Source organism: Vombatus ursinus, unplaced genomic scaffold, assembly GCF_900497805.2.
Source record: "Vombatus ursinus unplaced genomic scaffold, bare-nosed wombat genome assembly UNPS02014802.1, whole genome shotgun sequence".
Lineage (NCBI taxonomy): Eukaryota > Metazoa > Chordata > Mammalia > Diprotodontia > Vombatidae > Vombatus > Vombatus ursinus.
Genome location: NW_020954580.1, coordinates 24,407,891 through 24,552,069, shown reverse-complemented (window position 1 = coordinate 24,552,069; position 144,179 = coordinate 24,407,891). Strand labels below are relative to the sequence as shown.

The 144,179-nt window shown below is 38.1% G+C and overlaps 3 protein-coding genes across 9 annotated transcripts in view; 1 reads left to right on the top strand and 2 right to left on the bottom strand.

The window, feature by feature from the left end:
• The window catches only part of MPP4 (membrane palmitoylated protein 4), a 52,389-nt gene extending 32,811 nt beyond the window's left edge, over nt 1-19,578 (bottom strand). Inside the window, exons 1-7 of the mRNA XM_027873433.1 lie at nt 19,570-19,578; nt 15,303-15,396; nt 10,678-10,799; nt 10,080-10,157; nt 8,774-8,854; nt 3,865-3,996; nt 1,675-1,756 (exon numbers count right to left, since the gene is read on the bottom strand). Of these exons, the coding sequence (XP_027729234.1) occupies nt 1,675-1,756; nt 3,865-3,996; nt 8,774-8,854; nt 10,080-10,157; nt 10,678-10,799; nt 15,303-15,396; nt 19,570-19,578 (598 nt within the window). The remainder of the gene's footprint in view (nt 1-1,674; nt 1,757-3,864; nt 3,997-8,773; nt 8,855-10,079; nt 10,158-10,677; nt 10,800-15,302; nt 15,397-19,569) is intronic.
• Nucleotides 19,579-29,731: 10,153 nt separating this feature from the next.
• ALS2 (alsin Rho guanine nucleotide exchange factor ALS2) lies at nt 29,732-110,927 on the bottom strand. 7 transcript variants are annotated; one of them, XM_027873517.1, is made up of 34 exons: nt 110,872-110,927; nt 88,301-88,391; nt 86,816-86,970; nt 84,268-85,235; nt 80,007-80,364; nt 77,638-77,806; nt 75,126-75,222; nt 73,706-73,783; nt 70,260-70,436; nt 64,619-64,790; nt 64,084-64,264; nt 62,030-62,095; nt 60,299-60,461; nt 58,633-58,764; nt 58,091-58,219; nt 52,887-52,957; nt 51,979-52,045; nt 51,427-51,629; nt 51,271-51,336; nt 47,876-47,974; nt 47,125-47,289; nt 45,486-45,597; nt 45,156-45,233; nt 44,779-44,912; nt 43,782-43,949; nt 43,339-43,459; nt 42,302-42,459; nt 40,740-40,862; nt 39,674-39,850; nt 39,142-39,187; nt 38,075-38,136; nt 36,745-36,894; nt 35,396-35,492; nt 29,732-31,120 (listed from the first exon to the last, which is right to left on the bottom strand). In XM_027873517.1, the coding sequence occupies exons 2-34, from the start codon at nt 88,318-88,320 to the stop codon at nt 31,082-31,084; spliced, it is 5,001 nt and encodes a 1,666-aa protein (XP_027729318.1). In that variant the 5' UTR covers nt 88,321-88,391; nt 110,872-110,927; the 3' UTR covers nt 29,732-31,081. The 7 variants fall into 7 exon arrangements, with proteins under 7 accessions (XP_027729318.1, XP_027729321.1, XP_027729322.1 ...); XM_027873520.1 differs by having other exon boundaries at nt 43,782-43,946; XM_027873521.1 differs by having other exon boundaries at nt 84,286-85,235.
• Nucleotides 110,928-141,076: 30,149 nt separating this feature from the next.
• CDK15 (cyclin dependent kinase 15) overlaps nt 141,077-144,179 on the top strand; it is a 93,576-nt gene continuing 90,473 nt past the window's right edge. Inside the window, exons 1-3 of the mRNA XM_027873516.1 lie at nt 141,077-141,226; nt 141,402-141,496; nt 142,629-142,708. Coding sequence (XP_027729317.1) covers nt 141,107-141,226; nt 141,402-141,496; nt 142,629-142,708 — 295 coding nt within the window. The 5' untranslated portion in view covers nt 141,077-141,106. The remainder of the gene's footprint in view (nt 141,227-141,401; nt 141,497-142,628; nt 142,709-144,179) is intronic.

Genomic DNA, 144,179 nt, shown 5'->3' with positions numbered 1-144,179 from the left:
CTTCCTTCCTTCCTTTCTTTCTTTCTTTCTTTCTTTGTTTCTTTCTTTCTTTCTTCCTTCCTTCCTTCCTTCCTTCCTTTCCTTCCTTCTTTCTTCCTTCCTTTCCTTCTTTCCTTCCTTCCATTCTTCTTTCTTTCTTTCACTAATTTCCTACCAGTGATGCTATATAGTTACAAATTATGGAGCAGCACAATCTTAAAAGAACACAAATTGAGGTTCACACAAAGGTGGGTATAGGTAGGTTTTGGCATATTACCAACAATGACTTGGTGTAGCCTAGTTCTGACTCAGACTGGTCCTATTGTTCAGGTTTGGGATTGGAATGAAATGAGACCCTCCTAGACCATCTAACAGTAAATGAAGGGACGGTGCTTAACCACAGCATAGACCACCATTTTGTTAAGTTGTGACCACGTGCCAGGCATCATGCTTAGTGCTGGGGGGCACCAAGAATAACGAAATGTGTAGCTTTTCAACCTTCACCATGGTTGGTCTGTGGGTGTCAAATCTGAGGAAGGAGCTTTTGACTCCAAATACAGGGAACCTTTGTAATGAAGCTATACCCTTGATTCAAGCCTTAAGACCTTGGGACTAATTGAGTCTTGGTGACAGCTTGGAAAAACTAACCAAGTCTTCAGAGGGAAGAGACTTGGGAAAAACTAGCCCAGAATATATACGGCAGGGCCTCTTGTAGACATTGCTGCTACTACAATTTATCAGTAGAAGTGCTATCAGTACCATTATATCAAGGATGCTTAGGACCCAAAGGAGGGGAATATGTATCAAGAGTGAGGAATAACAGATGGACGGCCAAAGTGTTGTATAGGTATGTGTGAAATTGTAAAAACAAAAAAATAAACAAAAGAACGAACAAACTAAGGCAGATCTCTAACAATTTGGGTAGATCCCTTTCCCAAGATTTATAGAAAGACATGGATAAGAATGACAATTTCACATTAGCTCACAATCACAGATTCAGAGCTGCAACAGACCTTAGAGGTCATTAAGTCATCATTTTGCAGATGAGGAAACTGAAGCTCAAAGGGATTCAATGACTTGACTTGCCCAGGGTCACATAGCAGATAATACATGCTTGAGGTGGGATTTGTACCCGTATCTTTCTGACTCCAGGTCCAGCACTCTATCCACTGTACCACAATGCCTCATAATTGAAGAACATATTGCCTGACAGTTTTCAGTCTGTTCCAGTGAATGGAGCGCCCACAGGAGTGGGATCACCAATCCACTGAAGTATTGAAATATTAAATTGAAGGCATCTAAATGTATAAACTCTCCAAAGAAAGGAAGGAAGGAAGGTTGAGAAAGAACATGGGGTCTAGGACAGAGCTTTGGTAAATGCCCCGTTTGGAGGGTGAGAATTGACTGTGAAAGGAAGAAACAAAATAAGATGGTATCTAGATGGCAGCAGGGTAGAGCAAAGACATTTTTAAGATGGAGAAGTGAATATGTTCAAAGGCTAAGGAAGCAGAGCCCGTGGTGAAAGATGTTGGAGGGGAGGTCCCTTGGGGGGACCTTGTTCCATGGCTACTTATGCCACTCCAGGGCAGCTCTTCAATTTCCGAGGGGTCACCATCTGATCCCAAGGCACATTGGAGAAAAAAATGAAGTTATTTAGTTTTCATACAATCACAGACCATCAAAATTCCAACTTACCACTCCTGTCAGCCAGTCCTCCATGGATTATCCTGGCCACCATGATATCCCCTGTTATCTCATGGCGCTTGATGGTGGCACCCTGACAAAAGAGAAGCACAAGATACACTTTTAATTCAGTGTGCTTGGACTCCTTGGAGTCAACACATGTCTTACTTTCTAGACAAGGCCATCTCTAGTATCAGGGATAAGAAAAACCACACAAAAATGAAGAAAATAAAAATTAATTTAAAAATTTTTTTTCAAGGGCAGCTCGGTGGATAGATTACTGGCCCTGGAGTCAGGAGGACCTGAATTCAAATCCAACCTCAGACCAAACACTTGACACTTACTAGCTGCGTGACCCTGGGCAAGTCACTTAACCCCAATTGCCTACAAAAACCCCCCCACCTTTTTCAAGCAACAGAAATAAAAAAAAATTGGAGGAGGAGGGCATTTGGGAAGAAATATGATGAGTTCTTTTTGGACATGTTGAGCCTGAGATGTCTTTCTCAAGAGAGAGATTAGGGCTGACTATATAGATTTGGTAACAACACGCACAGAGATGATAACTGAATCTTTGGGGGCTGATGAGATAATCAAGAGAGAGAGTCTAAAGAGTATAGTGAATTGAATTCACAGAATTTTAAATGTAGAAGGAAACTTCCACGGCCATCCGGTCTGATCATCCCTAGAAGGAATCCTGATTATAACATACTGAACGAGTGGTCAACAAGGTTCTGCTTGAAGATCTCTAATGAGGAGCAGTTTACTCCATCCTCAGGCAGCCCATTTCACTTTTGGTCAGCTCTCATTTTTAGGAAGCTTTTCTTGATATCTGACCTCAATTTGCCTCTTTGCTTCATCGCCCCAATACTCCTCTTCTGTCCTTTGAGGCCAAAGAGAAGCTCCACCTTTTAGGGCTAATCTTTGTTCCACATGATGGTCCTTTAAATTCTTGAATGTTCTATAGGATTACGTTCCCCTTGAGCCTTCATTTCTTCAGACTAATTATCCCTAGCTCCTTCAATTGGTCCTAATGTGCCATGGACCATCTTGGTGGTTTCCCCATAGAGCAATATTTGTCTGGCTCATCCATGTCCTTTATAAATTGTGGCACCCAGAACAAAACACAGTACTATATGTGTACTCTGACCAGGGTAAAGCACAGAGGGGCTCTCACCTCCTTATCCCTAGAATCTATATCTCTCTTAATACAGCCTCAAAAATGGCTTTTTGAAAAACTTGCCACATCTTACTACTAATTCATATTGAATACATCAAAAGCCCTGCATCTCTTGCAGATGAACCGCTGTCTAGCCATGCCTTCCCCATTCCATGCTTGTGAAGCTGATTTTCTTAGACAAAGTAAAAGCCTTCGCAGTTACTACTATAAAACTTCATTTTTTTTAATCTAACCCAATGCTTTAGTCAGTCAAGGTCCTTATGGGTCCTAACTCCATTACCCTGTCTGCTTTGTGCTGTCTGATAATTGCTAAGCATGCCCGCTAAGCTTTTGTCCAAGCCACTGAGAACAACAAAAGGCCATATGCACATCCCTGGGGCACTCCACTGGAGGAAGGCCTCCTACCAAGTGGATACAGAACCATTAACTACTTGAGTTTGGCCAATCAAGTGGTTCGAAATCTATTTAATCGTGTTATTGTCCAGTCCACATCTCTCCATCTCTTCCGTAAGAATATTGTTCAATTGGTTCAGTCATGTCTGACTCTTCATGACCCCAGTACAGTCCATGGGGTTTTCTTGGCAAAGGTATTGGAGTGGTTTGCCATTTCCTTCTCCAGTGTAAGAATATTAGCAGATATCTCATTGCATGCTTTGCTAAGAGCTTTGCTCATTTCATTTAAATGACATGTAGCAGAGTGACTAAAAAAAAGCACAGGTTCATTACCAAAACAAAGAAATATAAGACACAATCTCTTACATCTTACATTTTGCAGCTTAGAGAACAGTAAGTGGAAATTTCTAGTCAGGGCAAACATTAATAAATTCAGCGTATTCAAAAGCATAAGCAAGTGGTGTCTAAGGGGAGAAAACCCTTTTCTGACTAACAATTTCTCTCCAAATTTTCTGAACGCCTGTAGTTTAATTTCCACCAACCACAGACACACATAATATCCATGTTGCCCCTCTAGAGAGTCTAATCTCTGTAGTACATTTCAAAATTCAAACATCAAAAGACTTTCTTACCAGGGGCTGTTTATTTTTCACCAAGCAGACAATCCTCAAAGCTTCCTCATTCTCAGGGATGTTATCGGGCAGCGGCGGAAGAACCGGTTCAAAATCTTTCTGAGCCACAGTATCATGGGCGTTTAGTAAGGCCTGGGACAAAACAAAAAAGCAAGCCATGATCATCCTGGGAAACATGTCCATTCCCAAAGTCAGTTAGCTCCAAACAACATGGCATGTGGCACACAGCACACAAGCTGATTAATTCCTACTAAAAATTCATGATTCTATGATTGTGGGCAGCAATCTCATTTCTTGGAAGCCCAGGTAACGTAAACTATAGACCAGACCTAGTCCACATTGCATGGAGTTTGAATTACAAAGTATTTTATGCAATAGCTTTCCTAACATAAACAGATGGACAGTTTTTGGTTGCCGGGTTAGATATCAGCTATAAGCAAAGGACCGATAGATTTTCCTATGTCAGTCTTTTCATCACTACAAAATTTTTCTGGGACAACCATATGAAACATTGTCCAAAGGACTAATTGTATGAAAAATGTTGATTAAACAACTCGAGTTTTAGCAGTTTTTTTTTCCCAAATGGAAACAGTCAATATTTGAAGGGACAGGTCTACAAATACAGTTAGAGGACACATGAATGGGCCCAGCCATTCTGGAAAATAATTTAGAATTATGTCAGAAAAGTCACTAAGGTGTTCATAGACTATGCTGATATTAGTTTTACAAGCCTAAAGAGGTTGATTACAGGAATAAATGCTCCATATATACAATAATATTACTATTAATACTTCTTGTCATAGCAAAAATACTGGAAGGGGTGCCCATCAATTGGGGAATGACTGAACAAATTGTGATATATGAATGTAATAGAATGTTATTGTGTAGTAAGAAATAATAAGTTTTAGGGATTCAGAGAAACATGAGGAGACACATGAAGAAACACAGCAGAGTCATAACAACAACATATAGTCAGTTCTGCAATGATACTTGTTTTGAAAATGTGAATTTGTTCCAATGTAATTAATATATTAGGGAACAATGTGAGCCTAATAGAGGTTTCTTATTTGCTTATGTGTGATTTAATCTTCGAGAAATACTAGATGAACACAGAAAACTATAACCAGTGAACTAAGCCATAAAGGAATACATAAAATGCACACACACACACACACACACACACACACACACACACACACACACCCCTCAAACATCTACCAGCTACCTCCGTGTTATCCTCCAAGGCTGTGCTTTGCTATTCTTTTGCATTTGTGGACTTCTCTACACAAAAAACCCACCCATTCAACAATCCAAACATTCTTAGGACATCTAAGCTTCCTGGTTCAAAAATGCCAAGCAGTCCACACAAAAAGAAACGTTTATGTGTAGAAGAAGCTTGAATGTTAAATGAGAGAACACGGGCTGTCTCGCAAATAATAATCATAAAGGAATCCACATCGTGGATGAGCAGAGACAACCACATAGAAGAAATGCCCCTGACTGGAAGTGGGGTGGGGTGTTCCTAACCCCATTTCACCCATAAGCCTTATGGATTTTATCACATAGTTTTGCAATTTTGGCAATTTTTAGGAACACAAATGTCATGTTCTAGCAAAACTAACTATACTGTGACTCCAGTAACTACTCTAAAAAGTAGTTGGGAGGTTTGGCCTCAAGAATGAAATGAATGATACGATATACTTCCCTCATTTATTTGCAGAGGTGGGGGCTAGGAGATTTGGAATATTGCATAGACTGTTAGACTGATGTCTTGGTTATTTTTGCTGAATTGCTTTTTTTCCCCTCTTCCTTCCTCTGCTCCCCCCCTTGTTACAAGGGATGGCTTATAGGTTATGTTGTGTGATTTGTCCTCAAAGAGGACCATGACATCATGGAGATGATGCCATGACTTGCATTGATTGAATTTGAGTGAGGGAAGGCTGTGCAAAGTCACCAGCCTCACTTTCTCCTCCAGAGCCATCTGGGTCCAGTAGCCAGATATAGATCAGGACAACTGCAGATGGCCCAGGATGCAATGGGAGACCTGGGCTTTTTTAAGCTTAGGTCTTTCTGAGGTTTCACTTTGAATGAGGCAAAGCTGGGGGAAATGGGAAGGATATGTTTTAAAATAAAGGTGGTATTGGGGAAGCTAGGTGGTGCAGTGGATACAGCAAATGGCCCTGGACTCAGGAGAACCTGAGTTCAAATGTGACCTCAGACACATACTAACTATGTGACTCTGGGCAAGTCACTTAACCCCAGATGCCTCCAAAAGAAAATAAATAAAGGTGATACTAAAACAAAAGACGTAAGTAAAAGTTACAAATTAGGAGATAAAAAACACTAAGGGAAACAGTGTGGCAGAGAGGATAGTGAGCTGTCCTCAAAGTGTGGAAAATTAAGATTCAAGTCTGCCTGATAACAAATTGACTCTGTGACTCTAGATCTGTTAAAAAGAAGTAGGTACTGCTGGGAGATTTGAGTTCAAATCCAGCTTCAAGCACTTACTAGCTGTATGACCCTGGCCAAAAACATCTGTTTACCTCAGTTTTCTCATCTGTAAAATTTGACCTTCCAAGGTTCATTGTGAGGATCTCAAATGAGGTGACATTTGTAAAGCACTTAGCACAGTGTCTAGCTTTAGGATATGCTTGTTTCTTTCCTTAAGACTCACAGGCATATCTCTAAGTGAAGAAGAAGAAGAAGAAGAAGAAGAAGAAGAAGAAGAAGAAGAAGAAGAGGAGGAGGAGGAGGAGGAGGAGGAGGAGGAGGAGGAGGAGGAGGAGGAGGAGAAGAAGAAGAGAGGAGGAGTCGTCTCCCATCACACATACCACAAAGGAGGGTCTGGGGTGATCAGTTTCTTTTGATGACAAAACACCCAACATTTCTATAATCATTGGTTATGTGATCATTCTTCCTAAGAGATTGCTTAACAGGTAGAATTAAATTGGAACTTTAGAAAACACCTTAGCTTTGTTCATGCTGTTCAGATTGTTGATAATAAATGGTTACCTTTTGCACTAGATGTTTGACTTATAGGTTGCATTCCAAATACCAAGAAGTCAATAAATTGATACTCTCAGTATGCACAACACTAAAAAGTACTCTCCAAGAACCAATTGATTACCATGACACTGTCAGTATATTAGTACACAATTCTTTACACAAAGTAAGCATTTAATAAATGCTTTATTCATTCATTCATTCATGATATTAATCTTTTCAAACCTAGTTCCAAACTTGAAATTTTCCATGTTGTCTCATTTACTATAGCAAGTTTTCTTGCAAACTTCATTTCCCCCAATTCTTAGAGATTTTGCCAGTGAAATGAAGAGAGGGAGGGCTAGTTTCACTACATTTCTTTTCTTCAGGACCCTGTCATCATCTGCCTGGATGCTCCCATCGTCATCAATAATGCTTTTATGTAGTGCATTTATATAGTACTTTAAAATTTGCAAAGAACTTAACAAATATTATCTCATTTTATCCTTACAACAACCCTGGGAGATAAGTGTTATTATTACCCTCATTTTATAGATAAGAAAACTGAGGCAGACAAAGATTTATCTAACTTCCCCAGAGTTACATAGCTGGTTAAGTGTTTGAGACTAGGTAAGGTCCAATGTTGAATTCACCGCACCACCCAGTGGCCACATTTTGTCACAGTTTTCTTGATTACTTGCTACGTAACATTCAGATAGGAAAACATCGATGTTTCAGTATCAAGATCAGCATGGTACAGTGGATGGAGCCTTGGGCTTGGAGCCAGAGAAAAACCTGAGTTCAAAACCTGCCTCGGACACTGACTAGCTGTATCTAATAAAAATTATTGTTTTTCACAGTAAAATTTCTGGCTATTCAGGAACAAGATTCTTTTGGGAGGGGTGATGTGGGAGGAGGAGTGGGGAAGAGGGAGACGTGGAAGATTTATCTTAAAATAGGAGTTACAAATATGTGCTCAATTTGAATGATCTGAAAATGGATAAAGCTTGTCCCTTTCATCCTTTTCCCTTTTTAATTGTATGTAGAGACGGAATAGGTCAAAAAACCTGAAGAAAATTTCTTTCAAACGTGATTTGGATGGTATGCACATTCAAATCTAATTTGAATGGTAATGTACATTCAAAGCATCCCATTTAGTTCAATAAGTTTCATTTGATAACATTGAATTTTTAAAAAATTGTTTAAAAATTTATTTATTTATTGTTAAAAGGATGTTGTGCAGAACAAACTGCACCATCTGGACCATTCTCTTACTCACTGTGCCCTGGGTAAGTCCCTTAGCCTCTCTAAGCCTCAGTTTCTTTATCTGTAAAATGAGGTGGGGGGGTTAAATTGATCTCACCAGGTCTAAATATGATCCCATGCCAGGCTGACCTGACCATGTCACATCTGAAAAATGAGACGGCAATAAACTTGGAATAATCCCCCTTGTTATAAGGTATCCTAGAAAAAAGTATAAGTCAGGAGCTGCGGATTCCGCGGCTGTTTCTGTAGTTACTGTCTGGGTGACCTTTGAGGGATCAGTTTCTCATCTGCAATGAGGTGGTTAGACAAGACAATCTCCAAGGTCCCTTCCAGTTCTAATGGTCTAGAATCCATATGCCTTCAAATATGTTTGTGTCTCTTAAAAAAAAACAAAAACAAAAATAAAAACAAAAAAGACCACTAATTACATTGTAAAGTTTCATCCCCTAAGATTTCCTTTGCCTCTAAAATTTTATGACATTTAAATGCATTCCTTGCTTGCCCATTATAATGAAACTCCTTATTTGAGGGTACTTTTACTGTGGCCTTGATCTGTGCTTCCCATTTTTCAGTGGGTACCCTCCCAGCCAGGCTCCTCTTTTGTCCCCTCCTCCCTCCCTCCCTCTCCCCTTCCCGAACCACCCCAGGAGCCAGCACTTGCCTGGAAATGTTTGGCTTTTAGAACTTGTCTCAGTTCTCGGACCTCAGGGGACTGAGGAACCTCCCGCAACAACTCCACTACCTGGTTAATGGAATGACATGGATTATGAAATTGATTATCTTTGTTTTATAGGGAGTCCCACTCCCAGCCATGTAAATAAAGCAGAGGGGTCAAAGTGTGACCAGCGGGCCACAAGTGGCCCACAACACTCCTGAGTGTGGCCTGAACCAGGTTAAAATGTAATTGGGAAATATTTAACAAAATAAATACAAATATAATAAAACCTAAGTAGTATTCCATTTCAAAACTAAGTCAATATGTGGCCTGTAGGCATCCTTTGGTAAGCATTAGTGACCCCTCTATTTGAAGCCCTCGGTGTTCATCTTTTATTTCAAGGTCTGGGCAGATTCCTTCATTCGTTACGCTCCAGGATGACTCCAGAAGCAGGTCGTGGCTTTGGGTAGGACTGACTGAACCTTGAGGCTCAAGCCTGGCTGAGACTGTCTCTTTTCCTTCTCTAAATCCATGAGGATGTGTATATTTTCCCCCCATTAGTGTCTTTAAAGCCCCTAGGTATTATGAGCCCCTTGTCCCCAGGTACAACTACCTTAGTTTCCCCAGCTATAGATAGAGTCGAAGACTTATAATTTCCATACACATCTATTTAGTACTAGAAGAAATGGTAATTTTCCTATTGGTGACTCCATTCCATGAAAACAGCATTTTCTATTTCAGGACTGGCTACTCTATTAGCTAAGCATCACTATTTGAGCACTACAAAGCATCAGGAAAAAGAAAAAAATCTCATCCACATGAGGGTTATTTAAGATGATTTAGAAATGCTGGAATGGAGACTAGAGAATAGATTAGCTTCCTTCTACTCTCATGAGTTTGTAATAATAGAAGGTCATTGTTGTTTAAATCACATTTTGCTTTTTTTTAAATTAAATTTTTAAATAAAAAAATTTTAAATCAAATTTTAAAAAATCATATGCAGACTGGGTCATGATCAAGGTACTTTTATGGGGGAGCCATGGGAGAATGAGAAAAGTGGGAGGAGAAATGAATTAATTTGCCCTAAAATATTAGTTAAAATATATGATCATTTTGAATAATTTGGAATAGATTAAACAGGTCTGTTTTCTCCCTTTCCTTCTCTATATGCAAACTAGAAATATCTTAAAACTCAATAAATATTATATGCAGTTAAATCATCCATTTCAGTTAATCACTTTTTATCTGATAAAACCAGAATTTTTGTTAGAAGGGGGTTGAGTAGGCATTGCATTATTTTTCCCACTCTTACCTCACAGGATAACGCTTGTGCCTGGGACAGGACAGGGATTGGTTTCTTCATGATATATTCCTGGAGACATTCATAAACCTACAGAGGGGGAAAAGGTACAGCACATAACATGCTTTGACCATGTAGATATGGAAAGCCAGAGGACAAGGATCCTGGCTGCCAAACTTATAGACGTTTGGCAGCAGAGATACATTAAGGAATTCTCCACGTGGGATAGATACCACAGTAAGTAGAATGAAACATACCCTCAGTTGAGAAGATGGGAGGGGAAAGGGCTAGGACACCTTCAAAGAATTTCCTAGTGGGGAGGCCTGGGGTGGTGGGGTAAAAGAGAGGAGTTAACACAAGCACACCAGTTGGTAGCTTCTTCTTTTAACTAATTAGTTTTATTAACTAAGTATGAAGTTCTATTGTTTCTGAAGAACTGTAAAATTTGGCACCCTGGGACAAAGAACAAATTGCCACACCCTAGTTGTGTCTCTTTCTAATGGAATACCCTGAGCATTTAGGTATTTAACAAAGAACATCGGATACTGCTGCTGTCATCTAAATACACTCTTGGGCAGACAGTTAATCTCTGAGAAATCTTAGTGTTCACCTTTAGAAGGGCTTGCAGCCAAGGGGAATGGAGGAGATCATATAAAAGACTGACTCCATTGACATCTCTGCTATAGAACAGACTTAATTCTTTCAGCACCAGCCTCAGAATCTGAGAGAGACCTGAGGAAAAAAGAGAGAGTCAAGTATTAAATATAAACAGAAGAATACAGAGTTATAACTAAGGCTAGGTGATGGGGGCTTTGACTTAGGCAGTTAACATTCTCTGGTGCCATGAAGAATCTCTGTCCTGGGACCCACTTTTAGCTGCATTGGGCCCTCTTCTCTCCTGCCCCACTGTTGTGCCTCCTTCTTGTTGCTCTCCCTTCCACTGGGACTTATTTGACTAAGAAGACTGTCCTTGTGGCTTTTCTATTTCCCTCAATTTGCCCCTAGAGCCAAACTTCCTAGTCACAATTCTATGGGCAACTATGTAATAATGTGATTCAGCTTGTGCTATAGGAAAAATAGAATGAGCCCTTACTTCATTTTACCATACTTTGGGTTATTGTGATGGTACCTAGCTCCTTCTTAATCTCCCTCCATCTGAAGCAGAAATCTATGCATCTTTTAGCACTTCTGGAAACCCATATTGCAAATGGTCATTGGAAGATTCCAACTTCTAAGAAAGTCTTGAGCCATATTTCCAAGCAATCCCAGTACTCTGTAGATGAAGGGAATTTCTCATTTGGTTCTAAGACTCTAAGTTATTTTGCTGGGAACTTGACATGATATATTTTTAATGCATGAAGTTCATGAACTATCCAGAGCTTTACATAATATTAGTAGACACACTTTTATAGTGTTTTTAAATTACTGAAGTGCTTTATATACATTTTTCCAATTCGTATGTCACAACAACACTGTGAAGTAAGTACCATAGATATTATTAGTTACATTTTATAGATGATGGAATTGAGGTTCAAGTTGAATGATTTTTCTTGAGTCATATAGTTAATAGGTATTGGAAGAACAGGGTGTAATGACACTAGCCTCTTAATGGAGAGGCTGAAGCTGGCGGATACCTGGAGTTTGGGAATTCTGAGTTGCAGTAGGCTAAAACTAATCAGGAGTCCAGACTAATCAGTATGGTGAACCTCTCGAGCAAAGAGCCACCAGGCTGCCTAAGGAGGGGGAAACAGGTCCATGTTAGAAAAATGGAGCAGGTTAAATCTACCATGTTGAGCAGTATTGGGAAGAGGTTCATGAGAACCAGCCTGGGCGAGATAGGAAGACCCAATCTCAACAAAAAAAGTATCACAGGTAGGATTTTTGAACACAGTTATTTCTCATTCTAACTCCAATACTCTATACCCTCTACTGAATAGTCATAAAAGAAGTGTGGCACAAAAATAGCAAATACATTAGTGGAATATATAAAGTAAGTTTCTTGTGCCATTTGCCTTAAAAGTGGTTTATAAATTTCCTTACTTTCATATGGAAAGTTAACTGATCTACTGGACACTGAATCATTTTGATTCTCTCTGTTTCTCTGTCTCTCTCTCTCCCTCTCCTTCCCTTCCTCCCTCTTTCGCCCCCCATTTCTCTCTCTCTTTCTCTCTCTCTCTCTCTCTCTCTCTCTCTCTCCCCACACACACACACACACACACACACACACACACACACACACACACTCTTGAATATAAGTATTTTAAGATTCTTTCAGGTGTGGACCAGCAATCTAGAGATACATACCATTCTCCTGACTGGTAACTGGTGGCAGCTCCATCATGCTCTTTTTGTCTGGTGATTTCTCTCCTTTTTCCAAATGGAGAAAATTTCCTTTTCCAAAGGGAAATTGGACCTGGGAAAAAGATCAACAGATGAACTCCATTTAAGTAAAAATGACTCTCCTTCCTTCTTCCCCTCCATCACAATGCAAGTCCATAACATAATCTGGCTATTCAATGTTACACCTTGACAGTCTCAATAAAAAGAGAAAACTCACAATGTTTCATGTTTTAGAATTTTTCCTCAAATAGATCTGTACAAATATTAAGAAGGTTAAAAGAGCAGAGCCCATAGATCAACATATTCTGCTAATATTCTCGTTTTTAATCCACAGGACCATCTGGTACATTTTATTGGGAACTTTTATAGTGGTTGATGGTGGTCAAATGTGTGGCCTTCATTATTTCTGCTTTGTTGACTATTTAAGAAGATATTAAGTGCTATAAAGAATGAAGCTGAGACAGGATGGTATAGAGGATAGAGAACCAGTCTTGGAATCAGAAGTTCTTCTGAAAAAGAGTTCAACTGCTTCTTGCCACGTATTTCCCCTTTGACCATAGGCAGGTTACTTAACTTCTCAGCACCCTCAAGCAAGATGACAAGATGAATTGCTAGTCTATATCAACAAATGGGAGATTACACATTGGGAATTCTCCATATCAATGAAATAACAACAAAACAGAATAAGGAGGAAGCCATAGCTTTTTCCCTATAAGCTCAAAATCTACGTTTAAAAAGAAGAGACACAAACCCTAACATTCAATCTGCAGTTAGCTGTAATGAAGGCTTTGTGGGTCACAGGTTGTATTTATGATCACACTGCAACTCAACATGGTCTGTAAGTCAGGGTCGGTCTAATGACTCTCTTGGGCATTGAGGATTTAGGTTTCTGGAAAATCGTTGATATGGGGCATTCAGTAGAATGAACCCTGGACTAAGAAAATGAATAATTATATTTTTCACAACTATAGTTAGAAGAATTCTTCACCAAAGGATGGAGGAAATTGCAAAAGATAAAATAGATAATAATAATTACGTGAAACTGAAAAGCTTTTACATAATTAAAATCAATGCAATTAAAATAAGAAAGTAAGATGTTGATTAGTAAGAATCTTTCATCAAATATCGCTGATAAGGTTCTGCTATCCAAAATAGATAGGAAACCGAGAGGCATATGTGAGACCAAGAGCCATTCCACAATAAATAAGTGGTCAAAGGATATGAAAGGGCAGTTTTCAAAAGAATTTTAAACTATTAACATCCACATGAAAATTCCTCCAAATAACTGATAATAATAGAAAGTCAAATCAAAATATCCCTCAGGATTTACCTTGCACCTAGCAAAGATGAAAAAGATGGAAACTGTCAATACTCCAGAAAGATAAGAGGAAGTTCCTTTCAGGCACAGAGGACGCCATTGCAAAGACATGAAGATGTAAGATTGAGTGTCATACGTGGGGACAACACGAAGACCAATTTAACTAGTTTTGGCTTCTTAAACTTTTTCCACTCAAGTCCCCTTTATGCCTGAGAAATTTTTAGGTGGCCCTGGGTAAATAGGTTGTAAACCCCAAGAATCCATGAACCTCACGAACCCCAATTTGAAGACAGAGTCTGCTCTAAGAAAGAGACAAATGAAATCTGGGGGTGTAGGTCCACAGTTTAATTTCTTTCAAGCTGGCTTGACATGCATTGCATGGGAGTTCAGTACAAGATTGGGCCCCCCTAAGGGGGCCAGTTAAGAACTGATTCAAATTTGGGGGTTTTGGGCTTCAGCCTTATATGCCCTTCGAAGAGTATGGTGTCAAGGGGTGCCAATCCACTGTCAACATTCTCCCAGACCTGTCTGGGCAACATAATGAGCCGGAATAGACCCATTTAGATTACATCTTAATGTCCTTCTGAAGAAGGACTGAACTTTGAAAGAAAGGGGCATGGAGAAGCTCTGAGTTTCCAAGATAATGATTACTAAGAAAAATCATTTTTTACAAGGTATATAAAATAAGTATACAAATCAAACATTTAATGATAATAAATCACAAAGAAATTTATCTTAAAATAATTATTTGGTATACATGTAATTTTACCATTTATTAAAGATGAAAGCAAATTTGCATACCAATGACATGATGTGCTTGTTTATTTTTACATAAAGAATTAAATCTTGGCAGAATATTTGATACTCCAGGGCACAGAGCATCTTCAATTTTTTTTTAGAGTTGATTGATATTTTGATTTAATAATCATCAATGCTGAGGATGCTGCTTCACATAAATATGTAGTTCAAAATGGCAGAAATATGTTTAGGGCCATTTCAGAAATTATTAGAAATTCTGACCTAATCCCAAGCCAAAATTCACTTAGCGATTTTGTATGTACAATAAAAAACACTGCAGTTCATAATACACAATATTCCCAAATCTGAGCTGAGGTGTTTCTGGCAGTGTTTGTTGGCATTGTATGGTGTGATAGCATGTGCCGTGTAAAGTGTGTATGTTGTGTGTTCAGAAGCAAGGCTGCAATGAAGTTACGTGATGCTGAACGGGCAAGTGTTGCCAGAAACATCTTGGATTCATTATGCATTTGATTTTGAATCAAGTTTTGGTCATTGTGTGTTCAGAAACCTTTTACTGTTGCCAGTTTTTTTGGGACTCCTTCATTCAGTTACAAAACCTAATCTGGGGTCACCACCCACACAGTTTAAGAAGTGTTGGACTAGACCATGGAGTATTTGAAGGGGAGTAATGGACACTAAGGCCAGAAAAATAGGTTGGGAACAGGTTGTAAAGAGCCTTAAGGGCCAAAGAGGAATTTACATTTCATTCTAGAAGTCATAGGGATTCATTGGAATATTGGGTTGAAGAGTGACACAGTCAGACCTGTGCTTTGAAAAACCACTTCGGGGGGCGACCGCGCTGGGACTGGCCGCCACCTGGAGTATGAGGGACCGGCGGCGGCAGCGGCGACGATGACAGCCTCCTTGTGACTTCTGGTGTCTCAGAGCACCAAGAGAAGAAATGAGCCCTTCTTAGTGCTGCTAGAACTTCTGAGGGTCACTCAAGTGATGTGGTAAGACAGGCTTTTGATAATTCTTTTTTAAGTAGGAGTATTGGGGAGGGAGGATGAGGGTAGGTAATGTACAAGGAAAAGCCATCTCTTAGGGCTTTGCGTTGAGGAGAGGACGATGAGATAGAGAAATCTCTTCTTCCTCACTCTACCCTCACATCACCACTACCCATAGGGAGACAGGAAAAGGAAAGGGAAAAGGTAGCAAGGTGAAAAGGAGGACAGAAAATACTTTGGAGGATGTATTTTGTTGTTATTCAATCATGTCTAACTCTTCCTGACTTCATTTGGGGTTTTCTTGGCTTTGCCATTTCCTTCTCCAGCTCATTTTACAGATGAAGAAACTGAGGTAAACGGGGTTAAGTAGTTTGCCCAGGGTCACGTAGCTAGTAAGTGTCTGAATTCAGATTTGAACTCAGGAAGATGAGTCTTCCTGACTCCAGGCCCGGTCCTCTATCCACTACACCACCTAGTTTAAATCCCTATTTGGGAAAAGTTGAATAACAATTAAGTCACCCCCAAAAAGACACTGAAATTCTTCCTTAGCTCCTTTAGAAAGCCAATGTGACACAATAGAGTAGTGGACTTGTACTCAGGAAAGCCCGAGTTCATATCCTGTATCTGACGTTTACATAGCTGTATGACCATGGGTAAGTCAATAAACCTTTCTGAGCCTCAGTTTCCTCCTTGTAAAATGGGGATAATAATGTCTAGAGTACCTACCTCATGAGATTGTTGTGAGGCTCAAATGGAATAATATGTAAAGCACTTTGGAAACCTCAAAGTGCCATGTAACTGTTTTATTATTATTATTATCTCATTCCATGATTTGGGGCTTTTAAAAAGGTACAAATTGGCTGTCCCTACATGGGCCTGGCACAATTGGCTTCTTAGATAGAGTTGGTTAGGATTTAAATGATATATGCTTGTCCTGATGTATTCTGCCATTTCTGGACTAGATGACAACAGCATGACAATCAGATAAAAGTCACCAGATATCAAATTGTCCTAAAATTCAGGACAAATTATCAAGTGTGTTCAGATGGATAATTTCAAAGCTTTAATTACTTTCAAGTTGTATCACTTCTGGGTCAGTGCCCAGAGAAATGAGATTTTTGTGTCCTTGATAAATGGTGAACCTTTTGGGAATGGCAGGTGAGCTCAGGATGTCTAAGGGCCTACAAGACCGTCCATGTGTGATTTTGGTCATTCTGTCCTTCGAGAATTGACAAAAGAGAGGAGTGACAGCTCAGGATTTTACTTTAGAATGCTACCTGCTGTGAACATGTTGAATTTCTATCTAACCTGCTAAAGTCGATCTAAATCGATGTCATAAATACATAGATAAGTCTGTAACCAAATTCCACAGGCTCTTTCTTAAGCCCACCAGTTGTGTAGCTGTGGGAGGTCTTGTCACCAGATCTGCCATGTTACAAATTTAATATTGAAAGTTTCTGGAGTCTGTAAGACAGAAATAGAAACGTGGTAATGTGATTTTTAAAGTGAGCGACTACTGAAGAAACTTTTAAATGAAGCAAGAAGAGACCTTGTTACTTTGTTTGTAAACAGAGACATATCTAATTTTTCTACTGATTGAATTACAATTCTTAGAACCGGATTAAAATTTTAAAATATTTTAAAACCACAAATAAATGGAAATGACTTTCATTGTTAAAACTTCCACCTCCTCCCCTCCTTCCTTCAGCTTCCTGGCAAGAAGGCTAACCTTGTCAACTGTTTAAATAACAATTTGATTCAATTCATCAATCGTTTATTAAATAGCTGCTCTGTGCAGGACACTATGCTAGGCCAGGGCCTGATAATAAAAAGACAACAATAGAACAATCCCTGCCCTCAGTGGCATTACATTCTGGGCTCAGATGAGATCATATATGTAAAGCACTTTGTAAACCTTAAAGTGCTATTACATAAAGGAAAAATGTCAAATATCATCATCGCTATTAGACTCTGCCATATAATTAAGTCTGCTATCTCATAGGAAGTGGGCAAAAAAAGTTTTACGTTTTTTAAAGTAGGCACTGCCTACTTTAGCTGTTGTCATTTTACTGTGACTACAATAAAAAAATGTGACCAATAAGAAATGGACTTTTCAACTCTGAAGTGGATCTGTAGGAGAGTCTGGGAGAAGTACAAAGGTCCCCTGTGCTATATGTGTTGCTATTGGATTTCTATACATTGGTAGTGAAGTGGAAAATTAAGACAATTATCCAGAAAATTTTGTTCCAGACCTTTACTTTTGCCTGAAATGTCTAAATAATTAAAACAAATGTTTTGTTCATCTGGAAAAAAAAAGAAAAAAAAAAGAAAAACCACTTTGGCAACTGTATGGAGGAAAGATTACAGAGGGAAGAGATATGAGGGAAGGAGATGAGGAGGCTGCCATTGCAATAAAATAGAAGAGAGGTGATGAGGTCCCAAAGTAGGGGTGTGGTTGTGGAGAGGGAGAAAGAGAGATGGGGAGAGGGAGATGGAAAGGGGGAGGGAGAAGTCTTGTAAAGGTAGAAAAGACAAGACTTAGCAACTGATTGGATATGTGAGGTGAGGTAAAGTGAAGAGTTGAGAATGACAGAGGTAGCAAGCCTGATTGATTGATTGAAGGATATGAAATAATGGTCAGGAAATGAAGGCCTAGATAGGTGGCTTTCTGATAAAGGGTGCAACAATCTAGGATAGTTTGTGCAAAGGGAATAGAAAAGGAAATGGAATGCTATGTGCAAGAAAAAATGAATAGACCAATTGACTGGAACATTATGAAAGAGATTAAGGTGAAATGTCAGAAACCATAGGCTTGAGTCAGATGTGAATACTACAAGGCTGAGGGCTGTACATTTTGTCCTAGAGGCAATAGGGAGCCACCGTAGTTTCTTGAGTAGAGCAGTGGCATGTTGGATCTTTGTTTTTGGAAGATTTTTTGTTTTTGTTTTTGTTGTTTGTTTGTTTGGTTTTTTTTTGGTGAAGCAATTGGGGTTAAGTGACTTGCCCAGGGTCACACAGCTAGTAAGCGTCAAATGTCTGAGGTCACATTTAAACTCAGGTCCTCCTCAATCCAAGGCTGGAGCTCTATCCTCTGCACCACCTAGCTGCCGCAGAAGATTATTTTGGTAGCTATGAGGAGAGGATGAATCAGAGAAGAGAGATATTAGAATTTGAGAAATCAATTAAGAAGCCATTCCAGTAGTCTAGGGGACAGGTGGCAAGTGACTGAACTATAGTGGTATCCATGTAAGTGAAGAGATGGGAATAGCTGCAAGAAATGTTGTTGAGGTAACATACAAGACTTGGCAACAGATTGGATATAGGGAGTGTGTATGTGTGCAGGTGAGGGACTAATTAAGTTTGTAATTAGTAATTAGTAATTAAGATTGTAAACCAAGTGAATGGAATGATGGTGGTGCCCTTGACAGAAAAGAGGAGGAAAGTTATATGTCGGACATGTTGAGTTTGAGATGTTCAGGAGGTGACTGATAATATGGACTACAAGTCTGGAGAGATGAGGACAGGATGGAAGTCATCTGAACAGAGACGACCCTTGGGGTAGTACACACTACCCCAAAATGGGAAGTTAGGGACAGCCTAGAACACAGAAGAAGAAAGAAGGGGGCCCAGGACAAAATCATGGAGAACCCACAGGCTGAAGCGTCAGGAGTTGGAGGATAATTCCACAAAAGAGAATGAGGATTGGTCAGACACCAAAAATCTTGGACAGAGTAATGTCATAAAAGCCAAGGGAGAAGAGAGTTTTCAGGAGGAGGGGGTGTGAAAAACTGCAGAGGCAAAGAAGGGAGGTGACTGAGAAAAGGCCCTTGGATATAGCTATTAAAAGATTTTTGGTAACCTTGGAGACAGTGGTTTCAGTCTAGCGATAGTGTCGGCAGCTGCATTGATTGGAGAAGGAAGTGAATGTGAGGAGGCATCGGAAACGGGTGCAGATGCTATGAAAGGTGGCCCAGATATAGTTGATCAATTGCCAATTAGTATCTCAAGCTTCCTTCAAGACACTATTTCCTACAGGTGGACCTTCCTGATCTTTCCAACTCCTAGAATTTTCTCCTTTAATCTACACTATGTATCTCACCTGTACCATATCTGAATATAATTTAACCCCATTAGAATGTAACTTCCTGCAGGACAGAGACTTTTTTTTTCTGCTTTTCTTAGCTTAGCACAGTGCTTGGTACATAGCGAAGACTTCATAAATCCTTGCTGACTGACTGGCTGAAAAGAGGGCAATACCTTAAGGGGCTGGCAAGATTGAGGTAAGATTTATACACATCTTTCTTAGCTAGAGCCTGTTAATTAGTAATTAGACAATATTAATTTATGTACTTGTCTAGCTTCCCAAAAGTAACACACCTTTTCCCATTGGTCTAGGTATTATAGAAAGACTCAGGCTTAAATATGGAATCAATACAGGGAAATAAAATTCAGGATCCTTGGAGTCTGACCCAGTCACCACTGCAACAAGCGATCTGAGCTAGCTGATGGAGACATTGCTCCAACTATTGAGTCTAAACCAGGTGTGAGAAGTAAAGGGGGGCTTGTTGAATTCTACCTCACTTTCCTGTCTTTTGTCCCAGAATGAGGAAGGTGGGTCCTTCCCATTAGGATTAGTTATTAATCCTAGGATTAATTATGTCTATGGCTGATATGCTTGCAAGTACCAGGGTCTTCAATGACTTCATTCCATAGAAAGGGTAAAGTTGATTTCAGCGTCTTCTTGTGTATCTTCGCCTTGTCTTGTTACTATTATTCCCTCACATAGTCATTTCCTGCACACAATAATTGAAGTCAAAGAATGAATTAATTAGTCCTGTAGGTTGATGCATTTTACAACACTACAAATGATCTCTAGACAAGGATCTTTTTCTACAGCACCTAGAAAGCTGACAAGATGAAATTCAAGCAGTCATTGTTTAATGGGTAAGTTCATATGGGAAGAAAGAAGAGGTGTTTTTTTAAATAAAAATTTATTTCATTTTCAAACAAAGATCAGCCTTTGATGGACTCAGAAAAAAAGAGGTTTTAAAATCAACAAGAACTGCTCCATGGCCCACCTATGTTTGCCTTAAAAAGTAGGTGAAGACTTTAAATCAAAATTTTTGAAATAATTTTATGAATTGGGTATTATTCAACTGTAAGAAATCGTTGCCTCTTGGATTTTCAAGAGGGAGAGTTTTTTTTTTTTTTTAAAACAAGACTTGATTTCGTTGATATAGGGAATACCTTGATGAGAAAGCTTTCTATCAAATCAGAGTAGCACCTTCTCTGTGGCTCAGAAGAATCTTAGAGAGTTGTCTGAGGCACTAAGAGGTTAAGTGATTTACCCAGGGTCACACAGCCAGGATGTGTCTGAGGTGGAATTTGAAACCAGGTCTGCCTGGCTTGTATTATGGAGAATCATCAAATAGCCTGCCATATTTCCAATGTCTAAAAGGGCCCTGTGCAAGACAAAACAAAACAAACCAAACAAACAAAAAAAAAACCATGGGACTTTTCTGTTCTCTCCAAGGTTACCAATGTTTCTTTTAGATGTTAAATCTAAGAGTCTTTTCTTAATCCTTCTCCTTCTTGGCCTCTCTGAAGCCTTTGACACTGCCAGTTACCCTTTTCTCTGGAATACTCTCCTCCTTCAATATTGCTTCCTCCTGCTTCTCCTCCTATCTGTCTGATCCATCTGAGACTCCCAGCCTCCTTTGTTGGATCTTCGTCTAGATCATGCCTTCCAACAGTGGTGGTCCCCCAAGGTTCTGTCCTGGGTCTTTTTCTCTTCTCCCTCTGTATTGGTATGCTCGGTGATCTCATCAGCACCTATGGATTCAATGATCACTTCTAGGCAGATGATTCTCAGATCTATTTCTCTAACTCTAACCTACCTGAGCTCTAGTCTTCCTTTTTTAGTTGCCATTTGGATATCTTGAACTAGGTATCCTATAGACATTTAAAATTCAACCTGTCCAAAACCAGCCTCACTATCTTTACTCCTCAAATCATTCCCTCTTCCTAACTTTCCTATTACTGTCAAGGACACCGCCATCTTCCCAGTTATCTATGCTTACAGACTAGGTGTCATCCTTAATTTCTAACTTTTTCTCACCTCCCCTATTGAATCTATTGCCAATTCCTATAATTTCGATTGTCACAATATTTCTTAAATGCTCCTTCTTTCTTCTGACACTGCCATACCCTTTTGTAGGCCCTGATCACCTCATGCACAGACTACTCTAACAGCCTGTTGGCTGGTCTCCTTGACTTAAGTCTCTCACCACTCTGGTCCATCCTTGACTTAGTTATCAAAGTGATCTTCCTAAAATGTAGTTCTGACCACATAACACACCTCCCTCCCCCTCCAGTATACTCAAGGGACTTCCTATTACCTCTAGGATCAAATAAAAAATCTTCAGATTTTTCAGCCCTTTGTATCCTGCCCCTAGGATTAAATAAAAAATCTTCAGATTTTAAAGCCCTTTGTATCCTGCCCCTTCCCCCTTCTCCAGTCTTTTTAGATCTTATTCTTCTCCCTGTATTCTTCAATCCAGTAACACCAGCTTTCATGTGCCCTGTCTCACAAGACATTCCATCTTCCAACTGTGCATTTTTTACTGGCTGTCCCTCATACCTGGAATGCTCTCCCTCCTCACATCTTCCTCCTGGCTTCCTTGATTTACCTTAAGTCTCGGTTAAAATCTCACCTGCAAGAAGCCTTTCCCAGTCCCCCTTAATGCTAGGGATTTCTCTTTGAGAAGATCCTCAATTTATTCTACATACATCATGGTTGTACATAGTTGTTTTCCAGTTGATGCCCCCTTTAGACTGTGAGCTCTTGGAGGGCAGGGCCTGTTTTCACTTTTTTTTGTATCCCCATTGTAGCACTGTACCTGGCATATAATAGGTGTTTAATAAAATGTTTATGAACTTGACTGTGATAATTTAACTTTTTAAACTCTTAAATTTAAAGTATGGTGATTGCATAGGAATAAACATTTTCCACTAAGGTATGGTGATTGTATAGGAATAAATGTTTTTCACTAGATGTTTGTTCCCTGGTAAGATTTGACTAAATAATTGGTAAAAACTGAAAATAAACAATGAAAATAAATAATCATGGTTGGTTTTAATTAATTCCTTAGCAAAACTATCTTACATTGTGGGCATCCCATTTATATTAAACTTTTAAAATATGGTAGGATTTAGGCCAACTGTTAGTGTTCATTGCAACCTAAAATTGAATCAAGTATTCATTTTCAAGTCTGAATTTCTCCTTTAAGTTGTGATTAGCTTCTACAAGGAGACTATCCCACTCCACTCTAGGTGCCCCTACACTGCACTTGGGAAGGGAAATAGAATCTTTGCTCAAGCCCTCATTCAGAGCAAACTATATCCAAATTGCCAAAAATGAAATAATACTTTTAAAAGACCCCAAAGAGCTCAAGAATTTCCTTGAACTATACTAGCAAAATATAGCTAAGAGGAACAATTATACACTAAAAGTATTCTTAACCCTTCATAAGCCAGTGGAAAACGATATGCTTCATAGACTCCAATCTTATCAGGGTGTGAAACACACTCTGAAGACATGGGAAGATGGGCTGCTTTTTGTTGCTTCTGGATCATCTCATTGGCCAGCTCCTTGCCTCTGCAGCAGTGATGGGATGAGGCTCCATGGACTTGACTGTGATCATGTGTCAGTGACGTCAATCACAGCTAGTTCTTCCTGCTAGCCATCAGCTGCTCCAGTGCCATGGCTGTTGCTGCCTGCCCCAGCTAGCTAGCCACCCCAAGGCTGAAACCATTGCCACCTCAAGTTTCGTTATAATTCCACAATAATTTCCCTTTTAGTTATAGACGGCTTAGGTTGTACATCAGATAGCTATTAAAAAAAACCCAAACAACTAAAACATTATATTCCAATTGCCCACACCTTGGATGTTCGATATTAAGTTTTTAATAAATCATTTAATAAAACCATTAAAAAATGCATACACCAGGAGATATAAGTCTTCCAAATTGATGAATGGGAGGTTAGGAGACTGCCTAACAGAGAAGTCAAAGCAAAGAGATGGTTAGCTTCTGTGTGTGAATTACCTAGTCTGCATTTAATACTTACAGCTATGTCACCTAGTAAAAAATAATTGTTCAGTCATGACTGACTCTTTGTAACCCCATTTGGGGTTTTTTTGTCAAAAATCTTGTCAAAAAAATGATCTCCGGATCATTTTACAGATGAGGAAACCAAGACAAACAGGGTTAAGTGACTTGCCCAGGGTCACACAGCTAGTAAGCGAGCTCAGGTCTTCCTGACTCCAGGCAGTAAAACAATAGTAAAAAATAAGTATTGACTAAACCTATCAACTGCTGTCTGGCCATTAGAAGGTGAATTTAATTATCTGCCTATTGAATGCTATAGGCTGATACAGTGGGCTGATAGGCCATTAAACATGGCCAGCAATTAGAAGCACAAGATGTCAATGATTCCCAATATCAACTAATTATGTAGAATTCTTGTGGGGATTTAGAGTGAATAGTAATTACTTCTTTTTCTAAATTATCTTTTGTTTTTATATCACTTTCATTTTCAACTTTATCCCTCTTCCCTTTCCCAAACCAGAAACCATCCTTTTTTACAAAAAGGAAGAAGAAAAAAACAAAAGGGAAAGGAAAAAGTCGTTTAGAGAAACCAATATCAACTGAGAATGACAATGTGTGCAGAATTCTACATGCATACTCTCCCACCTCTGCAAAGAAGGCAGGGAGGGAGGTACATTTTCTCAATTCTTCTCCAAAGTCATGCTTCTTGGTAATTATAGTTACACAGCATTGAGTTTTGGGTTTTGTTCTTTCCATTTATGTTACTGCATGAAATTAATCCCATTCAATGAAAGTTTTTTTTCATAATCATGGTTGTGGTTCTTGCTGTCCTCCAACTTTCATGAGTTAAAACCCAGAGCTTCCACAGACAACACCCCTGAAATGGGGAGAAGGTGAAAGTCAACTCACTCCCACCCAGATAGGAAACAGTGCTGGAGACCATCTGATAACCAAGACTTTCTATGCCTTATGAGAGAGACAAAGATCAGCCTACTATCAAGCCCTGCAAACTATGGACATAACCTCTCGGTGACTTCAGCACTATGGACATAACCTCTCGGTGACTTCAGCAAACTTTCTAAGACTATGTTACAGACCAGTTGCCAATATATATTGGTAAAGACAACTTCTCCACCAAGAAATCCTTGTGCCAATGAAATCACAAGTCCAGACAAAAAGAGAGGGACAGAGGGAGAGAATTCCAAGGCAGCACCTACCTCTATATTTATTTTCAGCCCCTTAAACACATTTCTTAAAACCAAACTCCTCTCTTATTCTCAAATATCGTTACTGACCACCTCCTGTGTGCAATGTATACTATGAGTAAAGTGTGCGTTGGGGGAGGTAGGAGGGAAGAAAGGGAAGGAGATACCAAAGTAATAGATGTAGAACAATTTCTGTCTTGAGGATTCTGAGGAGAGGTGTGGCCTGACAAAAACTGATCGATTGATTAGTCACGATGCTGTGCTTGATCTGTGGGCTGACAGAGGACTGTGACATTGGCTGTACGGATGGAGTGTGCTCCACCAGAAGTCTGGCTGTAGGGGTGGAGTGTGCTCCACCAGGAGAAGTCCATCCTGTAACCTCTGTCCAAACTTCAATGTTGGTGCCCTGCACCAACACTAGTGTGAATCCAAAGCAGCTCTGTGGGCCTTCCAGTGTTAAAGTCACTGCAGCTACACCAGCATAATTGCCTGGTTATACTAATGATTTTGCTTCCTTTCTGCAACAAATCTTTTAAATTATAACTTACAACGTGACAAAAGTGAAGGCTTTGTTTTAGCTTTGTGGGTACAACCTAACAAAATGCCATGTTTACAATCTATTTTTGTGGATTAGTAAATTAATAGTTCTAGTCAATACCTAATGAAGTAAAGTTTCCAAGTAATACTAATCTAGGAGAAACAGCCAGTTCTTATTTATTATGGTTACAGCCATCTTTCCCTTTCTAGTCCCCTCCCCATTTGCCTACTACAATGTGTTTTTCTTTAATTTGTATTCTAGCTATTTGTGTTTGATGAGCATTCTCCTATTGGATTGTAAACTCCTTAAGGGTATGAACTTTTGGGTTTGTTGAATTATCTTTTTTTGCCAGATGCTGCTGATTCCTAAGAAAAGTACTTCCCACAACAAACATTAAACATTTTTAATCATTAAGTATTTTAGTTTTCAAAATTTGTTGAAATATCTAGCCTCTTTTAAACTGCATTTCTTGTCGACCATCATGTACATTTTCTTAGAACGCTTTCTACTAGGACCAATTAGATATATTTGGAAAAGGACCCACACACTTTCAGGAGGGAAATTACTACATATCAATGGACTGATATCCCTTTAGTTGGGACTAGGATTATATATGTCACTTTTCCTCCTCTATGATAATTTGTTATCCTTATCTTAAGAAACAGTTTCTCATAGCAAAGTCTGTCCTTCCCAAGTCACCAGGCAAAGACAGGATTTAGTTCTCAGGAGGCTTCATTTAAATAGGTTTACCTAGAATTCTACCGGCAGCAGCTACCAATAGGGGTGAACGTCACCTTTATGAAAGACCTGAAGAATCACCTTACACATCAGCAGAACATTTGGTACGCTTTCTTACCTGTGTGAATTACATACCTCAGACACAACGCTAGTACTCTCCTGGAGAAAAGCTTTAGTGAAAAATCCCAGCGAGCTATTAGGAGTCAGTCACCTTACTGCCCCAGCTAATCTCAGGACATCCTCTTCACACTAATCCACAGAAAGCTGGCCTCAAAACTACTAGCAAAAGGAAGACCGGATGCATTTCTTGCTTTAACAAGTCTTTTGAACCTCTGTCTTTAGATTAATGTGTTTCCCTTTTCCATTTATTATTTTCTCTCCTTAATTGCTTAGCACCACTAAGTGTAAACAAACCTCTTGTCATTCCCCATTCTAGTATTACAGGAACATCATATTTAGAAAATGTGGGTTTTTAATGTAAGGAGAAAATTTGTGGCAGCCAGAGAACTTTGTTCTCTTGCTTATTTCATCTTACTCATTTCTTATGAAGCCACAAAGGGAGGACATGAAATAAAGCTTTATCACCTTGGCAATGAGGCTAACCTCGAGAGGCAAAATCTTGTTCGTGAGGCATATCTAATCCTAGGATTCTCAGCGGCTAATGACTATGCTGTCCATCAGAAATAATCCCTTCTGTACCCATTAGCTATTGCTCAGAATTCAAACGCACACTCAGCCCATGTCTCTTTAGTCAGAAAGTGTCTCATATTTTTTTGCTTGCACAGTCAGTGGGAATTGTAAGTTAGAAGCAGACACTGAAGAATTCTCTCTAGCTGCACAGAAAAAATGGACAAGCGAGATGACAAAAGTGACATTCTATCAATCTCATGCTTTTGCATTCAGCCAAGTCATCCCCAAGGTCCAAAATGCACTCCCTTTAACCATTACAAGGACTTCTTTGATTCTTAATTGCACTCCCAACTCCTTAGTCTGTCAAATTTCCTTGAATATACTTAACCTTATAAATGTTGCATCCCCTAGAACTGTGCCACCCTCATCCCAAACCCCAACCTAGTTAATCTGTACAGTTTGGGGATTCACCCTGTGGCGGTTACCCTGAATTGGAGGGTAAATCAAGATTAGCTCTGTCTTCTGTATCTAACCAGTGTCAGATGGTGTTCTATTTCATCTATCCAGCTACCAGGACTTAGCCTGGTGGCCCTTCAGAGACAGATACTTGGTGGGGCAGTGGATAGAGTGCTAGGCCTGTTCAGGAAGACCAGAGTTAAAATCCAACCTCAGATGCTTCCCAGCTGTGTGACCCTAGGCTCACTTAAGCTCTCAGCCTTAGTTTCTTTTTTTTTCCTTTTTTAAAAATTAATTTATTTTGATTTATCAACAATCACTTCCATATGCTTTTGAGTTTAAAATTTTTCTCCCCCTTCCTCCCCAAGACAACACACAATTTGATACAGGTCAGCCTCAGTTTCAACTGTAAAATAGGATAATAACAGCACTTACCTCCCAGAATTGTGAGGAGTGAATGATAATCACTGTTAAGTGTCTGGAACACAGTAGGTGTTTAATAAATGCTTGCTCCTTTCCTCCATTTCTTGACATCTAGCCAGCATGGGCATCTTGATACCTGTTGTCATACATCTTGTTTTCTGGCCCCACCTTCACTTTCTGCACGTCTTTCAAGGAAAAAACCATCAAATATCATATAGGCCAATTGCCTTACATCTGAGAGACTTCATTCACAGTCCCTGTACTTAGACAAAATTTCCCTTCCCTGACCACCACTCCTCAAAAGGGATTCAGTCTTCTTTGGATAGGTATTCTCAAGACCTAGCAGAGTGCATGGTACATTTTTCTCTTTTTGGGGGGATGGTTGGTTTGGGGATGATTTCATTGCTATGGGGACTCTTGATGAGAAAATTCTCACTACCAATGAAGATCAGCACTAGCTCTGCAAGTCAATCTTAGGGTAAGAGTTGCCTGGCGGTAACAGCCCAAGGTCATACAGACAATCCGTGTCAGAGGCAGAACTTGAAACCGGGCCTTCCTGACTTGGGAGCTGGCTTCTGCTATTCCGTGTTGTACTTAATCAATGCTTGTTAAATAACCTAATAGAACGTGGGTTCCTGAGGATTGAATGGAATCATGTTCACAGAGTCCTTCTCAAAAGCTTGCTATATATGTCAGCTATGATTATCAAAGGGCTAGTATTTCATTCGGTCTTCCTTTTGCTTTGTTTTCCTTGTTTGTATGTAAAATGAGATTGGATCGTGACTTCTCAGGCCCTTTACATCTCTAAATCCATGAGCTGGCACAAAGCTGATGATCCTCTTTTGGGGAATGGCCAACTGAGTTGTAGTTATGAACAGAATGGAATATTCTGCCCAAAGAAATGAACGTGGGCAATTCTGAGAAACAGGAGATGAAAAATTGGTGTGCTGCAAATAGAGTAGAAGCTGTAGAAGAAACATCACAGCTACGATAATCTACACGGAACAACAACTCAGCTACACTAAGATTAAGTGCAATGACTATTAAACATGGTCCCTACAGAACAGACAAGGCATACATCCCTCCTCTCAGGAGAGAAGTGGGGGAATTATGGATGCAGAATGCTGTATAAATTGTCAGACATAGTCATTTCTCAGCTGGTTTTGCATAAAATTTTCCTTGTTACAACGTGGAGCTCCATTTGGGAGTGCATATATCAAAAAGCATCAATAGAACTTTTTTTTAATGGCTTTTTTAATGTTGAGATTGCTGCTGTTCTACCTGCACCCTCTAATTTCCTGCTTACCTTTGTATTACCCTGTATGAGACAAGGTACCACAGGTACTTTTTAATGTGAGGACCTGGGGAAACAGGGTCAATCGCACTGTATTTTGTTGCATACCTACAGAAGACAGAGCATGACGAATCTTAAAAAAAACTCAAGTTCAGAAATCTTGTGTTTTCGCTTTGAGTGTGTCACTGACATAGCAGAGGAGTGTTCTACTCACTGACATTTATCAAGTGGCTATGTTTTTCAGAGAGCTCTAATACACTAGAAATTTGTACATGGAACGTGGTACTTAGATATTCAAAATAATTCTTGGGGCTATATCACTTGTTACTAGAAAATTCCTAGTCAATTCAGGAATGAGGAAGCAATGAGGAAGATGAAGAGGTGAAGTACTAAGTGGTTCTTGCTTGAATTATGACAATCCATCACTATTTGGGCTTATACATTTTTCAGATTTCTCTTTCTGTTCCATAGCCCATTTCTCTATTCTGCAAGGCTGATTTTAGTGTTGATAAACTAACATATACTAGATACTTGTCTTACGATCTGACTCTGACTATAACAGTATTCCAGGAAACAATATTTGGCTTTTTGGTGAGGCATACAACCTATATTTAAGAGAGCTGGGATTAGAGTAAGTTTATATAAACTGATTTAGATATGTGATTCTAAGTTTTTCAGAAGTTTATCTCAGAAAAATCCTAGGGAATTTTGTACTGATGGGCTACCAGAAAGTTAGTTACAGAAAAAGCTAAGTTTCTTGCTGGCAAGGGAGAGAGAAGGGGGAAAGGACTGATTTTTAGCTGGTGGTCCAGTGTTCACAAATGCTAGTTTGATTCAGGTGCTAGGTCTCTACCAATCACAAAACCACTTCAGAAAGATGAACATGTTTTATTATGAAAACTGCTGCTACATTACAGCTGGCATTCCCAAACAGCATTTTAACAAACAGTTGCTTTGATTGATAAAGTAAGAGAGCACAAACCATGATTCCGTTTTCCAAAACTGCTTAGCTTCCTCTGTGCTACGTGACATAACAAGTCAGAGGGATGTTTTCTATCCCTGCCCTTTGTGTGTAAGTGATTATGATGAAGAAAAGCACCGATTGGATTCAAAATAGCCACTAGTGTTCATTGTACACCAGAAGCCAATAACTTCAAACCACAAGCGGGCAGGTTTAAAAAACAAAAACACTGAGAGTCTTGTGTCACAATACTTTTGAAATCGGAAAAGTCAAAACAGTTTGATTTTTCTTCCCTGTGAGTCCATGTGAGGGAGGCGGGCGGTGGGGGGGGAATGTAGTCTCACCCCCCAGCTTGGTGACAGCTCCCTTTACTGTTTGCATATTTTAGTCCCATGATACACGTCGTTCTAGCAGCCTACATCCAAAGCTCTGCAGCTCTTGTTCTCAGGCCCTGGAATGCGGCCGTCACCTGTAGGATCAATGAGGTTTCACAGCATCTCAGTTAGTGTTAGAGTTTCAGTCAATGCCATTATTACTGGTAGGATGGTAAGGAAACGAAGACAAAAATTTCCATTCTTTCTACCCAAAAGACAGGAAATTTACTTTCGTGCTTCTCATAATTAATGGATAGGAGTACAGTAGCTATCACATAGAACTTTTCCATCATGCATGTGTGTTCCAGTGACAAACCTTAGAAATGTTAAAAGTGCAGGCTAAAATTCTCTTTTCTCTCTCAGTAAAAACATAAGATAAATACATGATTGAAAAGAATTTAAGAAGGCAAAGTCTGTTTTCAAGGTACAATTGATTCTTGAGAAGGGAGTCAGAATGCCTGCAAAGGGAGTCAAGAAAACCAGAAACTCATAGTATTCATAAACTTCTCAAGCATCCAAAGAAGCTACATCCTGAGACTGAGTCTTCCATCACAATCACGTAGCAGGAATTATACGCTAAGAAAGGGAACACTGGAATCCTGTCATTGTTTTAACCCCAGAAATCCCTCTGATCTTTTGGAACGTGCATCAGGTGAGATTTCATCGAATTTCTACCAATTCTCAGTCACTGCTTCTATCACCTCTTGTACTCCCATGGGTCTCAGGTTCTGACCACTCTACAGAGCTCAGAGGTGATAACCGGGATAAAGGACATTGGTCCTTCCTAACTTCTGTGATTTTCTCAGCTACGCTGGGTGAAGACTTTAGATGGTGGTGCAGTACTCTGCTCCTCAGATAATCCAGTTTTCAGGCTGATGGTGCTTTAGTTAAGCTTTTCACGCTGGATCTGATAGTAACATGCCTGAAAAAAAAAATCAGGTTTGAATTCTGGAAACATGATTCATATCTCAAAGACATCTGTTTAACTAGAATCTTGTATAATTTTTTTTAGGCAAATGAAGAATAATAGCTGACATTTCTATAGCATTTGATTGTAATACACCACACAAATACGACCTCATTTAAGCTTCTTAATGACCCTGTGAAATTGCTGTAGTTTCACATCCTTGTTAATTAATTGCATCCGTGTTTTGCAGATGAGGAAACCAAAATTCTAAAAGGTTGATCTTTTCAAGGTCACACAGCTGGTTAATGGCAGAATCAGGACTTAGATGAGAATTACAGGATTTTAGCATCAGAATGGATCTAAGAGGCCACCTTGTCCAAGCCGTCCATTTTAGGAGCCAGCGGCATGGCAGAGCAGAAAACGCACTGGACTTGGAATCAGGAGCTCTGGGCTCTGATCCAGAGCCAGGACTTACTAGTTTTGCATGGACTCCAGGGGCAGAGCCACAGCCAAGCTCCACTACAGTTACCGTTATTCACTTTAGGATTTGCAAAGTCTCTAGGGAGGAGTCTAATTCAACTCAATAAACATGATCAAACACCGAGGCACAAAAAACCACAGATATAATACAGATCCCAACCTTGCTTCTCAGGAAGGAGGGAAAGGGATGTACACAAACACCTGTGGGAGAAGGGAAAAGGAGAAAAGGGAAAAGGGAAAAGGGCAGGTACAGGCAAAATGCTGGGAGGAAAATGAGAAGGAAGAAATTGCTTTCAGTGGGGCAGGAAGGATCAAGGACAACTTCACTGAAGAAATCACATTTAAGCAGGACCTCAAAAGAAGACAGGGCTTTCAACAGGCCAAGGCGAGGGAGGGAGAGAAGACGATTACAAGCATGGAAGACGGCAAGACCAAACTCATGGTGGTGGGGAGGTCAGGATAAGACTGGAGGACACAACACTTTATCTAGACCCTAAGAATACACAAAGCGGGGTAACATGAAACAAGGCCAGAAGGGGAGACCTCAAGGAAGACTGGAGGGCGCTGAAATGTCAGGAGCGGGAGTTCAAACTCTATTCCTTAAGCGATAGGGAGCCATGGAAGTTTTTTAAATGATATGACTGGAATTAGGAAAATCACCTGGCCAGCAATGTGAAGGATGGTTTGGAGAAAGAATAGAGTGGATGGGGAAGGTTATTACTCCAAACTAGGCAAAAAGAAATGAGCCTAAATAAATTACCTTCCACTCCCTTAACAGATCCTTTCTCTCTACTTTTCTCCCAGAATAACCCCTAAAACAAAACATTAAATCTCACAGTCAGGCAGCATAAAGAGCTCTGTTTGGAGGATGGAGGCCCCCTTGGAGCCTGTTTTACTTGGTGCTCACTAGGGGATCTTGGGCAAGTGGTTTAGCTTTTCCAGGTCTCAGTTTCTTCATCTGCAAATAAGGGGGTGGCCTAGATGATCTGTAAGGTCTTTTTCAGTTCTAAATCCTATGCCATCTGTCACATGCTGGAATTTATGTACAAATGTTAAATAAAGAGTGTTTACACTCATGAATGGCATGCCAACAAGGCATCCCCCAGGCAGCTACTTGGTACTGCAAGAAGCACAGCAGAGCTCTCTGGGTGCACCCATTATCTAAAAGTTGCCATTAAGGTATCACAGCACCAAACATCAGGTGGTTCAGATCAAGTCATAGCTGGCACTGTCTCAGTCATCAAGTTGAAAGGCTGCCAAAATTTGCAGGTAGGGAATTTCAGATCAAGTTGCCTACTCGCTCATCTCCTATGTCACTATAAGGGTCTCTTCTCTTCTCCCCTCCTAACTCAGCTGCTCTATCCTAGCCTAGAGCTGTAAGTACTTAAATCATCTTTACAGGAATGGCACCTCAGCAGAGGAAAACACAAGCATCTTATTTCTCCCCTAAAACCTGCTCCTTTTTCTAATTAAATTATTTCTGACAAGAGGATCACCATTCACCCAACTCTTCTATGTGAAACCTTGGTGCTCTCTGGACTCTCACCCGCATCTAGTCAATCAGTTACAAGTCTTGCCGTGTCTACGGCCACAGGAACTCTTGCGAGTGCCCTCCCGCCTATGGCCATGGGCTCTGGTTACCATCTACAATACCTTGTACCACTGCAATAGCTTAGTTGCTCTCCTCTCTTCACTCCAATACAGCCTTCACACCACTTCCAGGTTAATCATGTTCGTAGACAGATGTGGTTATATCAATTCTTTGCTCACAACCCTTCAGTGGCTCCCTGTCGTCCCCTAAATCAAGTTAAGATGCCTTAGTCTGCCATTCAAAACCCCACACAACCTGGCACTATCCTGACTTTCCTGTCTTATTTTCACCATCTTCCCTCTACTCTAATTGAGCAGGACGACTCTTGGTGCCCTGCACAGGCTCTGCACTTTTTTTGGCTGGGGGGTGGGGAGGGCGGGTCTATTTACACCTTACTCTGTGTGTGGAAAACTTTTGCACCTCAGGCTTCTGCTGCCCACTTACACCTTTGCAGAGTTGAGCTCAATGCCACTTCTCCCCAAAAGACTACAATGAGCATCTCCTCTGCCACCTCACAGAGCTCTCTTTATGTCCCTTATGCACTTCTATCACACCACATTCTAGATGACATAATTACACCTCCTAATGGATTATATAAGCTCCATGAACTTATCTCTGTGAGAAATACACAAATCCCTGGAGGACAGGGCCCAGTTCAATTTTGAATTTGTAAATCTGTCCCCCAGCACAATGCTGGCATAGATTAGATTGTTTAGTAAATGACCATTGATTGTTTGAAGATGAGGAAGGGACATAGCTGTCTATGGCACCCTTGGCAGGATTAAAAAAAAAGGATTGAATATGAAATGAGAAGACATGGGTTTGAATCATGCATCTGCCACTTATTAGCTATGTGACTTTCAGCAAGTCACAGCTTCTCTGAGGCATAATTTTCTTATCTATAAAATGGGGATAATAGTTGTACCACTTACCTTATATGATTATGATTATCAAATGAAATGAATATACAAAATACTTTTGGAAGCTGACAGAACTATTACAATGATTATAGCTGCTTAATATTAAATCACATGATGAGGATAGATGTAGATTGTCAAAACAGTTACAGAAGGCTGCGGTAGGTCTAATCTTTCCCTCCCAGCCTCCTTTTTAGGCCTGGCTTTTCCTGCAGCAGGCTACCTCTGCTCTAGAAACACCCTGCTTCCTGCCATTTTCTGTAAATGATCGATTCCACGCTAGGACTTCACTTGACCAATCCTTGGCATCTCTCTGCTTATAACATCAGGGATGGGAAATTAGATCAAATGGACTGAGGGAGACCCCACCCCCATTTCCTTTGAGACACATGGCCCTCACCTCCTGGTCATTCTGATATCTGGGTCTTCAGACATCTATCTTATGGGTCAGGCTGAATTTATGCGGGTGCACACAAGCAGTAGGCACCTCAATGATTAAAAGCTTGAAGTCCAAATAAATTCACCTAATTTGCAACTGCTCCAAAATTTTGGTCTGTTTATGGTAAGAGAGGGGAATGGAATAGAGGCTATGTTCTCAGAAAGTGGACATATTTGTACTTTTGCCTTATCATCAGTGGAAAAAAATCTCTCACCCAGCTCAGGTGTAGATCTGGCCACCTCTGGGACCAAGTTTAGGTGACTTTTTTCTAGTCTAGATACCCTACAAGTAGGAGAATTCTCAGGTGGTTCTGAGGTGCCCTCAGCCTCTGAGGGCACTAGAGGGTCACAAGAAAAGAGGCAGTAGATGGCAATAGGAGAAAACAGAGGATGAACTACAAACTTATAACTTTAATGGATCAATTCCTGAGCTTTGGTAAAATTCTACTATGCCACACTGAAATTTTTGAGCATTTTCTGGAGCTATAAGAAGATCCCTCTATACTTTTACTGTAGAGTTACATAATTAATTTATAAGGTTCAACATATATAAACAAAGAAGAAAATTTAGTTATTAGCAAAAGTGCTCTGAGCTCCTTGGGGAAGGTGTAACAAATGAGACACAACACCTGGTACCCAGAGCTACTTAGCTCTTTGATATAGCCATTGTAAAGTTGTAAGTATAGGAAAAATTGACATGTTTTACTCTTCCATCGTTTACTTTAATGACATCCATCTTTTACTTAATTCTCACTGCTATCAAGCCTTTATTTTAAAAAAAAGGCCACAGTCAAAGATCCTATTTTAATGCAGAAAGTGAGTGACAGAGTTAATACATGTTACAAAAAGGTGAAATCCACTCACCTTCAAGGTAGTGAACATGATTCCCTGCTCTCCATGCTGGAGATAGGGATCCATTAGATCCTCAATGAGATGTACTTCGGATCCTAAATTCCTGATCCTGTCAAGAGAAAAATGTGCCATGTTATTCACTGTCATTCACTGTTCCTTGTCATTCTCTCCTCTGGATCTATATTAAAAATGGAAAAGGAGTACAGAAAGAAGAGATTACTTTGATCCAAATGAGATCATAAAAGAATAGCCTAAAGGAAAATGAGACACTAGAGTGGTACATAAAAAATTATGAACTTATTTACACAGCCAGAGTTCTGCACTGTACTAAACAGTATCAGAAAATTAAGAGCTAGACACGACCACAGAGGTCAACGAGTTCAACCCTTCCATTTTCAGAGGAGAAAATTGAAGCTGTCCCCCCCAAAAAAGGTGAAGTGATTTTCCCAAGGTCACTCAGGTAGAAAATGGCAGACAGTACTTTAATTCAGGTGTACCCCTTGACCCTCAACTCAGAACAGAAAGAAAAAGGGCTTTCTTTTTTTCTGACTTTCACCATTCACACAATTCTTTATAACAAAACACTAATTCTGATAATACGTACTTTTCCTAACACAGTAACTATGACATAACCCATAAAACGTAGGGGAGAGGAGTAGGACTTGGAGGGGCAGGAACAGCAATGTCAGAAGAACCCTGAGGTAAAAAAGGGAAACGGGCAACCTGTCATCTCTAATCTCCCTTTCTGCTCGGTGGCTGAACCATTCCGAGATGAAAAGCACATGCCTCTGGGTGAATCCCTGCCCTGTCAGAGCAAGGAACTGCTCTGACATCTCAGGCTGCTCTGCCTGGGATGCTCAGACTCCGGTGAGAGGGCAGGGTGATCACTATCTCATTTACCTGCAAATTTAGCTGCTTTTCCATTTTTTTCAATCCCCTCCTCACACACTTGAAAGGTTACTCTAACACTTTCTGGGAACAGGTTCATGAACACTTTCCTCTTTTCATGGTTATAAACTCGCATCCACTGCACCTCTCATTTTTTCTCTACATTTCTGCATAGCTGCAAATATGCACTGTTGCAAAAATGAAAGTGAAAATGAGGTAACTAATAAAATCATGTGAATTCTCGAAGTTGAAAATGTTAAACTCCAGAGTGCTGAGGATTAACGGTAACGTAAACAACATTTTCCTTAAGATGATGGGCATAAAAGTAAGTGGGGAAGGAAACCAAAGATACTTTCTCTATTTCAACATTTTGCCAAATCTCAGTCATGCTCACCCTACCTACTTTAAAAGTCTTATTACCTTAAACTTTTAAAATTTTCCTTAAAATAACAAATGGTAAATTAGTTAGTCACCTGGCTCGTAACACCACATATAAGAAAACAGGAAACAGGTCGTCCATGGACCACAAGAAATCTTCCTGAAGTGTGGCAAGGACATTTTGAGATATCTCTTCAAAAGTCTGCTGGATAACTTTAAGTTTGTCTGATGGGGTAAATGTTGTGCTGTTGTAAGAAAGTAAAAGAAACATGTCACTACTTTGTAATTTTAAAAGATAAAAATCAGGATTCTATCAAACACATATGAGGTTCAAAGGCCTCAAAATAAATGTCTTTTTACCAGACAAAAGGGACTACAAGTCTCTCCACCCAGTAAAACACAGCTCCTCCCATCTGCCAATATTAATTTTCTGGCATATAATTTCTAAATATGACCTAATTTATACAATCTTAAATTATGTTTGCATGGATAAATAAAATGTTCATAGAAAAGTTTTTCAATTGCTCAAAAAGTGTCAAGTACTGCCTTTCCATTCATTTGCTGTATGTTTACTATGTGCAAGGCCAAATGCAATGGGGAATAACAAAAAGAAGAAAAAACTATCTCTATCCTCAGACAGATAGTCCAGCAGAAGAAATAAGGCACATATATGAGTAATTACAGTATAATGCAGAATGTGAATGCAATAAAAAAAATTCAGAAGTCAAATTACTTCTGTTTTAGAGAGAAGGCAAATCAAGGATAGCTTTATGAAGGAAGTATTTTTTTAATTTGTTGTTGTGGGTCTGAAAGGAAGGGAAATAAGTAGAGGTCAAGAAATGGTAGATAGGTTAGAATTTTTTGGTGAGGAGGAACAGTACGGATCAGAGGTAGGAAAAGAGATTATAACAAGCAGAGCTATATGGCTGGAGCACAGGGGATGCAAAAGAGAGGAGTGGAAGATAAGGCTAGAAAGGCTGGTTGGTGCCAAATCACAAAGGGTCTTCAAGGCTTAGCAAAAGATTTTATATTTTAATTTGTAGATAATAAGGAACCACTGAAGTGGAAACTGCCATGAATGGAGCTATGTTTAGGGAAGACTAATGTGACAGCAGTGTGCAGTGTGGAAGGATAAGAAACTGGAGGAAGTGAAACCAGTTTTGGAGACTTTTGTAATAAAAACAAGAACTAGGGTGATGATAATGGGAATGGAATGAGAAAACACAGGTCTTCACTAACTTAGGATAGAGGAACATCTACATTTCTCAGGAAGCTTCACTGATCACAGTTTCGGCTTGTCACCAAATGTAGAAATCTGGGGATTCAGGTAAAATCATGATCTTCCAAAATTCAGAATCAGCTTATCAATTTAAGAAATCCCACTACTGCTTTGAATCATGTAATGTATTACAATTCAGAAATTACCTGATCTGTTGTAGACATTCTACTGCTGAGGCAAAACAGGCATCTTTTGTAGTAGGCAAAACCTGCACAAGAGAACATTTGTATTTGAGGAACAAAAGGCAAACTGTTCTTTGCAATTATAACAGAATGTCTGATTTTGGGGCAAGTACCTTGTCTGTGGTGATTAGTAATGCACATATGCTCTAGGTAGGGTACTCCTATCTAAAGGGAAAGCAAGATTTCTCCCCAAGTCACTCAGAAAATAGTCAATCAACATCTATTAAGTGCCTACTATGTGCAAGAGACAGTGCTTGCCCTCAAGGAGTCACAATCTAACAGGAGAAGACAACAAGCAAACAAATATGTACAAACAAGCTGTATACAGGAGAAATAGGGAATAATTAAAAGAGAGATGATGGTAGGAATTAAGAGGGGGTTGGGAAAGGCTTCCTGTAGAAGGTGGGATTTTAGTTGGGATTTAAAAGAAGCCCAGGCAGCCACAGGGAGAGAGAGAGAAGAGAGCATTGCAGGCCCGGGGGTCAGTCAGAGAAAATCTGAGATGATGAGAGATAAGAGTGAACCCAGAGCTGCTGGATCCAAGTGGGGAGTAAGGTGTGAGAAGCCTGGAAAGGCAGGAGCAGGAGAGGGTGTGAAGGGCGTTGAAGGCCAAATGTTGTATTTAATCCTGGAGGCATCAGGGAGCCACTGGAGTTTGAGGGGTGGGGTGGAGTGACACTGGCTGGATTTAAGCTTTAGGAAAGTCATTCTGGGGGCTGACTGGAGGATGGAACAGAGTAGGGCTGGACTTCAGGCAGGCAGTAAGCTAATGGAAGGCTCCTGGTGTGAGGGGACGAGGGTCTGCCCCAGAGGGATGGCAGCGTCCGAGGAGAGAAGGAGGTGTATTCAAGAGATGTTGCAAAGGTGAAATCGACAGTTCTTGGCAACAGATTGGATATAGGGCGTGAGAAATAGTGAGGAGTCAAGGATGATACCTAGGTTTTCACATATCATTTTTCAGGCATTATTCAGGTTTTAAGGTAAAAGCACATCTGGTATGTGCTCCATAAACCAAGCCCAATTCAACTTACCTTTTTATTGTCTCCAAAGACTGACAAAGTCACTGGCCAAAATTTCCTACAAAAAGAACCCATGAGTTCTGTTATTGTAAGTCATTACTTACAGCAGACACTATTTAAAGATACTATCATAGATACATTGATTTCTTCCCATTCTGCCTAAGATAACTTTCTCAGATCTAGGTGTAATTCAAGTGCAAAAAATGTCTTAGGGCAGTTGTAATAGAATGCATGAATAACATCATAATTGCATGTTCAGCAAACATTACAGAAGGGGATTTGGCTATAATTTATTGATATAATATGAAACAATCTTGGTCAGGGTAGCTTAAACCTAGTCTAACTAATACTTTTAAAGTCTAAAGGTTACAAATTAGCATTTTGTTCATCAGTATGATAATCATCAACATGATGAAAAAGAAAGGAAAGGCAGGAAAATACAGTAGGTCATATAACTCAATACCAAAAGTATGAAATGATCAGTTATGTCTTTTAGTGAAACTACTTAATTTAGTCTTATATATATATATTTTTTAACACTCACCTTTGCACACCAAGAAAGCTCAGGAGAGCAGTATCTGGCTGTTTGTTTAGTCGAAGAACACACTCCCAATAAATATCCTCTTCTCGATCATTCTCCAAGGCATACAGCATAAAGAGCGGTGGGTAGAGTCGTGGTAATAACACAGGCAACAGTAATCCAGAACTTGTGACCACATAGCTAAAAACATTGGGGTGATAGGAGGGAAATCAAAAAGTCACAGCCGGGGAGACAATAACAGTTACACTTTCGGGCTCTAAAAGCCTATTATGAAGAAAGGAAACTCTTACTAAAGACAAAACAATGTAGAATTAAATAAGAAAAGTGATTATCTCTCAATGGGTAAGTGGTCAAAGGGACAGGAACAGTTTTTAAAAGAACAGCAAACTATAAATGACCATATGAAAGCATGTTCCAAATACTAGCAGTAAGACAAATGCCAGCAAAAATAATTTAGGCTTCACTGTTGTTGTTGTGGTTACTTATCACGAGTACTACAATGTGACATAACCAATGTCTCATGAAATGATATATCTTGTTGACCTTGAATGCATGATGAAACCATGCATGAAACTCCTTTCTTTGTCTTGCCAAGAAGTTTGTGAGCCACTCTTCCATTAGGCTTCACCTCTGTCTTTCTGGTTTCATGTTGTAGCAAGGATGCCAGGACTGACACAATTCAATTCCTTCAGCAGAATGCTCACTCACTGGTTATTGCCCCTGGCTATCATTACTGCTTTATGACTTTACATGCCCAAAGAATTATCTAGTGGGCAGACTCTCCACACTTAGCTAGGCTGGTCCTTAGAAATCAGACACTGCCTACTACCAGGTATGCATCGGAATTCTTTCCGGCACTGTAGGACTTGACAGAACGTGCTGACACACAGCTTTGCACCATGATGAGGGATCAGGGATGATGAGCCTAGCTAAATTTAGAAAGTTTCATCAGCAGACACTCAACTATCAAAGAATAAATTTTTTCTAACACAGTAACCCAATGAATTCTGTTAGAAGCACCTCATTATAGTGTATTCCTTTCCCCACAATTCATCTTTACTCCACTCACCCTGGTTCTGGAGATTCTGACCTCGAATCAGACTTCCCTGTGCAAAAGGATTTCCTTTCCTGGGGTAGAGGAACAGAGAGTGGAATTGTGCTGCCCTCTTCAGGAAGATCAGGAAATAGGAATCTGAGGAAGGAGAAATCGATTACATTTCAAGTTCAAAGATTAAAGTACTGTTTCGTGTTCTCTACTTGTCCCATTTAAGGTCAAGTGAAAGAAGAATTTATTTCAAGTTATTCTTAGTTCACTGAGATCTCCTGTCATGGAATGGTTTTTCCCAGGTGAAACTACCATAGCTAGTTATAATGAAAACTGCTGCTTATACACGATAGATGCATTTTATCCAGATTTGCTCTATTTTTACCTAAGTAGATAAACAAGAACATTGTGATTTAACTTTCAATGACCAGTTTATGTTGTAAACCTTTTAGGCAGAGAATATATCTGCATTAAAAAAAATAGCACTGGGGCAGCTAGGTGGCACAGTGGATAGAGCACTGGCCCTGGAGTCAGGAGGACCCGAGTTCAAATCCGGCCTCAGACCAAACACTTGACACTTACTAGCTGTGTGACCCTGGGCAAGTCACTTAACCCCAACTGCCTTAAAAAGAAAATAGCACGTAAGTGCTCAGCAAATAAACAAACAATACATTATTATGTAATAGATGGCTACAATTACTCATAATAATTAAATCCAATCTAATAAAAACTTCTTGAAATTCAGTTTAAGTTAGACATGTTAATTATAGAACCATAAGCTTTAAGAGCTATAAGACTTAGCAGCCATCTAGCTCAAATACCTCATTTTATGGATGAAGAACTAAGGTCCCAGAGGTTAAATAGCTATAATAACTTAAAACCATGGTGAAGTTTTACATGTCAGAAGCAGAATTTGAACTCAGGTCTTCTTAAATGGGACACTCACATTCTGCTTAAGGATAGTAAAAGTCTATCATACTGTCAGTGGAGAGGATTTCAATGTTATGGGCTAATATCTTTCCACTGGACTCTTAGATGAAGTAATGTTTCAAGGACACAGCCATTTCTTTATGCAAGGTATGATTCATTTATGTACGCTGCAGGCATTAGAAACACTATACAGAAGGAAGCCTGAATGGTACAGTGGAAACTTCACTGGATTGGGAATTAGAACACCTGAGCTGTGATTCCAACTCACCCACATGTGACCTTAGGCACATTATTCAACTTTTCTGAAACTCAGTTTCCTCATCTATAGAATAAGGAGACTGGCTTGGATTACCTTTACAACCTCTTACAGCTATGATAAAGTCAATACCATTTTCAGAGTAAAGACTTCTTTCTGATGGTGTAAAAATAAATCCAACTACTAAGAAATATTTAGATGTAAAAATCAGTTTCTTTATTTTTTATCTCAAATCTACTATGCAAAATTTCTGGGGTCTTAGAAAAAACTGGTGATTCTTAATAAAGCATTTTTTAAAAATTCTAGGAACAAAATGAGGACAGCCACACAAAGTTCAGTTTCAAGTGAAAAACGATTTTCTAATGTGCTTAAAGAACTTCAATTAGCCATATGCTCTGACCTGACCAGTTGGAAAATACGCTTAAGGTAGGACTGAATCTCTTTCACAGCTTCTTGCAATAATCGCCGATTGGCCCCTACTCCCACATAAGTCATTCTATACACTGCAACCAGGGTTTCTATGAGCCGACCCAAAGGGTGCAGTGGAGTGTCACAAGCCTGAAAGGAAAAAGAATTACTTTAAGTGAGTCAGCAAACTATGCAGAAAAAAAAAAAAAAAAGACCAATCATTTTTTCCAAAAGCCCTGAGATGTTTAAAAGATCAGAAGTCTTAAACTGTAGTCCAGAGAAATCAAACAAAATCTTATTTTGAGACATTTTAAGCTTCCTATTCAAGAATACCACCATTTAAGATTTACTAATATTTATGCACTTTTACAAAAGTGTTAAGCCTTGCCTTAGAAAAATGTCATTCATGCCCTATAGCATGAATATAGTGTCTAAGACTTTTTCATCCCCTGGCTTTCCCTCCATATTCTTTCTTATCTACCTCTCTCTCTCTCTCATCACCCACTTCTTTTCTTCTTGGAATAATGGCATCTTTAAATGCTGAGAGAATAAGTACAGAGGAAAGGTCCAGAAGCAGAAGTGAGCTGACCCTCTAACATACAAGTGTTTGCTACTGCCAACAAAAAATAAAAAGCTAGTTGAGCTCTGAGTTGCCCACCCTGCCAACATCATAACTTCTTAATTTCAGAAATGTGTTATAGAGCAGTGGTGTCAAATTCAAATAGAAATGGATCCGTGTAGGCTATATATTGACGCAGAAAACCACAAACTAACCAAATCTATCCTATTGTATTTTTATTTATTTTGTCAAACATTTCCCAATTATATTTTAATTTCGTTCTGGTGGCCTATGAGTTTGTCACCTCTATTCTAGAGTGATACAGGGATTAACAGAGGACATAGTATACACTCTACTCAGAAGGCAAACACAGAACTAGACTAATATTTAACCAAATCTGGTTACTGTTGTGCTAGTGGTATGGTAGTGTCATTAGTTGTAAGAGCCAACAGAACTGACTTCTGGTTTACCTTTATTAAGTATTTCTTTATCTCATCGTATTTCTCCACAGTGAAGGCACCACCAACATGCTGTGGAATGAATTCCAAACTTTCCAGTGTCTGGGTATGTGAACGACTTAATATCTCTGGACTGGAACAAAGGAAGTATAAATTTACATAAAGAAGCAAACATGATTTTTAAAATGTATACATAACTCCATTCTCTAAAACTTGTTATTATATCCCAGATGTATGCAGGGGACATACATGGAACAAGTCTCAGTACCAAATGCATTCATTTAGTAGAGTTTCTGTTCCCACAAAGGGGAAGTCAGAAGGAAACAGAAAGCAAGCCTATGAAGGTAATAAAGTTCAAGCTAATTTCTAGAATTTCTCAGAGTAAAGGGTTACACTTTGGGCCTCAGTTCCCTGTGTAGGTTCAGCGTTTCCAGGGGAGCTACGCAGGCTCTCACCTATCTCGGTGCTGGCGACGGTGGGTGGTCAGGGCCACAGCAATGTTGTCCCATGCCTTCCAGACTTCTCCCTGGCCTGGGCTCTCACAGCCTAACTGGTGCCAGCATTCTTCAAATACTGCCTTCCATTTCTCATCAGCGGGCACTGCTAGGTTTCCTAGCTTCCTACTAATAAAACATCAAACTTTTACTGATTTATACCATTACATAAAAAAGGACTTTGAAGCAGAAGAAAGCTGAGAACCTTCTCCATATGTGACTGGCAAGATTCTGTGGAGAAATGGTAATGACAATATTTGATGTTATTAGAACAGAATGAAAAATGTGAAGTTACATGTACTTCAAGGCACGTGACATCACACCTGAAGTACTGAGTCTGAACTGCCCAACCCTCTACTTTTCTTTGCTGATTTCTAGGTTGGATTCTTCCAAAAATAAAGATTCCATAATTTTCACCACTGAGGTTAAGCAGAACCTTGAATATACATATTATACCTCCAAATCAGGTAACATTAATAGATGCATCTATGTAATAAGTGTAAATTGAAAAAACTGTTAGGTACCACTTAAGCACCAAATAGGTTAAAAAAAAAAGACAAAAATGCATGTTGATGAGGGATTTTAGAGAACTAAGTATATTCAGACGATGCTGTCAAATGTAAATTGGTAGAATATTTTTGGAGAACAATCTAGATGCAAGAGTCATAAAAGTAATCAAATCCTTTGACTCAGTAACACCACTTAATGGGTATATATATTTTTAAAATAGCTACTTGTAACAGCATTATTTATAATTACAAAAAAAGAGAAACTTCCTAAATATCTGCCAAGTGGAGAATAGCTAAATAAACTTGTAGTCTACAAGTATATTAAACAACCTTGGTACATAAAAAATGGCTAATGTAACGGAATACAATTGAGAACGACAAACATGACATTGGCAAAAGCATGATAAATCTATAGAACTTAGAGATCAAAATCACTACTAGATACTCACAGAACTTTAGGTCGGTCCTTCTCACTCTCATACAAACTGGGTTTGAAGTAAGTTCCAGTAATTTTTATCCCAGATCCCCATTCCCCATTGAAAAGACCTTCGATGTAATCGCCATTTGGCATAGTCAGCGTTCCCTGAGTAAATTTAGGGAAAGGAACTCGCAATTAGTGGAAATATTTTCAACAAGGATCAATAAACAGACAGTAAATTATGAACATGGCTTGGCCTTCATCTTTACTTCCTCTACCGTTTCCTATCGCAGACTCATAAATGAGTGTTATTTTTTTCTTAGAGTTTCTAAGAGCATAAGAGAAAAGAATTTGCTTGCATTAGTGGAAAATATATTATACATGTAAAAATAATATGAATTTTGCAACCTTTCCATTAAGTGTCCAGTCATCTGAAAATTCTCCCTCGTAGACAGTATCATCTTCAGAAAGTAAAATGCCAGTTCCCTATTTAAAGAAATAAGAATATGGTGATAATATCATACTAAAAAAGAGAATATTTGGGAAACCCTGTCTAAAGCCTTAATGATGAATTTAATACAAAAGGAAAAAATATAAATCTAAGACGGCAGTTCAGATCAATAATAGGATCAAATAAGAAAATGATTAAAAATAAGCATTAATTAAAAATCAACAGTAACTACATACTTATAAATATGTATATATTTATACATGCACACACACATATATTACACTCACCATCATTTTATTAAAGTTAAATGTTCCTTCATAGTACAATCCAAACTGAGTAACTACTACACCATTCCCCTGACACATATCATCATGCCACATTCCCATATATTTTTCCCCCCTGAAAAAGAAAATAAAAAAGAGAAAAACAATGGAGATTAAAGATAAATTTATCAAAATGGTGGACTAAACAAGGGCATGTGAGGTATGTAAAACTTTACACGGTGCCTGTCCTCATTCTTTTTTTCTCAGTGGATCTTTTCCCTATCTGACGTCAGAGAGGTTTCACTCCGTTAGAACATTTTGGCAGCAAAATTTGCTTGGTCAATCCTCCCTCCCCCCCACCTCATACATCCCTGAAATTATAGCACCTCTTGGTGGGAAATGTAATATACTTTACAAAATTTAAATTTACAACCAACTTCAAGTACACATCTCTAAGAAATAATCACTCAGTTCCTTAAGAATATACTTTGAAATAAATAAATAAACAGACAAACAAACAAACAAACAAACAAATAAATAAATGGGGCAGCTAGGTAGTGCAGTGGATAGAGCACTGGCCCTGAAGTCAGGAGGACCTGAGTTCAAATCCGGCCTCAGACCAAGCACTTGACACTTACTAGCTGTGTGACCTTGGGCAAGTCACTTAACCCCAATTGCCAAGAAAGAAAGAAAGGAAAGAAGGAAGGAAGGAAGAAAGAAAGAGAGAAAGAAAGAATACTCTCTTTTGCCCCGTCAAAGGGCACACAATGAAAAAAAGAGGGATATTCCAAAAACAGATCAATTTCTCACTTGACAAAATGGAAACAGTTCTATCAATCCTTAACAAAAGGGAAATGGTGTCACTTTCACAGCACTCTTTTTCAAATAACTAAGGATGTGGCAACAACAAATAAGATTTTAAAGAAATAAAATAGTTAAATCTACAGGTGATTAAATTTCTCTCTAAATTTTTGCTATTAAATATAACTAAGGTTTCTCTTATAAGTTTTTCTCCTGGCAAATGTGACAAGCTTATATAAAAAACATTATTTTCTGACAGTTTTTAAGACACTTCGTAAACCATACGCCCTGTATATGAGTTGTTATATTCTACATGGGTAAGAAATTACTCATCCTAAAATTTAATTATGAGATTGATGATGGTGCCCAGTACTATCTCTCCCAAAGCAAATTAGAGGAAGTATTTAGTTTTCATAATAACTTCTCTTCTTTGCTTATTTTTCTTTAGAATGTCTTATAAAGCTCTACTTCATTGTGATATAAACAATAAGTTGGTGGCAGTGTCCTCATTTCACAAGCCTTTATCTATGAGAAAATATAAAGTTTCTTTTTGGAGAGGAGAGTAGGTTTTGTGTAGAGTTTGTCTATGTAGAGTTTAAAAGAACACAGTACCAATATTAATTCTGAATATGTCTGGCCTTCTAAAAGTCTACAATGCAACTTACATGAATGGTCATTAAAAAAGTGATGCAAAGAGCAGTTCATTCTTTGACATTTTTTCTGCTATTTAAACTTCCTCTTCTTTATTCCCTAAAATTGAGCCATTCAGCTCTTCCTGAAGTAGCTTTGCTTTTTAAGACGTGAATAAATTTTATTTTCTCAGTCTAAAAGATGAAGATTAACAAGAGAAGGAACACTATACCTTGTGATATCATCAAATACACCATATCCAGACTTTTTATCCATTACCCATTGGCCAATGAACATACTGGGAGAGGAGGAAGTCAGTTTACCACTGCGTAGAAGACCATGACCATGACGCATGTTATCGTGAAAGCAGCCTTCATATACCTCTCCATTGGCATAGCTGTAGTTTGAAGAAAAACCAAAGAGCAGCACAAATATTAAGCTGAAGCTTTCAAATATTGATCCTGAATGTCCTTTATTCTTTCAGAAACTAAGAAATTTTAATCCATATTCAAGTTTCACTGGTAGTTCTAATTGTTTTTCATACAATATTATAAAAATGACTATGTTCACTCACATTTTAAATAACCAAAATCAATGTATTGAGGCCCAGTATTTGAGAGGTCTCAGTGGTTTGAAATAACTCAGGGTTCTTTCCTTAGCTCCTGTGGTTTATAGGTAATAGCAGAACTACAACAAAGGGGACAACTGAGATAAATACAAAAATTTTATAGGTAAAAATAATATTCATTAAAGTAGGAAAGTAATTTTTATGAGATTTAATAAAAATAGATAAACAATTTTCCAAATCCTAAAGACAGGTTGACCTTTATATATAAAAAGTTAATGACACTAGAATGAAAAGTAAAATTTACAGTGGGAAAATTTCACTACAGGAATAGATATCAGTTTATTTTTAGCATACTACTATTACTATAAAAAGTTTTCTAACACTGATCTAATCAAAATTTGAGGGACATGTTTACCTGTAGATTCCTTGACCACACATTTTTCCTTCTTTCCAATATCCCACATAATGGTCATCCTTGTTCAGTACTTTATTTGGGACTTTGTATTCCCCGTACCTGCCAATGCAGATAAAAAGTACACAATGACTTTATTTTTTTAAATGAAGAACTTCAGACAAAAATAGCCAATAGGAAGAGGAAGGGTGCTGAGGCTCTCCTCATCTCCTTTACTGGTTTATTGTCCAGATCATGTCCCCTAACTAGGTATTCCCCAAAGCTCTCTCTCCTAAGCCCCTACTTTTCTTTTTCTCCGCTCTCTTCTGGGTGACTTCATCATCACCCATGGGTTTAATCATTAGCTCCATGAATATGACTAACAGATCTATATATCTGATTGCCTACTGGATATTTCAAACTGTATCATCCCAAACTCAACATGTCCAAAACATTGCTGCCAAGGTGATTCCTCTATCAGGCGGCTCTTCTGTATAGCTTTTAGCCTTTCACAATCTGGCCCCCACTTATCTCTCTAGCCTTATTACTGCCTCTCACATTCTACAGTCCAGCCAAACTGGGCTTTTCTCTGTTCTTCACACACAGCATTCTAACTCCCATTTGGATGCCTTAGTACTGGCTATCCTCCCATGTCTGGAATGCATTGCCTTCTTTTTCCCACCTTGTAAGAGTCTCTCTGTTCCTTCAACATAGGAAGCCTTTCCTGATCCTCTCAAAACACTCCATCCACTAGGGCACCTTGAGGTGCTTATTTTGTATGAGTTATGTAAACAGATATCTGACAGATGTGAAATGACTCTTCATCTGAAGTTACATATTTTAAACATGTAATATTTATCCAGCTTCTACCACTTTATATCAAGTTATTATTTAAATATATAAGCATAAGAATGCATGAATAGATAGACTGTAGTCTGTAGCAATGGAGAGAACACTGAAATTAAAGATTCACTGGCATGTTGTAAGAAAATATAGGCAAATTGCTAAAATAAACCTTTTCTGATAAGCTAATGTCTCCATAAAGAAACTGGTTTTTCCCAAATATTTATACCACATATACAATTAACAGCCTCAAAATACTATGACAATAACTTAAATTTATGATAAAAATTCAGAGTTTGAGTACAAAAAGCAAAAATTCTTTACTTTGAAATAATGACAGACATTTAGTGATGATTATCTTGTGATGACTTATTCTCATTTAATAAAAGTTATTTTTGCTACCAGGGGGTGGATCTTGCTTTCTTGTTACTCTCACAATTCAAAACTCAGATCCTGCACAAGCTACACATAATATAGTTGGCAAGGATGTGGGGACCCCTGGCTGAGGCCATGCTGTTGTTCAGAGCACAAAGGTAGGATAGGGGAAAGAAGGGGGTTTCTCTACAAACTAAAAGGAAGTGATAGCAAACAACTTTATAGTGATAGAGTCTGTCTGCTTGGTTGTACCCAACCCCTGAAACTCTAGGGTCTTGAATGGGCATTTCCCCCAGGCAAAAGCTGAGTGCAGACAGTTTCTGTGCCCACTACGGGGCCTGAACCAGAGGAGTTGGAGGTGGGTGCTAAATAGGAGAGCATGAAGGGGACGAGGAAGTGGCTGTTTAAGCATCCTTAGATCACAAGGGCTATTTGAGCTTACACTCAGGCTGAAAGGTGCTGGTGTGCGACAGAGATTAAGATGTGGAGTTCCTATCTCCTCAGGAAATGTTGCATCTATGGGAGAATTAGGGAGGGATCTTTGAAGAAGTACTCTTGAAGTACCTTGATCCCTGAGAAGCTGGTTTTCTGCCTCTGCTGAATTTTGTTCTGTCACTTAACTCCAGAAGACTCAGAGCTGAGTCAGGGAAAAGCTAACTTAGAGAAGACCCTCCAATTAACTTCCCTCTCATTAGGTTATTCTTCTAGACCCCAGAATAACCTGGCAAGCTGCTGGCAAGACAGAGGAATGGTGGACATACCTTAAGAGATAGCCTGATGTTTTACATGACCACACGTTGCTTTCACATGTCTGCAAACTGCTTGCCTTCTCAATGAGGGGTGTGGGGAGGGAGGGAATTTGGAACTCACTTTTAAAAACGAATGTTGAAAATTGTTTTTACATGTAATTGGGGAAAAGCAAAATACTCAATTAAAAAAAAAAAAAACACCAAAAAGGAGATACTCTGCATGGGCACAACTGCAGGCTGGTCTACAAAATCACTAGGTGGGCCTAAAGCCCAACTGCAAACCAAGAAACGGGTTTACTGGGCTCTGTAAGATCAGGCCAATGGAAAATTTTCCAACTTACAAAAAATCCTCTCTCTTATTTGTGCTTCTTTGTATATGTCAATGTTCACCTCACATGCCACTTTTGCGGAACCAGAAACCTATTAGAGCCATTTCTGTCACGGGGCACAGGTGGTGCAGTGCATAGAGCACCAGGTCTAGAGTCAGGAAGACCTGAGTTTAAATCTGGCCTCAGATACTAATTAGCTGTGTGACTCTGAGTAAGTCACTTAACCCTATTTACCTCAGTTTCCTCATATGTAAAATGATCCGGAGAAGGAAATGGCAAACCACTCCAGTATCTTTGCCTAGAAGACTCAGACACGACTGAAAACAACTGAACAATAAGAAAGGGGGCTGGAGGTCAGAAGGCTTTATACAGAAAAATAACGTGACTGAAGGGTACTCTGACTTCAGTTACAATGATGACAATGGCTATCTTGAGTTCTGACTGTACCTGATCAGCTAGGCAGCTGCTTGAACCCACCCAGGTGAATTTCCTTATTTCTAAACTGTCTTCAGACCTGTGCAATTCCTTAGGTTGTATAAATAGCTGTCCTATCTTGGTCTCTATCTTGGGGCTCCCCTTGCTGCTGGAAACTAGGACTCATTCTTATTCAATACAAGTATACAAAGCTGTGGTTTTTGATGTCCTGGTGAACCAAGATTCAAACCCAGGCCCTCTGTAGGCTACAGACCTTCTGAAGGATGTCAACTCCTCAGAAGCTATTTATCAAGCAGTACCTTGATACTTCATAACAATTTGCTGAAATTAATCAAATCAGGGTACATGTCACTCTGTGTTCATTCTTCTTGGTCAGACCAGCGTAAATCGTAGAAAGAATACTGGATTCACACTTGAGAAAACTGGGTGTTAGCTTGGCCTCTGTCAGTACCTATGTGATCCTGGACAAGTCACTTAACTTTTCATGACGACTGGACTAAGGACCTCAAAGGTGTCTTTTAGTTCTAACATCCTAGGAGTTGCAGGCCTTGAACCTTTCTACTACTGAAAATTTCCTTTATGGGGAGATTTCTTTCCTTCCTTGAACATGATAAAGATGTATTTTATAAAAGAAAACAAATTGTTCCCTCGCCCTCATTCCAACAGATGAGACATAATGTTTTCTTACCCATCTTCTAGGCCATTTCTGAACATGCCATTATACATCTTTCCATCAGTCCATTTCAATGTCCCTCTGGAATGAAGTACACACATGGATTATTTCATTTTAGCACTCTACTATATCGCCTCCTATTTCTTTCATTCCAAATTTTTAACATGTTACCTGCCATGGGGTTTCCCTGAAAGCCATCGTCCATCATAAACAGCATCCTTTAATCGGGGGTCCTTGTAGAAAGTATATCTGGCACTTCTTGAAATAGGAGGTTCTTGCCTCTGAACACTGCTTCCACTTGCATAAGGGGGAAAATCGGACATACCTCTGAGAGCTTGGTCCACAGCCTGGCTAATGGCCCGTAACCATTTAGTCTAGAAGGAAACAATTTACAACAGTGAGGCAAAGCAACAACTTAACAAGTACAACTTTAAATAGCTGCTTTTGTTGGTATGAGAAATGCTTCACTCTCTTAAACCTTTTTGTAAATGTGAACTGTGTAGTCAGAATAACTCGACATTCATAACTATACTTTAAAAGTCAACTGTCAAAAAAAGTTATAAAGTATGAAAGCTCAGTTCAGTGAAAGTTTATAGGAGACACTGTAAACCCAATCACTACAGTCAAATAAAATCAAGTTTGTTTTTTTTTTAATAGAAGACAAATGACTGGGTTGGCCACAGGCACATATACACATGAATGGGTGGCTAGCAAAGAACTTACTTTTTCCTGTGGTGTTGATGAAACAAGAATAAATTGTTCTTCAGGTGTAGTTATCTTTAAGCCATTCCTAAAAAGGAAACAAAACTAAATATACTCATATGTCACCATCATGTGACTACTGAAATATGAAAGACAACTTCTGTACCAATTAAAAGGTAGGAAGAAACCAACAGAATTTGTTACTCTTGAAAAATTTAGGATAACATGATCATCTTAAAGGATTTAATCTGAAGTTATCATCATTATTATTATATCTATTTACGGAATGTAGAAAATGTCATCTTATTTCCTATGTAGTACCACAGAGGGATACCAAGGGAATTCCTTTCCAGGGGTGGGGAACCTGCAGCCTCAAGGACACATGTGGCCCTCTAGGTCCTTAAGTGTGGCCCTTTGACTGAATCCAAACTTCACAAAACAGGATTTATTCTATAAAACTTGGACTCAGTCAAAATGCCACACCCAAGGACCCAGAGGACCACATGTGTCCTTGAGGCCAGGTTCCCCACCCCAGCTTTATGCCTTTATAGTAATGTCTTGGCTCCTATATCTATAACTTTATCTCCCTGGTACAAATTTTAAAAAGCAATCTATTGTATTAAATCCTAGGAAATTAAGTTTCAGAACTAGGTAGAGAGAACAGAAGTAGGGAGAGAATAAAGGAGGCAGCTAGGTGGTTCAGTGGATAGAGTGTTGGGACTAGAGTCAGGAAGACCTGAGTTCCAATCTGTACTCAGACACTTACTGGCTGTGTGACCCTGGGCAAGTCATTAAACTTCTGTTTGCCTTGCAGAAAGAAATGGCAAACTGCTCCAATATCTTTGCCAAGAAAAGCCCACATTGGGGTCACAAAGAGTCAGACACGACTGAACAACAGAGAGAATAAATGTGAGAGGAAAACTACTTACACACTACCAACTTCTTCTGAAATAGGTTCCACCCACAGAGTAGACAAGGGGAAGATATGGTGTGTGGAGAACTATAAAAGAAGACAAAATCACACAGGGTTGACTGATTGAGTGATTCATTCAACAAGCATTTACAGAGCACCATGCTTGGTCAGACAACACTGATAGGTATGGCCAGCTATTACAAGGGAACGAAAAGTCCCTGTTCTCGGGGAACCGTACATTGCTTTGGGGGAAACAACTTGAAAGAGAAAAGTGAATATGTACAATGTAAATACAAGGTAAGTGAGGAAGCAGGAGAGCAACAGTGTATAGGCCACAGGGAGCACCTGAGAAAAATTAATTCCATTTTGTAATTGATTCTATTCTGTACCAACCAGTGACATTTTGTGTTAACTGCTTCAGTCATGTTACTTTGTCTCTGAGTTAAGTTCAGAAGTTCATAGGTTTAGAAGTTCCTCTTTGAGTTAAGTTTAAAAGTTCAGTGTCCCTATAAATCACTTTAACTAGAAGAAATCTGTTATCTCTATTCTACGAGTTGTCCTTCAAGGAAATCTGATTTGTTCTTCATGTACCACTAACTAACCTTGAAGGAGGACACAATCAAAGAGCAACAAGATGGAAGGAGGGGTGGTTGCTAGTTCTGCATAACTTACGTCTGCCAATCATATTGTCCCCTACATCTATGATGCTTCTGGCTTTGTAAACAATCATATTGTTTTCCCCATCTATGATGCTTCTGACTTTGCAACCAATCATACAGTTTTCCCCATATATGACGCTGCCGTCTATTTTTTTGGATGCTTCTACTGTAAAAATGATCTGTCTGCCTTCATTAGGGTCTTTTTGGTTTTCTGAGGAGCTTTTTATTACCCCTTTTAGGGTAAGTGCTAGCTTTACCAATAAACTAAACATGCCCAGAACTTTGTGCCTCAAATTACTTTAAGTCAATTGTGACAACTGGCAATCACGAAGGGATCAGGGGGAGGAGGTTAATCCTCAGAGCACTGTTTTAGGAGAACCCCCTTCACAATGCTATGGTGCAATTTTCACAGGGTGGAGCAATGGTGTGGATTTCTCTGCAGAGGACCACACTAGACACCTGACTTGCCCCTCAATCCCAAATCTTCTGAGCCAAGGTAAGGCCCCCACACTCTTGGGAGAGTTGCAGCTTCACTTGTCTGTCCTACTGTTCTCCTCTCTCCTCCTCCATGCCCAGAGCACAGTTGATGCCCTTTAAGGAGGGGGTAGCGAAGCCTGCAAGCAAGGGATTCTCCCAGTTAAAAAAAGGGGGAAGTCATAAAGTAAATTCCAGGCCATTCACTGCTGTTAGTAGGAGGAGAGGTTAAGTCCTGGGCCTCCTGTCATAACTGGTGAGTAGGGACTGAGTGACACTTCCCATTCAAGAAGGGGTTGGGGGAGCTCAGATTCTCCTCAGTTGGAAAAGGGGATAATTAAACATAATGCAAAATCAATTTAAGACACGTAAGAAGAGTCCCAAATGTGGCCTGAAAAGGGCTACTTGTGTACACTGATTTTTAAGTGTCAGCGTTCTTGTGTCTAACTGGTCACATTGTTTTCGTAAGTCAAATTAGTTTTCTTTTTCTTGGGGCCTGGTCAGCTGAAAGAGAAAATGAAAACTTTTTTCTTTAGAAACAAAGTCTTTCTCTGTCTTTTAACTCTGGGCATGGTAGAAGACAGACAAGAGACACAGATAAGAGGGAATCTTTGCTCCCAGTGTGCAGAAATTTATGGCATCATAAACTAATTAGAGACTAAATTTGTGAATGAAATGTAATTTCTCTATACTATGAATTTCCAATATATGGTTTGAATGTTTTTATAAATGCTGAAGTGTTTTAATGAGTTTTGTAAATTTCTGTTGGCTTTGTTTTAAGGAAAAATGAGACTAGAACTGTGAAAGTTATAGGGAAACAACATTTAGATCTTTTGTAACTCTATCCCCGAAAGTGACAGAATTATTGTCTAATACGAGAGGGAAGGTAATTTCACTGATTAGAGAAAAGAGAACCAAAGCTAGTTTGAAAATAGTATAGTATAGACAAGTTTTTCTTTGGGCTTGAAAAGGAGTCGTCAACATATAGGACGATAATTTGAAGGTCTGGAAGGATCAAAATGAAGGTTTCAGTTTTTCTAGAATGGGGGAGATTAGCTTCTGGCCAAGATGGCTACCTGAATAAGGGAAGACAACCCAGCTGTGACAGACCTACTTTAGTAAACATCTAAATATCTTACCACATGGAATGATGATAAAATAGCAGATGACTGCTTCCACTGCAGAAATGCAGGTAGAAGCTTACGGGTAACAGGTAAAGGGGTTGCTCTTCCAGTGTAACCAGAGACGTGTAGCCTGTAAAGCTCTGTATCCAGAGGCTGCAGGAGCAGAGATTACCAAACACAATGGGGGACGCTGGGAGCTACCAGAAGTGGCAGTGACCAGCATGGTTTCAGCCGCACTCTGACAGGGACCTCCCTAGGCCATGGGGCTCTGAGTTCCCTAGTACTCTGTCCTGAGATGCCACAGAAGGCCCTGAAGCACCCTGACCCTGAAAGATCCCAAGGGGATTTGACCCCAGGAGCCCAGGTGATCCCAGTTGAGTAGAGCTAACTGTCCCAGGCAGAAGCACCACAGGAAGCTGAACCTAGCTCTGGCACAAATACTGACTTCAGGAAGTAAGCTAGAGACATCAATAAACTGAAGAAGGCACGGACCATTATAAAGAATTCTTGCAGATCCACAGATACCCTAAAATTCAACTTTCAAGGAGAGAGTTATTCTATAACAAATCCAAGCAGAAATACAAAAGAAAAAATGGATTTCCCATATGGACATGATTAGAAGAAATGAAACAAGAGCTAAAAAAGCCATAGAGGAAAGTACTGGAAGAATAAATAGTTTATAACAGACAGTGGTAAACTTTACCCAAGTGATAGGATCCTTGAAAATTAGAATGACCAAAGAAAAATTAATTACCGTGAGATAGCAAGAAGTATTAGAATAAAATCAAAAGGTCGAAAAAAGTAGGAGAAAATGTAAGGTTATCTGTTATCAAGAACAAATGACCTGGAAAATAGGTCAAGAAAAGACAGTTCTAAAAAAGGAGTTCAAGTGCCAAGGAATCATAGTCAAGATCATTCAAAACCTAGCAGTTTCTATTATAAATAAGAGATATTGGAATACAATATTCCAAACAGCAAAAGAGATAAGCTTACAACCAAGAAAAACCTACCCTGCAAAGCAGAACATAACCCTTTAATGGAAGAGGACTTTGAAGCATTCCTGATGAAAAGCCAGAATTGAGTGGGGACTATGAATGTGAACAAGAGAATTAAGAAAAACCTAGAAGGGTAAATTTGAGCAACTGGAAGGCACTGTATGAGAATGGCAATGTTAATATTCTAACAGAAAAAATGTGTCTCTTTAAAAAAATCTTACTGTCTTTAAAGGGTATTGAGTTAAACAGGCAAAAAACGAGGACCTGGGGGTAAATTAGTTCAGTTCTGAAGGCAGGGGGCAAAGAGAAGGTATAAAAGGAATACATTAATGTAGAAAGGAGGAAAAAGGCGATGGAACTTGCTATTTCTCAAAATTGGAGTGTGTAAGAAGAGTAAATAAACATGAGGGAAAGAGTGGCAGAGGCAAGCATCAGACAAATCTCACTCTTATCTGAGACAGAAAAAGGGTAAGTAAACATTCACACAAACACATATGCACTGTTTGGTGTAGAAATACACAAAACTCAACAGGGAAACAGGCAGGGATAGGCAGAAGGAGAGGGTTAAGAGAGAAAATAATACCTGGGAGGGAAAATTACAAGCAAAATAAACTTCCTCATCTTGAAGAGGCAATTAAAAGGAAAAAAGAAAAGCAAACAACTAGAAACTAAAGGGGTGCCCATCAAATGGAGAATGGCTGAACAAATGATATATGCATGTAATAGAATATTCCCACGCTGTAGAAAATGAAGGAAATTTCAGAGAATCCTGAAAGTATGAAGTGATACAGAAAGTGTGAACTGAAGGGAGCAGAACAAGGAGAACAATTTATTCTAAGGCAATACTGTCAAGAAAATCAACTTTGAAAGACATAAGCACTCTGATCAAAGCCAAAACCTACTACTTCTCTAGAGGACTGATGACAAAATATGTTACCCACTTCCTGTTAGGTGTCAAAAAAGACAAATTTTTGTACATGTCCTATGCGGATTTGTCTCATTTGACTATGCTTACTTGTTAAGGGTTTCCCCACAACCACTACCATTTTCACTTGGGAGATGAAGTAAGGCTATAGTTTTATCCCTCCAAAAGAGGGCCACCAAAACATTTTAAAAATGCATAGAAAAGAAGGAAACAGACTAATTTTAAAAGTAACATGTTGAATTTATTACATAATTTTTTAAAAAAAGGTATGAAATGAAAATTCATTTTCATATGTAATCCTCTTTTTGTGTTCCGCTAGGTATGGAAATGCTTTTTTGGGAGTGTTTAAGTTCAGAAAGAGAAAACTTAAAACAAAAAAATAATGAGGGAGCTCTGGGCATATCTGTAAGCCGAAGGAAGGAGTGGATCGGGGAAGAGACTGAAAGGAAGAGTAGATAAGGAGAGATTGAAAATTACAAAGAAAGAGGAGGATAATTGAAGGGGAAGCTCTCCTTGAAGAATAAGGAGAGAATGGGATCAAGAGCACAGTAGGAATTGGGAAGGAGAAGGGCCACATTCTGAGAGTGAAGAAGAGGAGTTGGAGATGTTATTGAGGTGAGTTGAAATACAGAACTGGGGAGAAGAGTTTCATTGTGGATGGCTTCATTTTTCAAGGGAAGTAGGGGGTGAGAACCTCTGCTGAGAAGGATAAGGTAGTAAGTGGCATAGGTAGCTTGAGAAAAGAGGAAATAGTTTGGAACAGAATAAGAGAGTCAATCAGGGAGGAGAAAAGTGTTGGAGTATAGTAAGGGCTTAGGTGAGACCAGATAACAGTTGTATTGGACCCAGTTACCCAAAATCTTGCTTATCCTATAAATGCCAAATGTAATTAACTAAACAGTTCTACGATCACTCAATGAATCAGTCCAAAGTTTTTGGCAACAGAAGCTATAGATGTTTAAAAAAACCATTAGTATCAATTAAGATAGGCATGGTGTTCAATCTACTAGAATGTGTCTTAAGAGGCTAGGAATTTGGCTTACCTGGGCATGGACCAAAGAATCATTAAAGAGAATGAACCAATTCACAGAGAATCTACCAGCATGTTGTAGAGACAATGCTCGATTACTACTCTCACAGATTAGCCTACGTTCTGGCTTCCTCAAGGAATCCTGTGATTAAAATGAAAATGCAAAACAAAATGCTTCAGGAAAATTTGAAAAAGATTTATAAGTAACCTATAAACATATTCCAAAAGACAAAGCAAAAAACAAAAAAAATAAAATGTGCTAATCAAATGTAAAATAACTGGTTAGATCTAAGAAGGATTTTAAGATTTTCATAAAATTAGAGATCAAAGAAAAAAAAAATTTACCAAACAAAAAATGTGTGAAATTAAATAGGCTGCCAAGAAAAAAGATATTGATAGAGACATAGAGCATCTTTTGTTAAGAGATTTAGGCATCCTGGAAAAGGTGTCATTGTAGCATCATCATCATAAACAGTAGGGGGTGGGGTGAAGAAAATTACAGCAGTAATTATAAAAACGCCTGCTGTTTGCAAGGTGTGACAGCAGGTGCTGTACCGTCATTTTCCCAGGGAAGGTCTTCCAGAAGCCCAGTGTGTATTCTGCTTCCTTCCTTTTCCTGCCGAGATGGAGAGCAAGAGTCTCATAACAAGAGCTGGAATCCTGCAGTTTCTGGTACTCTGGAGATGTCTAAAGGTCAATAATTAAGAAAAAATAAATAAGAATGTGAACCAAGTCATCCACAATCTAAGCCAATAGAGGCAATTTGAATACGGAATTTAATTTAGGGAGACAATTCATACTAAGAACTGTGGTTTCCCAAAGAGGTAGTGGAACTTGAAGGGGTTGGCTGTGTTTTAGGTAGCAATTGTCAGAAATAATAAATTCTATTATGCAGGTATTAGTATGAAGTAGGAATGATAACCTGAGGGGAAAAGGAGAAGGTGCTGACAGGTATTTGTCAGAAAGGAAAAAGGAAGAATCAGGAGACGCACTGTAAGTAAGGAGATATGGCTGAAGAACATGAGGAGAAGAGCCTTGAGATAAAAACAAAAAAGAGAAAGGTGGTTGTGGGGTGTGTGTGTGTGTGTGTGTGTGTGTGAGTGTGAGTGCGCACGCGCGTGTGGGTATCTCTATCTCATATCATATAGTTATCTAGGTTTCTGAAATTTGACCAAATAAACTTTTAGAGAAACTAGTTTGTGAATCTCACATTATCCAAGGTAGTAAAAACTAAATGTTTTGGTTTAAGCAAAGAGGGTAATTAAGACAATTTAGAGGAAATAACTTCAAATAGGTGATATTAAATGAAAAGTCAGAAGCTTGTAAACAGATTTTAAAAGACAGTTGTTTTCAGAAGCAAGCCAATTTAAGCTAAATGAAAGGACATACTATACAGGAAAGGGTTTCCATTAAATTGAATGTCAAAATTACAACTGTGAGGCTGTCCAGGATACTATTTCTTATTGAATGTCAGGAGTTTGGGCAGCTCAGCCATTATTAATTGATTAGAATTTCAAAGCTGAGTTAACAGGGGATGTAACTGGGCGCATCTCAGTATTATAGCACTGGATGACAATAGATTTTGAGGGGATAAAAAAGCAAAGGCTGTAAAGAAAGAGCAGTTACAGGGTCATTCTAGGGGAGCTAGATATTCTTGAAGTGGGGTACAGATCCCAAGTCCTTAGCAGATCCAAAGCCCTATGGTAACACTGAAGTCATGGCTTCTCCAGACTAGTACCAAACCACTTAGAACAAGTCTACCTCTGATGGTGGAACACTGTTGATTTTTTAATGATGAAAGCTGACCTAGTTGAGATTCCTCAGTACCTCTCCAGGTAAAGTGTTGAGGTGAAGTTTCAACATGCACCTAGGCTACACTGTGACTTGTAGCCTAGAGGCTTGCTGGAATGTGCCAAAATGACACCTGCCAGGCCTTATCAGAGTAGAATGGGGTAAAGGATAGTATACACTTTAATTAGGTATGAACTACAAATACATTTGCATAAAATGATGACAATTAGCACTAAGGTGGGAGACACTATGAAAAGAAATCTTCTGCAAAGTTACCAAGAATTATTTATGTCATTACTAGGCTACATTTAGTCATATAAAAATCAGTATCAACTTAGTCTAATTAGTGGCCTTGTGGAAGCAGAGTACAAATACAGAAAAGGAACTAAGCCTCCAAGTCCTCAGGCATGTCAAAGGAAAGAGAGCTTACCACTTCAAAACAAGTAGCAAGCTTTAGCAAAACCCGAGCATAATTATGGAGACGTCTGATTGGCAAAAAAAACAAAGTGTTCAGCACTTCCATCAATTGGACATTTTCATCATTCACCTCTGACAAATCTTGTAATAGCTCCTGGTTTTTATTTAAGAAGTCACTAAAGAGACACAGAGAGAGAAAAATCTATTTATTCAACAAATATTTGAATGCCTACCCAGCGCATATTGTTGGTACATGACTAATATCTCTTCTTTTTTTTCCACCATGAAATATATAATGTGACATACTGAGGCTGTGGAAGAAAGGCAAAAGCCACAACTGACTAACCCTTGGTACCATTAAAAGGGTTTTGTTCAAAGAAATTTAGTTGGTAGTAATGATTAAGAATGTTTTAAGTTCAGAACTTGTTTGTAGACTTCTGACACTGACAAACTGCAGGAAATTAATCTCTTAAGAAGCAATTAAATATCTCTAATTTTATTTAAATATTTTTTTTTGTTTGCTTTGTAAGCTGGCTGGATAAATTATACAAAACTAGATAGAATCAGAATAATGAATTTTGGTACTACTTGTGAAAATAAAAAATAATATATTATACTTTTTAGCAAAGTACTAACTAAAAGAAAATTGGAATATTCTAAGTAGATTTTTAAGAAACATTTTAGTTTGTAATCCATATATATGAACAGACTAGAAAAAAAATTCCAGAATTCATTCTTCTGATAAATCTTAGTCTGCCTCAGAAAGAAGCAGAGAAAATACAATTTACTCAAGAAATGTTTGTATTAAAATTTTTATTTTTTATGATTTTCTCTATGCCTTCTTTGATTATAAAATCTCTCCCTAGCTGTACCTCATTCTGTTTTCTTGCTTTTGTTTTATATTTAGATCAATTATCCATTTGGAACTTAAATATAATATATAATGCAAGATCTAAAGCTATTTTTTGCCTACTTGCTTTTCAGTTTTCCCAACAGTACTTGAAGTCCTTTCCTCAGTAATTTGTGTTCTTGGGTTTATCAAAGACAATTAATATGGATAGAACAAGAACATAAGGGAACAAATATATTTGAATCCAGTAGTTCTGATAAAATTCTGACACATGAGATATGTAGGTAACTGAAAAGCAAGAGGTAGGCACCAGAAGATAAATGGTGAAAGCACATGGGTTAACAGTCTTCAGAAGAAGATATGCAACCATCAACAACCACATGTAAAATGCTCCAAATACTGAGTACAAATTGAAGTAACTCATCTTTCACCTCACACTCAACAAGAACATGTTATCTGAAAAGAAAAGGACATTTGAAGGCCTAGGTACACAGAGGTTCAACTTAGATCATAGGCACCATAATAACATAAATCACATGCAATGTCAAAAAAAAATGCCCCAAACCCTTTAAGCATAAAGATTTATTCATTCTTGAAATGTTCTGTAACATTATATTTTCTTTGGGAGCAAAAGACACAATACAAAGTTAACCTTTAGCCAGAAGTTTAAGATTCAACATTCACTGACCCTAACAAGAGGAAAAAAAAAAGGCAATGTCCCAGTTGAGAAAAAAAATAAAAGATTATGAATCACTACATACAATTTTGGTTTACTTGTTCCCCTGAGTGACCAAGCAAGACAGATTTTCCTGAACACTAAAAATATAAAAGTAATTTCAAATAGAAGCATTTTTGGTTTTTAAAATAAATATTGGAAGAGATTTATTTACTTACATAGCTGGCTTGGCAAGAAGCTGGAATCCTCCCATAACCACAAAATTTGTAATAGATGTGCAATACCTTTAACATAAAAAAAAAATATACATATCATTGTTAAGATCAGAATTTTAACAGGTCAGAAGACAGTTATTTCTCTTGGTACTTCACCAATTAAAAGTTTTTAAAATGTTATGATGCTGACATTTGTGAGCAGTAGGGTATTTGTTAGTGGTAGGGTACGTAGGCCACTCATTTGCTACTACAGAGTAAAGGCAGGTCTGTTAACACTGAAAATTTAAACATATCTAAAAGTCATATACCTAAGAGCTGGAGTTAATATGATAATGTAGTCACAACTATATGTAAACATCACTAGAGTGGTGAATAGGCAGTAGGATTAAAATATGAGAAACTAACTTCTAAAATGAAGTTTTAATCTAAATATTCAGTGTTATATTTTAATTTTCTTCATTAAAATTTCTTTGGAAAGGGATAATGATAATGAGATTCAAAAAACCTATTTTGAACTCTTATGAGCAAGACTAATTTATATGAACCTAGGAATTTATACATATAGAACTTATAAATTATTTTTTATCCATACAATCTGCTGCTCAAATGCTGATATGTAAAATTAAAAAGCAAGGTGAGATACAAAATAATGATGATAACTAGCATTTTTATAGTGCTTTAAGGTTTGTGAAAGACTGTACAAGTATTATCTCATTTTATTCTCACAACAACCCTGGAAAGTAGGAGCTATTATTATTTCCACTTTACAGAGGAAGAAACTGGAGAAGACAGAGGCTTAATGTCTTGTCCAGGGTCACACAACTAGTAAATGTCTGAGACTGGATTTGAACTTAGGTCCTCCTGATTCCAGGTCTGGTCCTCTAGCTACTGTGCCACCTCACTGACTCTATAAAAATAATGAGGACTGTAAACAAAAACTCAGAATTAGTAGAAGAAAAAATAAAACAACTAGATGAAACATAGAATAAAGAAAAAAATTTAACTCTTCTAGTACAAGCAGAACTTCTTACAGAAAGGTTAAAAAAATAACATAATTAGGATAAATGTTCATATTGCTGAATGTGTCCAGAGAACATATTATAATCTTTTGAAATATTATAGGAGGGCTTCAGTGATTTTAAAACAGAATTTTCATGTCTATGATGGACTTAAAAAGAACATCAGCTAATGCATTTTCTATTTGGGGAGTTTCTCCTCAAGTAAAAACTGCTAATATCCCAATTTTAATTGTCAGTTTTGCTTAAAACAAACAAAAACTATGCAGAAGGCATTATCTATTGATTCTAAAAAAATTCTGAGGGACTATATAAAGCCCAAAATTCAGACTTTGAAAAGATATCTACTATCAATCTAGTAAAAACATAAATGTGTTTAATTCTCATGTAAGATGTTGATACAAATAAAGGAAAAGAAAAATTTCAAGTTAAAATTGCTAAATCCATTTGGAGGCATTTGGAAAACATGGAAAGTGTTAAAATGTATCTGCATTCTTAAACTTCACTTGATTAAAAAGAAAACAAAAACAAAAACAGAAGAAAGCACACACAAAGAAATGTTGCCTAAGATACCAGAACAGCTCCACATTTACAGTCAGTAGGTGGTTGTAAAATTGGTTTTCTTTCCAAATTTGAGTATAATTCACCCAATGGAACAGAATCACTCCTTTCAAAACCAGATCCATTTGCTCAGATTTATTATAATGTACACTGTATTTATATTTAGCATTCTTGATATCATTTATAATATCATGCTACAATATAAATTTTTTTTGGGGGGGGAGGGAATGCTTACATAAGAACCAAAGTATTCATTCTTTCTTAATCATCAAAAAAGTTTAGTCCTTATATCTCTCCCCTCTAAAGAAAACTAAATTTTAGTACTGCAAAACAATAGGTGGCTTAACATTAAAATACTGCTTTGCAATTTCTATTACCTTATGTCACTCTCCCTAATCTAGTCTCTTCTGATTAAGGAGCTGTTCTCCTTGGCAGAATAACCCTGCAGAGATTGAACATGACACGGGACTGGATACTTGCTCTGTATAACTATCCAAGAAGAGACTTGCATGCTTCAAGATGGCCAAACTCCTGGCTTCCTTACTCCCATGAAGGAAGCTGCTCAGTGAGGCTCCATGCTGACCAATCAGGTAACATAGCTTGCTGAATCTGCTTGCTACCTCTTGCAACAGCTGGACTGTGGTGGTAGTGCCCAAGTTTTCTGTAACAAAAAACAATACAATCTACAGGGCTATATATAGAGTGCTTACCAGAAAAAAGCAACTGAGGGTCAAATATTTTTCATAATATTATAAATGTGTTCTCAAAAAAGTTTGTCATTTAATGATAGCAAGAATAACATATTGGTAATTAGTACATGAATCATTTTTAACAAATGGTTATAAATCATTCAAATGATATATTCATAAGTTTAAATATGGATGGCCAAGTAATATTTATAAGTAAAAACAAGACAGAATGGGAAGTAAGAAGTAAATCAAACCTTTAGTAAATTTCGTATAAAAAATTATTTAAGGAGATTATAACACTGAGGATATGAAGCATTTCCACTTACCTAAACCCAGGAGGGGCCTGAGAATCTGGGATTTAATATCACTTAGTTTTGAGTAGAACCGTCTTTCTGTAGTAGCCAATTCATGCAGACTGGCAATATATCCCATAATATTTTTGTCCACCAAAGCTAGGCAGCTGTCCTTCCCTGCTGTCACACTGCTTATGTACCCAAGCTGAAGCAAAAGAGAAGAACAAGATTACAGGCGGAATATAATTTGCTGATGGTAACAATTATTCAAACTGCCTTTTGTTTCCTTTTTGTCCAGACCTGTGATTTTACTGGTATTAATAATTCCCTGTGAGGAAACTCTCTTTCCCTGCCTGCACTTAAAGTCTTAGAAAACTGCATGCATTGCTGGCCTAGGGTAATAGCCAGTGTGTGTCAGAAATCAGGTCTTCTGACCCTAGGCCAGTTCTCTCTATCCATTAAACCACACTATTGAGTCACATTAATCACAGGACCACCTCACAGATTGGACCCACAGACAACATAAAAATAAGAACAGTGAGATAATTTTGAGAGATATCTCAGGATCCTTTCCCTTGCATGGGAGTGAACTTGGAGGAAATATGTAAAGACACTCTTCTATGTATGGCAAAATATAAATGGACTAGAGCAATGGTTTACAAACTTTTGTTGTTGTTGTTCAGGGTAAAGTCTTCACCATGAAGAATCGCACCACACCTGAATGTTTAAGTTGATAACAATAATGGGGAAGCAGGAAGGGATTCCCGAACATAGTTTCCCTTCAATAAGAGTATTTCTTTCTTGAAAAGAAATAAAACTCTAACTCCTTTATACCTTAGATAGTACTACTGACTGCAGCAGTTACCCTGCCCTGATCACTAAGGAGAGGAGCAAAGAGAATTATGTCATATTCTAAAAAGGACTGGAGTTTGAATCCTTGCTCTCTACTCAGTCACTTCACCACTCTGGGCCTTATTTCCTCATTTGTAAAATGAGAAATTTGGACTTTATCTAGCTCTATCTACATCCCAGGATATTGTAGCCTATAAGCTTGGTTTTCATAGTGAGCCTAAAACTCAGCTATTAAGTTTTCTGGGGTATCTGTTAGGTTAAGCAGGTCAGCATCCTGATATAGGGGTCAGAAACCTCTTTAGTCACCAGTGCCATTATTACCAGTATTACACTGTGGTTACAGATGGTACAAGATGGATGGTAGAAGACAATTTACCTAGACTTCAGAAAAGTATCTAACAAAGTCTCTTAGGTGATCTTTGGGGACAAGGTGGAGAGATGTAGGAGAGAAAGTATAGTTAGGTGGATTTGGAACTGGCTGAATAACCGGAAATGCAAAGAGTAGTCATTTAAGACTCACTGTCAACTAGGAAAAGTCCCTAATGGAATATGATAGGAATCTGTCTCTGGTCCTGTTCAACATTGTCATCGATGATAAAGGCTTGGATAAAGGCACAGATACCATGCTCATCAAATCTGCAAATGACAAACCTGGGAGAAGACCCCAAAAGATCCTGCCAGATCAGAACCATGGGCTGCATCTAATAAGATTTAAATTTAATGGTAACAAGTGTACATTCCTAAACTTATGTTAAAAAAGACCCCAAAGATATGAGAGGTGTGTCCAGACAATAATTCCTATGCAAAAGTTCTAGAGGTCATACTCTTTGACTCAGCTATACCACTACTAGGTATATCTTCCCAAAGAGATCAAAGACAGAAAGGAAAGTTCTCCTATATAAAAAATATGCATAGGAGGTACTCAGTTAATAAACATTTATTAAGTGCCTACTATGTGCCAGGTTCTGTGCTAAGTGCTGCGGATACAAAGAAAGGCCAAAGATAGTACCTGCCCTCAAGGAGCTTGCAATCTAACGGGGAGACAACAAACAAATGTATACACAAGTTATATAGAGAGTAAATAAGAAATAACGAAGAGAGTGAAGGCACTAGAATTAAGAGGGGTTGAAAGGCTCCTTGCAGAAGACAGGCTATCCTTTGGAACCTGAAGGAAGCCAGGAGGCAGATATGAGGTGGGGGGGGGCATTTCAGGTATGGGGAATGGACAGAGAAAGTAGATGAAGTGTTTTGTTCATAGAAGAGCAAGGAGGCCAACATCACTGTATCAAAGAGTAGGTGGCAAGGAGTAAGATGTAAGTAGACTGGAAAGTTAGGAAGAGGCTAGGTTATGAAGGGCTTTGAATATCAAAAAGAGGATTTTGTGTTTGATCCGGAGGTGACAGGGAGCCAGTGAAGTTTATTGGGTGGGTGGGGAGTGGTAGTGGTGGTGGTGGTAGTAGCATGGTTGGACCTACGCTTCTGGAAAATCACTTTGGTGGCTCAAAAAAGATGGATTAGAGTGGGGAGAGACTTGAGGCAGGTTGACCTACCAGCTACTGCAGTAGTTTAGGCATGAGAAGAAAAGGGGGCTACTCAAGAGGTGCTGCAGAAATGAAATTGATAGATCTTGGTAACAGATTGGATATGGAGGGTGACCAATAATTAGAAGTCGAAGATAAAGCCCATGTTGGGAGCCTGAGAGACTGGAATGATGGTGCTGCTCTTGACAGTAATGGAGAAGTAAGAGTTGGGGGAGAGTCTTGGGGGAAAGACAAGAAGTTCAGTTTTGGATATGCTGAGTTTAAGATGTCTACTGGTCATCTAGTTTGCAATATCTGAAAGGCAGATGGAGATGTGAAACTGGAGGTCAGCAGAGTTTAGGGTAGGAAAGGTAGATTTTAGAATCACTAGTATAGAGATGGTAATTAAATCCATTGGAGCTGATGAGATCACCAAGTGATGTAGTATAGAGGGAAACAAGGAGACGGCCTAGGACAAAACTCTGAGGGCCACCTACAATTAAAGGGCATGAACTGGATGAAGATCCAGCAAAGGAGACAGAAAGAGCGGTCTAAAAGGGAAGAGGAGAACACGTGCATGCCCAGAGCTCATCGAGGGTTCAGCGCCCTGCACAGGCTTCCCAAGAGCTTCCAGAGCAGATTGTAGACACAATCCCTTGCCTAGTACAGCAACACAGTGTTCTCCTAGAGGGGCTGAGAATGCAGGCTCAGACTCTACAGCTCCAAAATAGGCCGACAGCACCGCCTTGCCCAGAGCAGAATGGTGGAAGAAGAACTAAACAAAAAAATACAGAGCTATTATGAGGCCAAGGATACCTAAGATACCAATTCAAAAGAAAATAACTTTAAAACAACTTCAAGCAAAGCCTCAAATAAAAATATAGTTTGCCCCAAAGACCAATTAGAATTCCTAAAAGAAATGATAGGGAAAAAAAGTTTAACATTATATTATAATGAAATTATAGATTACTATAATTTCTACATATATATTATATATATATAATATAATTACTATAATAAAGAAGGAAGAACTATAAAAGAAATGAATGCTATGGAGGAGACTTGGAAAGTGAATAGTATGGCACAAGATGTACAAGACCTCATCCACTTAACAGACAATCTGAAAATGAGAATGAATCAAATACACTCCATGAGATAACAAGAAATATTAAAGTCAAAAAATTGAAAAAAATAAAAGAAAATGTAAGGTATTTATCATATGCAAAACATAACTGGCTTGGAAAACAAATCAAGTAAAGCCAACTTAAGAATCATTCAACTACCTGGAAGCTTGACCAAAAAATGAGTTTGAACATCACAAGAAATCACGAAAGAAAACTACCCAGATATCTAAGAACCAGAGGGCAAAGTAAAAATACAAAGAACCCACCAGTCATCTCCTGAAGGAAACCCTAAGAAGAAAATTCCCAGGAATGTCATGGCCAAAATCCAGGGCTTTCAAAGAAAATATACTGCAAACAGCCAGAAAGAAAGAGTTCAAATACTGAGGAACCACAGTGAGGATCACGTAAAATTTAGCATTTACTACTATAAAGAAGTAAAGAACATGAAATATGATATTTCAAAAGGCAAAAGATAGAGGCTTCTGACCAAGAATAATTTACCAAGCAAAACTAAGTATAAACCTACAAGGGGGAAAAATGATCTATAATGAAAAAGAGAGCTTCCAAGTACTCCTGAGGAAATGATCAGAGCTTAGCAGAAACTAAGATGCAAACATGACAGTAAAGAGAAACATAAAAAGGTGAATACAAGTGAGTAATTGGAAAAGACTTTATAAGGATGAAGTATTTGTAATGGGGGAGGGAGGGGGAAGAGATGATACAAAGGCTCCCTAAGAACCAGTAGGGTACCATAGTGGGAGTCAAATAAGATGGTTGGCCTGGGAGTACTTTTGTCATGTTATGATGATCTTAAAAGAAAAAAAGGAAAGTGTGTTGGAGGGAGGAGCTTAAAGGAATTCAGGGGGATTTATTTTCTCACATAACTGTGGGGCATAAAAGTCTATCAATTAAATCTCACTTTGAACTCATGTAGAGTCAAGTGAGCAGAACCAGAATAACCTATGCTATAACAACACTGTGAAAACAGTTTTTAAAGACTTAAGAACAAAGCCATTATTCTAGAGGACCAATGAGAAGGTGAAAAAGAAAGAGGATAGATGCTTGTTAATTTCTTAAAAATTATTTAAAAACAGATATTTATCCATGTATATGCTGTCTCCTCTTGCTAGACTGTAAGCTCCTCAAGGGCAGGGGCTCTTTCATTTTTGTCTTTGTATTCTCATGGCTAGCACAATGACTGGCACACAGTAGATACTGAACAAATTGATTAGTATCTTTATTGCTCTAATTTAATTTTGAGGAGGAAATTGGTATTATGAGGGAAGAGGAATATGAAAAAAATAGGCTGAAGGAGTGTACTGCTTAGAGAAGAAATGGGGAAGCAAAGAAACGTGAAACGAAATAGAAACAGACAATAAGTAAAAGAATGAAGGGGAGGGGAGAATGGGAGCAGTGACAAAATAAGTCAGTATCAATGTTCCATCAAGTCTGTTAGCACTGCTGCTTAGATGATCCTCCTCTTGACCAAAAATAAAAACTTCATATATTCTAATTCTAGTAGAGCATATCCTTCTCTGATCACTCCAAGGACACAATGAAAGATTTCTTCTTGATCACTGAAACTAACCTAGCATGAGGTTATTCCTAAAATACCAAGGCTTGATCTCTGGCATGTAAGAAGTCAACTGGTGTAGTTAAAGGGGGTTGGGTTTATCAGACATGAAATTCAAACTTATTTCTCTTCTGGCTCCACTTATTCCACCTGTGTGACCATGAACAAGCCATTTAACTTTTGTAAACTTGTATTTTCCCATCCACAAAATGAGGACTATGACTGTAGCACTTACCTATCAGTTTGGTTTTAACAAATGAGATAATAAATGTAACATACTTTATGAACTATTAGATGCTATATAAATATAAACTTTTATTATTATTATTATGATTAGGGGAAGTTAGGTGGCACAGTAGATAGAGTGCCAGGCCTGGAATCAGGAAGACCTGAATTCAAATCCAGCCCCAGACACTTACTAGCTGTGTGACCCTGGACAAGTCACTTATTTGCCTCAGTTTCCTCATCTGTAAAACTATCTGGAGCAGGAAATGTCAAACTACTTTGCCAAGAAAACCCCAAAAAAGATCATGAAGAATTGGACATGACTGAAATGACTGAACAACAACAATTATTCCATTATTGCTATTCTAAGATGTACTTACCTTACTACAGGACACTAGCAGTGTGGCAGTCTTAGTACAAGAACTAAGATTATCACTTTCTACAGATTCTTGACGGCCACTGTAATACAATCCAGGCTGGAAATCATCTGTGTCCACTAAAAAAAGGGAATAATCCTGCCCAGCAGCTATACTCCAGATTCCATTTTCATTACATACCTACAATTAGAGAGGATTATTTTCAGTTTCAGATGAACATCATCTAGAACTTCTATATTAGATCAAATCAGGAAACCACCTCTATGGTATACTGCTTCCAGCAATAGTAAAAATACTCACTACTTTCAAAGAATGGAGATCTTTAATAATGCATTTAGCCAAACATAGGACAAAAAAAAAATCCTTTAAATTGGGTTTGGACTGCAAAAAGAAGGAATTTTTGTCACAATCTGAAGCACTAGAATTTGAGGAGTTTTAACATAGCTTCCCTATACTAGAAGACCCAGCCCTCTGCCTTTGTTATGCAGGAAAGCACTTGCTGAACTCTGCCGACCCCTTTGTGCCAGGGCACACTGGCTCACCCTTTTCTGACCACACTGGACAGGATGTATAAAACCAGATCAGGGAACACAGTGCCTTTGATCTAGAAGGAATGGTCCTAACTCCCTTATGCTGCTTTTTGTCTTCATATGCCCAGGGCTTAGTACATATAGTAAATTTTACATAAATGTTTGTTGATTATCTGAACTGACTCACTGGTGTTGAACTTCAGGAATAGCTCTTCTAGTCTGCCTGTGAACCATCATTTAGTCTGGCCTGGCTGTGCTGAATTACGGGATGAAGTTCTGCCTGTTGGTAAAATACTCTACACCTGACTCCTCTTGTATGAATATCCTGGACTTTGGACTCAGCTCCATCCTCTGCAATCATGGTACTTGAATAATCTTCCCTACAGTGGCTGACCACCTGGCTATGATTTCTTGCCAGCACAGGACCTTAATATCTGCCAGATCCCTTGGAGTCTGGCTTTTATCATTGTATTTTTAGTCCTGTCTTTTTCTGACTCAACCCAATTGTTACCACCTAACACCTAGCATGACTTCATTTCAATTTCTGGTTCCTGGAATCACCATGTGTTAATTTTACATGGAATGAAACAAAATGATGAAGGGCATTTTCTTATTTATAAAAGTTGATTCAATCTAATCCTCCTTCCCTCCTCCCAAAAAACCTTGTTCACAAACCAATTAGAATAACCTTAAGTTCCTTCCTATACCGGGTGCCCCCACACTGCCCTCCCTACCTCTCTCCCCTGACCAAAATCAATTCGAACATTTCAATGCTATGTTTAAGATATCAAAGATCAAGACAGTACACTTATAAGTATGGTAAAAAGGCTAATTATTTCTTTTTGTTTCAAGACTAGTCACACCCAAAGAATTTATTGTCTAATGGCTAGCTTCCTGGTCATGAGCCTGTTCAAACCTAGCTAAGGTGGTCCTCACAAAAATATATAGTGAAAAATGTGTTCCCTCTAATGGTTTCCCTATCACTGGAGATCTTTAAGTTTAGGCTAGATGGCTATTTGTAAGGTATGCTGTGACGGAGATTCACACTTCAAGTGGGAGTTGGACAAGAAAACCCCTCAAGGTCAGTTCTAATTATAAAATTCTATGGTTCTAACTCTAAAATGTCAAGTAAATGATTAGAAAAGAAATAACATTTTTAAAAAAAAGTTTGTTGGGGGGGGGACTACTGAATAGCTCTAATTTTCTACCTGCCCAAACAAATATGCCATAAGAAATACTTGCTAAATTCTGAATTGTGACAGATTACAATTATAAATTGAGATAAATAACAGATTAAATAGCTATTATAGAGTAAATACATTTAACAAGCATATTTAAGATCAATTAAATATTTTCCACTACATTATTTTTCTCTAATTGCTTCATGTAAATATTATCTCCTGAGTGAGAATACAAATCCCTTGAACACAAAAACTATGGCATAGACTTCAGGTTCAGGATAAAGCAGATCAAATATCTGTGAAAATGAATTATGGGAATGATGGCAAATTTATTTCTAATCTGTAGTGACACTTGAGTAATTTTTCAAAAATCAAGGCAACCCTTTTTTCCCCAACTTCTCTGTCCTTTAAGGATTCTCAAAGGAACTAGAGGCTGATTGCACCTTAGAATGGTGTCACATATCCACTAAAACCCTTCAGGTAACTAACTACAGTCAAAAAATCACTTCTCATCTTCAGAAAAAAGAAAAAGTCCCTAAGAAGATAAGTATATGTAGATGTAACGGCCTAATTTAAGGGGATTTTTAAAAGACATAAATTCCTAAGAAGTTTACAGTAAGTTGCAGGCTGTGGGCTTTTACTTTGATGCAGCAAAACTCAGAGAAATACACAGTGGTTGGCACATAGCAGGCTGTTAATAAATGTTCCTTGACTGACAAAAAAAAATTTAAGTTCTGAAGTTTAAAAAATTAAGTTTTTTATTTTCAGTTTAAGAAAAAAGATAAAGGAAATATGAAACAAAAAGATAGTAGCATAGGTTAAAGAAAGGCTGAAGATACAAATCACACTAAAAAAAAAAAAGCAACAGTAAATATGAAAAACTGACCAATTCTTTTATATGTATGGAAAAATGTGTAGATCACATTCATAGTACATGGTTTGGTGATCTATAATTATTAAATTAACAGATATTATCTACATACTATGGCTCAGGATTCTATAAATAAGTTGTTTTTGTAAAAAAAGCAGTCAAAAAATTCTCAAGATTGATTTGATAATTCTGGAGAACAATCCGTGACTATGCCCAAATGACTATCAAACTGTGTGCATCGTTTGATCCAGCAATACCACTACTAGGTCTGCATTCCAAAGAGATCAAAGAAAAATGGAAAAGGACTCATACACACAAAAACATTTATAGCAGCTTTTTTTGTGATTACAGAGGATTAGAATGTGAGAGGATACCAATCAACTGTGGAATGGCTGAACAAGTTGTGGTATATGATTGTAATGGAATACTATTGTGCTAAAAGAAATGACAACGGGGATAGTTTCAGAAAAACCTGAGAAGACGTACATGAACTGTTGCAACACGAAGTGAGCAGAAACAGAACACTGTACACAATAAAATCAATATTGTAATGATGATCAACTATGAAAGACTTAGCTACTCTTGATTAATATAATGATCCACAACAAATCCAAAGGACTCATGAGAAAAATGTTATCCTCCGCCAAAGAGAAAGAACTGATGAACTTTGAGTGCATACTAAAGCACATTTTATTTTTCTTGTTTTTTTTCTTCATGGAACATGACTAAGGTGGAAATATTTTGCATGACTTCATAAGTATAATGATTAGCATATTTCTTGCCTTCTCAATGAGTGGGAGGGAGATAATTTGGAACTAAAAATAAAAAAATTAAAAAGAAAAAAAATTGTCAAAGATATTAAACTACCTTTGCAAGACGAGGAACTGTAGTTGGAGAATCTGAATGACCAAGTTGGCCAAAAGTATTACTACCCCATGAGTAAACCTGTCAAAAAATCATAATAAAGTCAATAATTTGAAAAAAGGTTCAACACAACACATTTCATTTATGGCAATAATTAACATGTACAAATAAGGCTACTTAGGCAGATCATACTGATATTTCCATTCTCTAGAACAGGGATTCTCAACTTATTTTTTATCATGAACTCTTTTGGCAGTCTGATGAAGGATAGGGACCCCTGAGAAGAATAATTATTTTTAATAATTGAAGGAAATGCTAAATTTCAGTTATAGGTTAGTGAAAATAAAGATGTAATTTCTTTTCTCATATAAGATCATGGACCTTCTGAAATATACCATGGGAGTTCATGGGCATAGGTTATAAACCCCCTACTTTAGAATATGAAATAACAGCTCATATTAATATGGGACTTTAAAGTTTATATAGCACTATTCTGATGCAATCTTGTGAGGTAGTAGTGATTACAGTATGATTATTCACATTTTACAGGTGAAGAAACTGAGTATGAAAGGGACAAAATTTCACCTAGCATACACCAGAGCCATACTTTGAACCAAGGGCTTCTGACAAAGTCTGGGGCTCTTCCTACTATGTCGTACCCCTTTACAGAAATATTATAAATATATCAAGTTTTTAAAATTAGGCAAGCAAAACAATGTTTGCATCTCAACTTTCCAAAATGAAAAAGTGTAAAGAAATAAAAGAAAGTTTGCCATAAAAGCTAAAAGAATGGAATGCACTAATCTGGGAAGGTAGAGAAGGTTGAAGACTAACTTGAAAGTCTCTAATATAAACATTTTACTATAGGAATGACAAGAACCATTTCTATGTTCACTAAGGGTAAAAAAAGGGGAGATAATGGTAAAAGAAATTTAGGTTAAAGGTCTACAGGAATTATTTATTTAAAGTATATTAAACTTATTTGTAGCATACTAAAGAGGAAGATGGTCTGGTGAGCAATCTGAATAGTTTAAAGACTGAATTAAACAATTATTTTTCTAAGTTTGATCAGGTCTTGTTCTAAACACTGATTTAGGTATAGATGTGGATATCACTTTGAGGTTTAGGACTCTATAACAAAGACTTTAGAAAATTCTTTTTAATTTCTTAATTAAGGGTTCCTTCCTTGCCTACTTTTCTAAACAAAAAACCTCAAATGACTAACATGAGCTCATAAATATTCCCAAACAACTGTGGGCATATACTTTTTCTACTTCTTTCTGGAGAACATATGGACAGCCTCCTGCATAGCCAACCTTTCTAGAAAATAAAGGAAACATGCCAAAGCCCTAGAGATTTTCTATGTCAATGGCTCAAATCTAATCCTTCAAATGAAATTAGCATGTAATAATTCTTCTCATACCTGGGATTTAGCAGTGAGAGCAAGGGAATGATGACCACCAGCTGCCAGCTGAATTACTTCTTTACCATCTAGACATTTTACACATAATGGCTGAAGTCTGGAAAACCACAAAAAACACAATTTTAAGAGTTACACTAAGGAAGAACCAAATGAAAAGCAGAGTCCTAGCCTATCTCAAATACCAGAATAACTGTTCAAGGAAACAGACTATTTGAAAAAAAAAAATACTGAAGGGTCAAACAGCTAAAGTACTAAATATTTTCTCAAATCCACAAAGTAATATCTTAGGATTTTCAGTGAAATTATTAACTTTGTATTTGGTTAGTCAGAAGGTAACTAATGCCTATAATTCAAAACAAGACATGATTCAAACTAAATACACGCTCCTAATTATAAAAAGGAGCTGCAAATTGGGGAGGAGAAGAGGGTTGGGCATGTAAAAAGTTTCCCTATAGTTTCTCTTATTCTTTAGGGCTTACAGACAAGATCTAGTCATTTCAGATTTTGATCCCATTTGCCTACCCATAAACTTCATAAAACGTCCAATCTATTTTCTATTTTAATATGAGTTTAGATACTTATCTTTAATCAAACAAAATGGCAAATAAAATCAATGGAGCTAATATTCAAAGGGAAACTGACAATTGGGGAAAAAAAACTTTGTAGGAAATATTTGATGAGTACCAACATAACACAAATATGAAGATTACCATAAAATACAGAAAGTAATACAAATATGGAATTAACACAAAAAAGGAAAGTTAGATTAAAGGTACAGAATGTTGCATAGGTTGTCAAACATAGCAGATGCTAAATTTTTTTCTTTGCTAATATCTGATAGAAAGAAAAGCTTGCTGGATAGAGCAATGGTTCCCATTAGTAGATTACAAACTCCTTGAAGGTTCGTGATGATGGGCCAAATTTACTGCCTTAAACAGTAAATAATTGCTCAGTTACAAATATATTTGTATATATACAGCCCTCTCCCCAAGGGGTTCACAACATATTTTTTGGTTGCTGTTGAAAAAGGTTCATGGGACAAAAGACATTGGGATCTACTGGGATAGACCATAGAGCAGAGGAAGGATATATTCAGAATGAATATGATATGAAAACAAAAATCACCAATAAAATTTCTTTTAATAGGCAAATTTCCCTATTGAAATAAATTTTGTAATTAATATCTTTAGTTATATCATCAACAAACAACTTTGCAAATAACTATTGGCTTTTTGAGGGCAGAAATTTCAACTGCTCAAGATTACCAAAAGATACAGCATCTTCAGCTCAGTACTTCTATGTACCAACATAAATGAGCATCAAGATTTAAAAAAAAAAAAAAAGAAAGGAAGCGAAAACTACACAAGGACACGAAATCCTTTTTTGTTAGAAACATATTTAAGAGCATGGGGAGATCTTTTATCACGCTGATGAAACTTTTTTAAGTTGGAAAAAGTTCAATTTCATTTAGCTCAATGGACAAATACTTAGAGGTTAATCCACTTACATGATAGCTGTGAAAATGCTGAATGGCTTTCAAAGCCATTAGCAGCAATATCTTGGAAGACTGAGTTACCACTCCATGAAAAGACTGTATCTAGCTTCATATCTTTCTGTACCAATTTTTTTGTTATTTCTGTCTATTTTCCCCTTTTCTCTTTGTCTACCATTCTCTTTGTCTTCTTCAGTTGGCCACAATATAGGACTGAAGTACATTTTTTATTTGTTGTTTCACTGAATTGTTAAAATGCTCTCCTTTATCACCTCCAACCCCTCCTTCCCCCCCTCCCCCCCAAAAAAATCACTGGCTTGCTTTAAAACTCAGCTCAAGAACCATTTTCTCCAGGAAGCCATTCCTGGTCCCCACAGATGCTGTTAGTGCCTCCCCCTCTATAGTTACCTTCCATCTATTCTATCCTTTATATACTGATTTATATATATTTTTTCCTCAAATCAGAATGTAATCTGAGGGTAGGAACTGTTTTTGTTTTTTTTTTTTTTGCTTTTTATTTTTATCCCCATACCTTAGCACAATGTCTGGCACACAATAAGCACTTAATAAACACTCACTAGTTGATAAATCTTGCTCTTAAATTTTAAATTAGTTGGATTGAATATTTTTACTACTCCCTCTCAACCCCATACCTTCTACTCTGTTTGTTTTAGTTGGTTTAAAAATATGTCAGTATCCCTGCAAAAAAAAGAGAATTCTACAGAAATGTCCTCAAGTTTAATAAGTTCTGGAAAATTAAATTAAAACATATTTTTAAAAACACATAGTGATACACAGTACAAAGACGGAGGAGGGGTTATTTAATTTAATTAATTTCAGTGGGTAGGAAGGTACATTCAAACCATTACTAAAATACAAATTCCGTGAGGGTAAGGAATTTATCTTTGTATCTCCCTCAGTGCCTGGCACAGTGACAAACACCTAGATGGAATAAATGTTTATTGAACTGAATTAATATGTTTATTGAACCCAATGTTTGTTGTTAAATCTTAACCTTACCTAGGCAAAACATCACCATGTCCTAGCTGTCCTTCTTTTCCTTTCCCCCAAGTCCACACTTCAGTTCTTAAAGAAGGGAGCAGTGCATCTGCTTCTCCGCTATATGTAGGTGTCAATACCACTGTTCGTGTTTTTGCCCTGGCAGCTTTTCTCAGGAGCCTGGGAGAAACTAAGAACATAAAATTGGAAGATACAGCATTGCAACAAACCATTTTCCAAGAAGCATATTAGGCATTTCATGTTTTTGTTTTATTTAAAAAACTAAAAATTTCAAGCTTTTTTAGACCAGGAATCAAATGCAAATATTTGCCTGGATGTCATGAAAAATTAAAGAATTTCTGGAGAAAAGAAAAATGGGAAGTACAGCAAAGATTTTACATTTGCTTTTTAAAAAAAGATACACCTAGGCAAAATATTCAGATGATAACTTAAACCATCTTACATGAAAGAAATTCTATGCTCTTTTTATGGTGTCCAAAGAGAACAAAGTACAACTGACTTGGTGGGTGGCCGGGGAGGGGATCATCAGGAACACAGGACGACAAAAAAAAAGCCACTATATATATTGATTTAGGACACTCAATAGATACTTATTTGGTCATATGAGGTCAGCCATAGAGTACAACAAATTAAAAATCATTTCAGTGGCTTTTACCATCCACCCTCTAGTTATAAAGCTAGTCAAGTAGACCTACTCAATATTTTCTCAAACAAATATGATTTTCGGTTAAAAAAATTTTTTGAGAAGATTGGAAAGGTACATTTGAAATTCTTTTGAGATTGTCAATGTCAAATCTAGCCTCATTATACTTCAAAATGGCCTTCTAGTGGTCTAATGGTCCATTACTAACAAACTGTTTCATACAGAACTACATTTTAAAAGATGAAGTATGTGTTAAAATATAGCATTTTAAGGTTATATTCACTAAGTTACTCTTCAAGAGCTTCAGTACAGATGTCAAAAGTTCTATATAACTTTATATGGTAGGAGTTTACTCATTTCATTCACCAAGGACACAGAATGATGTAAAGATGTAAAAATCTAGAGTCTAGTTTTCTGTACTTTCTGCTTCCCACCGTGGGTACCTGTCTCACTCAATAATAGATTTAGGATACCAGGAGCAGCAAGTGAGGATAGTAGTGGCAAATATAGCTGACACCACAAGGTGGGGGTTAGGATCACTGACAGCCAGCAGAACCTATAAACAGAGCGGAAGTGGGGAGGAGAACTGGCACAGACAACACAGGACAGAGAAGAGTTGCTGAGAAACGGGGAACGAGGACAGTCAACAAAGAAGAGCACACAATCCAAGAAACGTCGTTTCTGGACCTTGACTAAAATAGTCTAGATGACCCAGAGATTCCCAACTAGAAAAGGATATGAATTATACTTACATGTAGATTACTATATACTAGAAATACAGTGGATAGTCATTACTCTAAAAGAATGAACTGGTGACATCATTTCCTCTGCTCAGATTTTCTGTTATTAAAGCTTGAAGAGAAAGGATACTTCAGGCTTCTGGGCAACTATCTATACATAAAGTACAGTAACATTTTACTTATTCTAAGGTCACTTTAAATAGCAGCCTCAAATACCTGAAATCCATTTAAGAAGCAGGAAATAAGTAAAATGGCACATGTTTGTGATGGAGGAAAAAAAAAATCGGTGCCTCAAAGACTTAGTGAGGACCTGAGGGACCTTTCCAGGAAGAAAGTACATGAGTTTTAGCATATGGTCTATTTGCTCTTATTTTACACACCATTCAAACAATCTCGCTATCTGGTTTCCTAGCCAACAACTGATTAGAAGAATCACAGAGGAAAGGTAAGAATAAATTAATATTGGAGAGGCAAGGGCTACCTATCACAAAACCAAAAACTTTATACAAACCAAATGTCCTGGAGGGAGCCATCACTATTTTACAGAACAATGAAAATAATGGTATTCATAATGACCTTGGACTATGAGAAAGAGTTGCTCTGTTTAAAGCAGCAGGGAGGGGTCGCTAGGTGGCACAGTAGATAGAGTACCGGCCCTGGAGTCAAGAGGACCCGAGTTCAAATTTGGCCTCAGACACATAACACTTACTAGCTATGTGACCCTGGGCAATTACCTCATTAAAAAAATAAATAAATAAAGCAGCAGGAAACCAGATAATATATTTTAGAAGATTTCTATCCCAAATGATTCAAATTAAACAATTTTTAGTGTCTAAAAAGGTAGAGCTTTATTTAGCTGGAAAATTCATTTATGTGTAACATCTCATTCCTCAATAAAAAGTAAAGTCTTGTTGGATGTAGTTGGCAAGTGTAGACACACCAAGGCTTTCCAAAATTCATCTCTTAGAAACTGACTGCTGCCTTACCTTGTGATAACAATCCAGGAAGAGAAAGCCTTCTGCTGACTCCCTCAGACCCCTCTTCTCTAACGTCCACAAGACTTGAACTCTTCTTTCCTTGCATTGATTCCAGTTTTACCTGGTCTTCCCGGCCATCCTTGGGGCCTTCTGGGCCCGCGGAAACATGGCCGGACTGAAGCCCACCTTCACAAGGAGCTACACTGTAAAAGTTCATTACTTTCTTAAGAGACAGTGCTCCAGCTTCACATGTAGCAGCGACTCTCACGCCAACCGCTGAGGCACAGGAAACCACGAAGCTGTTTAGAGCAGAGGTACTTGTGGTTGGTGGGCTCAGGAGAATGGGATTTGGTTCTTCGATAAGAGGCTGAAAACACAGGGAAAAAACAGACAAAAAGATGAGCCCTTTCACAAAAACATAAAGGGGAGTGACCTTTCATATTAACAAGTGTATACTTCTTGATGGATTCAAAATAAAAGGAGGTCTCTCTCTGTCTACTCTCTTAATGGTACCCTTCATCAGAAATTTAAGATTTGGTGGAAACCTGTACCATTTGAAAATGTGTTTACTGGGGGCAGCTAGGTGGAGCAATGGATAGAGCACCGGTCCTGGATTCAGGAGGACCTGAGTTCAAATCCAACCTCAGACACGTAACACTTACTAGCTGTGTGTGGCCCTGGGCAAGTCACTTAACCCCATTGCCTAATCAAATTAAAAAAAAATAAAAGAAAATGTGTTTACTGATAGGTATTCTCTTTTGGGGGAGGGAGGATCCTTATGTTTTTTAAAATTCCCTCTTAGTAGCAAACAAGTAGTAAGAAGAAAACCACACTGCTACCTCAACTGGTCACTGAAGGACAAGAAGAGTATTTTTTAAAAAGAAAACTAATAATAAGAATAAGTATTATGGCAGTCTTTTTTGGGGGGGAGGGGGGGAGGAACTGAATGTTCCCTATCTTGCCTATGCTAGGTGTGCAGCAGCCACTCACAGGCTTCATCCACTGCTGACTGGCACAGAAGCTTTGACCTCCTGTTTGATGACCTGGGTCAATCTGCCCCTCTTTAAAAGCAGCTTAAAGGCCCACACAACTCCTGGTGGCTCACCATATTGGTGCCATTCTAACGTGGACACCTGATCTACGTTAGCCCTACTGCAGTTCACAACTCCTAAACGCAAGTGATCTATCAGCTGTAGTCTACATCAGCAGCAAGGATCATGGGCATGTGCCACCATGCTTGACTTAAGGCAGCAGAAGGAAAACCTACATGCTCTTCCAATTTCTTCAGAGAGATAAGGAAATGGAAAAATTTTATGAAGGTTGTTTTAGAGATGTGTCTGAAAATTTTTATTTTAAGGAAAAGAATATTTTTAAAGGTTTAATAAGCAGAAATTAAAACATGACATACATAATCTAGAAAAAAGAGGTTAACCCTATTTGACCTCTCAGCTTTTGGTGAAACAACAGAATGACTTAAAACTTAAGGATATGTGGCAATACATATATTATTTATCAGGAGCTGGGTGAGTAAGCTGAATAAAAACAAATCATTACCTTTGCTCCCGTTCCTTAAATGTGATAGGTTAATAATTAAACATTTAGAAACCAACATCAGTCCATTCATAAGATCATTTGAAATTTTCTCCTATAACTTGCCAAATACATTTGTTTACTGAAAAGGAAAGTCATGGGACCATTAACTGAACTCAAATAAGGCTTCTGGTTTTATCAGCAGGGATAACATGTGAAAAAGCCTACTTCCTATTTTCCAAAAGATCCTGAAAAGCATGGACTCCATAATTTTCTTTGCCTTTTTCTTTAAAAAAAAAAAAAAAAAAGGTACTTCATTATTACGTGGAAATTAATTTTAAGGTTCCTGAAAGAGAAATTTCACTGAAGATAAATATGGTTGTCTCATTTTACTGAGTAGAGCAAAAAAAAAGAAATTTGTAACTTAGATCAGCAAAGTCACTTATTGTAAATATCTAAGTAGGAAACCTGAGGAAAAAATGGAGGTGTCTGCTTCCTATATTTTTATGACACTATGCTTCACACACAAAAAAAAAAGAAAAAAAAAAAAAGACTAACTGGTCTTTAATAAAATGAATTACCACAAAAGTTGATCATGGATTCTGAAGTATTCTATACCTATACAATTTGAAGAGCCTCTAGACAAATTACTTCTTTGGTGAAAATTAGGCAACTCTTCAGACTAAAGTTCATAAATGCTTTTATGATGGAAATGTAAAGTCACATTGAGGAAGTAGCTATGGGGGGGGGGGGGGGGGGGGGGATGGGGAAGTAAATATCGTTATAAAATCTTACTTTAACCTCAAACAATCTGGCAAAGTGGCCCCTTCTCTTTAATCTGAGTAAAAATCAACAGCAACTTTGGTGAAGAACACAATTTTAGCTGTTTCAAAAGCAAAAATAATCAAGTTTAATAGTGAGGAGGAGGATCACTTCATAAGATGTTAAATATATATAACCTCAGTTTTCTGAGGCAGGAATCAAGAAAGGAATTACTTTCCTGAATAATATAAATTCCTAGTGAACTATTTATATATAATTTTAAGTTGTGAATTCAAAAATTTATATGACTTCATAACAAACATTGGAAATCAGATTTAGGCCTGGAAGGGACCTCAAAGGACCACCCTGACATTTTTTCAGGGGAGAAAACTGAGACCTAGTGAGGTAAAGTGACTTGCCAAATACATTTATTTACTGAAAAACAAAGTCACTAGGACCACTAACTAACCTAAAACAAGGCTTTTGGTACTAGCATACCAGGTAGTGTCAGAATCAGGGTCTGAACTCAGGTTGTCTCTACATTATAACCAAAGCTATAATCAAAGGAAGCTATTTTACATGAATAATAAAACCAAAGGAAAACAAAATTTAATTGTTGCAAAGTTGCCATAAAAAATAAACTGTGAACAATTATATTTTAATTATGAACTGCCTATACATCGGGATTTTGAAAATTATCATTCTGGAGAAAAGTCAAATAAGACATTTTCACAGTTGCAAAATTCAAGAACTTCCTAAGTACATTCCTGCTAAACTTTATCATTTCAATCTCATTTTTTAGAGAGGCAACATAGCATACTGCAGAGAGCACTGGTTTTAGAATAAGGAGATGTATGCTAAATCCTGTCACTCAAATCCAGGGAAAATTGTAACATTTATGATCCTCGATGTTCTCATCTGGAAAGTGGGGTAAATATTATGTGCACTATATTTACCTCAGAGAGTTGTTGTGAAGAAAATGTTGTGAAGCACCAAGAATGCAGGATTTTATGTTAAATTTTTAAAGTGCATTTTTTCCAAAGAACTTATCTGAACTTCAAAATTCTTATCTAGCATCTAAAAGGCTCAACAGGCAGATTGTACATTAATGACTATTTCTGAGAAAATTCTAAGTTATTTTCTTACTAGAATATTAGATAAACAGGAACAAAGGAGGAGAGGATAAAAAGTCTACAGTTTCCAAAATCTGAAAGAGTAGAGAATTTCATACACAGTTCTATCTAAAAGGCTAAAAGTTTATAAGTCAGGGTTTGAGTATTTTTGTTTTCTTATCATGCTATTGTTAAAAAAACAAAAAGGCTAGGACATTCATTACTTCTACTAAAGTAAAAGAGAACGTATAATTAACTTTCTACATGTTTCAGTTCATGTTAGATGGAAGGGACAAAATTATGTCACCAGAACCCAATGCTTCTCTTCCATTTTCAAAATGAGGAAGATAATATGGAAAAGTATTCCAAAAGAAAGCCTCACAAAGACTGAAATGGTCCCAAGATGTTTTCTGGAGACTGACCTACAACAAAAAAAAAAGAATACTACTCCTTGTACAGGTACTACTCCTATGTGTACAGGTAGTCAAGTTGGGTAATATTAGCAGTAGTAGAGAAAATCTAGTATCTTGAACATAAAAACAACATAGGAAGAAAATGGGAAATTATTAGCTCGAACAACTCTAAGCACTGCTTTGCACACAATAGGCACTTAATAAAGGACTGTTGAATGAAATCCAATATATCTGTAAAAGTATACATTAAGATGCCTAGAACCAAATATAACAATTGAATTCAAATTAATCTATATTCCTTTTCTCACTTAGTAGGTTTGGCTATTGAGATTGAAAAACAATGTGGTGGCCTCTTATTTTTTGAGACTGAATTTTAATCTGAAGTAGTCAAATCTAAATTAACAGTTAAAATGCTGAGAATTACATAGTTCAACAATAATGGCCGATTTTTACCACAAAACCTCCAGGTACCTGTGCTACCTCTACATCGACACTTGTCTCAGGATGTCCTTGTAATGGATCATCTGACAACTTCTGCAAACATTCTTTCTCTACATGGTTGTCCGGGAATAATGGCACATTTCCCAAAATGGAAATGCCTGTGGTTCCAGTGATCTCTTGTTCAGGGTGGGTGGTCTCAACATTCACTGGCTGTATATTTTCAACATCCACTTCAGAAGCAACAGACAAACCATTTTCTCTAAGAGTCTTCTTCTCCTCTCCCTGGCTTTCAGATAAATGTTTGCTTTCCAGGCTCTCCCCTGTGGAAGGAGTGATAGTATCATGACTTTCAGCCTGAGCATCTGATAGTGCCACACCTAATGGACAACAATGACTATCAGAAATGATCACATGGTCTTCTTTGTCAGTCATAGTAATCAGGAGCTGGCTGCAGTGGTTGCATCTTTCTGGGACTGGCTTTACATCCTGTGACGGGAGGCACTGCACAAGTGCTAAGCTGTGGGAATTGCCACAAGCCACTTGTAGCACTACTCGTCCAGCGAGATGCTCGACTTTTTGTGGTTTTGTCACTGGGAAAGTAGTAGTGATAAGACCCAACTGACATCCTGTACCCCATGCCCATATTTCTCTGCTTATTGAGAGTGCCAAGGTGTGTTCTTCTCCACATGCCAATTGCAAAATCCTGACTGATAACAATGGGCTTGTCTCAGAGTCAGAAATACTGATGGGTGTTGGTTCTGGTACATAGTGCTGGTTAGCAACAGCACACTGGCCGGCAGAATTCTGCCCCCACATGTACACCATGCCATTCTCTGTTACTGCTCCACTGTGAAAACTCCCTGTTGCTACAGTAATAACATGCTGTCCAACCAAAGCATTTTCTAGAAGAGGACTCCTTGGACAGATCTCTCCTGGTTCTGTTCTCCAGGGAAGGTTTCCAAAGCTGTAGACTTCACCACCTGAAACAAAACATTAGAGGATAATGAAATTAACTAATATTGTAATATATAAGCAAACTCTCTCACTTCCCTTCCAGTGTAGCTGGACTTTTATTTCTTTCATTCTCAAGAGCAGTTGTACTGCATGCTAATATACAGTCTATACTCTACATACTTTCATTTTTAATAAAAGACAATACCTTAAACATTCTGAGCTATAGTTAGAATTTGTGCAAACTGGCAAAAGATATTGCATGTTAAAAGAAATTAAGAAGAGAAATCTTCTCAAGATTCAAGATAACAAATTAATAATAACACCAACAACAGCTTGCATTTACACAGCACTTGAAAGTTCGCAAAGTGCTGTATATAGGTTCTCAATGGATCCTTACAGCAACCCTAGGAGGCAGGTGTTATTATTATTCTCATTTTACAATGAGGAAACTGAGACTGAGAGGTTAAATGACTCGCCCAGGGTCACACAGCTTGTAAGCGTCTGAGGTAGGATTTGAATTGAGGTCTTCCTGACTCTCACCCACTGTGTTAATAAGACTGTGCTAAGACTTTCTTGAATTTTACACCTGTGAAGTTGTCATGTTTAGCTTTTCTCCAGAATGGCAGTTTTCAAAAGCTCATTATGTATGTATCTTGTAATTAAAACGTAATTGTTTACAGTTTATTTTTACATTGACCTTGTAACAACTGAAATTTCTTTTCCTCTGGTTTTATTATTCAAACAAAATAGTTTCCCTTTATTACAGCTTTGATTTTAGTAGATTCATTACTGAGATGATTTATATTACTAAAGATCTCAAAGTCTAAAAGGTTCCTAAGCTGTAACCCAGCCATTTTAAGAAAATTAGGCCAAAAGGCAGAGTTAGCAACTATTTATACGAGTTCAATCATTCATTCTTGCTGGAAAACAGTCAAGGTAACAAATTTCAAAATAGCTGGTAAACAATTTACTAATTTAGAATTTTCATTAAAAAAGTAATAATATTTTTAAATCAGTATTTTTCTTGGCTTAAACTTTGACTTTGAACTATCCAAAAACACTCTATACACGCACGCACATGTGTAGTGTGCTATATATGTGTTTTGTATATATATACATATACAGAGAAAATATGTGTATATACTTTTGTAACAAAGATTAGCTTGCTAAGGTCCTTATTTAAATCAAAGACATCAAAAATGAAATCTGTACTCTAATGCCTAAGTCCCTGGAACATTTGAAGGTCCATACCAACTTGTAAAAAGAATGTTTTGTTTCTTTTCCCTTGGCTCAATTGATACAATACAGAGAAGTATAGAAACTTCTACAGTTGCCACAGACTAATGTTTATGCAACAGTCATCTTCAGACCTTCCCAATGTAACTGAAAGTACCTCTCAACCTAAATTTTATGGTGAAAAGACTCCAATTGATGGAATATTTATTGACATTCATTAAATCTATGCTTAAAGTTATAGGATCACAAAATACAATATATAAAGTTAAGAATCAAACTATTGTATGATCTTATTTTTAAGAAATCTCATCTGATTCTGCTATCAAATCTTAAGTATTAAAATATCATAAAGTATCATAATTTCCAGTACCTTCAGTTAGAAGTACTCCATGGCTCACTCCTAAGGCTGCCTGAAGTACAGTCTTTCCTCCCCAGCCCGGCAGTCTCTCAGGATTTATAGAGCAGAATCCTGCCTGCCAAACATGGACTAAACCTCTCTCTTTGGCTCCTTCTGCCTCTGCTGAGCTATCAAAAACAAATCAGGACACAGAAAGCTTACTTTTTTTAATGAAGAAAAGGCTTGAATATTTTGCTTGCAATACATTTGGGAGATTGTGAGGTACCTTTCACCATCGTGAGAAAAATGAATTCATCTAGTTTACTTGGTCCCTACTTTATGTTCCATCCATGAAAGGCACTAAGACAGTGACTCCTTAAAGATAATACAAGACTATCTTTAAGTCTTCTAACTATTTTTCTCTAATTATAGAAAGTTTAAGGCCAGTACAACTTGAGGAATTTCAATATTCAACAGAGGGGAAGCCTATAGGATTCCAACTTCTTAACACACTTAGTAATTGGCATGCCCCTACATTAGTGTTTTATTTCTAAATTTTACTTTGAGAAAATCAAACTTTTTAAAATGAAAAAGTACTTGAGAATAGAGCTAATAGAAGCCACTTTGCTTTGCATTCTCCTATACGGACAAATTTATAGTTACTGACAAATTATTACAAGCTACGTTCAGACTCTGTAATTGCTAGTAAAAAATATAGAATTCAGATTTATAGTATAATCACCTAAAGTACCAACCAAATTATTCCTGCTTCACTCAGGCTCTGCCCAAGATAGGGAGACCTTTATGGATCACACAGAAAGACCTACTTAGAAATACCATGCTCATATGTGTAGGAGAGACTATCAATCCTCTCCCTCCACATTACTAACGTATGATATATGGGTACATTAGGACACGAGGCATTTCTTTATAAGGTTTCTCAAAAGAGGCATTAGAGAATGAAAGCTATCAGTGGCACAATGTACACTTCTAATTTTCTTGCCACATTTTTCTTTTTGGCAAAATAGCCATGCCAATATTTTAATAATCATTGAGAGAATGCTTGCAAAATACCTATTCTCTGGTTTGATATTTCTCTTCTTCATTATGGAAGATAAAATATCCCCACCTTGAACTCTCTACCATGGCATATTTCTGAAGATAAACGAAAGACAACACATTATTAACTTCCCTTTTAAAAGGCTGAAAATTAATAGTAAGAATTAATGCTTGCAAAACGCTTTGAAATAATTTTCAAGAATGGTTTAGAAGGACTTTTGTCCTCAAAATTTAAGTGTTAATCTATTTTATTTTTAATATTTCATGAATCTTAGGGAAGATATTATGCTATTAAATTACTCCACTAAGCTAATTTTTTATATCACACTCTGACTCTTGACTATAATATAAATGTTCCACTCTCTATTAACATTTGACAGGAAGGCCATTTAAATGTGATTTCTGTTTTGGTTCTGATTTTAGGGGTGGGAGAAATGCAGGGAAAAGACATATTTTTACCTTCTCTCCTGTGAGTCCATCTGTCAGTGGAAGCACTCCATCACCAAATCATTTCCTCTCTGGCAAAAGGAATAGAGCAGTGTATAAAGACCTAAATGGAAAACATGAAATAAGCATACTATACAGGCAAGTACCATATGGGGCAATGAAAGGACAGAAAGATAGAGAGGGCTTAGTTATTTTATTCCAGAAGGAGGAAAAGAAAAGTCCACCAATGAGTGCATGTTGGCCTGGCAAAACACAAAATGCCATATAACAAAACTAATATTGAAATAATTTAAATAATTTCATATTTTGTCTGCCAACAGTCAAATAGCTAGGATGATTTTTCTGCCCATTCAGCTTATAAAGAGGCTGTTAACAGTCAAAATTAAAGTCTAAAGGGAAAAAAAGACTACAACAGTCTATTCCAGCTTTCCCAGGAGGCTGGTTATTTCATTCTTTCTTTAGTTTTGCTTTTAAAAAAAAAGAAAGAAAAAACAACTTCAAGACAGAACAATATTAAATATTTTGTACATACATATTATATCAGAGTTGGTTTTCAAATATTCCAAGGCGCACAGGGGTATTGTGCTTAAGTAGTAGCTGACAAGAAAAAACTGTTAAAGTTGTAGAGTTATCATTAAAGTCACTGAACATAAGAAGGGATGCTGAAAGTAGTATAGTACCTAACAAATAGTTACTTGAACTATAGACTTTCTAAATATTTAATTTTAATACAATATTTACTTATGTATTCCTCACTTTCCACATTAAAAAAAAGTTTTTCCAAAATGATTTCCCCCCTTTATCTCCTCCAATCCATTCCCCAAACAATTTCTATTTTGAAATGCAACTTGTCTAACCAGAATATTCTTCTCCTTGACTAGCTGAGCAAACGCATAATTTAAGTTACTGTCCTATGCAATCAAATTATTTCTTTTCCCATCATTGTCCCTTCCATCTTTTCCTAGTCTATGCTTTCTGTGTTCCCTCAATATCCCCCTTTACTCAGGCTGTTTGCTTGTTTCCCACCCCCAATCCAAACCCAACCTTCCAAGCACAGCTCAAAAACCACCTCTTCCAGTAAGTTAGCCTTTTGAGGACTCCAACCTAGACTGACTGTTTTCTTTTCGGAACTACTAACTTAAAACCAGCAAAGAGGGCTTAATTTTCCTCTAATTATGTCAAGCTTATTAAATTCTAATTGAGAATTCTTGAGAGGAGCTATTCTGTAAAATAGCCCTAGGGCTATTTTACGCTAAAGCTTAAAATCAAGCTAATTTTAAATTTGAAAGCTTAAAATGGTCCTAAGACTTTAGGAATACCCTATTTCTTTACTGCCACAGTGCCAGGTATATAGTAACAATTATTAAGATAACTCCTTATAAAGGGCTTTACATATATTTTCTAATTTGATCCTTACAACAACTCCTTAAATTATACAAGGCAAACAGGTAATAGCTCCATCTTACAGAGAAGAAAACAACTGAGACATTCACATATTTTTTGAATACTTATTAAATGTGTAGTGTGTCAACAAAAATATAAACTGCCCAGATTAATAGAAGAAACAGAATACTTAAATAACCCAATCTTAGAAAAAGAAATTAAACAAACCGTCAAGAGGCTCCCCCTGGCTGAATTGATCCAATAATTCTGGAGAACAATTTGGAACTATGTCCAAAGGACTATAAAATTGTGCATATCTTTTGATGCAACAATATTTTTACTTGGTCTGTATCCCAAAGAGATCAAAGAAAAGGGAAAAGAACCTGTATGTACAAAAACCTTTATAGCAGCTCTTTTTGTAGTGGCAAAGAATTGGAAATTGAGGGAATGCCCATCAATTGGGGAATGGCTAAACAAGCTGTGGTGTATGATTATGTGGAAAATTATTGTGCTATAAGAAATGATGAGTAGGATGGTTTCAGAAAAACCTGGGAAGACTTACATGAACTGATGCAAAGTGAAGTGAGCAGAACCAAAAGAACATCATACACAGTAACAGAAATGTTGTAAGGATGATCATTGTAAGGATAAACTGTGAATAACTTAGCTATTCTCAGATCAAGACAATGATTTAGGACAATTCCAAAGGACCCATGATGAAAAATGATCTCCACCTCCAAAGAGAGAACTGATGAACTCTGAATGCAGAATGACATATACTTTTTTCTCTCTCTTTATTTTTATTGTTTTATTTTGTTTGTGTTTTCTTTTGCAACATGGCTAATAAGGAAATATTTGGCATGATCTCACATGTATAATTGAAATCAAATTGCTTGCCTTCTCAAGGAGTAGGGCAGGAGGGAGAGAATTTTCAAAAATTTTCAAAATGACAAAATTTTTTACATGTAATTGGGAAATATTGAAATAAATAAAAAAAATTTAACAATGTGTAGTGATAAAATATTTCACAGACTTCATTTATCTTCCTGAAACAAAACTATCACTGGCTGGATTTACACAGATAAGCAGAGGGCTTTTTTTTTTTGTCTCTCTTGCAAGCTTGAATTTTGGTAATTAAATTGAATTTGGTAAATTGATATTACTAACTTTAGTAATGAAAAATGACAGAAGGAAAAAAATACAATATAAAGATACAATTATTCATTTTATTGTATAGCAAGCAAAAATGAAGTTGAGGCAGTTTTCTCCAGGGCAAGATATAATTTTATTAACAGTAACGAATATACTGCTGGCATCTCTGTAAAAAAAAAACCAGGGACCTGAGCATGATTAATTTATCTGTTAGACTAGCAGTTACCAATAAATTGGGTCAGTAACCTCTCTCAACCACAAGAGACCCGGAATGAGGGCCAACAGGGTCTTTTAGACCTAAGTGTGTCTTCTTTCTGACTGACCTGACAGCACACCATCTGGACCTCCTGTGGCAAAGGTAAGACAGTTCTGATCGATGGGTTGGCCTTCAGGTGCAGATGACCATGAACCTCTAGGGCAATTTGGGAATGTTAATTACTTGATGAACTTCAAACTGCCTCTGCTAATCTCGGCTAGAAAACAAAACTACCCCAATGAGTGTCCACTCTCTCCCTTCCCTCTGGAGACATGAAAACCCCAAACTTTGATGAGAAACAGTGAGGACAGGAGAGCTGTCCTTGGGGGGCACCCTGTCCAAGTCAGTGTCTCTGTTTACTGGTAAACAGAGACAAGGGTCCAACTTGGAAGAGGCCCAGCCCAAGCGGGTGAAGGAGCAGATAACTGGGCTAGTGGGGATGTGTCAAAGCTGGGACACATGGACTGCCTGGTGAGGTAGTCTGAGAAATGGGGTCTGACAAAGTGAGGAAAAGGATGAATTTCATTTTAATATGATATAACATATTAATTTCCCTCAGTTGGGAAAGTACAATCAAGAAAGTTTTACTGGGCCTTCTAAAGACGATGGCGCCAACTTTATGACTTTCCAATAAAACACCATTGTTTTGGGAAAGGCTTATCCTGGTTGGGGGTAGGTGGCACAATGGACAGCATAATGGGCTTGGAATCAAGAAGACTCATCCTCATGAGTTCAAATGTAGCCTCAGATACTTACTAGCTGTGGGGGCAAGTCATTTAACCTCTGTATGTCTCAGTTCCTGATCTGTAAAATGAATTGGTGAAGAAAATGGCAAACCACTCCAGTATCTTAAACCCCAAATAGGGTCATGAAGAGTCACACATAACTGGAAAGACTCAACAACAACAAAAACTATCTTGTGGTTCGGTAAGATGTAAGAACCATCTGTTTACTCGAGGTTTTGCCTTAGGGAGTCCTTACAGGTTCCTGCCCCTGTACTTGAGGAAAAATCCTTGCTAGTGTTTGTTATGGAAATATTTGCATAGCATTCTGTAATTGCATAAAATGTACCCTTTACACATAAGGAACATTTAAACTTTTATAGGTTAACAGTAAAAAGTGAAGCTTTTTGTGTATACAATTGCTTTCAAGAAAGTCTACCTAATCTGTGTTTTGTTCCTAGAGTTCAGAGAGTTCTTAGACTCCTGATTAAAGTTAAACAATTATCTGTATCAGTGACCAAAGTAACTACTTTGTCTGAATGAAAGTACACTGGACTGCCTGGCTATCAGATACAAAACATCTACTAATAAAACCTGCATGAGCTTTATTTGCCAAATGTTTTGAATGCACCAAATGAGCTCATTGAGAATTTATAGTGAATTGTTTGACAAAGTGAAGAATTCTTTTATGGTACACTTATGTTCCTGCCAAACTGGACGACTCTGATTCCCTAAAGAGAACACATACATATGCTCTCCCACCCTTTGCTCATGCTGTTTTCAATGCCTGAAATGTCCTTTCTCCTTCTCTTCTACTTTTGAATTCTTGCCTTTGGAGCAGGCCTACACAACCTGTGGCCCCCCAAAGGAGTTTGGGTGCCCACTAAAAACATACAGGAAAATATCCTCTATATTTTTCGAGGGCTGCCTGAAATTCTTAGGCATGCTGCAAGCAGCCCGCAGGCTGTAGGCTGTGCAGGCCTGCTTGAAAGGCAGACCTTATTCTATATTACTTATTACCATTCTAATAGTCTGAAGGAAATGTCCATTTAAAATTTTTTCTTTCACAGGGTTTGTATATCCTTGCTACATAGTAGAATCAGTTACATCCCTTAGTGTAGTTTTCACATTTACGAGAAACAAAGATACTACAGGCGCTGGTTGATGAATACTGGTGTTAAATGTAACAGAATAGTTTTGTACCTTTTGTCTTAGCTGGATAACCAGACAAAATTCTAAAAACTAGGGTAGGGACTAGACCTGTGTCTAGATTTTAATGGTACAGGGAACTACCCCCCACCCCACCCCATGAGGAAACTTCTGCTCCCAATTCAGGGTTGCACCTTCTTTGCAATTTATAGTCTAGGACAGTTGCCGAGGGTACCAAGGTTAAGTGATTTGCCTAGGGTCACACAATCAGCAGGCTCCAAGGATGGTTCCAACACTTAGCAACAACACCTAGTACATAGGAGGCACTTAATTGTTTATTGACTGTCTGGTTCTCCATCCATTATACCAAGCTGCCTCTCAATGAAAGTGAAATCTAAAATAGAAACTGTTTAAAAAGGCCTAAAATTAAAAAAAAGATAATTAGGTAAGGAAATGTGATCCATGGCTGCCAAAAGATTCATTTTGATTTCAAGAACGTTGTCTCTGCCCTCACCCCTCCCATCAAGCTATCATCCTAAACCTTTCCACTGCTAAACTCTTAGTATTCTACATTTGCTACCTCCACTTCCTAACCACCTATATGACTCTATAGGCTAGCAATGTGGCTTCTAACCTAGCTCCACTTCCCTTTAAAGGAATTATTCTCTGGAATGTCACTAATAACGTTTCTAAAATCCAAATTTATTTTGTTCAAGTTCACATTGTTTCCATCCCCTCTTCCCCATTTAAAGAGCAAGAAAATAATCCATTACAAGCACATATAGTCAAGCAAAGCAAATTTCCAAATGGCCATATTTAAAAAAAAAAAGTCTCAATCTACACTCTGAGTCTGTCTCCTCAGGAGGTAGGTAGCATGCTTAGTGGCTAGTCATTAATCAGAATTCCTAAGTCTCTGAACAGTTGTTTGCCTTTACAATATTGTTATTTTATCAACTGTACTCCTGGCTCTGCTCACTTCACTTTGCATCAGTTCATACATGTTTTCTCAGGTTTTTTCTGAAACCATCCCCTTCTTAATTTCTTATAGCACAGTAGTATTCCATCACATATAGATATCATAACTTGTTTAGCCATTCCCCAATTGATGACACCCCCTCAGCTTTGAATTCTTTGCCACTACAAAAAGAGCTATTATAAATATTTTTGTACATGAGTCCTTTTCCTTTTTCTTTGATCTCTTTAGGGTATAGACTTAGAAGCAATATCAGTAGGTCAAAAGGTACACACAGTTTAATAGTTTTTTGGGCTATTACAATTAAATAGTTCCAAATTGCTTTACCAGTTCACAGTTCTGCCAACAGTGAATTAATATACCTGTAACCCCATAGTCCCTTTGGCATCTATCATTTTCCTATTTTGTTAACTGTCAATCTGCTGGCAGCTGGTACCTCAGAGTTGTTTCAATTTGTATTTCTCTTAGTGTGATGTTGAGCAATTTTTCACATGAATTGATAGCTTGGATTTCTTCATCTGAAAACTGTCCTGCTGCTGTTGTTATTTTTTGACTGTATCTTTGACTAATTGCTAAATCCAAGTTCATACCTGCTTTGATCTTTCTGCAGAATGGAACACAGCTGACCCAGTCTCCTCTCTGCCTCCAACAACCTCTCGCCATTCATCTTGTTCTATCACTCTTCTTTCCTTGCTCATTCCTCTTGAAGGTACAAGCAGGTCTCCAAGGCCTTGTCCTCAGCCTGGGTTTACTTCCCTCTTTAAATTCTCTCCTTCAGTGATCCGGTCCACTCCTAGGAGCTCAATTATCATTTCTCTGTCAATTAACTCCCAAGTTTCTATATCTAGCCCTACTCTTTCCCCTCAATTCCAGTCCCACATTTCCAAATGTCTATTGGGCATCTACACCTAAATGTCCTACCAGCCCCTCAAACTGAACATGTCCACACTGAACACCTTCCTAAGCATACAGATGAAAGTCTGAGAATTACTTTTAACTCTTCTCTCTCATATATTCTCTACCAGTCAGTTGCCAAGCCTTTACAATTCAATCTCCACATCTATTACACCTGTCTTCTCTCCATCCACACTGTCATCATACTAGTTCAGGACCTTTCCACTACTGCCTACATTGGTCTTATTGCTTCTTTCTCCAGATTATCCTCAGCTGCCAAAATAACCTTCCTCATGTACATAACGATGAGGTAAGTCCCTCACTCAAAAATCTTTAATGGCCCCTTATAGTCTATAGCAGTGGCCTCCAAAGCAGGAAAGAGAGGATGGGAAGATGAGTCATCCAGAGACTTGTCTCCAAAACAGCCTTCTTCCCTTTAATCATTATCACCCAACAATCCCCAGTAACACCCCATCCTGATGCAGCTGGCCTCCAGTGGCTTATAGGAGTTCCTAATTTCTTCCTTTTAGCCCCAGGCATAGGCCCTTTCTTTATCTGGAGTTTCACTTTGTCCATCTTTTCTACTACAGATAACTTCTTAGTGTAGTCACCCACCAGCTTCTAGGTCATTCTTCCTGATCTTTCAGAGTTCTATTCGCAGATCTCAATCTTCCTCTCAACCTTGTGCCCTGCTTTAACACTTGAGGACTTCAATATACATGTCAACATCCTTGTCAGCCTGAAATATCCTTGCCTACAAATTCATCAACCTCCTAAAGTGCCATGATCTTCGTATCTGCTCTACCTTAGTCACAAAAGGACAATTATGGATTTGACCATAACCCTTAACTTTTCTACTTCCATGATCCATAACTCTGAAATCCATCTTACCAACCACAATCTCCTATCCTTGAATATCTCTTCCTGCCTTAATCAGTCAAGATTATTCTTTGTCTTCACTGTGATATCCAGACTTTCTACCTTGCTCTGGCCTTATTTACCTCCCTTCACAGTCTTGACTTTATAATTCAACAAATGAATGAATGAAGCATTTTTTAAGAGGTTACTAGGTGTAAAGCATTGAGGATACACATAAAAAAATAAAACAGTCCTTGCTCTCAAGGAGTTCATCTTTTGATGCAGTATACCACACATGTGGAAGGTTTCAGCGGCAAGTGAGACGAAAAGGTCCCATGATCCTTAGGGTTCAGCGGCAAAGCAGAGAGTAATGCTTCTTTAATGTCATCTCCACTGATAAAATCCTATCACTTTCTGATGCTGGATCATTTAACAGTGCCAAGTCCTTTCTTTTCCAGGTCTTCAGTAACTGTAGCTATAGCACCTGCAGGGGCAGTTGCCAAGGTGTATCCATCCCTACAGGGGTTGCTTCCCAGTATGGAGGCTGCAGACATTAGGCTGGAAGCATTGTTATTCCCAAGGCTCCTGGGTTTGGGGTGCTGGGCTATTTCTAGGAGAGGAGTTTGAGGGGAGATGGTGGTTAAGGGAGTGGTGGTGACTTGCCTAGCAAATGCTGCCTCCTGCTTCTCTTTTAGGGTGCCTTGTTGCTTCAGTTAGGCTGGATTGCTTGCCCTATGTGTAGCAGTCAGTTAAGAACTGGTGGGGATGGTTGGCTTCTCTATGGGAATTACTTCCCTGGATGACTGTGAAGGCTGGGCTAAAAGCAGGACCAGCAGTCTGGGCAGTGCTACCATTCCCAGGGCTCATGTGCCTATCTGCCTAGTGATGGAAGCTGGTCAGCAATTGCTGCTGGTGTCACTGAGGAAGGTGGGCCCCTGAATGATTTCTGCCCTCAATGATGGCTGTAGGGGCTGGGTTGGAAGCAGGTCTGGTGATTAAAGGGGCACTGCCACTCCTGAGGCTCCCAGACTCAGGGTACTGGGCCGTCTCCACAAGGTTCCCAGGAGAGGTGCTAGCCAAGTTCAGCCATATGCTATCAGTTAACCCTGAATCCCTTGCCCCCTTTGTTTTACTGCCAGGAATGCCTTGTGAAACTCCAACTATGGAATACTCCCACCATATGCTTTCGCTGTTCCTACTCACATAGGAGAAAGTCATACAATCATGTTGACTTTGTTCACTACAAACTTATGTTATCTAATCTTAACTGGGCTTTCATTAGTACACAGCAAGGCTTTTAATCTCCCTGGACTCTATCACACTCTCTACAGCAATTATTCCAAGTATTCTCTCTCCTCAGCCCTCCTATCCCATCTTCCTCTATTTCTCAGCAGAGAACACAGCCTCCTAATTTAAGTGGGAAAATAAAGGCGACTTGTTTTGACCTTCCTCTTCTTCATATCTCTCATGTTAGGCAGTGGAGAACATGCTTCATCATTGATCCTCTGGAGTTTTGGTTGGTCAGAGCATTGATCAAAATTCTCATGTCATTCAAAGTAATTTCTTTACAAAGTTCTTGTTACTGTATAACTGGTTCTCCTGGTTCTGCTCATTTTACTCTGCATCGATTCATAACAAGGTCTTTTTCAAAAGAGCTGCTATCTAGCTGCACCTTCCCCATCCTGTACTAATGAAGTTGATATAAATATGACTTCATATTTATCCATATTAAATTTTGTCTAGTATTCGGCCCAATGTTTTAACCTGTCAAGATCTATTTGAATAATGACTTTGTTATCTACTATGTTAGCTATCTACTATTTCTGTGTCATCTGCAAATCTATACCATCTATGCCTTTATCAAAATCATTTACAAAAACGTTAAACAGGACAGGGTCAAACAAATAGCTTAACTGGAGACCACCTCCCACTGACACTGAACCATTAATAACTATTGTGTGTCTAGACACTGAACTAATTGTGAATCTAACTAATTGTACTATCATCTAGCCCACATCTCTCCATCTTTTCCACAATGATGATTTATGAAAATCTAGGTAAACCATATCTACAGCATTCTCCTTACTTACCAGTCTAATAATCTTGTCAAAAAAGGAAATATGCTGAATCTAGTATGATCATATTCTTGATGAAGCTATGCTAGCCCTCAGTGACCATTTTTAGATGATCACTAACCATTTCTTTAATATGTCCTACAACTCTGCCAGATGGTAAAAAAAATGTCAAGATTGTGCCATATAAGAATTAATTGAAACAATTAGTAACATTTAGCTTGAAGAAAAGATTTAAGTACGATGGGAAGGAACAGTTGTGCCACTTCAAGTATCTGAAAAGCTACTGGATGCAAGAAAGTTTAGATTTGTCTTGGCCCTCAGAGGGCAGAACCAGGAGCAACAGGTAAGAAATTGCAAAGGAGCAAAGTTAGACCTGAGTGAAGGGAAAAGCGTCTTAATTGTTGAAACAATTTGTAAGCAGAACAGATGACCTCAGGAAGTAATGGGTTCTTCCTAACTAGAGGTCTTCCAGCAAAGGCTAGATGATGACTTATTGTGCATGTTGCAGAGGGAATCTTTACACAGATATAGCTTGAACTAGAGCAATGATTCTTAACCTGAGATCTGTGAATTTAAAAAATGTTTTGCATTCCAATGTATTTGTAATGCCATGTATTTTATTTAATACATTTATAAACATTCTCAGTAGGGGTCTCTAATTTTCCCATGTCTGTCAAAGGGGCCTATAGCACAAAAAAGGGTTAAGAACTCCCCTCTGAGCTCCCTTCGAATTCAAAAATCTATCATTATGAAAGTAATTCTCTAGTTTCTTGAGATTTTGCTAGTGTACTTTCTCAATTTCCCCTTTCCCCCATAATATCTTATGTTCTACTACACTTCTAAGTATACCTTCCCATAACCCTGGTTAAATATAAGACTGTTGAGACTGGGGACTCTTTTTATTTTTTCCATCTCTTCACTCAATGGTTCTGAATATTACACACAGAACAGAGAATTGTGGCAGTTGGGATATACTTATGGACACCATAGATGCCATGAAATCAGTAAAATATGCTCTAGTATCCATGACTTTCCATCAGTGAATAGGATGAAAAGTAGAAAAGTAAAAAAGTAATGGGCCTTCTCTGTTTTCCTTTCTTGGTAGAACCAAGCAGGAACCTTTGCCAGAACACATAACATATGTTACTTCTTCCAAATAGTCTTGAAAATCTGGCATATTATACATTCCTAAGGCACACAAATGGAATAAGGGGCACACTGCCAACAAAACCTAACTATATATAAAACATTCCTTTTTAGGTAAATGTGAGAATTTTATGCCATACAATTTTACTTGGTGTTGTCCCTGCAAACTCCATACATTCCTGATATCTCTTCCTACTTATATACATGTTATAGTTATAAAAATAAAATTAAAAAAGCTTTTTCTTATATTCATTATAGCCTTTATGCCTATTCATCCCACCTCCTTTATTTGTAGTGCACTGAAAACACGACTTCATCCACTTAATTTTGTCTTCCCTCTCTGATTACTACTACTCTGCACACTGTGAATAAATACTAAATGAAAAAGTGAGCCAATAAAATAATTATCATCTTTCCCCCAAAATTAATTCACTTAAACTTAAAACCCTAATTTAAACAGAACAGACACTTGTCTTCATAAGTTAATTATAAGAAACTGTAAGAAGAAATGTAGGCTATAATGTTACCACTGGGGAAAAAAAAGTATAATTACTTGCAAAAACTAGAATTCATCTAGTCAAATTCCTAAAGCTGCTATCCAGCTCTAACATGTCTTGATTATCATACTATGTCATACTATGATTCACCAACCAACATTTTAGAGATCTGTGGTTTCATCAGTGTGATCATCTCTCTACCAATGCATATCCCTAAGTAGACAGAATTACTATGGCCAAAAAAGTTTATCACCTGGCTGCCAAGCTTGTTGTGACAAGCTATCCAAGGTGGTCACTGGAGGACAAACACAGACCACTACCAGACCTGTACTCAAAACATCTATTTGGCAGGAGCTTGTGCTCTGGTGGCATTGCCTTCAGCATCTATGCTATTAGGCAAAGAAGTAGAACTTTAGTGTAAGCATAAAATTAAATGCACCCTAAACTCCTGTCTCCAGAATTATCTGAATCTGTTTCATCTGATTATCAACATTTTAACAACATACTACATTTTAGTATATATGCCACCTGAGTGTGAGCCCCATGAAGGACTGTGCCTATTGTCAAAGGACTTGCCTAAATTGGAGAGTTTCATCATCAAACTGAGTTTCATTCTTATACCAGAATTTCATACACTGGGACGTCTAGTCCAATATTCAGTTTTGGACACCATAATAATTTGAAGAGCACCCCAAAGAAGGAAACCAAGTTGTTCTAGGGCCTCAAGTTCTTGACATATGAATATCAGTTGAAGGAACTGGAAATGATGGTTATGGACTTAGAAAAGAAGGGGAACAAGACACCTTCAGGTATCTGAAGAGTTGTCATATGGAACAGGATTAGATTTGTTCTGCTTGACCCAAGAAGGCAAATTCAAAACAATTAGCCAAACTGAAGCCTGATGAAAAGGACAATTACAATCTAGATAGGAAAATAAAAAGATGCAAGAAAAACAAAGCATCATGCTTTATTTATGATACTTGTTGACTAAGCTGTAGGCAATATCTTCCATACTCATATAGTTCTCCAATCTATAAAAACTTATGAATTGCTTTTGTGTATGAAAGGATGCTGTTGTTGCAGAAGCCCTTTTCTAACATTATCTTAAGAGAGTTTACTGTCACTAAAAGGCCCCATTCTCACTATAGTAGTTGCCAAATTCAAAGCCTCAATCTCCCCCTTTCTCTGATGATCATAATCCTCCAGAAAATGGATCTTGTGTGTCCCAACCTTCTGTGGGATTCAGGGTGCAAAGTTCAAAGCTATTATTAGTTCATTTCACTGTTTGGCTTTAAATTATGGACTTTGTGAATTGGTCTGGAAACCTAATAATCATTTATGATGCTGTTTTTATAAGGAAATATATTCACTTATTTAACAAACATTTACTGAGTGGCTGTCACATACAAAGCACTGTTATAGGTACCAACTAAGGAAACAAAGAATAAGGCACGGTCCTTATTCTCAAACAGCTTATAATTTCTGGAGGCCAAACAATTTATAAACACAATTCTGAAACACAGTCTTAGGTTAAGGGCTTATTCAATTAAGTTAAAACATGGTGATTTTTACAACAAACTAATTTAAGAATCTGCTAATACTGTTTTCTAGCTATTTCCAAAACACATTTATTTTATCTTACCAAATAAATGCCAGAAACGAATCCAGAGGAAAATGGCCTCTCTCCAAAGACCCTTGATAAACACTGATATGACAGGCAAACTGTAGTTTCGGATTTTTGACTACCTACTTAATTTATGCTTGAACTCTGAACATAGTAGCCCTTTACAAGGGATATTTTCCTATCAAAGATATATAACCATGAATGCCTAGCAATGCCGGCATTTTGATTTGTATCCATTATAGAATCATATATAGAAAACTATTATTATTTTTCTATAATTCCCATAAAAGATTCTGATAGTGAATAACTAGAATACATGAGAAATCTAATAATCTTAACCAATTTAATACCTAGGTATACCCAATGCCGCCATTTTATAGTGAGGATAGAAGTTCTTAATGGAGGTTCCACTGACAGATTCCAGAGGGTCTGTGAACTTGGAGGGGAGAAAAATTAGACCTTTATTTCAATATAATTTGCTTCCTTTGTAATTACTTTATGAATTTAAAAATATTATTCTGGAAAGGGATCCATAGCTTTCACTAGACTGACAAAGGAATCCATTTTACAAAAGAGCCTAAGACCCCTTGAGTTAATATAGTTTCATCTACAACCAAATATCATTTTCTTTAAAATTTTATCAAAAGGGGTGACATTTTTATCAACAGAAACAGTGGAAAGAATGCTAGATTTCGTGTCTAAGGACTTACGTTCAAATTATACCTCAGTGATTTTACTGTGTGATCTCAAGTATGTTACAGCCTTTGGGGTATCATCAGTAAAATGAGGGAGCTGGAATAGATGACTCTTGATGTACTTTTCCAGCTGACCAGCTATAATCTGAGAGTACTCAATTCTACGGAATTTTCATGAAATCTTCAGAGTTGTGGAAGCAGACTTTTGACACTATCTAGCTCAATTCCCACCTGAAGCATAAATCCTCTTAATAACATCCCCAACAAGTCATCTCATAGCTATAGAAGAAATAGCAAATTAAAATACAATATATAGAATAACATACAAAGTTATGCTGGCTTAAGTCCTAAACATGGCAGACGGGAAGATGCAGCATTAGTGAGCTTAAAAAACATATCTAATCAGTGATCAAAGTGAGTAGGGCCACATATGTGAGCAGAGTATGCATGTGTATCTATACACACACACATATACATACACATATGTGTATACCTACATACATACATACATACAGTGGTTTCTAGTGATTTATGGTTTCCCTTGCATTGTTTGCAGATGATTGTGCACTCAATGCTGCCTCTGAACCTGAGATGCTACAAAGTATGGATCGATTCTCTGCTGCTTGTGCTAATTTTGGTCTAACAATTAACACCAAGAAAACACATGTGCCCCATCAGCCACCACCATACCATCCATACATGTAACTATCAGTTACAACAAATGGAGAAGGTCTGAATGCTGTGGATAAGTTCACTTACCTTGGCAGTGCACTTTCCAGGGACATACAGATTGATAATGAGGTTGACGCATGCACTGCCAGAGCTAGCTCAGTGTTTGGGAGGTTCTGAAGGAAAGTGTGGGAGAGAAGAGGTATTAGAGTAATTACCAGACTGAAGGTCTACAGAGCCGCTGTGCTGACCTCATTGTTGTATGCTTATGAAACCTGGATAGTACACCAGCACCATGCCAGGAAACTGAATCCCTTCCATTTGAATTATCTTAGGAAGATTCTGAAGATCATCTGGCAGGATAAGGTCCCAGACACTGACGTCCTTTCTCAAATTAAACTGCCACGCATTCAAACTCTACTTCAGAGAGCACAACTCCAATGGGCTGGCCATGCTGCTGGAATACAAAATGTATGCTTACCAAAAAGACTATTTTATGGAGAACTCACACAGGGCAAGCGTTCACATGGTGGTCAGAAGAAGTGATACAAGGACACTGTCAAGAACTTTGGAATTAATTGTATGACATGGGAGACACTGACACAGGACCACTCAGCATGATGTGCCCACATCAGAGAAGGTGCTGTGCTCTACGAGCAAAGCAGAATTGAAGTAGCTCAAAAGAAATGCAAGATGCGCAAATTTAGAGAATCTATCCCAAATGTTCCCATGAACTATTTATGCCCGACCTGTGGTAGAACATTCAGAGCTCGTACTGGTCTGATCAGCTATAGTCAGACACACTGTAACTTGACTCTAGCATGGTGATGTCATTCTGGTCCTCTTCGAAAACAAAGGACCAATGAATCCATGGGAAGTGATGAGATTGCTAATAGAAAAGGAGGAGAAGAAAAGAGGTCCTAGGACAGAGTCTTGGGGAACACTCACAGCTGATAGGTAGGACCAGGATAAAGATCCAGCAAAGAAGATTGTGGTGGAATGGTCAGAGAGGTAGGAAAAGAACCAGGAAAGAGCAGTGTCACAAAAACCTAGAGAGAAGAGAATATTAAGGAGCAGAGGATGAGTGACAGGGTCAAGGGCTGCAAAGAGGTCAAGGAGAATAAGGACTGAGACAAGGCCATTAGATTTGGCAATTAAGAGATAACTGACCTATCAGACTCATGGATACAAGAATTTATGAATAAACAACATATAGGGAACATTGTGAAGTGTAAAACAGATAATTTTGATTACATTAAATTAAACAGCTTTTGTATAAATAAAACCAATGTAGCCAAGATTAGAAGGAAAGCATAAAATTGGAGGTAAATTTTTATAGACAGGTTCTCAGATTGAAGTCTCATATCTTAACTACATAGAGAACTTTGTCAAATTTATAAGAACATGGGCCATTCCCCACATAAAAGGATATGAACAGGCAGTTTTTTGATGATGAAATCAAAACTATGAATATATGTTATATTTATATGAAAATATGCTCTAAATCATTATTGCTTAGAGAAATGCAAACTAAAATATTATCTCACATCCATCGGATTGGCTAAAATGATAGAAGGGGAAAATGACAAATGTTGGAGGGGATATGGAAAAATTGGTTTTAGAAAAACATGGAAAGACTTGCATGAAATAATGAAGACTGAAATGAGCAGAATCAAGAGAACACGGTATACAATAACAGCAATATCGTTTGAACAACTGTGAACAACTAAGTTATTTTGAGTGTAATAAATACTCAAATCATTTACAAAGGACCTATGAAGGAAGATACTATACACCTCCAGAGAAAGAACTGATAAATAGATGTGTAGTATGGTATGTGTACACACACACACAAACACACACACACACACACACACTATCAAAAGGTTGCCTTCTCTAGGATGGGAAGAGAGGGGAAAAAAAATAAAAATAAAAAGTGAACAGCAGAAAACAAAAGAAAATTCAGGAAGAAGCACAGAAAAGCAGGGTAGTGTTGAAAATGTTGTGTAGTATTTATTACAAAATGTAAATAGTATGAAACGGAGATTTGTGGTTTCATACTAAATCCACTTTTTGTGTTGTATTGTGTACATAGAAATTTTTTTTTCTCTTTCTGTATTTAGGTTAAAATTAATTTTTTAAAAAAATATCACTGGTAACTAGAGAAATGTTTCACTTCATGAAGTCAAAAGCAAGACTACAGAGCTAGGAAGAGAGTAGGAGGAAAGTGGAGGCACCTATTGCAGACAGTTTTTTCAAGGATTTCACTGGCAAAAGGGAGGAAAGAGATATAGGATGATAGGCACTGGAGATGGATGGAAGAAGTGAGAATTTTTTTTAACGATGGTGAAAAAATAAACACATTTGTAGACAACAGAGAAGTAGCCAGTTGACAGGGACAAAATGAAGATTAGGGAGCGCGGGGATAACAGAAGGGGCAATGTTTCGGAGAAGATGAGATGGAATGGAATCATAAAAACTCTGCTGAGACAGGTGCTATTATTAACCCCATTTTTTAGATGAAGAAACTGAGAATGAGAAAGCTTAAGTAACTTGCTTGTGTCACAGAGCTAGCAAAGGTCTGAGGCAGGATTCAAATTCAACTTTTCCTGACTCTTAAGTCCAGCAATCTTTCCACTATGCCAACTCACTTCCTTTTAATGGACATAACTGTTATGGAATATTATTGCAGAAACGACAAATGTGACAGAGAGCAACTAGGAAGACTTGTATAAACTGATACAGAGTGAAATTTACACAATCACCACCATATAAGAATGTAGGGGAGAAGAACTTTTAACTACTTGTTTGTTACAAGTGCTTCTATGGGAGGCAGGGAAAAGGTGAGCTACTGGTAGCGATAAAGATGTAAAAAGAGAGCAAAAAGAACATTTAAATACATGCAGAAAACTAAAAAGTTCGGAAGGGAAGAGGGAACAATTTTATCATCACTATGTTAAATTTAATATACTTTTTAAAAAATCCTTTTTTTGCTCTTTGTACATAGAAATATAAATGATTATTGATAATTAAATTCACAATAAAATCAAATAATTAAAATAAGATGCAATTTCAAAAAACATACAAAATGTTTATAAAACTCAAATAGTTAAGTTAAAAGTCAATAAAATTGTAAACATTTACTTTTAAAATTACTATTTGTTACTTAATTACATACATTTGTAACTGTTTACCTTTTAATATTAGTAGATCTAAAACAATAACTAGGAATGGGCACCTATATTTATAATATTTGCTCCACTGGAGTGTCTTGTAAAAAACAGAAAGAAACTGTAAAATATGCTCTTTTAAAACTATATCTTCACTTCTATGTATCAATATTTTCTGCATGTGATACCATATAAATATGAAATAATTTAGATTCTGGGATATTAAACCACTATCGTCCCTTTCAAAATATTGTAATACAATTTATTAAATTTTATATTTGAATCTAATACACTAGTTTTATACTTTTGCCTTTCCTAAGAGTACAGGAATAGTATTTTTTGCCTTTCTCAAAGGTCTTCATACTTAAAAAAAAAAAATCCCCCTTTTAAGAACAATCAGACTTGATTCCTAAGCACAGTATTTTCCCAAAAGCTCTGCATCACAAACAAAGCAAAATCATCTAAGAAGCCGGTTAGCTTTTGCTCCCTATAGGAGCAGTAGTGGCACATCTCTCTGATTAGTAGTGAAAGACTGAATATCCTCTCCCCTCACCCACCCAACCTAATCTGCCCTATTCCAACCCCACCTCCTCCATCCCCTGCCCCTTCCCCAAAAAAAGTCATTTTGATAAAGTCATATGGGAAGAGAATATATACAAACCTACTTATTTGCATGCTGTCTTCCACTACAATGTAAAGTATAAGTGCCTTGAAAACAAGGACCATTTTCCCCCTTTCTTTGTATTCCTCATGCTTAGTACAATGCCTGGCATGTTGTAAGCATGTAATAAATGCTTACTGACTGACTGACTAAAATTGATATCCTTTAATCAGAGTTCTACTCTTAATAAGAATGAAGGCTGAATTGGATGGCAGTGCTCTGGAACTAAAGTCAGAAACCTGAATTTCATTTCTACTTCTACTATCTATAGCTATAAAAAGATACTATATAGAATGAAAAAGTATTATTACTGGATTAAGTTTTGGCGAAAGCAAGGTTAATATACAATATGTGATAATAAAGTGAAACACTGACAGATGAGTGGGACTTAATCTTGCCACTGGACTTCCATGACTCGGAAAGAGAGACTGAGGCTGACAACTGTGCAACTCTTCTTCAATTAAATCCAATTCATGCCCAAGTCAAGACATCACCCCATTATGTCACTGGTCCTCTTCAAAAATGAAGGATGAACAACAACAGCTGTGTGACCCGGGGCAAGCCACTTAACTTGACACAATTTCCTTCTCTATATGAATGGGTTAATCATACTGTCAATATTTACCCTACAGGTTTGTCGTGAAAATCAAATGAGATCATTTATACAGAATTTTTCACCCAGGAATCCATCTATACACTTAAAGTGGTCCTGTGCTTTTCCCTTCATATTCATGAAGCAAAATCTGTCATAAATCTCAACACTGCTCTAAGTTTACTTTCTTTTTTATGGATTTCCACTCTTCCCACCCCCTCCATAGAGGACTTTTCCTTATACTTCACAAAAACAAAACAAAACAAAAAACACAAAAACAAATAAACAACTGAGGCCACTCAACCAAGAGCTCCCTCTTTTCCCCTCCTTCTCATCTCATACTCTGTGACATTACCTCCGAGCACCTCTACCTCATTCCAGTTTGATGATGAGGTGGTTCTTTTGTTTGTCAAGGTCAACCCCTCTACATTGACATTTGATCCTATCCCTTCCTGTCATCTCTAGCAGACTGTCGCCACCATCATTCCTACACTCTCTCTAATCTTAAATCCTTCCCAATCTACTGGCTCCTTTCTCCCTAGCCACAAACATGCCTTCTCCCTTATCTCCATTGGATCCTACCATCCTGGCAAGCTATAATCCTATAATTCTCCTCCCCTTGATGGCTAAACTCTTTGAAAGTAGTCTACAATGAATACTACCACTTCCTCTTCTCCGCTCTCTTCTAAACTCTCTTCAATTTGGCTTTCAACCTCATCAACCAACCAAAACTGCTTTCTCCAAAGTTATCAATGATCTCTTACTTGCCAAATCCAACGACCTCTTCTCAATCCCCATTTTTTTTTTTTAAACCTCTGCTTCATTTGTTAACTGCCTCCTCCTCCTTGATAAATTCTGAGTTTTCATGACTCTCTGTCTTGGTTTTCCTATCTGTCTAACACATCTTCTCTGTCTCTTCTGCTGGATCTTCATCCACATCACATCTATGAACCGAGGTCCTCTAAAGCTGTTAAAGACCCTCTTTTATATACTTTCTCACTTGGTAATCTTAACAGCTTCCAATAGATCTAGCCTTAGTATCTCACCTGAGCTCCAGTTCTGAATCACCAACTTCCTGCTAGACATTTTCAACTGAATGTCCTTGAGGTATCTCAAACTCAACAAGTTCAAAACAGAATCCTTTGCATTTTTTCTACACCAGTCCCTCTTCGAAACTTCCCTATTCCTGCTGATCATATCCAGGTTCACAACGTTGGTGTCATCCTTGATTCTTTATTCTCATTCACCCCACCTATAAAATCAGTTGCCAAATCCTATTTTTTTCTTTTTCCACACCTCTCCCACACATTCTCTTCTCTCCACTCATACAGCCACAACCCTAGTGAAGGCCCTTATCACCTCTTGCCTAGACTACTGCAATAGCCTTCTAATTGGTCTCCCTGTCTCAAGTTTCTGCTCACACTCCAATTCATCCTACACTCAACAGTCAAAGTGATTTTCCTATAGATCTGGTGATGAGCCTGGTCTTTGGATAATATATAGTACACTACTAAGCTAGCACTAGAAGCCTTTCCAGATTGATTAGGACCTGGCAGAGCTTGTGCTATACTTGCAGTCTTTGAGAATCCAGGATCACCTCTACTCCATGAAAATGAATCAATCAGATGGCACTCTGATTGATGGAAAAAAAAAATCTACTAGTCGAAAATTCTCAACTTTTCTGAAGTTGTGGGACCCATACTTCCTTGTGCTATGAAACTCCAAGTTCTGCATGTCCTTAGGTTTGGTATACCAATTAAACAAATTTAAATAACAATAACTAGCACTTTAAGGTTTGCAAAGGTCTTTATAAATATTATCCCCATTTTACAGATGAAGAAACTGAGGCATCCAGAGGTTAAGTAACTTGCCCAGGTCACATGGCTAGTGTCTGAGGCACAATCTGAATTCAGATCTTCCTGACTCCAGATTTATCTCTCTAATCACTGCAATACTTAGTTGGTTCTAATATGAATAGCATTAGTATTTTCCCCACAAAATCTACTAAATTTACTAAATCTACTAAATTTATTAAATCTACTAAATTCTAAATACTAAATTTACTAAATCTACTAAATCTCAAAGAATCCTGGTGTTAAAAAAAAGGAAAAAAAAGAATTCTGATGTTATTTGTAAAGAATAAGCATTCCCTAAAAAGACCAAATTTTATATACAACTAGGCCCTGATTAGTAAGAAAAATGAATCACAAAGTCATCCAGCCTTGAATTGAAAGATGAAGTAAATAAGCTTCTCACAAAAATTTTAGTTCGTTCTATTTAGACTCTATTTAGAGTTTGTTATGTGGTCTGGAGATATTAGAGGTAGAAATGAAGCTTAAGTCCTTGAAACTTTATATAATGTAACAATAAAATTTCTGAAAAAACTGTTAATCCTAACCTAATTTATAAGAAAATATGCAAAGGAGCTGTGATTTTTAACAGTGGTGGGGACTCCACTTCCTCCATCAACAATTATCTGAGAAACTTAAAAGTTAAGTGACTTGCTCAGGGTCATGTTGTTAACTGTCAAAAGAGGAATCTGAACCAAGATCTTATTGATTCCAAACTAATGTTTTTCCCATCCCAGAATAAAATAATGTTAATAAATGAATACTATACATTCCATCAATGTGCAAAGGCTGCATCTATAAACCCAATCTATACACACAAATTGAAACTAGAGCAGTTTGTGACAAAAGAAAAAAAAAACAAATCTCTCATTTATGTAGTGTTTTAAGGTTTACAAAGCTTTTTTTTCTTTCCTAGTTCCAGAGGGTTTCATTCAACAAATATTTATTAAGCAAGCTCTAAAAGAAAAATGTTGCAGGAGACACAAGTATAAAGAGAAGGCCCTTGCCTCCTGAGGGTTTATAATTTAAAAGACAAGACTCATGTACAAAGATAACTAACTACAGTATGAAATAGAATAAAACTGATTAGGAGAAGCACAAAGCACAATGCCTTAAGCAAGGGGAAATTCTCCCTGTCAAACTTTTCTAACTCTATTCAAAATAAGCACACACCAAACTTTATTGTTGAAAGGCTACCCAAAGGATGCTGCAGAAACAAGATAAGGATTTGTGCTTGGGTCCTGTAAGGTCATTCCCTTGCCCATCCTAATCCTCAAGTAAAATACTTCGGTATTTAGTCTTCAATTCTCTAGTCTTCCAAAATCAATCACTGATAGGTTTAACTACATCTCTACCTAAACTAATGTTCCATTTCTCTAAGGCAACCTCATTACCAACAAGTCTCTATGGACGTCTATCTTCACTTAATAAGACAGGGAAAGTTTCCTCGTACAAGGTAATAAAAACTCAGGACACCAGCAGCATTTTCCCTAGGCATGTCTTCTTTCTTCTCCTCCCTCTCTCTGGTCTCCCCGCTCCCCCAGCATGCCAGTATTTTACGTTTCACGCTTAGCACAAAGTTCACCAAGTTAAATGCGACTCCTTACTCAGCAGACCACCGCCAACACTCGCACATCAGCCGTCCAAGCCCGCGGTCCAGTCGGACCCGCCACCTACCCCCGAAGCCGAAGGCTGGTTCCCAAAGGGGACAACGCGCGGCTGAGGAGGAGGACGGAGACAAAGTCCGCAGGTGAAGCAGAAGGAAACCGCAGCCGGCAGCGAGGAGGCGGCGAGAAGGCCGGGAGCCTCCGGGGGAGAGGGCAAGAGGAGCTCCCCAGGACCAGCGGGGTGGAAAGGAAGGAGAGGGCTGGGGGTGGGGGGAAGGAGGGCAGATCCGGGCAGCGACGGAGGCAAAGCGGAGGGGAGGCAGGCCTGGCGGCGGGAAATCCAGGGGTCGGGGCGCTCCACCGGCCCGGGGTCCCACTGAGCCCCCGAGGCCCCTCCCCGAGACGAGAGCTCCCCGGCAGGCTTCGGTCGGCGCCGGACGCCTCTCCGGCCCTCTCGGCCACCACCTCTCGTCACAGCACCGGGCAGGGCCCGGCTTCGCTCGCCCCAGCGCCCCGCTTGCGCTTGAGTGCTCTCAGCCCACCACCCCCGGTTCCCTCTCGGGCCCCGCCAGGCTCTGCCGGCCGGTGCAGCAGCTCAGTTTCCCCTCACCTCTCCGCAGCCGCCACCGTCGCCACCACCACTACGGCGAGATCAGCTGATTCACGAGGGCTGGGGGCGGGGCCTCGAGGGGAAGGGGCGGGGCTGGAGAGAGCGCGAACCAGTCAGTGGGGAGGGCCTAAGTGTAAAAGGGGGAGGGAGGGAAAAGAGCCTGTCAACGGAGCCGCGCTTGGGTCAAACTTAGCAAATAGGCGTTGCGCTTGGTCCCGCCCATTCTTCTTTTCTTGCATTGGTTGGCTGGCGCGGGAAGAGCGAGGGGAAAGGCGGCCACTGAAGGGGAGCTGTTGGAACGGTGACGTATGGATGTCATCATTAGCATCCTGACGCCTTCTCTGCTTCCCATGGTAACAGGTGCCTGGGCTTAGGAGAGGGGTTGGGAGAAAGTCTTGTGCTTGGCCGTGATTGTCTGGTTCTGGTTTAAAAGGACAAGCATCTGGTAGGTGTATCATTGTCATCAAACTTGTAGAGACAACATTTACCTGCCCCGTGGTCCCCTGCACGCCTACGCCTTCTCGCACACCTGGTGTCACAGCCACGCGCATCTGATGACAGTGAGTGTCATGTCCTGGGCACGCAGAACCTCCAGCCAGCACACACTCAGTCCTCCAACCAACACGCATTAAAGCTCTATTACTTGAAGGCTCTGTACTATCGATCAACCAACAAGTATTTATTACGCGCCTAATATGATGACAATGCATTCCGATGTATGGGAGTGTCATAGCTTGCGCATGCAGAACATCCGGCCGGCACACAGTACTGCGAGGGGATGAATTCAATCCAACCACCATGTATTAATGCTCTATTGGTTGCGAAGCTCAGAACTATCTATCAATCAACAAATATTTATTATGGGCCTACTATGTGCTAGGTGCAGTGCCATACTCTGAGTGATACAAATGCAAAGGATGAAGCAGTCCCTGCTCAGAAGGAGTTTACATTCTAGTGCTGGGCGGGCCCCATTGTCAGTTACCAAAGATCTTACAATTGAATACTTGGGCTTTTCACTCATGCTGTTTTCACTGAAATTTTTGTAATGTGGTAGGTATGTTTATTGGTTGACTGATTGATTGAAAGAGCCTCAAATTTGGGGTTAATAGACTTGTATTGGAATCCCAGCTCTGCCACTTGCTAATCCTAAGGTTTCAGCCAGTGAATAAATATTAAACATCTACTATGTGCCAGGCACTGTTAAAGGTAAAAGGCAATTGTCTCCTTTGATCCTCACAATAACCTTATGAGGAAGACCCAAATATTAGCATCATTATTGGAGGAAACTGAGGAAAAAAAGGTTAAATGACTTTCTCAAAATCAGCTAAAATCGCTGCTCTCAGGGAGCTCACAATCTAATGGGTAAGACGCCATGCAAACAACTATGTACATACAGGATAAATTTGAAATAATCAACAGAGAGAAGGCATTAAAATGAAGGGGAATTGGGAAAGGCATCCTGTAGAAGATGGGATTTTAGCTGGTGATTTTGAGAAAGTCACCTTTTTTTCCCCCTCAGTTTTCTCACTTGCAGAATAATGATGCTAACATCTGCATCTTTCTAATATGCTTATTGTGAGAATAAAATGAGACAATGTATATAAAGTGTTTTACACAAATTTACAAATGTCAACTATTATTACTTTCTGCTCATAGACATAGAGCAGCTAGCTAAAAGAGGGAACGTAGCCCTAAATATATATAAGCATTTGATAAATTATTGTTATTGTTGTATTGCTAGATGAATAATGTTTGCGTCAATTTTTTTATGCTGAAGGAGTTCCACACTTAGCACAGAGCAGTAATCATGGCTTATGTTTAGGTAATGCTTTACATGCTTTTTCTTATTTGATCCCCATAATAGCCCTGTGAAGTAGGCAAGGAAGGCCTTATTATCCTTATTTTATGGACGAGTCATACTGAGGTTAATTAAGTAGCTTGCCCAGGGTAATGTAGATGGTAGTTGGAGGACAGGCCTCTGAACTCAGATTTTCTGACTTCAGATCCACTCTACTCATTGTGCCACGCGAACTTCATAAATATTAGTACATAAATTTGTTTACTAGTAGCTCTTCAATGTTGATCAAATGAAATAGCTGAAGTCTGTTTCTTTAAATGTAGAAAGTGTCCTCAGAGTCCTATTATATGGTTCTTTAAATAATTTTTTTATCAGTTATGAGAGCATAGGAAGAACAACAGCAAGGTTATCACTTTCTGTCTGCCCAATAACTAAACTATAGAGGCAAGCCAGATTTATGAATGGAGGGGATATAAAAAGAAGGGTTAGGCTATTGGGTTCCTGCTTCCTTTTGATATATGATTTAAACCAACAATCTGAATCCTATTCACTGCCAACTCAAACTCCTACAAGAAAGAGTAGCTGCAACTACTTCAGCTACTGTTGTAGCCTTCACATCATGTATGGGTCCAGATGGATAGATTAGAAAAATTCTGAAATAGGCCAGCAAGGATAGCTATGTCCAGATTTTGCAGAAGTCTTAAGTACAGGAGCAACCGTGTAATATCTGTGTTAGGAATACAAAGACGAAAGTGAAATGGACTCCGTCCTCCAAGAGCTTACATTTTAATGGGGGTGATGACATACATACATAAAAGTATACACATAATATATACAAATAAATATATGGTAATAATGGAAGGGGAGGTACAAAGTAAACTCCTATGTGACCTTGGGCAAGTCATACAGGAGAGCTATAGTTTAGCCCTATTCTCCTGAGCTTTAGTTCCATATTACCTTGTTGTTATTTAGTTGTGTCATACTTTTCAAGACCTCAATTGGGGTTTTCTTGGCAAAGATACTAGAGTGGTTTGCCATTTCTTTCTCCAGCTCATTTTATAGATGAGGAACTGAGGCAAATAGGGTTAAAGTGACTTGCCCAGGGTCACACAACTAGTAAGTGTCTAGGGCCAGATTTGAGCTCACAAAGATGTATCTTCCTGACTTCAGGCCAGGCACTCTATCCACTGCACCACCTAATTGACTAACATCTATTAAATGTTTTGAGACGGATATCCTGAAAGCAGCTCATATTCAAAATGTCACTTGAAAAAAAAATACACACAGAAAAAAGACAGGTAATCGGGCTATGAGCTCAGTTGGAAGACAATAGCTGATACCAGTAAACCAAACAGGAACTGGCCTTTGGGGTTGAGCCTCTGAGGTTCTCTGTGAGCAGTTTATAAAAACACATAACCCACACCTTTGGATTGGCATTCCCTAAACTGAACTTTATACTATGACCATAGATCTGATTGTAGGGAGAACAAGAGAGCCAGGTGAGACTTAGGGCCAAAGTGTTGCTATAAGGATCTGATTACTTAGAAGGGTTTCTTTCTATGTCTGTAATCCTCTGATTTGGGCTGTACTGTAAACTGCTTGAGGTCTTAGGCATGGACCAGGGCCACCATGTGGACAATGAAGACTTTGTATCATAAAGTAAGCAACAGCTATATTATTGATGACACTTTGCTTATTTTCTGCCATGTACCTGAGATTATTACTACCCCTTCACAAAGACAGAAATGGCATGATTATCGCATAGGTACATGACAGGAAGCTGTTAAACCTAGCCCATGAGATGTCAGAATTAGGATCCAATAGGATGCTGACAGGCTGGAACAATGGACTGAACTCAAAAGAGGCAATCCTGAGTCAAAAAAATCAACTTCTCAAGTAGATGACATGGGGCACATGGTTATGTAGTAATTCATCCATTTAAGACAATAATAACACATAACGTTGGAGGTTTTATTAACTAAAGTCCATTAACTCAAAGTCCATTGTGAGTTAACAGTGTTGTCAAAAAAAAAGTGGGATACTAAGTTACATTACTAGAAGTGTGGTGTTTAGAATGAGGAAGATGAATGCTGTGTTCTGTACTAACCAGACCCACATCTGAAATACTGTGTTTGGTTTTGGCATCACATTTTAAGAGGGGTGTTAATGAGCCAGATCATGTCCAGACCAGAATAACTAGGGTGGTTGGAACAAACAAACAAAAAACTTGGAACTATGCCATATAGGAAGGTTTTAAAGGACTTGGAATAATTAGGGAAAGGGGAAGTGAATAAGCATGTATGTAACGCCTACTATGTGCTAAAAGCTTTACAAATATTATCTCCTTGGATCCTCACAGCAATCTTTTGATATAGGTATCATTATTATGCCCATTTTATAATTGAGGAAACTGAGGCAAATAGAAGTTAAGACCTTAACCAGGTTCACACAGCTAGTAAGTGTCTGAGGCTAGATTTGAACTCAGGTCTTCCCGACTCTAGGTCCAGCACTCTGTCCACTGTGCCACCTAGCTGCCTAGACTATTTATCCAGGACTAAGCAGAGAGGCTTATTTATCCAAGGTCACAAGCCTAGTAAGTGGGAGAACCATGACTTGAATCCAAGTCTTTTGGCTTCATATCTAATACTTTTTCTATTATACCATCTTTTCAGAAAGCTCATACATCCTCCTTCTAACCATACCCCAGCAGCAGCTCTTTCTTTGTTTTTTTATCATATTAAAATCAATTTTACAAATTAAAAAATTAAATTTAAATTAAAAAAATTAAAAATAAATTTTACTGACATTTTGTTTTTAATATCACCTAATTGCCCCCTATTCTTTCCCCTTACCCCTCGCAGAGAGCCATCCACTGTAACAAAATTTTTAAAATGAGAAAAAAATCAGTAAAACTAATGTGTCAAAAAATGATATAGCAACCCAAGCCATTATTCTGTGAACTATTTAGTTTTTTTTTTTTTTAGTTGCATCCAACCCTTTGTGACCAGAAGTCTTTGTGACTTCACAATGGACCTTGGTCCATGAGGTTTTCTTGACAAAGATACTGGAGTGGTTTGCCATTTCCTTTCCCACTGGCAGAGGTTAAGTGACTTGCCCAAGGTCACACAGGAAGCTTCTGAGGCTGGATTTCCAACTCAGGTCTTCCTTACTTCAAGCCCAGAACTCTATCCACTGCGCCACCTAGTTGCCTTTTTGTGAATTATAGATTAGTATTAATAAAAATGTTATTCCTGTGTTCTCAACTTTACCATTCCAAATCTGCTCAGTAGGTCATTATCATCCATGAGAACTACAACTAGGGTGGGGCAATGGGCATGGAGGAGGAGTTCTTCCCCAAGGTTCTAATATGCCATCCCTGAGTCATGCCACTTTCTACTGTTCCTATCCCATGTGGCATGACCCTGCTCCCTTATCCAGCACCTTCTGGATTCCATTGCAATGGTGCCCCTCTCTTAGTTCCAATCTTCCCCTTACTGCCTTCTCTTCCCCTTCAAGGGTTAGAGAATCAGGGGCTGGGGGTTGTAGGTCATGACCCTGGGGTACAGGTCAGGCTGTGGGTGATGGGCCTCCCCTTCTTCCAGTGTTACTGTATCTGACTAGATCAGTGTCATGCTGCCAGGCCTAGGACAGTGCGCCCTTCTATCACAACAAGTGCTCCAGGTCATTGATGATTTTGAGACACCTCAGCTGAGGTGGGGTCTCGAGGTCTTACCATGTCCCAGGTGAGGTGGGCCTGACATCAGGCCTGATAGTGGCAAGAAAGCCATCCTAGGATCTCAGTTTCACTTCCCCATGGGGCAGTGTCCTAGGGTCTCCAGCCTAGGAGAGATCTTGTTTCCCTACCTCTATGGTCTCTCCTCAGTTCTGTCCCCCACCCTAACTGAATTAGGTTCCAAAACTCCTAGTTATGGTTCTGTCACACAAGCTTCCTTGTCTGCTCTGATTGAGATTATCCACTAATGCAACACTTGTTCACTAAAATGTTAACTATTTCCCTCTTGTCCTATGCATGAAAGGCAATGGGGATGCCAAGGACATAGCGAAGCTCTTCAGGAATCCAAGTCAATCCAACAAGTGCTGAACATGTGTTCGGCACTATTCTCAGGAATTTGTACATTATATAAGGTTACATGAGAGTATTCAGTTTTAGAATTGTGGTGAAGACTAAAGCTGTCTCGGGCATATGCAGTATTCTTATCAAAGGATTAGTGGCTTTTGACCGCCATGGTCACTTGGATCTCTTTCAAGGCTCTCTGCCAGTCTCCACACCCTTAAAATAGCCCAGCCACCTGACATTTAGTGAGGTAGCAGCTGAGTTTCTTCTTCTTCTTTTTGTCCTTCTTCTTCTTCTTCTTCTTCTTCTTCTTCTTCTTCTTCTTCTTCTCCTTCTTCTTCTCCTCCTCCTCTTCCTCTCTCTCCTCTTCCTCCTTCTTCTTCCCTGCTAAGGATGCATAGTTGGGACCATTTTAGAAATTAAAACCTCAGAACAAGAATAGTGGATGTGGCTTGGGTTCTCAAGCCTGGAGCAATTGGTGAGGTAGATACTTGGGCATAAATGATAGGATACTCAACTTGTAAGGGACTATAGAAGTCATTGACTATGGTCCAACTGATCAACAAGATCCAACCTATACGTATCCTTTTAAACATTGATTTTTGTCATCCAATATATTCAATAAAAAAATAAATTCAACAGCAACTAATTAAGTACTATGTAAAGCACATCGACGGAAAGAGTAACCACATGAAATGAAACAGGCCTTGCCCTCATAGAGCTTACATTCTTTTAAGGACATATGATACATCCTCAAGTAATGATAATATAAAATAATGCATGATTAATATCAGCTATCCTTATTCAGCTTTGTGCTATCTGCAAATTTGATAATCATACATATCATATGTATATTTATAACATATTCTTACATGTATGCTTGTAATATATTCATGCAAGGTGTTGATAAAAATGTTAAGTAGAACAGGGCCAAAGACATACAACCCTGAAGGATACTCTGTTAGAGATCTTCCCCAGGTTGACAATGGAGGTGAATTATGGGAAGCCAATGTGATGGAGACCACACTGAGGGGATGAGGGATAGGGAGAAGAAGAGATACATCTCAAGAATGAGAAAGTAAGGCATAACAAAAATGCAATAATGGTGGGAAACAACAGGGCAGATGGTAGGATTGACTGATGAAAAACTCAATAACATACGTAATGGAGCAGAGTCCAAGACTAGTAATAAATAAAAACTGTGCAACTGGACACACAGCGTCTTTTTCTTATTATGTAGCTCACTCAAAGGGTGATGGAAGAATACATGGTAAACATAAATAGGCATATCACTAGAAATTACTTGTATGCCAGAAGTGGCATAAAAGATAAAACCCAAGAGGGTAAAGGGACAGAAAATTAGGTGGGCTAGTCATGTAATCACATAACAGTACATAGTGAAGAATAACAGATGCAAAGTCCCCATGATGTACTAATAGTTACCTAATGTTAAAAGACCAAGAGGAAGGTCTCCAGCATTTAAGGTGGACTCTCTCTTTGGAGGATCAGTAGAAGGACACAATTCTCATGGGATGAGAAGGTATGGGTCGGTTTTGATCTAAATCACTGGAAGGAGCTCTGTTGAAACACTGAAGTGCATATCATGTAGCCTGTGTAGTCTAACAGATGTTTTGAACTTTGACTTCTCCCATCCCCTGCCTGACTTAGGGACGCCACCCAGGCCTTCAATTTTTCAGTATATTTTCTTATGTCAATTTATACCAATCTGAAAGATATGAGGTGGGGCATCAGAGTTGTTTTGCGTTTCTCTAATTATCAGTGATTTAGAGTATTTTTAAAAAAAAATATGGCTGTTGATAGCTTGAATTTCTTCCTCTAAAAACTGCCTGTTCACATCCTTCAACCATTTATCTTTTGGGGAATGCCTTGTAGTATTATAAATTTGATCCAGTTCTCTATATTTCCTAGAAATTAGACCTTTATCAAAGAAACTTGCTACAAAGATTTCCCCCCTGTTATCTGCTTCTCTTCTAATTTTAACTGTATTGGTTTTATTTGTACAAAAACTTAAGATATTTTATAATCAAAATGATCAATTTTACCTTCCGTAATCCTCTCTAGAGCTTATTTGGTCATGAAATCTTTCCCCTGTCCATAGATCTGACAGGTCTAATTTCATTCTTGCTTTTCTAATTTGTTTATGGTACCACCCTTTGTGTCTTAGTCATATACCCATTTAAAGCTTATCTTGGCACATATTGTGACATGTTGATCTATACCTAGTCTCTTAATATCTAATATAATTAGTTTTTCCAACAGTTTGTGTTGAATAGTGAGTTTTTTACCCCAAGAGCTGGGATCTTTGGGTTTATCAAACATTAGGTTACTGTGTTCATTTGCTTCCGAATATTGTATACTGAATCTGTTCCACCAATCAAACTCTCCATTTTTTTTATTAGTGCTAAATTATTTTGATGATTACTGCTTTGAAATATAGTTTGAGACCTGGCACTCCTTCCTTCCCATTTTTCCATCAATTCCCCTGAGATTCTTGACTGTTACTACAGATGAAATTTGTTATTCTTTTTTCTAGCTCTATAAAGTACTCCTTTGATAGCTCAATTGGGATGAAACTGAATAAGTAAATTAACCTATGTAATATTTTCATTTTTAATATTGACTCTACTTACCCATCAACAATTAATATTTCTCCATTTAGACCTATTTTTATTTGTGTAAAGAGTGTCATATAGTTGTATTCGTATAGTTTCTATAGGTGTCTTAGCAAGTAGATTCCCAAATTATTTTATATTGTCAATAGTTACTTTAAATGGTATTTTTCTTTTCGTCTCTTCCTGCTGGATTTTTTTGGGAATATACGATAGCAATAGTACAAGAAAAAGAGATTGAGAGAGTAAGCATAGACAAAAAGGAAATAAAATCATCCCTTTTTGCAAATGGTATGATGATTTACTTAGAGAAACACAGTCAACTAAAAAAACCTGATTGAAATATAGTATATTATATAACAACTGTATTATGATATTAATAAATATCATGACAATATATTTCACAGTGTAATATTATATATATGACATATTATATATACACTCTTTTTTTATTCCCATTCAGTAATCTACAGAGATTTATCACAGCTTATTTTTCTAAAATTGTGTTTATATCCTAACTTGTTCTTGTTTATTTTTATTAGCTTTATCTAGATCTACAAGGGGTAAATTAAGGATCCCCACTATTAAAGTTTTGCTATCCATTTCTCCCTATACCTCATTTAACCTTTTCTTTAAATATTTAGATGCTGTGCTATTTGGTGCTTATGTATTTAGTACTGGTATTAATTCACTGTCTGTGGTACATTTTAGCAAAGTGAAGTTTCCCTGTTTATCTCTTTTTGCTGTTGCCTTGTCTGAGATAACGATTGTCATCCTTGCCTTTTTTACTTCAGCTGAAATGTAATAGATTTACTCCAGCCCCCTTTTCACCTGTGTGAATCTTTTATGTTTCAAATGTGTTTCTTGTAAATAGTATACTGTTGGATTTTGCTTTCTAATCTGTTCTGCTATTTTCTTTTGTTTATTATTTGAGTTCCTCCTGGTGGCATTCATAGTAATTATTATTAATTATGTGTTTACCTCCATCCTTTTCTCTTATATTTTTTCTTCTAAGGCATACCTTGTTTTATTGTCCTTCACTTTACCGCACTTCAGAGATAACTGTGTTTTTTACAAATTGAAGGTTTGTGGCAACCCTGCATCCAGCAAGTCTATCAGTGCCATTTTTCCAACAGCATGTGCTTACATCGCATCTCTGTGTCACACTTGGATAATTACTGCAATATTTCAAAATTTTTCATTATTATTGTGTCTGTTATGGTGATCTGTGATCAGTGATCTTTGATGTTACTATTGTAGTTGCTTTGGGGTTCCACAAACTAGGCCCACATGAGATGTCAAACTTAATTGATAAATGTTGTGTATTTTGATTGCTCTACAACCAATCGTTCCCTGTCTCTCTCTCTCTGTCTCTTCTCGGGCCTCCCTATTTTCTGACACACAACAATATTAAAATTAGACTAATTAATAACACTACAATGGCCTCTAAGTGATCAAGTGATCAAGAGAGATCAAGTCAATCAATGTGGCAAACGTCATTGTTGTCTTATTTTAAGAAATCACTACGGGCACCCCCACCTTCAGCTGACCCTGATCAGTCAGCAGCTACCAACGTGGAGGCAAGACCCTCCACCAGCAAAAAGATTATGTCTCGCTAAAGGCTCAGAGGATGGTTAGCACTTTTTAGCAATACAATATTTTTAAAGAAGGTATGTATTTCTTTAGACATAATACATATATTTTATGCAATAGCATACTTAATAGATTACAGTATAGTATAAACATAACTTTTATATGCATTGGGAAACCAAAAAATTCGTGTGACCCACTTTGCTTTATTGTGGTGGTGTGGAACTTAACCTGCAATGTTTCCGAGGTATGCCTGTGTTCGTTTCCCACTCCCTCTTTATAAAGAAGAAAGAAGGACTGTGCTCAGCATCAGTGCTCTGGGCTTGCTTTTCCTCTGCTGCTCATCCTTCCCTTTTTCTTTTCTTTACCCTGCACCCAGTCACAGGTTCTTATGCTTTCCTTTCCTTTAAACCCCCTTTCCAGAGCCATTCTCCTTAGTTAGAATTTGTCTTGCTTAAGACCGAATATCTTCTCTAACTAACCCCTCTCATAATCCTCCATTTCCTTTTCCTCTTGCTTCCCTTTTGAATGAAATGTATTTCTATATCCAATCATGTGTATGTATTCTTCCCTCCTTTCACCAATTCAGGTAAGACTGAGGTTCAAGTTATGTCCGCTCCCCCATCCCTTCCTTCTTATCTGTATGGTCTTCTATTTGTATACCCCCATTATGTGAGATGATTTTCCCTTCCCTTCAACTCCTGCCTCCCAGCATATTCCTTTTACCCACCCTTTTCATTCTTTTTTTTTTTTCAAAGATAATTAAAGCATAGCAAAACCACTCCCAGGCTCTTTTGTCTCATTATATTCTCTCTGTGTTCCCTGATGAAACCAGGGTTCTGAGAATATATATATATATATATATATATATATATATATAATCTAATGTTAGAATATAAAAAGTTTATACTTGCTTAATCTCTTATGATTCTTTACAAATGTTTACCTTTTTATGTTTCTCTCGTATTTGTATTTCAAAGTTTCTCCATAGCTCTTGTCTTTGCATCAGGATTATTTGGAAGTCCTCTATTTTGTTAAAGGTTTTTTTTCCCCCCCTCTAGTATTAGACTCAGTTTTTCTAAATTATTTTTGATTGTTAGCCTAGATCTATGAAGTTTGGATTCAGTCAAAGGGTTGCACTTGAAGACCTAGACAGCCACATGTGGCCTCGAGGCCTCAGGTTCCCCACCCCTGGCCTAGGTTTTTTGCCTTCTGAAACACTGTATTCCAAGTTTTTTGCTCACTTATAGTGGTAGTTGCTAAATCATGTTTGATTCTGACTATGGCTCCTCTGTACTTGAATTCTTTCTTTTTGGTTGCTCACAATATTTTTAATTTGATCTGGAAGCCATGGATATAGTCCATAACGTTCCCAAGGGTTTTCATTTTGGAGTTTTATTCTGTAGGTGGCTAGTGGGTTCTCTTGATTTCCACCTTACCTTCTAGTTTTAAGAAATCTGGGAAGTTTTCTTTATGATTTCTTGAAATGTGATGACTATGACTGCACATGTGCAATTTATATCAAATTGCTTGCCTCCTCAAGGAGGGAGAAGGGGTGGGGAAGGAGGTAGGGACATAATTTAGAACTCAAAATTTTAAAAAATAAATGTTAAAATTGTTTTTACATGTAATTAGGAAAAAACAAAATAAGAAAATTTTCAAAAAAAAAAAAAAGAAACAAATATAACAACTCTGTTCTTTTTCTTGGTCATGACTTTCATATAGGCCAATGATTCTTAAACTTTTCCTCCTTGATATTTTTTACAAGTCAGTTATATTTTCCTAGGAGATACCTTACATTTTCTTTTGTTTTTAATCTTTTAACTTTGTTTTAATATTTATTGTTATCTCATGTAGTCATTGCTTCTGTTTGGTCTACTCTAATTTTAAGAGAGATTGTTTCTTGGGTAAAGTTTTGTACTTCTAATTCTAAGCTTTCAATTCTCTGTCCAATTCTTTCTTCCATAATTCTCATTTCTTTTCCAATTTTTTCTCTCCAGTGCTTTCATTTGATTTAAAAAAATAATTTTAAACCCCTTTTAAAAACTTTTCCTAAAAAAAAAAAAATAAAAACTTTTACTTTAGCTCTTCTAGGGATTCTAGTTGAACTTATATGTCATCCGTGTTTTTCTTTGATGCTTTGTTTATAGATGTTTTGGAGTCATTCTCTTCTTCTGGGATTGTGTCTTGGATATTCCCATCCCCTTAATAGCTCTTTATGGGGGGATTCTTTTTGTTTGTTCATTCCTACAACCTACTTCCTGACTTTGAATCTTATGTTAGGCTAGGCTCTGCACATTTCTGGAGGGAATTTCTGGGCTCAGATTGTGACCTCTTGGGGTCCTTCCGCTATTTTCTTATAGTATTGTTATGTTACTGTAGGATCCTGATGTGTTTTGTGACAGTTCTTTGGCATAAGGGAATCCTTCCTGAGAGGACATTAAGTTTCCCTACTGACCCTTGATTTCTAAAGACCTTGTGCAGGGATCCAGTTTATATCTAAGGAAAGGTTCATGGGCCAGTGAAAGATGTGGGAAAAACAAACCCTTTAATGAGGTTGGATGTTGTGAACAATATGTAATAACATTGGGGAACAGTTCATTGGAAAGTTTTATTGGCCAGCGATAGGGAAGAGTGGGAGAGGGGGAGAGGGAGAAAGGGAGATAAAGGAGACCTGAAATACAACTCAGACATACAGACTAACAGAATAAAACTCACATAAAGGTGGTGCTGCATTGGGTGAAGGGCATAGAGACACAGGTCCATTCATCTGGGAAAGTTTGTTCCTGTGGGACCTGCATGTTCCCAGGGAGGGGAGATGTGTTTCTGGGGAGGAGAGGTGTGTTCCCAGGGAGTGGAGGTTTGCTCCAAAGTGTCCTTCTGAGAGTGCGATACTTAATCTTTGATTTTGCTGGCCACTTGCAGCTGGCTGACTTGCGTGTCAAGGATTTTTGACCTGCACTCAGGTGCAGGGAGGAAAGACAAACTGGTGGTTGCCAGGATATTATTTTTGGCCACATAGCTATATTAACGTTAAAAATAATACTACACATGGTAAGTGTTTGGCTAGACTCTATGCCTACCCGGGCTGGAAAAAGGCCTCACTGTGACTTTTTCTTAGATTTCCTGATCAGGACTGAAATGTTTTCTAGATTTTTGTGGAGGAGTTGTGATAGGGAGCCAGGCTTACTTCTTCCTGGTATTCTGTCATCTTGTCTCTGCCCTTTACACCCACTGGTTACTTTTTGGAAAGTATGACATTTTCACACAGCAAATATAAAGCCAGCCTCAATCTCATAGCTAAGCGTACCTACGTTTAAGTTCTTCCTTTAACACACATTGGCTATGTGATCTTTGGTAAGTCGCTTAACTTCTTAATGCTCTAAGCCAGAGGTATAAGACATAGAACAATATAATTGAGAAATATTTAACAAAATCAATAAAAATACAATCAATTGTGTTAATAGGTGGTTTTCCAAGTCAATATGCCGCCCACATGTATCCTTATGCATGGATGAGTGTCCCTGTTTCTATTTGAGCCTGACACCACAGGTCTAAGCAACTCTCTAAGACTACAAGTTGCAGAGAAGGCACAACCTGCACTTACAGAAGGAGTTTCCTCACCTGGGAGTTCCCTATACCAATGAAATCACAGCTCCAGGAACTTTGTTTCTGCCTATACCTTGGACAAAGGCAGTAGTGGGATAAAAGTGCATTAGTAGGATCTGTGGGTCAAAGGACATGAACAATTTAGTCACTTTTCTTGGATATTTCCAAATTGATTTCCAGAGTGTCTGGATTAATTAACAGTTCCATCACTAATATCTAGTGTACCTTTCCATAGACTCTTCAACATTTTTTGCTTCTGTTTTCTGTTACCTTTTCCAATTTGTTGGGTGTGCGTTGTTTTATATTCATATGGTCATTGATAGTTTATAATTTCGTTTGAAAACTCTTTATATATTTTCACCACTTATCTACTTGGGGAAGAGATGTACATAGTAAGAGCTTAATAAATGTTTGTTGATTGAAAAAGCAGACCGAAATAATGGTTAAATAACTTGACTTCAGTCTCACAGAAAGGCAATCAATGATATTGCTGGAAACAAAACCCAGGCATTCAGCAGCCACAGTGTCTCTTCTGCCTTGTTTAGAATTCCCTGCTCATGAGGTCTGTAACTCTAAATAGGTTCATAGAAGCTTTGATTATATTGCTGTTTTTCTTCAGGGCTTGAAGTTTGTGTAGGTAAGGATTAATGGAATACAATTCTTCTTAGGATCCTTAGGAATGCTGAGACCATCAAATATTTTCATCAAAATTAAAAATATATGCCATAGCTAACTTATTTTGAAAGCCCTAGTTTTCCAGGCATTCAAAGAGAATTTTTACTCTCTGCATTTTCCATGACCCAACTTCTAAAGTGGCAAGGGCAGTTTATATGCTCAGTGGTTTAATCAAGTCAACAGGCATTTATTAAGTGCCTACTATGTGCTAAGGATTGGTCTGGTCTTTTTCCTGATTAAACTAGACTGCATTTTTAATCCCATCTTAGTAAAAGGTATGTGGAGGGTGAAGGGGGCAAGAAAAACCTGCATTTATGTAAAAAGATGCTGAAATTGTAAAAAAAAAAAATAATAAGTGACTCCCAGCTGTCGTTGACAGAAGAGAGATCTTTAATATGCAGTTCAGCTGTATGTATGCATGAAGGCAGTGACCTCAGAACAGAGTCAAGGAGCTAGCTTTGATGATGTATGGTTACCTTTTTTGAATAATTTAAATAGAAGCACTCCTACTCATCTCATGCCACAAAATAATTAGTGGATTGAATGAGTAATTACCAGATGCAAGAAAGCAGATCCTGACTGTTATTTTTAGAAGGCTAGAACATATGGCAGTCTAAATGAGAGTGATTGAAATTTATATTCATGAATTCTGTAATATAAGTACTTGTGTATATGATTGCTTATAGAAAACATTTTAAATTTAAAGGAAAATATGCACTTTATGCTTTGAAACCATTTTTCCCCCATTCTGAATTGTTTTGATATAGTAGGTGCCTTAGTACATACGTTTCCTCTTTAAAATTTCCCCTTATGCATAGATCAGGTCCTCTGTGCAAAACTCTTCAATATCTCCCTCCTGCCTGTTGAGTCAAATAACAAAGTTCTTAACCTGGCATTCAAGGACATTTACAATCTGACCCAGTCCTACCTTTTTCAGCTTTCTTATACTCTTCTCTGCTTCCACATAGGAAATGGCTGTGTATGTCCCCAGAAGATAATTCTTTTTACCCAGAAGGTAACAGCAAGAGCTGTCCTGTTGTAATGAACACGTAGGAAGCTAGAGGGCAGGGCCAGTTTCATATGGTGAGGCATAAAGAGACACACTCCAAAAGAAAACTTGAATGCAGCAAATTGAGGATTCTCTTCACAGAACTCAGAACATTCCTACTATCTAGATATCAAACCCTGCAAACTGGCCCTGGATCCTGACTCTTCATTTGTCCCCACTCTGATTGTATTTTTAATTCCAGTACTTAATCCTGCTTCTGATCATTTCTGGACCTGCAGCTTGTCCAATAGTATTTATAATTTTTTACAATTTACTGGGTGTGAGGTGATATCTCAAGGTTGTTCTGATGTACATTTCTCTTATTAATAGTAATTTGGAGCATTCTTTGATTTGGTTGTTAATTTTAATTTATAATTAGTAAGTTAGTTTTAGTTTACAATTCTTCTTTTGAGAACTATCTGTTCATATCCTTTGATATCTATTAGAGAATGACTTTTGATCTTATATAGGTATCTTTATGTCTTAGATATAAAATCCTTATTAGAAATATAGAAAGATATGTTTTCCCCCAAGGTACCGTTGGGAAGACTTTCCTCATTCCTCTCAGGTGGCTACCCCTTCAGACCATGAATAAAATTTTGTTTTTACCTCTCTTTTAAATTTATGTCTGATTTGGTATAATAGTTATTGTTGTATGTGTGTGTGTCTGTGTGTCTGTGTGTATGATATTCTCCCACTAGACTATAGGATACATGAGGACTGGACCATCTTTCATTTACTCTTTATACTTCTGGCACCTAGCATAGTTTTTTTTTGCACATAGTAAAGGATCAATACATGTTTGTTAAGTTACTTTATATTAATATTAGTTTTGTTGAGAAAGTCCTTCCATTGACATAATCTTCTTTCTATCTCACCTATCTCACCAGGCTGCCCTCTGGACTTCTCTACTGCATCCCAGAAATCTCTTCATCCTGGAAGATTACGTCATCCTTGAAATTCACACCACAGAAGTACCCTGTGCCCCAACCACCGACCTCTGCCTCGGTCCCACTCTTGGATTAGACAGTTCCTCCCAGTACCTCCAGTAAAGGTAAGGACCCAGGCCAACCATTTTTTCATTTCTCACCAAGATGTCCTCTGGACTTTTCCATCATGCCATGTACAGGGTAGACACCTTCTCTACCTTCCCCACTTCAGTTTCTTTTTATGGGTTGTCTTACTCCTTAGAATGTAAGCTCCTGAAGGTAGGGACTGTAATTTTTTTTCTTGTATTTGTATTTCCAGAATTTAGCATAGCTCCTAACATGTAGTAAGCACTTAATAAATGTTTATTGACTGACTGATTCAATAAGCATTGTTTCAAGTGAGCTGTTACTTCTACTACAAAAAAACTATGCTAGGTGCTGGAAGAAGTATAAAGAATAAATGAAAGATGGTCCAGTCCTTATATATCCTATAGTCTAGTAGGAGAATATCATACACAGTTACTTGATACAACAGCTACTAAGAGCTTGGCAACTACATTTCTTAATTACTTAAACCTGGGGTACCTCTCTGGGAACATCTTATAATTTCTATTGATCTGTAATTTGCCTCCTGGTTCTAATACTTTTAGAGAAATTTATTTTGTGATTTCCTGACATATAGTATTTAGACTTTATTTCATCATGTTTTTCTGGGAGACCAATGATTACTAACTTATTTCTGAGCTCCCTTTCTCCAACCAATTGTTTTTTATTGTACATCTCCCATGTGGTCTTTCAGTTTTGCTGTCTTTTAACTTTGCATTAATATTTTTTGTTGTATCACTGGAATTTTGTTTTAAATCTCCTATATTATTTTTCTTCAGGATTTCCATGCTTTCTTCAGGTTTTCTAGATTTTATTATAAGTCATCAAGCCTCCTTTCAAATCTTTTATATTATGAGCTCTAACTTTACTTCTTATTTCTTTCTTACTTCTTTTATTAGAACTTCCAGTCATTCTTAGGATTCTTGTGGCCATTCTATTCTCTTTTCTTTGGACTTTTAGTTACAATTATTGCAGAATTTATTCTCTTTTGGAGTTTTACCCCTGTAGTATTTCTTCTTTGTTTTAGAACATGTGCTTGCCTACTAATTCTCTCAATTTTTCTGCTGATTTTTTTTTTCATATAGCAGATTCTGTGTGTGTTTTAGTTTTGGTTGTTTTATTTGATATGGAACATTTCTAGCTGTTATCAGATAAAACAGGGTAATCTAGTCTATTTACAACCCTTACTCTGGTATCTTACCAGAAATCCCTTAGTTTTAGTGTCTTTTCCTTTTAGATATAGGAAATATAGTCATTTTGTTCTCCTTTGTCTCTGTTTTTCATTCCAGATATGAGCAACAGTTTTTACTAGAAGACCCAAAATCACTTTTAGGGGAACTCTGAAAACTATAGACTATACTAAATTATAGAGATGATATACATAATAAAAAATAATTCTATTATCCTATATTACACATGTAGAGAAGTAAAACAAAACAAAACAAAATAAAGTTGCACTCTTTTAAATTTACCTACATTAGAAATTAAGATGTAAACAATGTATGACTTTAGGGAGATATTTGCTTATTGTGAGCTAAGAACTTAATATTTGGGTGAAATAATGTTTAATTGATATTCTAAATTAGTATTATCCCAAAATTAGTATCTGTCATCTTTATGCTTATATTTTCATTTAAGTTATATTTGAAAAAGTTGATTTACACTGAGGCTTTTATATTGAGATCTACTTAAAACAATGGGACAGGTTTGTTTATTTTTCCCTGAATTTTGTATAACTGTTACAACCAATCTTGTGGCTATTAAAAAAAAAATAACACTTCCAAAGTGATGCTGTATGAAAGTTCAGAAGAAAAAAAAAAGAACCAATTTGCATAACTATAAACCTATAATAATTGTCATCAAAATTGCATTTTAGTTTATGTTTGCTTAGACAAGTATGCAAGCTTGTTGAACTGAGGGTCCAAATGGGGACTCAGGAATTATGAGACCAGAAAGGTGTATCTTCTCCGCTTCTGTTTTAGACTTCTAAAAATGTGGCTATCCTATGAGGTATTACAAAATGTATTATGAGAGATAAAACAAGCTTTAAAATGTATAGATAGCTCCCAAATGAATGGGTTGTTTCAAAATTTCTAAGTTAGTTGTTTAGAACTTTTTCTTTGTTGTTGTTCAGTCATTTCATTCGTGTTTGGCTCTTCATGACCACATTTGGAGTTTTCTTGGCAAAGATACTGGAGTGGTTTGCCATTTCCTTCTCCAGCTCATTTTACAGGAAACTGAGGAAACTGAGGCAAACATGGTTAAGTGATTTGCTTAGGGTCACATAGCTATTAAGTGTATGAGAGTGGATTTAAACTCAGGTCTTCCTGACTCCAGGATAGGCACTTTATCCACTGCACCATCTACCTACTGCTGTTTGAAACTTAAAACAACATGTTTTCCAGTAGAGTTATTATATATATGTATATATAAATGTTTTTATAACATTATACATTATGGGTTAGCTTTCTAACCCAGACCACAAAAGCCTATATAATTTGCACAAAATAGTAGAAAGTAATACTATGGCAATACTAATAACTTTTAATATTAATTTTTTTCTACTTTGTTTAGTTTTTCACTGCTCTCGAATGCTGATGTTTGACAAAAAAAAATCTAGTTGTAGAACAGGAAAATGAAAGTGAAAACTCTAAAGGGCATTTCTTAGCACTCTTAAGGGTAAATTTTTTGGGTCGTACATTGAGGGACAAAAAGAGATAGAGGAGAGAAGGAAAGAGATTTTTAATAAAGAAATGTGGATAGGTCTAAGAGAATGCCTGCAGGAAAATTAACAGAGCTGAGTGGCAAAAGACACAGAAAAGGAGGGAAGCATAGTATGTACAACATCTGCCTCTAAGGAAAGAAAGGAGGTTGTGGCAAAGAGACTTTGAGTTACAAGGGTGTCCTGGAGCTAGCTTGTACTGGCTTATGAGAGCTCATTGTTGTATTTTCAGTGTGAGCAGTTACAGCTTGGAAACTGACAAATGCTATAAACCAGGGTTTAACTTACTGTTTTGTTGATGACCTACACTTAAGAAAGTGATACAGAAAATGTTAATAACGGATATTGAACTTAAAAGTGTTTCGTGTGTGTGTGTGTGTGTGTGTGTGTGTGTGTGTGTGTGTGAGTTTGAAAGCTGTTTGTTCAACATTTACAAGTTCTTGCAAACAGTTCCCTAATCTGGTCATCAGGTAGCAGTATTAGCCTATGTCAATGTATTTACTTTACAGATGCACAGTTCTCACAACTAGTTCAACCCATGCCTAATGGAAAAGCCCCTTTTCCCTATCTCTATTCATTCTTCACTTGAAGAATTCTAGTAAGGAGGAGTCTATACTCTTATAAAATATAATCTGTTTCACTTTTTGGATAGTTTTAGTCATTAGAAACATATTCCTTATATTAATAGAAAAACTGCCACTCTACAACTTCTACTTTCCTCACTCACAGGTCCACAAAGTTTATGGACTCTTTTCCCTCCATTGCTGCTTATGGAACATTCTTCTAAATGGTTCCCACCCTTTGAATTTCATTTAAAAAATTTCACAAATGATAATATGATGGTTGTACTATTAACATTCTTAGCTTACAAAAATATATGATGACAAAAGCTACCATGAATTAAATAATGCTTATTAAGTGAGCTTGCATTTGATTAATCACAACAGCATCTACATACATTTGAAAACTAGTAATATACATCCAAGATATTCACACAATCTAAAGAAAGTACTAGGTTGTTGGGAATTTTAGTTTAATGAAAGTCTGTAGTCATCTTCCTTAGCTTTATTGATTAGTAAAAGCTGCTAAAGAGGTCAAAAGCACAACTTTGGAAACAGAAGGGGAAAAAGTCCTATTCCACAGATAGATCATCTTAAAATGTGTACTCTTTGTTGGTCACATGACAGAACTGGTGAAAAAGGGCAGATGAGTAAGAGCAAAGACACCATCACTGCCGGGCAAAGGAGGCAGAAGTGATGTTCTCCTGAGGGGCGTGGAGTACAATCCCCACTTGCTAAGAAGTATAGTTTTCCAGCCCTGATAGGCATGAGGAATTTGTGCTTGATACGGAGGGTTTGGGCACCTGTTTCTTTCCCCAACAGAATATGAGGTCATTGAGGACAAGGATCATCCTAAGATCACAGAGTTAGGGCTGGAATGTATCTTAGAGGTCATCTAGTCTAACCCTCTTGTTTGGCATGCCGCTTTCTTGGCTTCCTTAATCCCTCTCTTCTCTACTCCATCTCCTGACATCATCCTTGGGACTTCAGTATTGATGTTGATAACCCCTCTAAGACCCTGCCTACAACATTCCTATCATCTCCAGGGTCAAACACTACAACCTCTGCTTGGCTCCAAACTGTTTGCCTCAGTTTCCTCATCTGTAAGACGGGGAAAATAAAAGCACCTACCTCCCAGGGCTGTTGTGAGGACCAAATGCGATAATATTTGCAAAGTACTTACCACAAAGCCTGGCACATAGTAGATGCAATATAAATGCTATTATTATTATTTGTTATTTCTTCTGCACTCTGAATTCATTTCCCTCCATAAAGATATAGACTGACCACTGGGAAGGGGACCAAGGCAATGTGCACCCAACCCTAATTATATACATGTATACATACACATACACATACACATACATATACATATATATGCATACATATACATATATATAGATAGATAGATATAGATAAATGAGACATTTGTAAGTCAGGTGTTTGTAACTTTGGGCTGGTGGTATTTTAATTTGTGTGTGTACCTGTGGAGAGGCAGTATGGCCTAATGGATTGAGAGCCAGCCTCAGAACCTAGAAGGCCTGGGTGGAGTCGCACTGTTGGCACACGCCGGTTGTGTGACTGTGGACCTTTCCAATCCCCAGGTGACTCTCTGAGACTATAAGTTGCAAAGCAGGTGTCATGCTCCTCATTGCTTGGAGGAGGATCCTCAGTGGGAGTTCCCTGTACCAATGAAATCGCAGGTCATGCTCCCTGAATTTGAATATAATTAATAGAACGTTTTAAAAACTGTAGTCAATCAGGAGCATTTTTAGTATGGCAAGCAATGCTTGACTCCGAGAAGCAAGGCAGCATCTGACTAGGACACTTTGAGGATGGAGGAGGCCGATTTGACAGAGCAGAAATCATTGGTGCATTCCTGCGGGACAGGTGAATTTCTATGTATGCATTTCAAATAATAATGTAGTACTTTATAATAATAGCTAACATTTATAAATCACCTATTATGAGGCAGGTAGTATGCTAAGTACCTTACAATTATTGTCTCATTTGATCTTTACAGCAACCCTGGGAGGTAAGTATTATTATCATCCCCATTTTACAGATGTGAATACTGAGGCAAATGGAGGTTAAGTGACTTGCCCAGCTAGTAAGGTTGGACTTGAAGTCAGGTTCCTGACTCTAGGCCTGATGCTGTATCTACTGCACCAACTGCTTGCCAAGTTGCATAAAACTGAGTGGTGTTTTTCTTTAGTCAACAGAGTAAGATGGAGGACTTTTTTGGGGAATGAATTATAGCCCAGTAAACAAACTCTGTTGTGCTGGATTGAAGTATTAGATGTATTTCAGAAAAAACTGAGGCACACGGGATCCGAAATCTCCATTTTCCTTCAGTCTCAGCAATGTATGTATGTTCTCTTGTGCAGAGGGGGGGAAAAGAGCACATTATTTCACGTTATAGAATCTACAAACTCACTTGGTACTAAGAGCTAATTTTCTCTTTCACACAAGGCTGTTGCAGAGACACATTGGACTCCCATTAATTTGTGAAAAAGAAAACAATCATTTCTTCCCTAGGACCTGTTATGTGAGTTGGTAGTACCTTGGGGCAACTTGAGCTGTACAAAGCTGAAGGAGGCCTGGGCCAGACTGGAGAAAAGAAGGAAATAGACACTGAGCCAGTAATCAATCAATCAATCAATCAATCAGCATTTACTAAGTGCTTACCACAGCCAGACATTGTGGGAGAACAAAGATACAATCATCTCCACCCTAAAGGCTCTTAGAATCTACCTGGGAGAGTGAGATTAGAGAAGATTGCTGAGTACAAGGTGGCAGTGACCCAACTACACTATCCCAGTATTTCCCTCTAAACAACTTTAAAATAGCTACTCAAATCAAGTTTAGGAGTGGCAGAGTCAACAGAATGTCAGAGTGAGCCATTTTCCCGGCCCAAGAAAACGTTGACTGGCAGGAGAGGTCAGTGATGCTGGGCTGGGGGCTGGCCTAGAGTCTGGTAGCAGCAGCAGTGTTGGGCCTTGGAGGCAGCTGTGAGAGCGACGGCAGCAGTAGCTTCAGGAGCTTTCAGCCCAGAGATGCTAGGGAGGTAGGACAACTGGTCAGAGAGAGATTACAGGGGACCCTGTGCTGGCACTGGGTTGCAGCCGATGCTGATTGGCAATTCTGTTATCCATACGCAGTTCTGGATTGTAGTTTCAGGGAGAGAGGAGTCATGAGAAAGCAGGGGATTTGGTTGTAGTTCCAAGGCAGATAGGAATACTAACACTTGTGACTTCAGGAGAGCAGAGGACCTGGTCTTAGTCCCAGGGATGAGAGGAGTACTAGTGCTTGTAGCTACAGGGGAGTAGGGGCCCTTCCTGGGTAAAGACCAGATGCAGACCAGGTGAGCAGTGACTACACCTTTCCCTGGATCACACCACTTTGGAGGCACTGAAAAATCACAGACACCCAGAACTATCTCCGAAAAGAGCAGCACAAAAAAAACCTGAAGCTTGGGGCAGTGTTTCTCTACCCCTGGGTGAGTACAGCCAAACTTTAACATAAAGTTCGAAGTCAAAAAATAGACTAGAAAAATGAGAAAACAATAAAAAAAGAACCTGGCCATAAAATTTTACTGTGGTGGCAGAGAAGACCAAGACGTAAACTCAGAAGAAGATGACAAGGTAAAAATAGCTACAAGCAGAGCCTCAAAGAAAAATGCTAGTTGGAACCAAGGCCAACTTCCTGGAAGTGTTAAAGAAAGCAATGAGAGTGCTAGAGGAAAAAAATGGGAAAAGAAATGAAGGTGATGCAAGGAAATTATGAAAAAACAAACAATTAGGAGCTTGGTAAAAGGCTGTGTGTGTGTGTGTGTGTATGTGTATGTGTGTGTGTGTGTGTGTGTGTAAAAACTCATTAAAGAGCAGAATTGGCCAAATGGAAAAAGAGATACAAAAGCTCAATGAAGAAAATCATTCCTTAAAAATTAGAATTGGGCAAGTGAAAGCTAATGATTCTACAAGACATCAAGAAACAATAAAACAAAGTCAAAAGAATGAAAAAAATAGAAGAACAAGTGAAATATCTCATTGGAAATAGCTATCCTGGAAAATAGATTCTGGAGACATAATTTAAGAATTATTAGACTGCTTGAAAACAATGATCAAAGAAAGAGCCTAGACATCATATTTCAAGAAATTATCAAAGAAAACTGCCCTGATATCCTTAATCCAGAACCCACTGATCACATCCTGAAAGAAATCCCAAAATGAAAACTCCCAGGAATATTATATCCAAATTCCAAAGATCCCAGGTCAAGGGGAAAGTATTGCAAGAGCCAGAAAGAAACAATTTCGATATTATGGAGTTATAGTCAGGATTGCACAAGATTTAGCAGCTTCCACATTAAAGAAGCAAAGAATATGATATTCTGGAAATAGAGGATAGACTGGATTGGAGAGAGACTTGAGGCAGGGAGATCAAATAGAAAGTTACTGCAATAATTGTGGCAAGAAATAATGAGGACCTGAAGTAGGGTGGTAACTATGTGAGTGGAGGAAAGGGGGTGAAGAGATTTTGTGGAGGTAGAAATAAGATTTGGCAACTACATGAATGTGTTGGGTGAATGGGAGTGAGGAGTCAAGGATGATGGTGGGCATTCCAGGATTCTTTTATTCTTAACCAACACGTGCTTTATTTGGCAAGATAACAAGAGCCTTCTTCCACAGATCATTCTTAGAGTCGTCTCATTATCTGTTCATGGGTTGCCTTATCTGACCTGACAGTGCTTTCAGTACTAAAACATGGACTTTGGTTGCACTTTTTCTTTGTATCCTGAGTCCTAGAAATATGCTGGATGCATACTAAGTTCTTATTGATTGATTAGTTGATTGCTGGATTCTCTTGGTGTTATATAACATTATGTCTATCTTTAACTGTCCTGATGCACAATAGGTCAATAACATTTTAAAAAGTGGAGTCAGATTGTAGGGAAAATCTAGATAAGAGTCTGGGATTGATAACAACATCATGGACCATAGGTGTTGAGGTGAAGACTTGGGTCTGGCAGCTTAAACGTAGAGCATTTACTCCAATTCAACAAATATTTATTGAGCACCTACTATGTGCAAAGCACTACACTATATGGTGGCGGGGATATAAAAACAAAAAGAGAAGCAATCTTTATGGAACTACCATGCTAAAGGAGGTATACAATATATACATAGATAAGCAATTTATTGTGTTAAGTAGCATTAAAAACAGCCATTGGGAAAGCTGTTATAATTATAATGTCTAATCTTGGCTCTGAAGAAGAGATGAAAAAAACTGTTTCCTCTCTTCATTGAAGAGGATGGAGGGTGGGGATCAAGTATGGAACATGGACTATACTGGTTGATTACACTGGCTTTTCTCTTCTCTTTCATCTTTATTCTTTTTTTTTACAAGGGATAGATCTATAGGTAGGGGAGAGGAATATATTTGGAAATGAAGATGATGTAAATACAAAAGCAATTATCCATTTAGGAGGACCAGGGAAGGCTTATTAGAAGAGATGGTGCCTAGACTGAACCTGGAAGATAGAGAAGGTGTTCTGAGAATTGAAGATGGATGCCTGTGGCAGGATGGCTTGTACAAATGCAAGGTAGAGGGAACTAGAATGTTGAATTAGGGAAGAGCTAGCTAATAGTCTGGTTTGGGTGGAGCATAGAGTAGATGAGGAGAAGACATATCTAATAAGACTGAAGTTGTAAGTTAGTATCAGATTGTGAAGGTTTTGAATGCTAATCTGAGAAGTTTATACTTTAACCTAGAGTTAACAAGCAGTCACTGAATGAGATATTATCATGGCAGCTGTGTGGATGATGGATTGAGGTGAGACAAGAGACTAGAACTAAAAAGAGCAATTAGGGGGTAATTATGAAAAAGACAGAGACAGACAGAGACAGAGACACAGAGAGACAGAGACACAGAGAGACACATAGAGAAAGACAGAGAGACAGAGAGAAACAGAGAGAGACAGACAGAGATACAAAGAGAAAGGCAGAGACACAAAGAGAGAGACAAAGACACAGAGAGATATAGCCAGGGCCTGACCTGGAATGATGGTTGTGTGAATGTAAGGAAGCGGATGAATGACAGAGATTTCATAGCCAGTGGAAAAGACTTTGGGAGAAAGGAAATTGAAGAGTTGAAGATAATTTCAGGGTTATGAACTTGCATTACTGGAAGGATGGTGGTATTCTCTGAAATAAGGAAATTTGAAGGAGGAGTAGGTTTGAGAGGAAGATGATGAGTTCAATTTTGGGCATGTTGAGTTTGAGCTGCTGATGGGATATCCAAGTGGTCATGTCTAACAGATTCCTAGACTGGCATTTAGAAAAGAGATAAGGAGAGAATATATCGATTTGGGAATCATCTATATAGGAGAAGGGAGCAAAGAGAGAAAAGAAGAGAGGATCCAAGATAGAGCCTTGAGGGATACCCATGGTTAGGAGGCAACAGATGGATGGAGATCACTAAGGCAGACAGAGTGGACAATCAGATCTGATGGAAAAAAACTAGGAGAGCTTAATGAGATGAAGGATAAGAGGAGAGAACATTGAGGAAGAGGGGTTGATTCATAGTGTCTACAAAAAGGTAAAAAAAAAAAAAAGGATGACATCTGAGAAAAAGCCCATCAAATTTAGTAGTTAAGAAATCATTGGCAGTCTTTGAGAGAGTAGTTTCAGTAAAGTGCTTGGATGTGAAGCCAGATTGCAAAGGGTAGAGAAGTGAGTCATAGGAAGAGCAGGTACACAGAACAGACAATTCTTTCCAGAAGTTGGCAGTGAAAAAGAAGAGAGATATAAGATGATAGCTTGAGGAGATGTCAGAGTCAAATGAAGTGTTCTTGTTCGTTTGTTTTTAAGAATGGGGATAACCTAGGCAAGTTTGTAGGCATCAAAGAAGGAGCTAAGGAGGATGCCGAGAATGACTCAGGGAATGAATGGGCTGGTAGGTGGCACCATAGTGCACAGAGCACTGGGTCTGGAGTCAGGAAGACTCATTTTCCTGAGTTCAAATGTGACCTTGGACACTTACTAGCTGTGTGACCCTGGGCAAGTCACTTAACCCTGTTTGCCTCAGTTTCCTCTTCTGTAAAAATGAGCTGGCAAAGGAAATGGCAAACCAGTCCGGTATCTTTGCCAAGAAAACCTCAAATGGGGTCATGAAAAGTCAGACACAGTTGAAGTGACTGAACAACAACAACAGAATGTGAGTAATAGAAAGACAAATGGGAAAGATTTACCTGAGCTAAGACAAGGTGGCATTTCCTGTGAAAGTAGGAGAGATGATGTGTCACCTTGCTCTGCATAACAGGTTCATTTAATCACCATTAGTGAATATTATTCTTTCCTAAGGGAGATGGATGTGGAAAATAATTATAGGAATTTTAAAATCCCATTTATTATGGTATTAATATTAATAATAAAAGTTAACATTTACGTAGTGCTTTAAGATTTACAAAGCACTTTACGTATATTGACTCATTTGATACTTACAACAACCCTGTGAGGTAGGTGCTGTTATTATCCTCATTTTACAGATGAGGAAAGTGAGGTTGAGAGAGGTTAAGTGACACAGCTAGTCAGATGTCCAAGGCAGGATTTGAACTCAAGTCTTCTTGACTTCAGGTTCAATAATCTATTCCTGCACCTGGTGGCTGACACACTAACATCATTCAAACAATGATTAAATGACATTAGTAAAAAGAAGTGAAAGCTTTTAAATGCCTAGGTAAGATATAAAGCAACTATTAAGAGAGGCAATGCTAGATGTCAGATCAGAAGATCTGGGTTCAAATCCTTTTTCCATTAACTTGTTTATTTATTTATTTATTTTTTGGCAAGGCAATTGGGGTTAAGTGACTTGCCCAGGTCACACAGCTAGTAAGTGTCAAGTGTCTGAGGTCAGATTTGAACTCAGGTCCTCCTGACTCTAAGGCCAGAGCTCTATTCACTGTGCCACCTAGCTGTTCCTCTCCATTAATTTGTGACCTTGGTAAATCTCTCTATTCTCTCTGACCCTCAGTTTCCTCCTTTGTAAAACAAAGAGATTGGAACAGATGATCTGTAAGGTCCTTTTCAGCTGTAAATCAGTGATCCCATGATTTTTAAAACTATTTTTAAAACTAACTGATCCTTGATTTTATTCTCTTGTAGTACTACTAATTGTCAGCAGAGGGCACTGTTAGCAAAGCAAAATTCAAATTAAAAAAATGCAGGAAGAAGGAGGTAGTTTAGGAATTGTACTCTGTTGTTTCTGCATGGAATAAAATTGATTTCCTATCTGCTACTTAGCACACCATATTTTTAAGCCTATTTAAAATAGCCCCAATACTTCAAATATCTATGATGAAATTAGCAATGTACAGTGAATACTCAGCTGGGCGGCACGGTGAATCATGTTGGACTTGGAATAAGGAAGACCTGAGTTCAAATCCTAACCCTTCTTCAAACATTTGCCAACTGTATAATCCTGGTCAAGTCACTTAAACTCAACCTCTGTTTCTTCTTCTGCAAAATGGAGGTAATAAATAGCACCCACATTAAGGTTATTGTGAGGATCAGATGAGATAACACGGGGAAAGAGCATTGTAAACCTTGATGACAAATGCTAGAAATTATTATTTTGATGTTGTTATATGGTTTTTCATCATAGAAGATTGGTTTGCAAAGAACTGAAATTGAGGATCACCCAAAAGCTCCCCGAGAGGTGAATGGCAGTCACCAGAAGGGTAGAACAGATATCAAACTCATGTCTGAAAAACTCCCAAGTGCATCCAGAACTAGATTAAAGTGTAATTGGAAAATGCTTAAGAAAATAAATAAAAATACAATATAACAGAGATAATGTTATTTGTAAGTTTCTACGTCTATATATTACCAGCAGGGACTCATCTCTATTGGGGTTTGACATCACTGCTATAAGATTGTTGTTGTTTGGCTGTTTCAGTTGTGTCTGACTGTTTGTGACCCTATTTGGGGTTTTCTTGGCAAAGATACTGGAATGATTTATCATTTCCTTCTCCAGTTCATTTTACCCAGGAGGAAACTGAGGCAAATAGGGTGAAGTGACTTGCCCAGGGTCACACAGTTCGTAAGTGTCTGAGGCCAGATTTGAACTTAGGCAGATGAGTCTTCCTGACTCCAGGCCTGGAGCTCTATCCACTATGCCACCTAGCTGCCCCATAATAAGTACACATTATTATAATTAACAGGAGTATACACATTAAAGCAAAGAGCCCATGTGTAAAGAGTTCCCTGGCTTGTGGAAAATGTGGGTGTAAGAATTTTCAAACTGCCAAATTCTCTGAAAAGTTTTTAACCATCTTAATGCTTCGACCTTGTTTTTGGATAAGCACGTATGAATACATAAGAGCAGCCTTTCAGAGTGCTTACTCCTTGCACTAATGGAGGGAAACTGCTGAGGTCATGAGGCTGCTTCAGGCAGAGACCTCATGTGAGTCATATGAAAGCTGCAGCATTACTGACCTCTGGCAAAAGAGGAGCGAGCAAAGAGCAGAGAGGAGGGAAGGGGAGAATTACAAATGTATTCTCCCTCCCTCACCTAGGCGATTATGGGTCAAGAGCTGTGTTCAAAAGCTCTCCAGCCAGGATGCAGCTGTTACCGCTCAGAGGGAAGAGATGCCCGCAGCTGCCGAAGGAGTCAGCCTGTGGCAATGGATTCTGCATTAGAGGTATTTCTTCTCCCAGCCAGTAGCATCTCTCTCAAAAATCTATTGCCAAAATGAGCAGCAATAAGTCTTTTACTCTGTGTATAAAGCTGACTTTTCTGTGGTAGGTTTAAACCAACAAAAACAGATTCTTTTCTAGAGTCACATAGAAGATTTGTGGCTGTGGGTTGTTTTGTTTTGTTTTAATCAGACTTGAGTATGTTGTAAAATGAGCAAGGTACTAATCCCATGCTTTGGGGGGGGGGGTGTGCTGTGCTGAACTCCCTTGATGTGAATTACAGTGAGGACTTCTTACTCTCTTTAAATCTCTGAGTTAGTGGATTACAGTATCAAATTCCAGAAAGACAAAGTCAGAGAGCTGCAGCAGTTAGTGAATTAGAATTCGAGTGAGAATGAGAAATATTGATTAATAACTTTCTGGTGGGCACCTGAGTTTAGTCATTTCCATGCTAGAAGAATTGAGTAGACATGACTGATCAGTTTGGATAAGGAGAGAGTGAATAGGGAAGCATCCATCATTGTATCTGAGATGACCTTAAGTACCAAGGATGTATTTTTAAATGGAGGCTGCTCCTTAAATAAAATCTTTGGTGTTTTGGCAGCTGCCATTGTGGGCTTTTAGGAATCTGACTGTCAGGAAAGGTTAAGCTCTGAGGAGGTTCTCCCAGGCACCTGAAGTGAAAAGTCAGGCAAGCAAAGAGAAGGAAAATGTCATCATCTCTGGAATCTTGCCTTGCGTTCACTTTCTTTCTGTATGTTCCCTTCAGCTAACAGACCTAAGAGAAGCATCACGCTCCATGACTTCACTGCACCCCAAGGGATCACATGCACCCCAGGCCGGGAAGTGTACGAGTAAAAGGCCAAGGAGCAACAGTGATTCTTTCCAAGAAAAGGACCTTGAACAAGATTTTCCGTGGGTGAGTGAGCAGCTAAGTTGATCACAGTGAATTTAGTGTAGTTTTGTCTAGGGATGTTGGTCATTACTTGCAGGACAATTACTGGGCATTCCCAAAAGCTTAGGTGAGCAATTGCTATCTAATTTCCCTGTGAAAATGTCAGCCCTAATTAAGTGTCTTTCACTTCCTCCCCCAGAGGAAGAGGCTTCCTTTCGGAGCTGCCTCATCGTACTTGAATTTGGAAAAGCTAGGTGAAGGCACTTATGCCACAGTCTACAAGGGGATCAGCCGGTGAGTGACTCCCATCTATATTTATGAAGCCAGGTGCAGCAGTAAAGTAAGCGAAGTGGTTGCCTCCACAATCATTCTATTTAGGATTTGATTAGGGTGCTGTGCTTGAGAGTTTCATGTTTATTGTTTAAAGAACTTTTATCCCACGTCCTCGGGTCCTTTTTGCAATGAGGAGTAGTATGTCACAGAAAAAGAAATCAATGCGATTCCCCCTCCACCCAAGTCAACCCAATGAAATATTTTTTATCAGTCTGACGTTCCCTAGGCAAAAATGTAGTTACATAGAATGTGGATTTCCTCTGGCACTGGGATCTTGGTTCGCTATTTATGGGCGTGAAGGTAAATTGGTATTGGAAGAGCCACAGGATCAGAGGAATAGAGACTTAGACTTGGAAGGGTTATTTTACGTATCAGGAACCTGAGACCTCAGAGAGGTAAATCTTGGCTGGGCCAAGATCACATAGGTCCTTGGATCACAAATCCTGGACTCTTAAATCTCCATCCCCTAATCACAATAATACAACGCCTTTGATAGAATCTTTCACGTATTTGCTTCATTGTTCTTTGCATATGTAGTTATAACCTAAGTCAATATGAATATTTCGTACTTCTACAAAAAGACTCTAGAGTCGACCTAGGAACTAGGTGCTATTTTTTATAAGATACTTGGCTATGTGTACATATGAAAAGCTGTAAGAGATTTTAAATTCAGTTGATTTGTTGATAATATATTTTTCCCCAAGATGGTTTTTTAAAAAGCCTTTGAAATAAAGAAAAATTATAGTTCATATTTTGGTGAAACATTAATTAAAATATTTAATATAAAAATATGATATATGGCCAAATATCACATTGTTTTTATTTAGCCCTTATGTTATATACTTTTATGAAACAAAGGAATTACAGAAACATGTAGGTTTAATTGTATTGCATAGATAGAGGATAGGTTTAAACAACTTTAAGAAAAGTTTGGAGTGATCAGAACCATAGACGCTCCAAATTGTAAAGCACTTCCAAGACTGTAGCAATCATTTGGGATCAAATCTGAAGTTTGGGAATAACTTTTTTTTCATCTAAGGTACTGCTGATGACCATCTGAGTAAGTGTGTGCCTCTCCTTCTAACTGTTGCAGGATAAATGGCCAACTCGTGGCTTTAAAAGTCATAAGCATGAATACAGAAGAAGGGGTGCCTTTCACAGCCATTCGAGAAGGTAAGGAATACAGCATACCTGTCAGAAGGACACCTATTTTGAAGTTTTTATTGTGTCAAAATTCTATTAAGTCCGTTTAATAACACTGCTATTTAACACCTCATATTCAGCATTTCCAAAGTGACTTTACACTTCATTCTCCCCTCCCCCCACACACTGCCATCAACCTTCTATGATAAGATGTATCATTTTTGTATTGTATTTTATGGATTGTGAATAAGGAAAATAAGGTAGTGAAAGATTGTATCCTTTGATCAATGCTATTCAAATAAATAAATATTCATCGAACATCTATTATGTGCCTAACACCGTGCTAGGCAGTATGTTTTTTTTTTTTTGTGACACTAGAAAATATATGTAATAATGAAAATTTAGTCATCCATGTTTTGTTTATTGTTGCCAGCTCTGCGTGTGTGTGTGTGTGTGTGTGTGTGTGTGTGTGTGTGTGTATCCTGTATTTAGAAACACCGAGGTGGGCGACATAAATGTTCACTATTTAATCTATCTCTAGAACATCATCTAATTAGGAAAGGTAGAAAGATACCTTTGTAGTCCCAACTTTTAGTTGTATGACTAGCCTTCCAGCCATTCTGCCTCTCAGCGTGAGCTGTGTCTAAGGATAATTACATTTGCCACCTACCACTATGTATTACCTAAATAACTCTTAAAAAGCTCTTTGGGAGGAAACAAATCAATATTTTCAGTCTTGTGCTTCTAGCTTCCTTCTTCCTTTCTGTTTTCCTCCGGTGGTAGGTTGTTTGCCACTGAGACAAATGATGATTCATAATTAAAAAAAACAAACAAACCATTAGCAAGATGCTATTGATGTGCTGAAAATATGCAAATGCAACAAAAATAAATGCACTCTATTTATAGATATAACCCATCTTAACACTTTGTTTCCCATTTGGATAAGGAGTAAATTGATAATGGTCTTGGTGTCCCTTTCATTTGGAGCCCATAGAAACAAGGTTGCCATGGAATCATCACTGTCTCTACTCTCTCTACTTACTATTCCTCTCTTTTGGTTTAAACCCTGTACAAACAGACATAGGAGTAAAATGCTTTAGAAAGTGGTTTTTAGCAAGGGTGTACTGGTAAATGTTGACCATTTACAGCAGGACACATTTGTCAGTTTCATCTGCATTATTAACATTTTCTCCATGCCTTTCTGAAGTCTAGACGATCAGCAAAACAATTTATTAAGCCCAAATTTGTAGATTTGCTCATTTCTGAGCTGTTAATGTTCGTACTAAAAACTTACCTATGTGTTTGCTTGTAGACCAAAAAGCAGATCAAGCTGCCTCCAGCACCTTTCTGGTTGGCAGTCAAATTTGATGTTATTTTCAAAATTCTTTAAGAGCACCTAAAATATAGTTATGTTAATGAAATCTTTTGGTTTTGGGGGGTGGGGTGGGGGTTGGGACCTGTGATTACCTGATGAAGAAGCCCCCCTCTACCATAAAGACCT

Bases quoted from the DNA above. Each gene is read 5' to 3' on its own strand.
- ALS2 (XM_027873517.1), bottom strand. From the start codon at position 88,320: ATGGACTCACAGGAGAGAAG. The intron at 62,096-64,083 runs GCAAGTATCCAG...TTTATGTTAAAG, and splicing joins TTCTTGGATAGTTATACAGA to GTATTGCACATCTATTACAA. The intron at 52,046-52,886 runs GTAAGTAGTTTT...TTTCCTTTTTAG, and splicing joins TCAGAAGAAGTTGGTAGTGT to GAATGGCTTAAAGATAACTA.